General features: G+C 39.4%; 6 protein-coding genes across 10 annotated transcripts; 2 read left to right on the top strand and 4 right to left on the bottom strand.

The window, feature by feature from the left end:
• Positions 1-26,235: 26,235 nt before the first annotated feature.
• On the top strand, positions 26,236-28,569 carry LOC306896249 (uncharacterized protein; the record flags this gene model as incomplete). The annotated part of the gene is made up of 3 exons (XM_079460052.1): positions 26,236-26,342; positions 26,924-27,032; positions 27,233-28,569. 3 exons carry the CDS (start codon positions 26,236-26,238, stop codon positions 27,758-27,760), a joined length of 744 nt encoding a protein of 247 aa, XP_079316178.1. The 3' UTR covers positions 27,761-28,569.
• Positions 28,570-37,229: 8,660 nt separating this feature from the next.
• rbm26 (RNA binding motif protein 26) lies at positions 37,230-45,354 on the bottom strand. 2 transcript variants are annotated; one of them, XM_079459879.1, is made up of 22 exons: positions 44,990-45,354; positions 44,317-44,435; positions 43,847-43,983; positions 43,642-43,730; positions 43,331-43,554; positions 42,706-42,969; positions 42,263-42,502; positions 42,064-42,195; positions 41,678-41,812; positions 41,476-41,593; positions 41,198-41,351; positions 40,950-41,114; positions 40,661-40,774; positions 40,497-40,556; positions 40,189-40,311; positions 39,952-40,026; positions 39,271-39,438; positions 39,073-39,177; positions 38,652-38,855; positions 38,494-38,580; positions 38,304-38,417; positions 37,230-37,915 (listed from the first exon to the last, which is right to left on the bottom strand). In XM_079459879.1, exons 1-22 carry the CDS (start codon positions 45,046-45,048, stop codon positions 37,826-37,828), a joined length of 2,976 nt encoding a protein of 991 aa, XP_079316005.1. In that variant the 5' UTR covers positions 45,049-45,354; the 3' UTR covers positions 37,230-37,825. The 2 variants fall into 2 exon arrangements, with proteins under 2 accessions (XP_079316005.1, XP_079316004.1); XM_079459878.1 differs by having other exon boundaries at positions 40,497-40,580; positions 44,990-45,353.
• Positions 45,355-48,824: 3,470 nt separating this feature from the next.
• nbeal1 (neurobeachin-like 1) lies at positions 48,825-88,036 on the bottom strand. 2 transcript variants are annotated; one of them, XM_079461100.1, is made up of 54 exons: positions 87,756-88,036; positions 86,959-87,289; positions 81,529-81,620; positions 79,672-79,833; positions 76,827-76,908; positions 76,509-76,636; positions 74,991-75,073; positions 74,492-74,577; positions 73,900-74,236; positions 73,382-73,488; positions 71,399-71,482; positions 69,903-69,986; positions 69,294-69,392; positions 68,279-68,850; positions 68,036-68,168; positions 67,816-67,935; positions 67,350-67,736; positions 66,595-66,684; positions 66,295-66,469; positions 66,055-66,188; positions 65,768-65,927; positions 65,580-65,682; positions 65,311-65,467; positions 64,586-64,744; positions 63,993-64,152; positions 63,750-63,838; positions 62,767-63,330; positions 62,514-62,689; positions 62,141-62,429; positions 61,711-62,022; positions 60,146-60,295; positions 59,902-60,059; positions 59,552-59,676; positions 59,335-59,458; positions 59,057-59,205; positions 58,836-58,969; positions 58,585-58,686; positions 58,380-58,475; positions 58,171-58,295; positions 57,112-57,252; positions 56,892-57,022; positions 56,677-56,786; positions 56,228-56,345; positions 55,859-55,956; positions 55,358-55,474; positions 55,146-55,235; positions 54,949-55,058; positions 54,605-54,777; positions 54,426-54,520; positions 54,238-54,354; positions 53,869-54,030; positions 53,636-53,784; positions 53,271-53,406; positions 48,825-50,963 (listed from the first exon to the last, which is right to left on the bottom strand). In XM_079461100.1, the coding sequence occupies exons 2-54, from the start codon at positions 87,007-87,009 to the stop codon at positions 50,862-50,864; spliced, it is 8,187 nt and encodes a 2,728-aa protein (XP_079317226.1). In that variant the 5' UTR covers positions 87,010-87,289; positions 87,756-88,036; the 3' UTR covers positions 48,825-50,861. The 2 variants fall into 2 exon arrangements, with proteins under 2 accessions (XP_079317226.1, XP_079317227.1); XM_079461101.1 differs by lacking the exon at positions 71,399-71,482.
• Positions 88,037-89,016: 980 nt separating this feature from the next.
• Positions 89,017-98,054, bottom strand: stradb (STE20 related adaptor beta). The gene is made up of 13 exons (XM_079460150.1): positions 97,820-98,054; positions 96,832-96,907; positions 96,662-96,737; positions 95,684-95,767; positions 94,116-94,212; positions 93,858-93,979; positions 93,640-93,748; positions 93,434-93,557; positions 92,540-92,711; positions 92,333-92,437; positions 91,995-92,242; positions 91,873-91,915; positions 89,017-91,405 (listed from the first exon to the last, which is right to left on the bottom strand). The coding sequence occupies exons 3-13, from the start codon at positions 96,671-96,673 to the stop codon at positions 91,250-91,252; spliced, it is 1,272 nt and encodes a 423-aa protein (XP_079316276.1). The 5' UTR covers positions 96,674-96,737; positions 96,832-96,907; positions 97,820-98,054; the 3' UTR covers positions 89,017-91,249.
• Positions 98,055-98,886: 832 nt separating this feature from the next.
• trak2 (trafficking protein, kinesin binding 2) lies at positions 98,887-112,763 on the top strand. Of its 2 annotated transcripts, none has more exons than XM_079461155.1 (16): positions 98,887-98,963; positions 100,671-100,856; positions 100,970-101,128; positions 105,252-105,328; positions 105,415-105,531; positions 105,656-105,865; positions 105,945-106,023; positions 106,183-106,313; positions 107,387-107,461; positions 107,685-107,822; positions 107,898-107,977; positions 108,059-108,226; positions 108,312-108,610; positions 108,690-109,169; positions 109,626-109,725; positions 109,942-112,763. In XM_079461155.1, exons 2-16 carry the CDS (start codon positions 100,802-100,804, stop codon positions 110,708-110,710), a joined length of 2,937 nt encoding a protein of 978 aa, XP_079317281.1. In that variant the 5' UTR covers positions 98,887-98,963; positions 100,671-100,801; the 3' UTR covers positions 110,711-112,763. The 2 variants fall into 2 exon arrangements, with proteins under 2 accessions (XP_079317281.1, XP_079317280.1); XM_079461154.1 differs by lacking the exon at positions 98,887-98,963 and adding an exon at positions 104,630-104,689 and having other exon boundaries at positions 100,676-100,856.
• Positions 112,764-112,815: 52 nt separating this feature from the next.
• On the bottom strand, positions 112,816-121,580 carry trim25l (tripartite motif containing 25, like). 2 transcript variants are annotated; one of them, XM_079459774.1, is made up of 21 exons: positions 120,845-121,580; positions 120,324-120,419; positions 119,936-120,169; positions 119,608-119,767; positions 119,447-119,506; positions 119,053-119,091; positions 118,937-118,975; positions 118,813-118,857; positions 118,657-118,719; positions 118,494-118,562; positions 118,231-118,299; positions 117,113-117,181; positions 116,987-117,016; positions 116,550-116,615; positions 116,404-116,472; positions 116,268-116,327; positions 115,404-115,472; positions 114,963-114,980; positions 114,814-114,879; positions 114,653-114,718; positions 112,816-114,570 (listed from the first exon to the last, which is right to left on the bottom strand). In XM_079459774.1, exons 1-21 carry the CDS (start codon positions 121,484-121,486, stop codon positions 113,996-113,998), a joined length of 2,604 nt encoding a protein of 867 aa, XP_079315900.1. In that variant the 5' UTR covers positions 121,487-121,580; the 3' UTR covers positions 112,816-113,995. The 2 variants fall into 2 exon arrangements, with proteins under 2 accessions (XP_079315900.1, XP_079315901.1); XM_079459775.1 differs by having other exon boundaries at positions 112,822-114,570; positions 116,987-117,013.
• Between the last annotated feature and the right edge of the window lie 4,179 nt (positions 121,581-125,759).

A 125,759-nucleotide genomic window follows, 5' to 3' on the forward strand; every position in this document is an offset into this window, starting at 1 on the left:
TGTCAGGTGCTTGGATGCGGTTGTTGTTGGGGGTTGTGGGGATTGTATTTGTCAGGGTGTTGTTGAAGATTTTCAGGGGCTTGGATTTGGTTTTTGTTGGTGGTTTTCAGGGGTTTGTGGATGGTTGTCAGCATGTTGTTGATGTTGTCAGGGGATTCACTGCAGTTGTTGTTGGGGGGTTGTTTTTGGTTGTCAGGGTGTTGTGGATGGTTGACAGGGTGTTGTGGGTGGTTCTCGGGGGGGGGGGGAGTGCTGTGGATGGTTCTCTGGGTGTTGTGAGGGGTTTTCAGGTTGTTGTCAGGGCCTTTTGTGTGATTTTCTTTTAGTTTTGTGGGGGTTGTTGACGACTTATGCACAGAAGTTCAACACTTGGTATTAGTGCTTTGTTCCAGTCTATGTGTACCCGAAGGTGAATTGTGATATACACTGTTTACAATTATATACACAAAACTATTAGTGATACACTAGCTGTTGAAAATGTGTCCGTATCAACCGATCATCGTGCAGTACCCAAACTATTTTATTATTCCTGAATAGAAAGAACTTTCCAGGTCTGTATATCCACCCTCCTTACCGTCATATTAAGTCAGCCCCCCTGAATGCATCCGGTTATGAGAGATATCCACTGATGCTGTAATCTGCAGATAATCACACCAACAGCCTTTTTTCTTCCTGCCCTTTGTTTCTCGCAATCGCTCCTTTCTCTTCTGCTTTTTCCCTGCTCTTGCTGGTTTCTGGCATATCCACAGGAAATCCAGTCTTCTAACGGGTCATTTAAATGCTGTCTCTCTTTCACGTTATTGATCTGGCAGTTGGCTGGGGCGAACGCGGGTCCTTGAGATGTGTATCAGTCTGGTAAGGACAGTGGTGTCTACCATGAGCCGATACACACAGAGTCCTGACCTTGTGCTGATGTGCTAATAGCAGCAGAGGAAAACTCTATGAATGCAAAGTGTGTTTCAGTCGAAGTGTATCTTTTATTAACTGAATGAACAGAATGAACAAACTTGACATTTTTGGCAGCAATCCGTAACTTTTTGGAGTAATTGTAGCAAACTGAGAAAATGCATAAGAATAGACCACTGAAATAAGAAATTCTGTCATCATTTATTCACTGTCATGTGGTTCAACACCTCTATGTGGAACATACAATGGGGAAGTCAATGGGGTCCAAGGTTGTTTGGTTACCAACGTTCTTCAAAATATCATCTTTTTTGTTCTACAGAGGAAAGAAAGTCATACAGGTTTAAAATGATAAATATTGAAAGCTTATAATAATGATTTTTAAAAATTGAGCTGTAAGTGCCATTATGTGGAAATTGTCAGTTTATTGTCATTTGATGTAAAGATTAGTGGTAATGTTACCTGCAATTCTATGTTTCAAACAGAGATGGCGGTAGAGAGGCAACATTTATTGATTGCATTTTTAATAATCGGCTTTGTTCGGAATAAGAATATGGTATGTGTATGCACAGTGTTATCAATTTCTTTGTGAATTACATTATAACCAAGAAAATACCCTGTATCCCACAATGCAACACACTCAATTTGTCGTTTCATTTCATTTGACGAATGAACCAGAATCAATTTCAATCACATCCTTATTATTAATATACTTTATTCAACACATTTTCAAAACTTCACATATTTGCACCAGAAACAGAATGTTCAACCAAGATATTGACTTTCTTCCTTTGTGTCAGTATAGAATCTCTTGCCAAACCCACAAATCTCATCAGCAGCGTCTTTCCTCTCTGTATGATTAATCTAATAACTCACACTTGCTTGTTTTATATCTCAGAGGCATTCATTTCCCAATCCACCACAATTACATGCACAGTTCCTTCTCACGCTTTCTGTTTCAAATGCTCGTGCTATCAGAGGAACATTCATTAATAAGCAGCCTTTGTTCTGAGAGATTTCCATTATCGCTGCAGAAATCTATCACTCTGCATTCTCATCTGTTAACTCGCCGCCTTTAATGAGCCGCTGGGATTCTGTAACCGTTCACATATTAAACAAACAGAATGGACTCGGGACCAGAATTTCACTTGGAGAATTGGAAATATTTGTCATTTTCTTTGTTTTGTTTTAACTTTGATTCATGCGATATACTCTTGAGTGGGTTAATACTGCAGCCTCTCTGGCAATATCCACAAGAGATATGAGTTCGTCCACTCAGAATCTGTGGCCTCCAGGCAGCTCGTGGATGTTAGATGAGACCCCATGCGCGTGGCTTGCACATGGATGTTGAAATTAAAATCAAGGTTTCGGAATGAAAAAGTGGCTTTAGCCTTCTGTGCCACAGTGTTGGAATGCCAGAATAAAAGACAGATTATGGGAAAGTTTACCCCAAAAAATTTTTTTTTATTGTTTACTCACCTTCATGTTATTTCCAAATCTGTTTGACTTTCTTTCATCAGCAGAACACAAAAGATGTTTTGAAGAATGTTGGTAACCAAACTGCACTGGACCCCATTGACTGTCCGTTGACAGAATGATGGCAGAATGTTATTTTTGGATGAACTATCCCTTCGAAGTAATAGGTTACCCCAATTTCTTTTATAGTTAACTCAACGATAGATGTATGAGAAAAAGAACTTATTAAGCATAAATACATAAAAGCATTAAAAGTACTTGTATAGATATATATATACTCTCAATCTCTCTCTCTCTCTCTCTCTCTCTCTCTCTCTCTCTCTCTCCCTCTCTCTCTCTCTCTCTATATATATATATATATATATATATATATATGTATATATATTATATGTTGTGACTAGTCACACGACACGCTATTTTGCTAAATAGTAATTTGTTGTAAATTAGGCATTTAAATATGTGGAATGTAAATTATGAGAAAAATGTTGGATTAATTCATTCTTTTTCCGCATATTATTCAGTGGGAGAGTAGCTCAGCGGTTTCAAACATACAGCTTTTCCAGTGAAAAGCTACTTTATCCAACAAGTTGAAGTAACAGACTTTTCTCATCACTTTGCGCTCTCATAGCTTTAGAGCCAAGTGAAATTGTCTCATTGTTTTGTTCTAGTGAAATTCTTTTTTTTTTTGAGCGGTTGTGTTAATTAAACGCTTCAAAATGAAATGATTCAAGTCCCTGTTTAACGTTTTTTTATCTTTTATAGCAAAATATTTAGTGAAAGTCAAAAAAACATGATATTATACTTACTATTATATATTTCCTCATATAGTTTCTCTGGTGAATTTAGAGTAAATGCATCTGTTCATGTCTGATGCTGTCACACTCAAGAACAAACGATTACTACAACAATAAAATGATACAATTTCATAGTTGTATCATAATAGTGTCCTGGTAGAAGACTGTAGTTTAACTTTTTCAAATTAGAGCTTGTCTGCGGTTTAAAAGTAACTTTGTCAGCACTTTATTCCACGTTACAGTGAGGTCGTTCCAGAGCGTTTCCTCAGTTTGTGTTGGAGTAGATGAAGCGGATATGATGCCAATAGACCAGTGGTTCTCAACGAAAGGGACCTGGCTGACTTCCAAGGGGGCCTCAGAATGACTAATAGTTTTAAATGAAACAAAATGAGCATTAAAATCTAAAAACCAAGATGTTTCTTATTATTATTTGTCCATTTTCTTATTAAATAGACACTTTTTCAGCTAATATCAAGCTCTGAAATATTTTATTGGGTAGAAATTTTGAGTTGGGGGGGGCATTTGAATATTGTTGAATACAGTGGGGGGCCTTAGAGTCAACCAGGTTGAGAACCCCCATTCAATAGATGGTTTCATCGGATACACGCGCCTGGCCCGAAATTAACTTTCGGTCTTTGTTTGTTTATCGGGCTGGCTAGTGGCTGGTAATATAGCCATTTATTTTATTTTATATTTAATTTATATTTATTTTTTCTATATTTATTGTATTAAATTAAAAGAAAACTACTCAACGGGATATTGATTCTTTGCGTTGGTCTAACGGAAGTTACATTTATATATTATATCATATATAATTATGACATTATATAGCCATTGTACAGGCATGCACAGTGTTGCATATTATTTGCTGTGTAATTGTGGTTATCCTATCAAATTTGTATCAGCAGTAGATGTTAATTGTTTATTCCGTAAAGCAGTTCAGTGATAATGGGTTTGCAGTTATGCTTATCGACTTAACAAATAGTATTAAGCAAAGAAAACAGGCTGGGATTTCTCCTTTGGGTAAACAAAATACATATCCAATAAAGAGTCTGTATTCTGCATCTTTGATAAGACTTGCTAATGAAGTCAGCATCATTATACAGATGTATAGAGAGAGAGTAGAAACGTATAAAGCTGTAGGTCAGTGTGGTTCAAGCTCAGTCAATAAAGCATAGGTGACCTAATCTTAAAGAGACAGGTCAAAATGAAAAAATCTGTTATTATTTATTGACTCTCATGTCAGTTAAAACGTGTATATGACTCTTTTTTTCTGTAGAACATGAAAGTAGATATTAAGATAAATGTCTCAGTGGTTTTATGTCAATGCAATGGACGTATTTTCTTTTTGGATTGACATGAGCTGGCTGGCACAGCTGGCTGTTGTGTTTTTAATGTTTGTACTTTCAGTACTCAGTCAACATCTTAACCGTCTGAAACGTTGTCGACACTTTTGCTCTTGAAATTGTCCTTAGTCTATCTAGCCGTCATTCTGTGTTTCGATAAGTGCTCATGATAATGCAGTCCAGATGGAGGAGTGTCGGGGCACATCAGAAGGAAACGTATCTAACCACCCGGACCTTCGGTGTAGAACTGTCACTACACAAAATTCATTTATAGAAAACAACATTTCCTTTTCAAGCTGTCGTAGCCGGATCGCTGCTGACACGCACGCTCTGATCATATAACCCTCTATTAATCTGCAGTATTATGGTCCTTCACTCCCTCCACAAACAGCCAACCGGCCCTGAGAGGCTCATTCAGCATCTCACCGGCCCAAATCTGATTATACTGCTGTGAGGAGTTGTGGCCCGGGGCCAGGACCAGCAGCCCCAGAGCGGGGCCGTTCTTGTCCCTCAGACACTCACCTGACGCTTGTAAGACACACCAGCGCATCGCACCTCAGAGCGTGTCTTAATTATGGCTCGAGCATGTAGGAACAGATGTGTGCTATGAGAATCCCTGTGGCAATGCGATCCAGACCTGTGAAATTTTATAGCGTTTAGATCGGGCAATCGGGTATCGCGTTAAATTAATAGAGCGGATAATATGACATATGGAATTGTAGACAGATTTAGAGCTTGTTTTGGATTTTATTGGGGGGGTGGAGTAGGCTATGATTATGTTAAAGGACATCGTTCATCCATAACATTTTCATGTACCTCCTTATGTTTTTTGTGAGTTAAAGTTAGCCGTCAAGAGATTAAAATAAATATATATTTGTACTAATGCTGGCTGAAATGGACCTCATATATTTCATTTAATCCGCATTTCTAAATGTATTGTGGCCATTCCAGTCCGGTGTCTGTTGAATTTCGACAAAATCAGCAATGTGAAAGACTGACAGCATGACTAGGAACACTAAAACTGTAATCAAAATCAAGTTTTATATATATATATCACATAAAGAAATATTGTTTGAACGTATAATTGCTGTTGTATTTGCTTACAAGTGAATATGAACTTGTTTTCTTTGCCGTATTTGAGTCCTGAAAAAACACAAAGCATCTTTTCTGTTCTGTTATTTTCTGCAAAAATGACACCACTCTCATGATTTTAGACCAAAGTTTTCACAAGTTATAAGCAAAAACAGCCATTTGTAATATCTCCGGGACACTAGGTGGCACTGTGCCGAAGCTGTGTATGTTACCTTGGCTCATGGCTGCGATGAAACGTACCACGTTTTCTGTCGATACACAAAAGTTTGCCGAATATACTGCGTCAAATCCATTTTGTTCGTGTTCATTATAACATTCGTAGACAAGTTATACGAGAACGGATTGTTATTTTTATTCGTATAACTTTTTGTCTGTAGTTTTGTCTCTAGATGGTGCATACAAAATTTCGTGCAAACCGTCTTGGAGAAGTTCGAAAAAGTAGTTTAAAATAGCGGGAAATTTTTCATGACAGAAAATGGCCTAAGGGCTCAATGAAAACATCATTTTGTTTCTAGGATATACGGTTCAGAAGTTATAGGCAAAAATGTATGTGGAAGTTTGGACTGTTGGTGGCGCTATAGAGTTCGGGTTAGAGACTGCATATTTGCCATGGTAACAGTTCAGACTGTCCTCTGTGTGTGTGCCAAATTTCACAACTTTCCCTGGTTCTATGGGAAGAAGAATAAGAAGAACACTAACGGAAGCTCACGTGGCTTGACCCTTAAATATGGCAAAACATTTATAACATCTAATCTCATTGGTTCACAAGTGTCTTGTGACTATAACCAAAGACATCCAAAGTTATCTGCGTATTTCCAGATTTGAATTTGAACTTTGCTAATTTAGCTAAATAACTTATAATATTATTTATAGTTGTAAGAGCCATATGGGGATTAGTTCATTTGGAATAATAATTTTGTAAAAATAAGAAAATATTTCATGAAAATTCGTAAGAAACATTTTTGTGATATAAAATGCATATTTAGTAATGTTTAGATCTGATTATATTTAATTATTTTGAGCTTCCAGTCAGATTGTACTACGTCATGATGCAACCGATTGGACGTATTTAGTTTGCAGTTTGAAGTTAGAGACGTTGGAAGCAACACAGTTTTTTGACCGTGCGTACCATGTATATGTAACAGTTTTTATTTTATGTTTTGAAGTAAACATTTAAAAAGAAGATTGTGGTTTGCTCGTGTTTCAAATACTGGTTACAATTTGACTGACTTCAAAAGGTGGTACAGAAGCAAATAGGTGCCGCTACAATAGTTATTTTCAATTTTGAGCAATATAGGCTAATGCCTTTGTTTTGCTTGATAAATCTCTTAATTGTTAATAAACGTTCATTCCACCAGAGCCTCAAGCCGTGAGCTAAAACTTTAGCCCAAAACGTCTTTTATAAAATCGAACATGACATGGAGCTGTGGAGTGATTCAGGGATTTGCAGATGTCACAGAATGAGGAATAATTCATCACTGTGAGTAACTGCTGTTGGATAAATGATTAAGATCTATGTCTGTTGTCTTCAGTGAGAGTGATCATGTGGCTCTAAGAGGACATGACACGTCCACATCTGTTGGGGTCGAACAGAGAGTTTCAGTGACATTTTTGAAATCATCCCATCTTTGTTTGATAAGTTTTCTCAGATCACAGCTGAGCCTGAGTGACCGTTCACAATGTTTTACTGCAACTACTTGTGAGTTTAAAAGTCATGTTGTAATGTTTGTTCAAGAGTTTTAGAATACAGTATTTCTGTGCTACATTTCAAATCTTCTGAAGAGGAATACTTGTGAAGAATAGACTACAATGTAAAACAAACTTTTCATCTGCTTCAATGATCACATGATGCTTTTAACAGGATCTTACTTGCCTCCACATCTTCAGGCAGAGTGATTTGTGAGATCGAGGCCAGCGTCCTCCGGTGTTGCTGTTGACGGGTGATGCCATGGCTGATGATGTAAGCGCTCTTTATTTAGACCCTCTATCTCACAGCAGCCCGCAGTAACCGAGGGAGTATTTCATTTCTCTCTGCGGATGGGACCGGGGTGGGGGGCATATCTCTTACAGTGAGGCCCGGGCGGCACTGCACAGATCTCTTTACTTAGCAGCTAATTGATCGAGATGAGGAGGATGTGGAGAGGGTGAGCGCCGGGCGGAGGGGTCGAGAGGTTGATGGTATATGTGTTCTGCGCCATAAGGGGCGGGTCGGTATAGTCGCTCCCCGCGTACCCTGTTATTGATCACATAATGGTACGGCCCACAACCCTTAACCCCATAATCTCATCCGACTGTAATGCACGTTGGTGACTGATTTAGTCAATTCTGCAGAGGGAAACTAAACATTTATTATTGTGAACCATGAGCAGTTGACGTATATTTGTGAGGTTTTTAAGATCAAGTGGGCCTTGTGGCTGGTCACTTTTTTTAAGTAAAAACATTTCTTGATATATTTTTCATTCTTTTGTAATGGCAACAGTGATGTCATATAACTCTCATTCCCCACAGTATCTTGTTCTCCCAGCAGTCGAAATCACCTGCCAGTCCAGTATCTGTCAAACCGTCACGTTAAACGTCCAATGGCATTTGCTGTGATGCGAGCAGGTGTGGGTGGGAACTTCACAGGGCGTGAAATAAAACCCGTCCGGAGTGGAGCAGAGCGACTGCGGAGGCCGCGTGTCTACCTGTTTGTGTTGAATAGTGCCCATTAATAATTTAGCTGCATGGCTGCTGGCTATTATTACAGAAAAATAGTGCAGTGCGCTCGGACACATGCCTCCCGCTTGTAAGTCAATAGAGAACAGTTCACCCAGTAAGACCAGAACAGAGCGTTCTCGAACATGTGACAAACGTCTCAGCTTTGGATCTAGTAAAACTGGCGTTTAGTGTGATACTATTAGTGATATTATTATACTGTATGATAATATTTTTTGGCTTACATTAAAATAACAAACATTATTTCCATTAAAAGTGTGTGAGATTTACAGCTGGCAAAGAGTAGTGTTTCCCATGAAGAGGGCTGATGGAATATAAGCAATAAAAACCCTTTCGGTTAAATAATGTGGCTTGTCATATTTTGCCTCAAACATTTATTTCACTGGAGAAATGTCTTTAGCTGGAAGGCTGTTCGTGGTTTTTGTGTTTTTAAGAGAAAGGGAAATCATATATACACTGAAAATTGGTAAAGGTATTGTTTAAATTATAATACCAATTTAAACCAGGTGTCATCCTTAAAGTAAAAAAAGCAGACTTCGATCAGACCAAAAGGATTTGGTCACTTTCTGGCATGTCTACAGTCATGTGATCTTTTGTTTGGGACATTATTTTCATGAAAATTTGCGAAAAGACATATTCCATTACAATAATGTATATATAACACAGATAACCATTTATAAAACATAGAATGCAAATACTCATAAATATTACAAACGTTAAATTAATAACTATTCTAAAAGGTGGTTACTTCGTACAAATTATGATGTGAATTGAAAAAACAATGGATTATTAAAAAAAAGCAACAATAAATCCCCACCCCACTGACACGAAAGCAGATTGTACTTAAACGTAAGAATTTATACAAACTATCTGCTTTGTAAAATACCGTAGTCAAATGAATACGTCATAAGATTGTGGTGGTAGGCCTATAGACTTTTATTTAAAGGTCCAGTGTATGAAATTTAGCAACATCTAGTGGTGAGGTTATGTTTGCAACCAACGGCTCACTCCAACCCTCTCTTTTAAAGCACTACGGTGGCTGACGCGGCACTAAGATGTCGTCACGTTTTCGCTTCTTTGGTAATAACGTGTTTACGAAGCACGCTTTGTAGAGCAGTTGTTCTGTTTAGTATACTGTAGAAACAACATGGTGAATTCAATGTATGGGGACCCGCGGTGTATAAGCACTAGGTAATAAAACATAAGGTTCTAAAAACTATTTATTACATTCTTAGGTAATAAAGACATAATACTTTATTATGTAAGGTCTTTAGACACCATTGAAGTCATAGTTATGCTTTAGATACTCAAAAAAAATACACATTGGAACTTTAATGGAGTGAAATTTGACCCGGGTGTTTTTGTGAGATTAGATGGTTAAAGTAATTGTGAAAATGTGAAGAAAAGGACTTGAATTATGTGATTTATAAATGTCAGTTTGATATTTTCTTACGTAATGCAATAAAATTCTTGGATTTTTATGTGTGGTTTAGATGTTAATACTGTATTGCTCATGTGTTCAGCCGTGTCTGAAGAAGAATCTCATCTGATCTCTTTAGATTAGAAATCGCTTTATCTCCATTTCTCGTATTTTACTCTCTCTCTTCACAATGGAAGACATTTGTTTCTCTACGGAGGCCTGGCTGTGTGTGTGATGGTGTATAAGGTGAAGGGTTTAGATTGAGGGCAGATTTTGACCAGTTCCCTGCGTCTGTGCATGTGTTTGATACAGTCTGTTGTCGATATGGGCTCTGGATGGAGTTGAAATTGTTTGTGTAGTTAATAGCGGATTGATGATGTCACTGTCAGTGACCTGGGGAAAAATTGACCCCATGCGGCGAGAATGGCTAAAATGCCACCTGCGCAATTACAACGACAGGCCCCAGCGCTCCTCGCCGCTTTGTTTTATGTCCTTCAGAGACACACATAGCCTCTTACGCATGGATGAGAACTCAAACCAATCTGCTTTCTCTCTCTCTCTCACACACACGCATACATCTTACTTATTTTGCTATCAGAAATGCAAATTTGAATCAGTCGATGATGTTTATGTAGATGTTTCAGATTTTATCTGTGACCTGCATCAGTGTGTACCATCAAAACAGAAATGGGGCAGTTACTATGACGATGAAATTTCAGTCGCATAATTTATTCATTAAGGCGTAAGCATTACATCACCGCACACTCACTATTTTCACGATTTAGTGGCACTTTTGCCTTTTGTCTTATTGTTTTTGTGGCTTTTAATAGGGCTGTTTGGAAGCAAGCAGTTTTGGGTTTATCTTAAAATAAACGATGACGATCACTGAGAATTTTTATATCGCCACCTTGCCTGTGTGTGTAAATACTAACAAATCTTACACGATCTAAAACCACACAAACGCTCCCGACGCGGTTTCCGTCGCTTGTCGCACTTTAGCAAAACAGTCCAAATAGGCTTGTAGCGTACGTGTTTGTTTTATCTGTGTATTGTTGATTTTTTTCTATCGTTTCTGTCTTTTAAAAGGGAAAGATGGAAGGAGAAACAAAAGGAGAAAATCTCAGGGGGCATTTATAATTCATGGCTTAGCTTAGTGGCTGGGAAAGTGCGCAATACGGGTGTTCCAAGGTTTATTTGCTGATATCCCTCTTTCCTCCACACGCTTCCACTGGTTTTACGCGCCCGGCGGATTGAGTTTACGCACGGCCAAAAGTTAGGTCAGCACTGGAGCAGGAGTTCAGGAGAAATGCACTGGTCTTCTTAAAAAAACTCAGATTTTTTTAAAATGTATTTCATGCAAATGGTTTGAGAAACAGTGCTCAATGCAACTAACCCTTTTACATTTTCAATACATTTATGCATTTGTTTTAAATCCAAAGTTCCATATATTCATGCATACATTTGGTCAGTTTGTGTATTTGGGATTCGAACCCGTATCACGAGTCTTTACCAAATGAGCTATAAGAATATAATAATGTGCAATTCAGAAAACAAAATAAAAGCTGGGAGGAAAAGGGCTTCCAACAATCCTGTAAATATTTCTCGATGACATGAAAGGCTGTACATTCAATCAAACACTAATGTCGCTAATATTCATCAAATATTTAGGTCAGTGTTTGTCCTCTGTGTTACGCAACTAAATTAAAGTGCCAGTAAATATTTAATGATATACGTTATTAATAACGTCATTTATGAATAGTAATTGTCGCACAATTTGTTAAGTATATGCAGTTCTTATCCCCACTTATTTTTTAATAATAAACTGATGTTCCTTGTAAAACTCTGTGTCTTGTATCAGAAGATGTTAGGAAGCACTGGTTCAGGGAATCAGATGGTTCACTGTTTAATTCAAATGAGCGCTGAAGCTGTTCTCTGTGTGTTTGGATTGCCGGCCTGCTGTCATGAATAATAGAGTTGAGGAGTCCTGCACGTGCAGCGTGGCATTGTTCACAGTTTGTGTCACACCAGCTCCGGGTTAACTAGGCAAAACAAAAGCTTTTCAATATTTCAGTGGGTTAGGGACACTTGCACAGACCTCAGACACAACACACTAAGATATGCAAAGACTTGACAAATAAAAGTACATTCAGAAATTTGCATATAACACAATGCTGAGCATTTTATTTTTTATGTTTTATTAAAAATAATGACTTTGTTTTACACTTTTAATGCTGGTTAGGATGTTTAAACAATGCTTCAACTGAGTACTTCACAAACACAAACAGTTTTCTTTTTCAATACTTTTTTTACGTGATTTATTTCTTAATCACCTTTTTTCAGAGATGATCTATTTATCTCTTTAACTTTCAAGTATTCAGAATCTAATATTTAATCTTTTAGGACTGGCTTTAAATTCAATACAACTCCTATATATATATATATATATATATATATATATATATATATATATATGTTATGATGTTTTTCCAAATACCATTGTCATTCCTGTACTGTATTCAGTATATGATCTTTGTTTTAGATAAAAAAATGCTTAGCAAAATCATTTAATATAAAAAGTCAATATCATATAAAAATACACAGTATAACGAAAAATATCATGTATAAAAAACACTATGAATAAATGAAATGTAATATTGTCGTCATTTTTATCAGAAGTTAACTTCTGGAATATGTTTGGCTTAAATATAACAATTTATTTTCTATATCATTTATATTAATGTTTGATTGTATATTAATTGGATTAAATGACGTTAAAACTACTCAATAGTTATCCATTCTTTGCGGAGGTCTACTGGAAGTTAAGTTTGGGCCACACAACGTTTATGTTCTTGCCGCTGAAACCCTCCATAAGCTGGATTCTCTGCCATTTCTAACTACAACACGATGTCACTCATCGTATGTTTCCTAAAAGCCAGCTGAGTTTCCCAGAATCCCTTGCAAAACTCAATGGCACCTGAGTTTCAGACAAAATTCATGTCTCGTAAATTTAACCTCACAGCAGCCTCTTTAGTTTTAATGCATGTATGACAGAAGCTCTAGTGTTGTAAAGCTGTTGTCTGTGATTCTGGATAGACCCATTGGACAAATATGATGCCAATACACCGTCCAGAAGAATGTCTGCTGTGCCTTCATCCATAGCTCGTAATGGCTCATGGTGGTATTATTATTCAATTGGTCCTTTGCATTTCTGAGCTAAAAGACAGTCTGTGAGATACTCGCATGAAAATGTGAAAATCTTAATTAAATTCTTTCAGTCATTAATATCAATTAAAGATATAAATAATGTTATCATAATGAGAAAGCAACCATAACTACTGGTGGGTGATTGTTTTGTTCGTTGTATTTCAAATTAAAAGTTTTTTTAGTTAGTTTGTAATTCTCTAATGAGTCATTCGTTTTTTTATTGCCTCATATATCTTGATACATTAGACATTGAAGTTACAAATTGGAAATCATCCGTTTTATTTATCACAATAGCTTAATGAACTAAACATGGTAAATTGTATTTAATATGCAGATGTGCTAAATATGAATATGATTTATTCGTTTTCTTTGTACTTTCTTAAATGTATTTAAAAAAATGTCTGGTGTTGTAATGTGTTTCTCAAAATAAATAAAAATGTTACCAAAAATATCAGTTTTTATCTGTATGCAATCGATGTCCTCAGTATCACAGTTCTTTAATTCTTTAGTTCCTCAATGACGTCATCTTCCTGGAAGTGACATCACTGTTGTTGGAAAGCAACGGCACAGACATCATTAAATATTAAGAGTGGATTTTAAACATTCTGTGATGTTTTCTGCCATTTGCTGTGCGTGTCGCTTTCCAACATTCCATCATGTTTGACAAAATTACAGAAATCAGTTAAAATGATCAAAACTATTGTTGATGTGTATCAAAACAACCATGTTAACACTTTTATGGAAGCTACCTTTAAGCAATGCATAACTGTAGCTTTAACTTCAGCGTCCCATTTATTGAGTCATTTAATAAAACAATTCCAGTACGGAAACCTGTTTCCAAACTTCAATAACAACACATTATTTCGATTTGTAAAGGTTGCAGGGCTCAAATGCTGATGCGTAATAGGAATGATTAATTCTGTTTTCCGGATGCTCGGTTCAGACTTTAATAGAAAGCGCATTGTGATGTGAGAAACCCAAAGAAATGAGAGAATCTTTCATATGAAGGTTTAGGAGGATCTGTGTGTGTGTGTGTGTGTGTGTGTGTGTGTGTGCTGGTCAGAATGACACCTGCTCTCACATGAGATGACCACGTTTAGTCAATGTATGGATCCTGCCATCTACTGCCAATACTGAAAATGACATGTAAGAGCTATTAGGTGATTATTATTGAGTTCAGCTAAGCAACACAGGCTTGAATTTATGGATAATTGTTTACAGCTCTTATATCATATTCACAGAGATATGGTCATGCAAAATGAAAATATCAACTAGACTTTAAACTACACTTCTTATTTTGAGATGTAATTTCAAAGTAAAAAGTAGCATCATATTTATTAAGATTTTATATTTTAACTGACTAAAATTCGAATATTTATTTTCCGATACACATACCCTGAAAAATGGGTTTACTGAATTAAACCAACAAAAAACTATATATAGATATAAAAACATAATATACAATACATATAAATGTTTGATTATATGACAATATAAATAACGATTACATGTATATAATTTACAATAATACAATTAATTGATGACTTATTAACTATTTCCTATAAATACATAATATCACATTTTGGCAGATTGTCTCCACTTGATTATTTGATGTATGTTCAGACTCTGATTCTTTTATTTTGACATCATTTTATCTTATTCTGTTGTTTTTTACTTGAACATCCTGCAATGTAAATATACGTATCTGTGTACAATACTGCCGATGTTGTGTGCAAATAAATAATAATAACAGATTTAAATATAGTGCCATGTGTAACCCTCATGTTCAGTGAAACAGAGAGGCTGGCCTCTGTTGGACATCGTCTGCTATTGCAGTTACATTAAGACAAATGATTTGATATGATTTATATTCGTTTCATCTACACACATTTATGTACGTTGTCCTCAACACACACACACACACACACACACACAGGATGAGATGAATCCGGTTCCTTAGCAGCTCAAGAGACGAATGGTCATTATTGACACGTTTGTTTAAAAATCGTAGTTTCTCTGTGCGGCCCCAACACTGTTTAACCACCGGGTTAATAAGCTCTTTGATTCTTGATCTCAATATTGCTCATGGAGGCATAAAGCGTATTTCTGATCAATCTATTTGATTCATTCTCTGTGGTCACGTTATCCAATCAGCATTGAGCTGAAGCGTAGTGGAGCAGTGTTGTGTTTCGCCTCTAAATAACAGTTAATAACTGTACTCCGAACGGAGCGCTAACACACACACACACTAACACACAAGTAGAACTTGTACATCACACGCCGGGGAATCTTCACAGACACTTAAGTTACACTAAAGTCTCAAGCGAAAGAAATGACTGGCTGTTACTCAGTGCTAAATGGTCTCATATCATCGTGTTTGTGTGTACGTGTGTGTGTGTGTGTGTGTGTGTGTGTGTGCTTGGCGGGTAAATAAAGTAAACACCAGTGCTGTAGACATCACAGGAGCTGCTCTTTACGGCTCTCAGATCGACTGTTCAAACACAGTTTAAGGATCCACATTTATAACACGTGATGACTGCTGGTAACATTAACAATCTGTGTGTGTGTCCCGTGAGGTTTGGACAGGATTGAGTTTGATGTGGACATTGTTTATAAGGCTTTGTGTTTCTCAACAGTGACCCATTGTAGAACTTATTGCTATCAGCTTTTGTTTTCAAAAGAGATAAGTCATAGTTGTTGAGTTCACATTGACAACTATGGCAAATCGGATTCATTCCTGATGAAACTCAAGACGTGGGAAAATACCATCGGCCATCTTTCCTCAGGAGAGACTAGAAAAAATCTGAATTCTGTCATCATTCATTCACCCTCACAAAACACAAAAGAAGATCTGTTGAGAAATGTCTTCAATGGAAGTCAATGAGGGTTAGTGTTGTTTTGGCAACGTTCTTTAATATATCTTCTTTTCTGCAGACGAAAGAAAGTCATGCAGGTTTGGAATGACATGAGGGTGAGCGAATGATTAACTCATTTTAGTTTTTGGGTAAACCATCATATTAAGTAAACATCACAGTTAATCTTTATGTTGTCTAGAAAAACACACTGAGATATTAAGAAGGTTTCAAATAACCTATGTGTGATTTCCAATAAAAAATGAACATGTGTAAAATCCAATATATGCTTTTCGGTGTGAATGTGACTGTGTTTGTCTGTTCTTGTGTCGTCTAATTGCCAAACAAAAGGCTTTGGTGGGTCTTATTCAGCTCTTTGGAAACTCTTTGCACGCAGGCTTCATTCAGGTCAGCTTGTTAAGTGGTTAATTACACAGCAAACACAATAAGAGCTGTCACAGGACGCCTGTGAGCGAGAGACCCTCAAAGCCCCCTGACAGCCGTAAGCCACACACATGAACATTACTTGACCCACAATAACAGATGAGCTGTAAATCAAACACCAATCCACCTCAGACTTCACAAGTGATTAGATATGAAGTTAAACATAAAATAATATTTGACGGTCCCGTGAAAATTAAGTCGTTTTTTTTACTATGGATTATCTGCACTGATAAATGAATAAAACAAGGATTTTGTATTAAAAAAAGGAAAGCTCTCATACTTACTGTACAGCATTTTCTTTTCCTCAGTTAAACAACTTGTTTTATATTAAATTAAATAGAAATACCTGTAATTTTCATACATACTTGGGTCCCAAAGCGTGGACGCTCCAAAAAGCATAAATCCATTAAATGTATCCAAATGTCACGAATCCAAATAGATTTTGTATTTCAATAAATATAAAAAATACTCAAACTCATTTTGTTACCATGTTTTTGTGTGTTAGTTTTCTGTATTTTTTTTTGTTATTATTACTTAATGAATAAATTAATTCTAAATGCATAATAAAATACAGATGTTTTGGCTGATTAACTCTTCATATGTAGATAAATAAACATTGTGTTCAATGTTCAAAGAAAGGAAGTCAACATCTGCAGTGGCACGAGGGTGGGAGAACTTTTGGGGTTAACCATTGCTTTCGAATGCCAGCCAAGAGGATTGTTTTTATATTGTGAATATCGTGAGATGAGATGCATTTCAACATTACAAAATGTAAACCGAGAATAAAAGATCTGAAATTAAATTGAACCAAATGACTCCCAGGATCATACACACATACACATAAAGATCTGAATTAATCATAACAACGTGAAAAAATGCCGCCAGAGAGAGAGAGAGAGAGCCTGTGGGAATGAAAGAGGTGTGTGAATGGAGGACGGGTGGTCTTACAGCTGGGAGATGCTCTGTTCCGTCCGCTTGTGTTCCTCTGTTGACAAAGTTGTGTAATTAGGGCCGAGAGCCCATTAGAGGAGAATATTCAAAGGGTGATAAATGGCTTTAATAAAGGAGCCGTGTGTCCCTTTAACAGAGACAAATCTTTCCCATCTTTCCTCTGCGCTGATAACACGTACGGCAGACCTCTCTTTCATCTCACCTGCTCCAGACCTAAAATCCTCTCACGCTGAATCCTTCCTCCCGTTATTATGAGTGCGCTTGTTAGACAATATCACCAGCGTGGTGTACTTCTCTTAGATATAAATCACAAACGCTGGGCTTTCAGATGCTCAATAGGTCCACAAAAGGCTTTCTGGGTAGGAATCTGACAAATCAAATACTTAAAAGCTTTTTAACCGTCTCACACCTAATAGGTGGCAAAAAAACAAGATTATTTTTAAAGTAATAGTTCATCCAAAAATAAATTGTCATGGTTGTCTTTGATTGGCCATATGAATCCATGAAACACAAGAAATGAAATTTAACAAAATGCCGCCGTTTCTCATACAATAGAAGTGAATGGGGACTGGAGTCATCAGATCTCTAACATTGAGCCCAATGCTTCTTTCATGTTCAACGGAGGAACACATGAGATTTTGTGGGTTTGCAAAGACACGAGGGTGAGTAAATAATGTCAAAATGTCCTTTTTTGGGTGGACTATACCTTTAATAGCACAGAGCGTCTCTTTTATGAGTCCTGCAGGGCTCGGGCTGGGTGTGGTGTGGTGTGGTGGCCAAAGCACTTCTCCGCTCATAATAGTACATCTCTTTTAGGACCTGTCTGCATATGCCCACGAAAACATGCGCTCGCCCTCGGTGGAGAGACAAAGCAGGAGAGAGGACACCATTAAAAAAAAGAAAACACGCCAAGAATGTCAGACTTGCATTATACTGCTTACAACATACAACATCATTTCCTGCATGCAGATGACTTTTATTTTACATTTGCAATGTCCAGCATTATGTACTGTAAGATGTATTGAAATGGAAGAAAGTTGAGCGGTTGATGCATTGTTCAGTTTGCTCTATTGTACAATGCACCTTGCATTGGGTCACATATTGTTGGGAGTATGCATATTGCAATAATAGTATAGACAGTTTCAAAGCAACAACATAAACAAATGTTACTGTTCATGCGAGCGTTCGTGGACTGCCCTTAACTACCGGTTCACATTTGCAAGTAATAGAGGGCCTGTAGATTATTTGTGATAACAAGCTAAAGAAACCTAGAAGGACTGTTACTTGGCAAAACTTGCCTATCCAATATTTTGAATTTAAGACTGCGATACCAAGCTCTACCACTAGATGTCAATGTCGCATACGGTTTCTTTAAATGCTACAAAACTACAGGACCTAATCAACAAATTAGTTTATTTAATACAATAACAAGACAATATAATAATAATATTAACATAAATAAAATTAAATATGAAAAGCCAGACTGATAAACAAACACAGACTGTACTGCAGTCAAGGCGCGCAAAACTGTCTATTGGAGGTCTTGTCATGGGTCAAGATGTCATGCAAATTGAATGACTCATCAAAATAATAATGTAATATATCATAACACTGCATGTTTTAACATTGTAATTAAAAACAAATTGAAGGCAATAAATGTGTTCTGGTTTATTGGTGTACCACATGTCACAATACAAAAAACGTAATGATATGTAAAGCTATTGCGATTGTTTTACGATATGACATCTGTTTGATTCTATCGGTTGATCGGCTAATACCTTTGTATGTTATAATGTTTCATTTATATTTAATTTTGACCTTTCTTAGAGTTTAGCTCTATTTATTTTCATTTTGTGTAAAATTTTCAATGAGAGACCTATTCAATTTCTATTAATTACACACTGGTTCATCAAAGCCTTGAATGCTGTTGATTCTTAAACCAAACAACAGATAATATTAACAATTATTCATGTTTCAGAAATAAGAGATGAGGTTGCTGTACTCGATGTGTGAGCCGGTCTCTGTGAGGTCTCCATCAAAGCTCGTGTCCTCATATCATCCACTGACAGGTTCCTGCCCCCTCAGACCATCTCCAGGGCACATGAGACCATCAGATCACATTATACAGTCCAACATACAGCCGGAGCCAATTAAAAAACACACCAAACACTAATGAACCTCTCTTTCTCTCTCTCTCTCTCTCTCTCTCTCAGGAGTCTTCTTGGAGGGAGTCGGACCCCTTCTTTCAGTGAATGAGTGACTAAGGTTCATTTTATTAACTGATGGGCAAGATCAATTCTGCAACATAACCTAATGTTCTTCTCCTTTTATAAAGAATCTACATGCTGGTTATAATGAATTTAACAGCACTTGTCTTATTGGTTAGACCTATTGAACGAAAGCTTTGCCTTGAGTCGTTATAATGGGTGAGAATGAAAATATGGGGAAAATGTTGAAAAGACCCAATCGTGAGTTGAAACAACCCAGCATTTTCTAGGGTGTCATTACTCTTTTTACTTCCATTTTGTCTTTCATTTTGAAATGTTTACAGTATTTTAAAATGTCACTTTTGTCATATGTCCTTTATATGTAAGTCTTTTATTTTATAAAATAAATAAAAACACTTACTCACCCAAAAATACAAATCCGTCAGCATTTACTCACCCTCTTGCGAATTCAAACCCGTATGACTTTCTTACTTCCGCAGAACACAAAAGAAGATATTTTGACGAATGTTTGTAACCGGCACCCATTGACTTGCATTGATTTTGTGTGCATGGGGGCAAGTGCTGTTCGGTTACCAGCTCTCTTCAAAATATCTTCCTTTGTTTTCCGCGAAAGAAATAAAGTCTTAAAAGACTACTGACAAGAGGGTGAGGAAATGATGACAGAATTTTCATTTTTGGGTGAACTCGCTTTAAAAAATCTTTGTTTACTCCATTTTAGAAATGCATTTGCTTTACTTGCATTTAACAGTGTTTAAAAATACAACAAATTGAAATATATACATTTATTTTTAAAGAGCCTTCGCAAGATGTTCACACTGGTTCAGAAGCACTTCCATTTTTTGTTTTTATTATTTTATCCTAAATAGATTAAAAAACCATCCCGATATTCGTTAAATATTTTGTTAGAAATATTCTGTTGGTCATGTTTTGTTTAAATGTTTTTTTACCCGCTTCAAAGGTTTTTATGGATCAGCTTTGTTTACGTCATCCGAAGTGGTCCTTATGTAAGATATTAAACAATACATAAAGAAAATCTTAAATGATATTTTTTTATCAACTCTATCTATAGTTAACTGGAGTACTTTACAGCGACAAACACATTTGGATTTGAATCAAAGTTCGCCGATAAGCTTCTTCAGAATGAATAATTCAATTGTTTTAATAGTCTGGTGATACTTCATTGCAGTTTCTTCTGGAGTCTCAAGTTGTCCTGTAAATGAATGAAGTCCAGTGACGTACAGATCAGTCCTTACACAGTGAAATGATGACAGATGTGATGAGCGAGACAGTATTAGCCGGATGTTTAGCGTAATGTTCCATGATGGCTTCCTAACACGAGATGATCTGCTCCGTCGCGACGTGACTAATGAAACGCATCCTGTTTTAAAAGCTTCTGCAGAAAACAGCAACATCTGCGGTGATCTCGCTCTCATCTCCAGATGTAATTAACCTTGCTTACAGAAAGGTTGCTTATTTGAATGACTGCGGTTTAGTTATTTAGGAAGAAAATCATTTTCTCGCCTTCATATTGGATGAAATATTGCCTGGGACATAATTTTTATTCGGAAGCAGCTCGGCGCGAGATATTATTTAAATTATCTTTCCTTGGGCTAAATTCTTCTGAAATATCAGTTTGATTTATCATGCAGTGATAGTGGGAGAATGAAGCATATGAGGGTTTTATTACGAGGAGGGAAACGTCGTCGCTCCTGCATAAAATGAGTCAGACCGACTGTCACATATGAAGAGCGGATGTGAAATATTGCAGACACGAGTCTGTGCCTGACAATTAAACCAGCTTCATAATTCAAGATGATTTAAAAATCTGTTTTCATCGTCATTGTGCATCGGGCTGTCAGGTGTATACGTTTATAAACAAACAAAACATCAGTTTGGTCGTTGTTATGGATTTACAGGAAACCGAACGTTAAACATAATTCAACTAAATCAAACACAGTAATCACATCTGAGACTTACAATCTGATCGTCCATTTACAACGATTTTCATTCACATATTCACTCTTCGACGCCCTAGAAGAACCATTCTTTAAAGGAACATCGCTTTCTTACTTTTTTAAAGGTTCCTTACGGACCCAAAAGGACCTTTCGAAGCACCTTTTTTTAAGAGTGTTGATAAGAAAAGTCTTCTACATTAGCAGTGTTTGATACACTTGACAGAATCTCTCATGTTCCGACGAATATAAAAGCATAAAGGTTTGAAATGTATACAATATGAACTGTGCTTTACAAAATAAAAAAGGATGAGCCGTTTTTCCATGGGAACTCCAATGCTGTATAAAGGCATCCCAGCATGCACCACATGATGTTCTCTTGAGAGAATACCCAGAATGTACAAACCCAACCTGATCTCACAGGAATTTGTAACTATTTTACGAGGTCGCTTATTCATATGAATTGGTTCAGGATTATTAGAAAAAAGCATTACTGAAGCTCTCCTCCAACCCAAAACGTCGCTGGCGCTAAGGCAAATCGTACGGAAAAATGTACTAATAAGATTTCGATTTATGAATTAATGTGTTGACAGATCTGTTATCTAGTCAAGGTGTGAAATTAAAATCAAATCACTTTTATTGTCACATCACCGCAGCGCAAGTGCAGAAACCATTTACATATAGACAGAACTATTTACACACAGGTACATGCAGACTTATACAGATGACAGTGTGCAATACACACACACACACACATACTCAGTACACACATTAAACAACATATGTACACATTCTGCACACACAATAATATGCGATGGTGCAGGAGATCATACATAAGCTGGATACGGGAATGTCATGAATGTGCATTGGATGGTATCCAGTGGTAGCTGCTAGATTGTTGTATTAGTGCAGTGTGTACGTGTAGTCCAGTTTGAACTTTGTAAGAGTTAAAGTGCAGTATGTGGTATACCGTAAAGTGGGAGTATGCTGTAAGGTGTGTTAGTTCTGACTCTTCATTAGCCTGAGGGATAAAGCTATCCCTCAGTGGGATAGTACGGGATCGGATGCTGCGGAAACGTCTTCCTGAGGGCAGCAGAGGCAGCAGTCTGTGGGACGGGTGGCTGGAGTCACTGATGATCCTCCGGGCTTTCCTTGTACACCGCCTGGCGTAGATGTCCTGGAGGGAGGGAAGCTCACCTTTTCAGAGCTTTGCGGTTGCCAGCGGTGCTGTTTCCAAACCAGGTGATGCAGCCGGTCAGGATGCTCTCCATGGTGCAGGTGTAGAATGATCTGAGGATGCTGGGGCTCATTACGAACTTCCTCAGTCGTCTTAGGAGGAAGAGGCGTTGGTGGGTGTTGTGTGTGAGCGGACCATGTGAGATCCTCAGTGATGTGAACGCCGAGGAGGAACTTAAAGCTGTTTAACCGCTCCACAGGTGTCTTGTCGATGCTGATGGGTGTGTGGTCTCTAACATATTTTATAATAACACATGGTACAAAAGACATTTCCAATGTGTCTGACTTTATTTAGAATATTATCATTATATTCATTATATTCATATAAAATTATAATGCTTATTTACTATATTATATTATTATATAAGGTTAAGCATTAGTTTGAGAGTATCAAATATTTCAATGGTATGAGTCTTGTTAGGACTAACTAAAATCAGTCTTATTATAGAAAATAATTTTTCTTTTTTATGAGGTGTTACGCGCTAAGCAAACATTTTGAAGTTCGTGAAAACTCAATTCTCCTTTGTTCAGATTTAACGGGAGGCCATAAAGCCACATATTCATTCGTGATGGGTTGCCCTTTAACGCTGTCATGTTATATTACCTCACCGGTCACATTTCACACGTGTGTCATTAAAAGAATCTCTGCGTGTTTTACACCCACGTAACAGACAGATGTTGAGTCTTGAGAGCATGACTTGACTGTCATATTAAATAACTGACCGAAACTATGGCCGTCCTCTAAATTTCACATCAACATCAGTCTTATATAAATGTTCTTTAACATCAATGTTTACAGCCACTTTTGTTATGTGATGGCACTTTTTGGCCACTTTGTCATCTAAAAGTTTAAAAATCACAACAGTTTTTTCTCCTAATTCCCATAAAACAACAAAGACCCCGGACCCTGGACCCTGGACCTCATGCCTGAATTATTGAGTGTCAGAGAGACCTCCAGCGTGACTTGTGTTCTCACAGTGAATTACAATGTGAATCCTGCTGTAATTATGACTCTTCGGATGCCTGAAGGGGGCAAATTAAACCTGAATATTTCATCATCTGTATGTCCTTCTCAAATTAGAGATCATTTTGGAAACGCAGCTAATTTTCATTACATATCTCCACAGAGGAATAGAGGGATGTGTGTAACAGCAACTGGAAAAGGAGTTTTCTCATCACAGTCCGGCTCATGTAAACTGTTATACATCTCACTTTACCTGCTGCCGTTATATCGGTCTCGCAGCACTCTGACTGGATTGACTCGTGTAATGATGTTAAACAGTTATTTCATGTCTTGCATTCAGATTTATCTTATGCAGAAGTGTTTTCTTCTACATAAGTTGTCAGTTACTATTACATATTATTTACAGAAATGTAAATAAAGGGTTTTAATAAACAAATAAAGTATTTCTTTCATAAAATCATAAGAGCTTATGAATTTTTTAGATACATGTTGTATTTTATGACATGGTAAGCTTGATTTTTATGAGTAACAGGTCATGTCCAAAGAATGTTGAATTTTGAATCCATTGTGTCATGATTCTTCCTTCTCTTGTCTTGATTTTCTGGTCTAGGGGCAGAATCATGACAGACCCACGTGTTTTATGTGGAGAGAGACGTATTATTGTCAATCAGGACATAATATGCGTTCTCTCCAGTCTCGTCATTGGCCCCGCCTCTCTCGTTCCTTGTATTGCTTTCCACCTGTGTCTCATTCCCCACACCTGTCCATTGTTATCTCCTCCGTTAGTCTCTCTATTTAATGCCCTATTGCAGTGGCGGCCGGCCAATAGAGGGCGCTAGGGCGCCGCCCCCCCTTAAGCCACAAAAAAAAAAAATTAAAACAATTAAAACAAAAATAGTAATAATAATGAGAAAAACATCAGTATGTCAATATTTGTGTGTTTTAAATATGGAATGCACCCAGTAATACATGTAAAATATGATACAAAATCATATTTGCAACCTTTCCTCTGCCTGTCTGACCGCTTCATCAGCTCTGGGGCGATAGAGAAAGCGCCCCAAGGAGGCGGGTCTATGTAGCAGTTAAGCCAATTGTTAATTTAAGGTATGAATGTATGACATAAAATTTAGCCAATCAGCGTTCTTAAATAGAATCCAAGAAGGGCGATAATTTTATCGCCCCAAGCCCTGATAAAATAAGGACTGGGCTCGCCTCTAGGGGCGCCATTTTTACTAAACGACAATGGCGAGCGCGGACGTTACTCCTCCAAGACCCAACCCTAACTCGGTGAAATCTCTCCTCCAAGATCCGTTTGAGAGGAGAACTTTGTCGGAGAAAGTTCGGGTGAAAGAGCTGGGCCCAGAACAAGCTGACCTCTCAATTAAACAGCAGGCTAGCGAAAAAGGGAAGCAGTATATGCGCGGCTTCTCCCGTAGCTGGTACACCAGGAAGGCTTGGCTAGCTGGGTGCACCCATGCTAATGCTTTATTTTGCTTTCCGTGCTTGCTTTTTAAAACGACGGGGACAGATCCAGCATGGACAGTTACCGGAGTGAGGGATATGAAGCACCTGTCAGAGAAGGTAAAGAAACACGAGAACACCAGGGCACATATGGATAACTCTGTAAAGCTAGCCATATTAGGAAGGGTGAACATTGCTACGCAGCTGGATGACGGCCACAGAATTGCGGTGAGAAAACATAATTGGATAAAGGTGGATAAAAACAGGCACATTTTATCCAAAATTATCGATTGTGTGAAGTTTTGTGGTGCTTTTGAGTTGGCCTTGCGTGGGCATGAGGAGACTGACTCCTCGGACAACCCCGGCATTTTCCGGGGCTTGGTGGATTTTGTTGCCTCCCTTGACAGTGTGCTGGAGGAGCACCTGAAGACAGCTACTGTTTTTAAGGGCACGTCAAAGACGATACAGAACGAGCTGTTGGACTGCATGCTGTCAGTGCTTAAGGATCCTGGAGGAAGTAAAGAGTGCTGATTTTATCGCAATTCAAGCCGACGAGACGACTGACGTTTCCACCCACTGCCAGCTGGTGCTGGTGCTACGCTACATCGATGCTAACAGTAACATCCAAGAGCGGTTTTTCGAGTTCATTACGATCCAGAACGCAACCGCCGACACCATCGCTACAGCGCTGCTGGAGAGGCTCAGCACCATACTCTCACATGGACAAAAGGCCAAACTTATTGCCCAGGCTTACGACGGAGCAAGTGTGATGAGGGGAGCCACCGGCGGAGTGCAGCGTAAAATAGTGGATGTGTACGAAAATGCGCACTACGTCCACTGCTATGCACATCAGCTGAACCTCATCATGCAGCAGGCTACTTCAGGCATCCCCAGGATCGGCACTTTCTTTTCCGACCTTGCAGGATTTTCTGCTTTCTTCTCCAGGTCTCCCAAGCGAACCACCGTGCTTGACCAAGTGGTTGCGCATAGACTCCCCAGAGCCTCTACAACACGGTGGAACTTCCACAGTCGCGCTGTAAACACTGTGTACGAGCACAAGGAAGACCTCCTATCGTGTTTCCAGACCATCAGAGACTCTGGGAACTTTGACCCCCGACTGTCAGAGAGGCTGGGGGCTTTGTGAGGATGCTCGAAGACGAGGCTTTCTGTTTTTTCCTGGCACTGTTCCACAAGATCATGCCAAATGTGGACATGCTTTTCAGCCAGCTGCAGAAGAGGAACATCGACCCTGTCTTCATTAAAGCACTTGTCCAGAGGTTCACAGACAGCATGCTAACAATCAGGTAAATAACTATATTTACTATTGGCTGTTTCTAATTGTTGTTAGAAAGATGAATAGCTCACTTCCAACAGTGCAAAAGCCTAAATGTGTCTTGTCATCAAAGTGAGTGATTATCATAGAGCACATCACAATTATATTTGTTTTAGGATTTTAAAAGGAAAGATAATACACAATCAGACTTTGATAATAATGCAGGAAAGTATTACACCGTTTGTAATAACAGACTTATTCAGGTGTCCACCAGGTCAGTTTCTAGAAGAGGCCTAGTTGTTATTGAAGATTCAAGATTAACTTTATTGTCATTCAGACTATTACTTACATAGGACAAGTGCACAGCAGAACAAAATTATGTTTGCATCCCTTAAAAATGGCTTAAAAACGTAATAACATAAGTTAATTATGTACATCACAGGTTAAAAGCAGTTACTAGACAGTTTGTGTGTGTCATACACACACACACAAATATATATATATATATATATATATATAGTCGCTGGTTATGTCTGTGTGTTGAGGGGGGGTTACAGTGAGTTAAGAAGTCTGATGGCAAGTTATCAAATTAAACTTTACTTTTTGACCCAGGGCCTCCGTTCCCTCTTTGTGTGGGGACAGCGCATCTGACGAGCAGCAGCATCCCATAAAGCGACGGAGGATGCTGGGACCAGGAGAACAACAGAGGTTGGCTACAGAGGTAAGTTGTGATGTAATTGTCAGTGTTTTCCCTAGAACTTTTTTTCAGGCCTGGTAGTATGTAGCCAAAACCAAAAACCCTGAACAATCAGCACCTTAGTAATCATATACTTGACTTGGACATAGGCATGTGTTCAGTCAGGATCACTTGCATCAAAATAGCTTTATTGCAAATTAAAGCTGAGGATGTATCTTTTACAGGTATGTGATACCATCCTGATTCATGCCAAGGAGAGGTTCTCCTTCACCCAGCACCTCATCAGCGCAACACTGTTGCACGGAGAGTTGTTCACACAACACAGTGTGAAGTTTCCCGATACAGCGCTTGAAACAACTGTGGAGGCATACCCCATGTTGGACAAGGCCAAGCTTAAAACTGAACTGTCCCTCATCTATGAGAACAGTGAGTTCAAGGCTTTTAGTGGTGCAGTGCCCCTGTTCCAGTTCTTCATGGAGAACAACCTTCAGAGCACTTTCACAGAGACTGTCAGCCTCCTGAAGATCCTCATCACCACACCCATGACAACAGCTGAGTCAGAAAGGTGCTTCTCTACACTGAAGAGGATCAAGACCTTCCTGAGAAACAGCATGACACAGGATCGCCTGAATGCTCTGGCTATGCTCTCCATGGAGAAGAAACTTGTCAGGGACATTCCTGACTTTAATAAAAGGGTCATTGAGAGGTTTGCCACTCAGAAGGACAGACGGGCAAAATTCCTGTACAAATAAGATGACACACACACACACACACAGATACACACACACACACACACGTTTCTTTGTATATAGTTGACCTTAGCATAAAAATCATTCAGTTATATATGGTACTCTAAAAAATGTTAATAGTGTGTTTGCTAATATTACTGTATATATGTTTTGTATCAATTAATTGTTGCAGTTCTGGAGCACATTAACAATTAGTTACATTTAGTTTGATCATAAAATACTTTATGCTATTCTTCCAGTCAAAGGTTTGAGTTCAGCCACTTGATATCCATTTCTATATGTAGAAATAGTCAATTGTTTACAAGTTCAGTTTAAATGCAAATAAAAGGCTTGTGTTTGTGCATCATGATGTTTATGTTTTTGTGTACGAATGCCTCAACTTTTTAATATTGGCATTAAATAATTACTGACTATTTCACTGAGCACTGCTGTCCTGCAGTTTGTGTTAAATTTTATTGCGATGGTTACGGAAACAAAAAAGTATGGCACAGCCCCACCGAGAATATTTTTCACCAGCCGCCACTGCCCTATTGTCTAGTGTCTTGTGCACATTCATTTTGGTTGTATACTGTGGTCCATGGCTTGTTCAGAGTGCCATTGTCAAAGATCCGGTCATTTTGTATGTATTGTCAAAGATCCGATCATTTTGTATGTATTGTCAAAGATCCGGTCATTTTGTATGTATGTCTTAAAGTTATTGTTTAACCCCTTCATCCTCACAGCCTGCACTTGGGTTCTTCCACCACATTCACAACACCATTGTACTTAAATGTCTATCATTTTGCAGTAGCAATAAAGTTATGTTTTCTGTTAACTGTAGCCTTCCTCTGACAGTGACTTAAATCAAATTTATTCACACAATACACTCAAAGCTCACAGAGAACCACAAATAAACCAACTGGAGTAAAAAATTACTTGTGCTATTAGAATACTATATTTATTAGTGGTGGTTTACTTTTCATCTACATCTAGCCTACACTAGTATTTACATTTAGTCATTTAGCAGACGCTAACAAAATTCAGGGAGCAATAAGCGATATGTCAGTATTCTTAAGATATACTTGAACAAGCTATGAGGACCCGATATTATGCCATTATAAAAAAGTCTCACTTTACGAGACTAACTTCACAGCCTGATAGGGCCTGCTGTACATCAATTCATTTACAAAATATGACTACTAGACAAGATCCAGATATGGTTGTAGATAAGCAGGTTGGTGCGAGCACGCTCATTCACTATTCTCTCCTCGACCTCTCCTCCACCATGTAAATCAGACAGGAACAAATGTCCCGAATCAGCGGGGACCCTCGACCCGAAGTGTTTAACTCGGCAGCCTCCCATCTCACTCATTCTCCGCTTTTTGATGTTCTTTAAATGAGCTTTCCAACTCCACTTCAATTTTACAAGGCCATTACTGAGAGATATAATGTGAGGGTTAAATATATCGGGGCAGACTTTATGTGAAAATAATTAGTGCCAATGAATAATGCACTAATTCAGCTGATGAGGGATGGTTCGCCGAGTAATGGAGCGCGGGAAGGCTGCGGTTTGACAAATGAAATTAAAATATTTAAACACTGCTTTATGACATTACCAGAGAGATCTCATCACCGCCACCATCATCATCATCGAATCTGTTCTCACACCTCCGGCACGGAGCTCACAGCCATTACGGTTGACGGTTCGAGTGACATGTTCGAGGTAATGTGACGTCCATAAGTCACACGGTCCATCCATCACCGTAAAGACATCAGACAACATCAAAGGAAGGGCAAAAGCTCAATGAAACGTGTGCAGTTATGTGTACGTGCGAGAAACTTTGAACATACGGATTGGGTCAATGTGGGACACGTTCCTGGTTCATTCTGGTCAAACTCGTTCAGCGTCGCACCAACTAAAGCCCTTAACCGTGGTGAAATCTCAGCGATGCGCCACCTCACGTGGCTTTATTTTGAAGAAATATAGCACTGAACTCGAAATCTATCACCCCTCGGGGATAACTAAAGTATATCTATCTACAGTAGATTGTGATAGAACTGAAATAGGTGACGTTAGATAGATTCTCCTCTTCTCGGGCCTCTTTAAATACTCATCCATCCTCACCATAGAGGTACTGGAGAGCCGCTAATGCACCGCCCGCCACACGGGCCTGAGTTATTTACGGCGGGGAGGCGAGGAACAGCGCGGCCCACCTCATTCCCCTCCTTACGATCGCATTTTACACCCATCATCTGACAATGAAGTGCCTGGACAATAAATCCTCTTTCACAGCCATTTCACACTAAATTGCCTCTATAGAATCAATATGGCGGTCGTGTCCGGACAGAGTATCGATAGATGTGAGGAGAACGGCACGGTAACACAGACACACTTTTCAGGGATGAAGGTTAGGATTGTAAAAGCCTAAGTCACCATGAAAGTTGCGACTGGCTTCTTTTCCGTATTGTGACGTATGTCCAAGTGCAAACTGAAAAAAAATGTAGGGTGTGGCTTTATTTTACCTTCCCGTTTTGATTGGTTTGTTGTAAATTGGGCATTGCTAACAAAATGGAGGCAGATTTGAACATCCGTTAACACTCGAGAGCAGCTTGACTGTGTGTGATTATGGTCTTCACAGCCAGTGTTGGGCCATTCTAGCAAACTGCGAGTGACGTCAGTGGACCGTTTCAAGATGGCGGACCCGTCTAACATGTGCCTGAAGCCCTTGAATGAGTCTTCTAGATAAATATATCTATAGATATGAATGCCAGTTTACAGTCTGTATAGTTCTACCCCCTTTTTGTTGCTTATGAGTTGTTGTTGAGAGGAGGAAGGGAGCGTAATGTTTATGATTAAAGATGAATTATCCATGTTTCACAAACAATCTTTTGTCTTTCAACAGGTTTAAAATGATCTGAAGAACGACAACAGGAATATGCAAACAAGGTCTGAATCAACATCAGTAAAAATGTCTGAGATTTTAAACTAAAAAGACTTGTTTTCATCAATGTACCGAGCACTTTGAGATATTCTCTGTGTAGTTTCTGTGTTAGTTTCAGTTATTTCTAAATGTTTTATGTAGATGGTGTATCTATATTGGTGTGAAATAACTTAAAAGAAATGCTTTTTAAAATAAAGGCTATTTAAAAAATAGTTTATGCCAAAAATCATTAGGATATTAAGATCATGACGATATTTTGTACATTAACTATTATTTTTGTGAGTGGATGTCCGGAAACAAGCCTACAAACATCACTCACTGCTGTCAGCTTTTTGAGAATTATCCGCTCAAGTGTGGTATCTATGTACAGCTTGAATTTCAGCTTTCGGGTTTATCTACTCTACGCTACGTCATTACAGCTGTAAGCCCATAGAGAACGTTAAAACAAACCTGTTTCTTCTTATCAACGGCCTGCTACAGTGCCTCTGATGGAAAACTTTAAAGGCCATTATTTCAATATTTAGATTTTTTGCACCCTCAGATTTTCAAATAGTTGAATCTCAGCCAAATTTTGTCCTTTACTCACAAACTATACATCAATTGACCCTTTTGACTGGTTTTGTGGTCCAATGTCACATACAGTATTAGGTTAGGATTTAACATTATGCCCTACAAAACAATGCATTTTTATGAATTTCAATAAAGTTTGAAAGAAAAAATAAATAAATAATTGAAAATGTCTCAATTTCTGGCTGAATTTCGTATATGAAATGTATTTTTAATCACAATAACAAAAAAAAACATGCATACAAATTACCACATCATTTAAGTTCCCTGTACATTATGTAGAATTTGCTTGTCGGGTAAACGCTATAGAATGCATTACTTGTTTAAAAAAGAATGAGCATTGAGCAAATCAGTGAGCTTTTCTTAAAAAGGCTTTTTCGACATCAAGCCATTAGACAACCCTGTGTGCTTTCAAATGGATCTAGCGGTACTGTGATGTCACACACCATCGGTCTGCATGGAATCACATGAACAAGCATAATATGTTTTGCTTAAATGAAAAGTAAAACATATAGGTCAGCTACATGGAGCTTCCATTTTCAGGTCACATGACCTAGCTTTTCTAGCTTTATTTCAGGAATCCCCATTGTTGGACTCTAGCTCATGGAATGCATGTTGTTCCTACAGTAGCCCTAAACAGACAAATTGCTTTACGGAGCGTGTTTGGTAAAAACACGACAACATCTTGGTGCTGTGTCAGCCACCACAGTGCTCCGAAAGGGAGAGGTGGAGTGAGCCATTGGCTGCAATTCGTAACCTCACCACTAAACGCTGCTAAGTTACATCATTGTTTTCAAAAGTTTTAGAATTCCCCTATTCTTCATTTCCCAAATCAACCAATTAATCAAACTGTATCGGCTCAATTTCCATTTTGTTATAATGAATGCACTGTAATCAAGTGCCAATGTCTGGTACCAATACAGCTTCCGGCACATCCAAATATATGAGCTTTGTGGTCTTCTAATGTTAATATCTTGGGAGATGTGGTTGGCCGTATATTAAAATGAACAATTGCGGCATGTGAAGTCAGAAAGAATCATTACTGGCCTTGAGCTGACTTTAGACCGAAGCTGATATTTCTGAGCGAGGTCGGAGGGAGAGAGACGGCGGAAAGCATCGTCTCAGCTGGCACTTTTTATTAAGCTCATATTTTGCGACTGTCAGCGGCGCTGCATTTGACTTGTAAAACAGACCTAATTAGAGGCCTCAAATATGCGATTCTCACATCCGACGTTAAGCTACGGTAACGGCCTTCTCCGTCCCGGCTCTCCTCTCGGTCCCGTGCCTCCCGCCGCACTAAACCTTCTGCTTTTGAGAGAAACATTAAATGGGAATTACTGCAAAACAACTTACGCTTAATGTATATCTCATATCTGCACAGGGACACCAAAAAACGACCGAAGTATAGTCATATTAATAATACATGCTTTAATTAAACTGCTTGAAGGTGCGTATAACAGAGACAGAAAACGCCAAGATTGAACGTGAACAGATGAGTCGAGCTGAGTAAATATGCGGTCCGCTCAAAGAAACAATGATAATATAGAATATCTGGAAGATCTGAAGTTCACCCAAAAAGAGAAGATTGTTTATTGACCCTTGAGTCATTTCAAAACTCTCTTTTGCAGAAAAGAGGATATTTTGAAGAATGCCCCCACAGACACAAAGCCACAGAGACATTTCTCAAAATACCTTCTTTTGTTTTCCACACAAGACTCACATAGAGGTTTTAAATGACACGAGGGTAAATCAGGTTTATTTTTGGCTCTCCTTCTTTAATGTCCACGTTGCATCCCACCACAAGACCCTAAGGTCTGGTCTTGAGAAGCATAAACAGATGTATACCCAGCACAGACATTGGAGCATGTCTTGAAATCTTTTCTAATTATTGTGTAAGGTGTGAGAGCGCACACCAGCGCTGTGCTGTTATTGCTGCGGGTAATAAATTGTGTGCTACATTGATAAACTAATGCAATTACAGGAGGGGTCACAAAGTCAGCTAATTTACAGATAGCAGCGTTTGGAGGTGGGATGGGGGGGATGTTGAATGGCCCCTGGAGGCCTGATACAGTGCCTTTATTTCTGCTCGGAGTTTAGAGGAGTACAGCAGGATTGATCTTTTGAACTGTGTTGTACGGAGTAAAAGGACTTCCCCCAAAAGACAACTGTGTTCTTACAGATTGAGATTGTTATCAAAGCAAGCGGTTACAGATAACTTCAGTTATGAAATAACGGTATGTACGAGTTCTTTTCTGGTCAAAATGTAAAATGTGATGTCACTTGAATGTCATATTCTACACGTTTCCTTTTCTCTCTGTTCAGTTGTTACTGTAAAATGGCGAAATAAGTGGAGATCATTCTAATCTGCCGTTTTCGTCTAAAACGTGTTTGCAATGTGACCTTTGACCTATAATTAAATTGACATCTTTAACCTTCCTTCCAGCCTGTCGCATCACATCTGTACAAATCACAATGTCAATACATCATTGGGTTTCATTAGGTGCTTAACATACAGCATCAATGCTCTGTGTCTTAACATTCAGTAGGCTACACATTCCGTACACTAACATTTAAAGGTTTAAGACCATCTCATTCTCGAATTAATAGCTTTGAGTAAACCCGTCAAAACTATAGAGAAAGATTCAAGGTTTTTTATTCGTCACATACCCAGTGAAAAGTCCATAAAAATAAATACGAAACGAAGTAAAATAACTGAAAATATTTTGCTAAAAATCTTCAAAGTGACTAGAATCATATCATTTGCCCAACGTCTTGAAATCTCAAGATGAGCATTTTTCATTATTCAGTACTCATTTCACTTTTCTTTATAATTATGATGACAAAGTATGTTGGCACAATTAAATTAATGTCTAAAAGATATTTGCAAACATCTGAGATTAAAAGATTGTTAATATTCTTACATTTCAAGTGACGCTAAACTTTGACATTACTGTCTATCAAAACAAACATGATTAAAGTGATCGTTCCCCCAGAGAATGAAAATTCAGTGATAATTTACACACCCTCCTGTCATTTCAAACCTTTATGACTTCCTATTTTCTGCAGAACACAACAGATTTTTGAAGAATGTTGGTACATGAACGATGACGTGCCCGCTCACTTCTATTGACACAAACCAATGCAAGTCAATGTACGGCTGTTGTTCTGTTACCAACCTTTTTCAAAATCTCTTTTGTGTTCTGCAGAGGAAAGAAAAAAAACACAGGTTTGAATTGAAAAAAGTGTGAATGACAAAAATTTACATTTTGTAATTATTGTGCATGAATAAAGGCAACTGAAATACACAACAAACTGTGCACATAACATTGATCCTTAAAATGAATTCAAATGTACTGAAAATATACAATAAAATGTGTCAGTGTGCATTACAAAGTAATGCGTTTATTCTGACACCAAAACATTCTGACTTAAACCCATCATGCAATCTTAATGTTGTATCACATAAGCAATAAAATCTTGATGAAACAAAATGTGATGGATACATGTGCAGCACACTGCCATCCAGTGAACAACCACAGAACTGTAAGAGAATGGCAGGAAAAACAATGAGCAATACAAATATTCATCTCATCAATGGATTTCCCAATAGACTGTACATTTATGACATTACCATGTCAATAGTCAAATTATGGACAACAATCTGCTTCTAAGGGATAAACAAAACCTATAACATATACCAGCCAAAACAAACAATACATACATGTAACCAATAATACATATGCAGGCCCATACATTTATACAAATGGAAATATTCAGCAAACGCATGTCTCCCATCCAGTTCTTTTGAGTATTTTTAACCTAAGTGATGACTGGATGTGCCGGCGGTCCTGAGTCGTATGGCACAGAGATTCATGCACCCATGACACCAGTATCTAGGATGATCCATTGCCCCCGGCAACACGGGCCCTATTCCCAGAAGCCTGACTGATTTATGGAGCTAATTTTGCCGTGTTGCTGGGGAGTCTGGGATTTGTGGTTCGGCTGAGGGCAGTTGTCTACACGACGAGGCCACTGTAAAGTTCAAACAGCAAAAGCTTCGGTCACCACCTTTACCCACGCTACAGAGTGAGACAGATAGACTCGACAACTCGCGCAGAGAGGGGAAAATATTGCGAACGAGCGCAAAACACAACTAGTGTAATCTGTCATAACAAACTGTATTAAAGTCCCTCATACTTTATTCTGTTTTAATGGTCGGCGATACATTTATAGTGCATTAAGAAATATTCTGCATGTGATAAACATTACAATCCTCAATTTTCATTCTTGGCTGAACGATTCCTTTAATGCTGGGATCTGAATAAATGGAAATGCAGGAAAAATGCCACTGCTGATGTCATCAACTGTCTTTGCCTTTCTCGATCCTTCCCTGATTCACAAATAAGAAACTGAAGCCCCAAAGCTTTTTCTTCCGGCCCGTATTATGATCGAGTGTTGGAGATTTAGTCTCAAACTGAGCTCTGCGTGTCTGGCCGAGGGGGTTTCGTTTTTTAAAGGATGGAGGGATAAACACTAAATTAATCATGTTTTGGCTGAACTTGCCGGGGACTGAAATTTGCTTATGGAGGTCCGTGATCGCATAAAATATTAAAGAGTGTTTCTCAGCGCTGGCATGAGGGTACGAGAGACCGGCCCACCAGACCATTAACAGAGATAACCAACAGACGAGAACTCTGCGAGATTGTTTTAATGAAACTTTATTCCTTGCAACTGAATCGAAGTTATTTGTAGATTGAAGTCGGTAAGAATGTGACTGAATGATAAGAGTTCCAAAAAAATTTCCAGGTACAGAGTCACACATTTGACTTCACTTGTTAAGGAATAAACACATTTATCTTGCTGACACAAATTACAGAGATTACGGAGTCTTTACAAATGACATGGGCAGTGTAAAGACGTTAGTCCAAGCCCGCCGACACGATCTAAACTCATTAGCTGATGTTTTCTGTCATAAACGAATTACATGTTTGATTTCGCTGCAAACCCGGCTGACTCATAGACGGTCTGCTCACGGCAAGCCTCGGCTTAACAAATACATCACTTCATTACAAAGTAGTCGGGCCGCGGGGGTCCGTGGGACACCAGCCCCCAGATTAAATGGCCCTATTTAACACTGGCGATTCACATACCGTTTGGATTGTTAGACCATCTCCATAGTAACGACACACACTAACCAAGCCAACGTGGCTTATTAAAATGTTATATTACACTTGGATAGAGGTCAAAGGTCAGGTTTTAACTAGAGGCACACAAACACAAACACTGAAGGCCTGATGGTTCGAGATCAGGTGCAGGAGTGCAGCAGGAGGGGACGAGGGTGGGGATCGTGTCCATTTAAGGGCCCCCACGCTGGGCCGAGCGAGGTTTAGCTGGTGGGGGTAAAGCCGAGCTTCACGACACACTCCAAGAGCAAATCGAATTTCTCACAATTAGCCGAGTTTGCGTGACAAGCGGCAAGGTGGGAGAGCCACATCACCGACTGCTACAGCTCTGATTGGGTCATTTGTTCTCTGCTATGCAAATGGGATGCTCGGGGATTGTGGGGTGCCAGAGGCAGGGAGCTCTGGATGGCGCGCGAGGGCATCGGGGGCGACAAATATTGTAAAAACTGGTTTTAGTGTCCTGTGGGAAAATACGAGAAGGATTTCCCGGTAAGCGGCAATGAAATGAAGTGAAAAACCAAAGAGACCATAAAGAACGTGATTGATGGGAATATTTACCGCCGGATTGGGTGGGTTACCAGCGGTGATCCGATGCAGTTCAAGCTTCATCCGGGATCAGTCTGACAAGAACTAATGGACAAAATGAACAAATTTAGATTAGCCGACAAATAAAAAATGGGGTTAAAATTGCAGAATAAAACACCTGCTTACCTTTGTTTGTGCTGTCTGTGTAACATACATACCTGCTGATACCGTGATGCACAAGGAATGTTTTGGAAATTTGCTCTTTTTGTGAGGATTGGGGGGGTGGGGGGATGAAATGGTCTTTATTCAGCTGTTCTGTTTTTTTTTCTCATAACAGTGCTCATGCAGCAAAGCTGTCATTTTTTCTTTTTTGTTTCAGCTGATTTCTTTTCTAGACCATTTCACTTCTTTATTTTTTTACATCTCATAAAGAAACCCAGAAGCAAAGAAGTCATACAAACCATTAAAATTCATACATAAAATATGTACACAAAAGCGAATTCCTCATCAAGCCGATTATACTAGGGAAAGCACAAAACATGTGTTCAACAAAAATGTTCAGCAGTTTTCTTTTGAAAGTGAAACATTTCGCTTTTTTTAACCGAACAGTAAGAATTACTGAAAATAAATCTCGGTCAACATATTTGACCAATAAAAAAATGCAGCCGGCAAAAGCAAACATTTTAGTTCTAGACACAATACAAAAATCGCTGAACAAAAAGCAAATCTTCTTTTATATCTTCACAGCCTTCTTGAATGAGTTTTACAAGTCAAATAAAAATTAAATGTAAATTAAACTTTTAAAAACAATAATTTCTGAAAGAAAACACGCGATGGGACGCGCTCGAGCGGCAGGACGCGGCTGGGTGTTTTCATCTGCGCCATGAGCGTGACTCATTATCGTCCTCTTCCTCGTCATCGTCCTGCAGCAGCGAATCATCGACGAGCGAGTCCTCAACAAACTGCGGCCAATCAGAATACAAAGAGCAAACACAACGTTGGTAAAACGTGTACAGGTTGTCATCAGAACTACTGATTTTGATACTAGTTTTACAGTATTTTAAATACTTTTTAAAAGGATTTTGTCATAAATTGCTACATAATGTGAAGCTGTTGGACGACAAACTTATGTGTTATGAATAATGTTATCTTTTGGTTTATGTCCATCAAGTAGAAAGAATATCAAAAAGCACCAAAACATTCATTTAACTGAATTATGTAAAACAGACATTAACAAATAATAATTTTTATACAATCTATAATGTGACATATATTACCATAATTTCAAATGACTCTAATACTTTTTGATATATTTTTGGCTCATACTGCCCAGATTTAAAGAATGTGTACCTCCTCGTCATCTTGTTCAGTCTCATCTGGGTCTGTTGTGTTGAGGGAGGCCGCAGGTTTGTGCCAGGCCAAGCGCAGGTCCTGACTGTTCAACCGGACGCTGTGGATCGCCGCCTGTGAAACAATATCTTAGTGTTTATATTTAGACATGTAAAGTGTAGGTCATCGTTGCGTTAGAATTTGTCAGTACCTGTTCTGCCTCTGCACGACTTTTATATGTAATGATGGCACTTAGAGACGAATCCTCCATCTGGAAATCCTCAATCTCTCCAAATTGCTGGTTGATAAAAGGAAAATCAGTGATGACATAATCTAAAAACCGTTCTGCTACTGTTCAGCACTACTTACTGCAAAATGCGGCAGGAGGTCGACTCGATCCGCCTCTTTAAAGCCGCTGATCTCTAATCCTCTGGGTCGATGGTCCACTACAGCGTGATTGGGACCTCCTCTCCCACGCCCGCGAAGGCCTCGGCCCCGGCTCCTCAGGGCCCCCCGACCCCTGGCGTGAGCCCCCCTCCCACGTCCAGGAGTTAGAAGGCCTCTTTTGGCAGCCTGTAGGAAAACACATATGTCTAATACACAGTTCCAACACAAGCAATATAGTTTGACAAGCATTACAGTGCAACACAGTGGAAAGTTTGAGAATGAGCACAATTAAACAAAAACAGCAAGAGTGCTTCACCATCTTTCATTGAAAAAAAAATTATTCTCATTTTCTGAAAACCGTATATATATATATATACATAAGAAGTTGTACTCTGTGAAGTACCTCTAATTGTAGCTGAGTGTATTTAATCTTCAGTTGGGACGTGTCTTCTCCCGCCTGCATTTTCTTATAAAGGTCCAACTCTGTGTCCAGAAGCTCCTTCTGAGCCTGTGAACAAACAGAGAAACACATGTAAGGGAAAGTGTACTTGTTTATGTGTGTATAGATCATTGGCAGGTGCGCAGGTTTGAGCGTGTGTACCTGGGCTCTACTCTTGACTGCCGTCTTGAGCAAGCTGGCACTTGACAGTGATTTGATCTCCTCCTGGAGTTTGGTGATGCTGTTGGTGAGGGCGGTGAGCGTCTGCATGATCTGACTTTTGTCTTCAGCCTTCATGGTTTTGTTCTTCTCCAGCTTGGATATCAACAACTACAGAAGATAAACACACAGGTACATGTTTCAGTCTAGCTTTGAAATATCAAGTCAAGATTTAAAAAATCTTCAAAAGTGGTATTACAGGAAATCATTCTATTAAATTTACAATGTCTTAAGAGTCTCAGCATTTAAAGTATATATATTTATACAATTATCTACACATTAAAAAGTATTTTAAAGGAAAACATTTAAAATAAGCAATTAAAAAAGCTAGAAATTTTCTTTATTTACACACAAGGTTCAATTAAAGTTATTTGTACAATATTGTATTGCCAAATAATTCTTATACATCATTTAATTATTATTTTGTAAATAAATGTTATTTGTTTCTTGATTTATTTGGTTTATAAAATTGTGAAACAATCGTAGAGTGAACCCAACGCATGGAATGGTGAGCTGAGTGTATCATTACACCCAGGGACTAACCAATCGAACTGCTGCTACATTTCCTCTTTATAATAAAGCAAATGTTTAAAAAGGTCACATATAAAACATTTCAAAACACACCTTCTGAGTCTGTATGTGCTGCTCCAAGATCTCCTGTTTCTTCTTTCTGACATCCTGCTGAAGCTTTAGCGCCTCCTGGTGCATGAACCAAAAAACAAAAGTTAAGAAAACACAACAGATGAAAACCATCTCCTTTCAGTAGGTTAAACATGAAATAATGTTTTGTAAAAAAAGAAGCGGCAGTAAATAAGCTGCTTACAGCGTCAAGAACTTATCTTATGTCATATCTACACAAACCTGTTTTCTCTTAAAGGCATCTTCTGAACTGACAGTGGGAACAAACGGCGCCCCCTTCTGGCCAGCTTTGAGCGCTGCTGGATTATAAACCGTCTTAGTCAGGCCTGTAGACGTGGAAAACACCTGTAACGAGTAAAAGATTTTATCAACACACTTTACATTGTCTCAGAATGATCACAATAGTATTTAATATGAAAACGCTGAGCCACAGACTGTATGATGTGTCGCACTGTAATATGATTGGCTGACTTTACACAATGCTTGGGACTGTGGGTCAAACCTTTTGCTGTCAATCAAAGAAAACTAACCTTTCCTCCTGCTGGTTTGGGGAAGCCCAGACGATCTTTCACTGAAGACTTGATTGCATTCTGCAGATAACGGAAACACAAGATCTAAGATTCACATATTTAACTGGTTTCCAGTCTGATGAACAAACACACGGTATCAAAAACAGATCGAGTCACACATTCACCTGTGGAACGACACTTGGGTCCTGTTCGGGATTTACTTGGGCCATGGGCAGGGGTCCGAGCCGGTCTTTGACAGACTGTTTCACTGTGTTTAAGAAAGGCTCCTGTACATTTCTCTACACAAATGAGAAATCAAGGCACTTATCACTTGAGTCAAAGTGCACAAAACAGCTAGAAGTGTGTCGTTACATAGCAATAAACCATTACAGTGCATTACATTGATATTATTATGGCAAAAAATATGTACCCTCTCTGGGTTTCATTTGTTGGATGGCAAGCATGTGTACGTACCACAGGTAGTGTGGCATGTGAGTGGTCCGCTGAGTCCTCTCTGTGCCAGTACATTTTAATGAAGCGGTTATTCAGCACAGCCTCTGTGCTCTGTATGGCTCGTCTGGCCTCCTCAGGGGAAGCAAACTGGATCAGAGCCCCCTCTGGGTCATTATTATACGCCACCTTAAACAGAAGACATGTGCATGTCAGCATTATGTCTCCATAATACAAATTGCTATTAAAAAGAAACATTTAAGTTCAATTACCTGGAGGTTGACGATGGTGCCAAACTTGCTGAAGTGCTCGTTGAGTTTGCTGATGTTGTTGAGTTCAGGAGGAATCTGTTTGATGGCCAGTTTAGTATTCGGTGAGAAGGGAACTTTTCTGTGAAATCCGTGATGGTTGGGCTTGAAGTTTGGCCTGTCGAGCAGATTACATAGTCAAAAATGAATCCAAATTATTTGTAATGAGACCGAACAGACAGAGACTCAAAATGTAGCTTTTGGTTAATAATAATAATAGTAATGACTGAATAATGTCTTGCCTGTCAAACCAGGGTCTCTTCGGCGGGATCGCTCCATCGTGCAATCCTGCACTTCTCTTCCTGGAGTCTGATTCTAGAACGATCCGCCCGCTGTTGTTGTTGTTGTTAGACACTTTCTCTGAAAGCAAAGCATAGACAAATGAAGACAAAGTTCACGATGCAAACTTTTCAAAGAAACAGAGAGGGCAATGCTCTGTGTTACCTCTAGGGGGCATATCAACTTCCCCCATGGTTAGGCCAATCAGATTGGGCCGCTGAGCGTTGACCCGGTGTCTGTACATGGGGCGTGAGGTCATGCTGGGGGCCTCAGGGTTATATACATCCGGCTCAAACGAGTCTGCAGAATATCGCAACAATATGCATAACCTTGTTACAATTATAAAACACCATTTAAAGAATATTTATTAGACAGCTTTACTTTTACAATGAAAGACTTTCAAAATCGATATGTCGAAGTCAATTGTCAATTGTGCAGTCAGCAAAATAAACCCAGACAGATGTGAAGTGTCAATGGCCGAATGAGGTTAAGTGCAGGTTAAATACAAGAGAATTCGAGATGAGTCCTGCTGAGAATCTCTGAACACCTACCTGAGGTATAGAGGGGTGGAGGAGGCATAGGCCGAACACCTGACGTGACTATAGTGGGTACAGAGCTGGTGATGGAGTTAGGAGGAGCATCCATACCAGACGGCTTCAGGGGTGGAAGAGGAGGAGGAGGACCTGAAAGAGTTAAAAGTCAGAAAGATTATATAAAAAAAACAAATGTTAAAAGCCAATAGGATCTTACCAGCAACAGGTGGTAAGCTAGGGGGCATGGTGCTAGGCGGAGGCACGGGTGGCCTGAGGTTCACTGGTGGGTTCAGGAGTGACGGAGGGGGTGGCAGGCCAGGTGGAGGTGGGCCGTCGACCACGGGGAGTGGCGGCGGTTGAAAGGGAAGAATGTTGGGTAGATTAACATCCTCCACCACGACTGGATCACTTCCATGGTCAAAAGGACACATGTCTCCTCGCATACAGAACCCTTTTTCTGTCACAGATCAAAATGAGGATGTTATAGATTAATAAAAGAAGATTAAAAGTTGCTCTTCTCAAACAAAAGAAGCGCTAATCCACAAACAAGAGAGCATTTTCCTACCGTCCAAAGGTTAATAATATATAATAACAGTCACAATTACATATTTAATTTACTGGATGGAGCTGAAATGCTTTAAATGCTAAAACACTGTTTACCATCATAGTCGCGGCAGCGTTTCCTTGGTGGGCCACCTCTGTTGAACAGCGCGTGGTCCGGAGGAAACTCCGACCAGCTCTCGGTTGTGTTGTTACCGTGGTGGGTGGGAGCAATAACCGTGATGGTGCTGCTAAGGGTGGGCACAGGAAAGTGAGTCGAGGGGTTTACGGCCGTAACAGGCGTTGCGTTGTAGCCATCAGGGCCTGCACCGTCCTGACGTTCTGGACGACTGTGGTCATATTTTGACTTTGCAGAATCTCGCTCTAGAAGTGCAAAAAAGTTGTCAACGAGCATCTCCCAAAACATTTCACTCTGTACTTATGTCAAAGATGCTGAATATGGCCACTCGTCATTCAATAAAGAGCTAACTCTCGTGAGGCGCTTACCAGCCTGTGTGCAGGCGCACTAGATGAGCAAACCTCGAAAAAGTGATTTTAGCACAACTTAAGCTTGGCAAACCAAAGTTATTATACAGTTCATGTCATGTTTAATTATTGATCAGAAATATGTTTGCCGCAGAGTGGCACGACTTCAGTAAACTGACTTTTCTTATGCGTAAATGCTACAAATGACATGTATGATAAATGAGATCACTAGAGTGAGGTGATGGGAAATAAAAATTACCTCTGCTTCTGGTGCGACTCCGTGAGCGAGATCGCGATCTGCTGCGCTCTCTGTCCCGGTCTCTCTCGCGAGGGTGTTCTTTGCTCCAGCTGGGACTACGGCTGTAACTGCGGCTGCGATCTCTCCTGCGGTTGTAGCGGTCCCTGTACGAGTCCCTTCTGGGTGGGTTGCGATCGTAGTCTCGCTTCCTAGATCGGTCATCCTTCTTGCGGTCATCTCCTCTCCTTCAAGCAGAAAATATAAATCTGGTCAACAACTGAATATTTTTAGAATAATGTTATGAAAAAAAAACCCATTGCAAATTATCTCACCTGTTGTCTCGGATATATCTGGAGCCAGACTGAGGACTGTGGTTTGTTCTCCTTGTGAATTTCTTGTCTCTGTCTTCATCTCGATTGGCCTGCATGTGTAAAAACCAAGGCCAAAACATTTTAGGTCAAATGTGAGTACACAGCACCATTCACAATGGTTTAAACACACAAACGGTCATTTAATAGCGATGTCGTTTTTCTCTACCTCCTCTCTTTTTGGTTCATCTTTGTCTGTGCGCTGGTGAGTTTCGGTTCTGCTTGTGGAAGTTGACTGCTCGGGTTGAGGTAGGTAACTCTTCGTGTTCACAGCTTCAAAAAGTTTATCCACAAACTCCTGTGTTTCTGTGCGATTAAAATGAAGGCGTGTCAGAAGTGCAAGGGACTCCAATAGAACTACAATAAATTTAGTCAGTGATGCTACCGAAACATAATTTACTACTTTAAACAAGGAATTATGGATGCACATAAAGAATTGTTTTGGAGCATTGCAGAATTTGGGGCCAAATGATCAAAAAAAGCGATGGCTCAACATGTAGTCCGTACTGGAAAATTCAAGTCGCAGTCAACCAATTTTATGGTACCAAAATGGACCATGACAACCCACTTGACATTAAGAGGTCCTCTCCTGGTTTGAACGACAAGTGTTTTTCTTTATTTCTAGAAAAGTGGATTTACCTTTCTGGAGAAATACATCCAACTGGTCAATGCATAGTGCTTTCAGCTCCCTCTCCGATTTGTCTTTCTTCACCAAGGCAACCACATATTTTGCAAGTGCAGAAGGGTCGGCATCACATCTGTAGGGCAAAAAAAGTGATGTTCAAGGGAATTGCTTGTCATGCATAATTTGTTTGGTTTCTGGGTCTTATCTGTAATTTTTGGAGTTACGTTTGTAAGCAATAATGTGTGATCACCGACTGCTGGTTATAGAAGACTAAAAGTGGCTGTACATTTGCTGTAAAGAAACACATTTGACCTCAGGCACATATACAGACACCTTCACCAATCACACCAAAAGAACCACAAAATCAATCAAAATAAATCTTTCGTTTCTATACGTTATACTGTGTTGATAATATACATACATAAAGATCTAGTAAGTCATATGAAAGTATAACTGAATGCACGTGAGGGTTACTGTGAACTTTCTATACTGTGTCTTTATTTCTATAGGTGTTTGAGCCAAAAGCACTTGCTGCAAACCTTAATGCTTTACTGTTTCTCTTATATCTGTACTAAATGCATTTATTTGTGTAAAGCTGCTGTGCAACAAGGCAAAATAGTGAAATGAACCTGCAGTAGGCACATGTATAGCACGACATTCGTGCACAGCGCATATAGCTTCACTTACATTGGTTCAAGAGTCTTTGAGAGCCATGTCTTCAAGCCTTCGAGGTCTTCAATGAACATTTTTCGCTCGAGGGATCTCTTCCTACGGTTCTACCCCTCTTGTGATCCAGTCAGGGTGCAGTGTGTCTGTGGTCCAAGGCCTCGGTTTCTATTATCACACTCACTTATAAATTTCCGCCGAAATGTCGCATCTAACGACACACCCGCTGGGGAAGACGGCCGCTGACAGAAAGCTTTGTTTCGGCCGGTATTTAAGGAAATAGCGGGACGGGTTTCTGTGTAAATGTGCACGAAGTATTCGCCACACTTTCTGCTCTCTTTCGAGAAATGGCGACTGTTTACACTCTCGCGCCAGCTATCGCGATAGCGGTCAGAGCGCTAGAGGAAGCTTTTACTCTCGTGGTAGATCTCGCGATAGCGGTCAAGGAGAACTTCTTAAAGAGCCCGCGTTAGGTTGAATAGACATTTGATGTCTTTCATTGATGTAGTTTCATTATTTGGTTTTGCTTGAGTTTATTTGTATCTGTATTTCATGCATCTTTTATACAGAAATTTGTCAACATACATTATACAAACTACATGTTACATATAATGTGGCCTAATCTATTTATGGTAACGAAAAGACACCCATGCCATGCCTTAAAGTACATTTTCTTCGTGTTTATATGTGTTTGATGTCTTTGGATCCATAAATACTGCATTTTTGCTGTGCTCACATCATATGTAATGTTAATAGGAAAAAACGAAGCATCGTGACAATGATGTGAAATGTCATCGATGGTGCGTAAAGAGTTAAAACGCAGTTTTTTATAAATAATACTTTGTTTACGACAAAAGAAAGAAAGAAAGTTATTAACATATGCAATCTTTTTTATTTTTCTGCAAACTTTGCGGTCATGTGGTCAGTCAGCAATGACGTTCACCTGCAAAACTGAAATTCTTGATGGTAATCTCAGTTAAGGAGAACATTTTTAGTCCTGGTTCTTCAGATATTGTACCTTATTTATGCCCTTTTTACCAAAACTTGATCTCCGGCAAATCGGTTCTTTGAGATAAAACATTGTTAACATTCGTAATGCCACCTTAAAGGAATAGTTCACCCCAAAAATGAAAATTCTTTCATTTACTCACCCTCAGGTTGTTCCAAACCCGTATACATTGAATCGTTGGGATGAACACGAGGAAGACATCTGAAAAAAAGGTCAGTAACCAAACAGATCACATCAACATTTTACCGCCATAGTAGGGAAAATAAACACTCCGGGAGTCAATGGGGGATGAGATCTGTTTGGTTACTGACATTCTTCCAAATATCGTCCTTTGCGTTTATCAGAACAAAGAAATGTTTACAGATGTGAAACAACCCGAGGGTGAGTAAATGATGACAGATTTTTCATTACTATCCCTTTAAGGGCCTCTAGAGAAGTATAGACAACTGTTGTCATCTGGAAAGCATATGGATCAAGAGAAAGCTCAGCGCACATGAAGGCTACAATTTTATTTCTAATTCAACATAAAAATCAAAATTCAATCAACACAATAAAGAAACGATTCAAATTTAAGATGAATCTTGTTTTGTCATACTTTACAATATGCAACAAAGTATGTCATCAGAGTGAAACATTTTAGACAATCTGTATAAAGTAAAGGTCAAAGTGGTTAGATCTTATGAGGAATTTTATGCTCTTGGAAAGAATTTTGTGCATGAATGGTGGCGTTAGGGCACAACGTACACAACACATAGTTAATGAGGTTCACAAATGATCAAAACATGTAAAGCATACATCTGAATCACCAAAAGTGAAGCAAAGGTGCTTTGTTATTAAACTCAAACTTTGCACACTGAATTTGACATGGAAAGTGTGACATTAGTTGAAGTTACTTACTTTAAACAATGTTATGTCCTCAAAATACCTTGGTGTATTTGTGAGAACCCGATGCTTCACACACACAAACCAGATCTACAAACCATTACTAAAGGGAGGCGTGTGTGTTCGACTTGAAGCAGTGCTGCACAGGCCGATATGTCGCTCGGCGTATGACAAAGAACTTTGATGTCATACCAGTCCATTCTGCGCGGCACTGAACACACATCTCTTGTTCATTGTTTGTGGATCAAGCTCAGACATTCAAAACACAATGCTAGAGATCTTTGTTATTATAAGAAGTGAATGTGTTATTTAAATCAACATGTTAAAGTGCTATGAATTATAATTCTACACAAAGGAATACCAGCACTTCTGGAATCTCTTTTCCAGCCGTGACTCTTTACAGACTCCCATTACCTTCCCGTTGACACTGGCTTCATGTGTGGTTATGACTAAGTGGCACGATGCTGAACGTCCAGTAAAACCCGAGCTGGCTCTTTCAGGCTCAGATGTCCCGAGAATGAAACAAGCAAACAAGACAAACTTATTAGTATAGAGGCTGCTAATGTGTTACGTAAAACTGACACACTGTTTTAGTTTATCCGTGATCCGAATAACGGCACATTCGATTCTCTGTATAAAACCGTTTCCAAAAACCTGTCATTCTTATCAACTGTTTGGATGCATGAACAATACATCCAAAAAAAGGGGTCCTCTTTCCTAAAGACCCATGAGTAAGGATTTTTTTTTTGATGGTGTTTGTCAACATATAACGACTCACACTTCACTCCTCCTGTCGCTGGTACTAGACTCGCGAGGGCTCTGGATCTTTGGCCTTCACGGTCAGGATCCACGAGAGCCCAGGGTGGTCCGACCAGGTGGTGAATGGGCGCCGAAGCTTCGGCTTCCTCCACGAAATCGGCCCAAGAGGTTAAAGGCTGATAACCGAGTAAGTCATCGACAACTTCGGCAGACTTGAAGAACACTTGGGAATTCATGTCGATCCAACACAAGTCGCAGACTTTGGCGACTCTGGTGACTGTTTTAATCGATAAAGCAATCCGGAGGAGTCAACGAATAAAGTTAACTTTCGGTAACTCTTCGGTCTCACTACCTTCACGCAAGAACAGCAAACCAGCAGAAAAACACGCCAAAACACGTTGAAAAGAATCGACTCGAAGGTTTTGCTCTCGAAGAAGCTCAAAACTCGCCTGCGCTCATCAAACAACAGACTAACGATGATGACTGAGATCAGCGTCTTATATAGAGCCAGACCAAACGCTCTTTATTACGTCATAAACGTGTCATGACGGCAATGAAACATTACATAATACAGCAACGTTACCAAAGGAGTGTAGGAGCCATAATACTCAAAATGGCTCCCATAACATGTGCTGAATTATTAACATTCAATTCAAGTTTATTTATATAGCTTTGTTAAATGTATTATATAGTTATAAATAGTTTGTTACATTTATATAGCGCTTTGCTGGGCACTCGGAGCGCTTTACATTAAAGGGGGGATCTCCTCAACCACCACCAATGTGCAGCATCCCCCTGGATGATGCGAAGGCAGCCATATTCCCCCAGAACACCCACCACACAACAGGGGTTATCTTTTCTTATTTTGGGACGGAGTGTAAAACTCATGAATAGAAATATCCTAGGCCCAACATTAGGGAGGAGGGGGGGAATAGAAGGCTTTGAGGATAAGCCAAAAAAAGAAATAGTGGAGGTCACTTACATGAGACATTGGTTAAAAACACACATCTCAGCTCTGTTGTGTTGAGCAATAAAGTCTAAGTGGGTTGGAATGGGTACACAAATACGGATTAAATGTAAAGTTTCAAATCCATAAATGCAAATTGACAATACTTTACAATAAACTGCAAAGCCAAATCATCGGGAATGGAGTTAAAGTCTAGTTTAAGAGAAATTAACCTTTACTTAAAAGAATACACACAAATACTGGTCAATCTGACTTTTAAACAGGGCTTTATTGTTAAATCTTCACTTATACAAAGCAGTTTCTCTGTACAGATCAAGGGAACATTTCAAACAATTTCTTACAATTCATCGTACCCGGAAAGTGCAAAAAAAAAATACAATTCATGGACACGGAAAAAAGACTTATGCTGTACATTTCATTCTGGATTCATAAATAAGCACAGATATACACACACACATTAGTGACAGCTAAAATGGATGCAGCTTGGTAAGTCACAGGTCTGATGTGACAAAAGTGTCACTGCTAAAGTCTGTCCGGAAACCGTGGCTGTCCACAAGGGGTCACACGTAAGGTCATGCTGAAATTTGAAACGTGGAGTCTACACCCCATGACGACAGAGAATAAAAAGGCACTCCATTCGTGTAATCGGAGAAATAAAACACACATTCAAATATAAAACAGCCATCTAGAGGGATTTCATGTATAAAAGATGGACTTAATAAAAGAAACCAAAGCACTGATTTTGGTATCATTCCATAGCAACCAGTGGGACCACCAGGATATGAAGCAAATATACCTCATCCCACTTCGGATCTTATCTTTAGGAGGTCAGCGACATTGCAAAGGAAAAGCAGCTATATGGAAGAACACAATCTGAAAAAATATCCTGATTAAGATCTACATTTGGTGTTAGTATCTCATGAATCGATTGCATTTCTGATCTTAGCTGTTTTTCTGTACACGAACGACATTTTGTTACAAAAAGTAACCACAGTAAACATAGTTTTTGTCAACATAGCATAGTCACTACAGAAATACCAAAATGCAAATGGAAAATAGGCATTATGGTTATAGAGTAGTTATTTTTGTGGAAACTAGGGTCCCCGTTGTAATTTTTAAAAGGGTCACAACATGCAGACAAACATACCATGCACACGCACAAACATGTACTCGCCAACAGTGAAAAAAACAGCATATGAAGGAGCAAGAATTCAGTCTTGAACAGAATTCTCTTGAAGGCTTGGACGTTTACCTGCACAGTAAACAAAGACTGCATGGCTTAGAAATATAAAACGGAGAGGAAACGGCGTCCATTTCAGAGTACCGTCCCTCCCTTTGTAGTGCTCTGTTTGGACACTAGGAAGACTGCAGGGTATCAGCTGGCGATTTACAGTGGAATGCCTCAGAAACCTTAGACAAACTATATTGCTTCAGGTCATTTTTCACAAAGCCCTTCAAAAAATTCTGCCATCTCTAGTCGTAGTGTTTATCAAAACAAAAAGAATGCTGAAAAATAATCTGTTCATGGAACCGTTAATAAAACTGCAGCTTCACGTACATCCATAACATTAAAATGCATCTCTCATTCTTCATTGAAATAACTACACCACAATTCAAGTAATTCGTGACGACACATTCAACGGCTACACAAGAGCTTACTAGACGTCAGTTTGTTATAAAATAAAGTCTTGTTAGTGTTCATCCATTGGACTGGGTTTTATGCTTAAAATTATCCTCTTGTAAAATATTGTCCGTCTTATGCCTGTGTGCAAATAAATAATGACTGTATATTACAAAACCACCAAAAGGTTAAATGAGATCAGTCGTGGAGATCGTAAATCATGGCAACTGAAGCCAAATGAATAAACAATACATAAAACATCAAACATGTACGAAGACGTGAGCGTTAGAAATGGAAAAAATCTAAAAGAATTATATTGACAACCGTGATGATTAAGATGACTGTGTGATCGACACGATGAACATCAAATGGGCGGGGCATGGTAGGAGGGGTCTGGGGTCAACATGAGGGACACGTCACAGAATTAGGACACATATAGTTGAGATGGTGCCTGCACCAGTCTAACCACAGGTCTAACACACAACATACAAAAGGACAAACGGCCACACACACAGATATGCATACTATCGGTGTTATTAAAAAGTCCTTCGTATTGTTTCAGCAAGAGTCATCCTTCAAACTGAAACAATGAGACTGTGGTGATTGACAACACAGTGGGCCAATCAGGCAGATGGGCTGTGAATTGGGGGTGGGGTCAGGGCTGCTCTTGGGTGTGATACTCTGTTTCTCCAGACGAGATCTTTGTGAGACGTTTACTGGAGCCCCAGAGTTTCCTCGTGATCTGACCAGAACGCATCTGAGGAATGAAGGAGAAGAGGAGGATATAGGATAGAAGGGGAAGTGAAGAACGGGGAAATAAAAATGATTTATGAGTGCACGTGAAGTCTGGTTGATTCGTTGAGGTTAGTGCAAAAATCAAACGGTAGATTTTTAAAGGGACAGTTCACCCAAAATATTCCATTTATATTCTGTCAACTTCTGCGGTCGTCAATGGTGGTCAAGAACTGTTTGGTTACAGACATTCTTCCAAATATCTTTCTATGTGTTCATCATAAAGACATTTGGAAACACTTCAATAAGGTGCTATTTGTTTAAAAGCTTACATGAGTAACAACGAACAATACTTCTACAGCATTTATTAATATTAATTCAAGTTCATTTCAACATTTAATAATACATTATTAAAATCAAATGTTGTCACTGTTAACATTGGTTAATGCACCATGAACTAACACTGTATTGACATGATCTAACATTATCAAGGATTAATAAATGCTGAAAAACGAAATTGTTCAGGTGTTAGCTAATGCATTTACTAATGTTAACTAAAAGCACCATATTGAAAAGTGTTCCCAGAAATGTATACAGATTTGGAACAAATTGGGGGCTAGTAAACGAGGAGTTTTTGGGGTGAACTGTTCCTAGAGTGTGTTAACTGATTTCATGGAAGTGCATGAACTATGTATACAAACCATTTATACAGTACATATACAGTGTAAAGAGTCCACACGGAACTAAAAAACCTAACAAGAACCATTCGGACAAATACAGTAGGCTTGTTCCATTGATCGGCCAAACATATAGATAAGAAATATTCATTTAGAATCGTTTTGGCAGATGTCACTTTAAATAATCGTATCGGAGGAAAAATTTCGTATCGGTGTATCTCTTAAGTACCACAAAAATCACATAAATCAATTTTGCACGTCCGTGTTCACATACTTCGAGTACGTTTTACTTCTTACATTGCAATCTTAGGGCCAGATTTACGAACAGCTTGCGGCAGTGCAACGCCTCTTTTGGTGTTAAAAACCTACTGTCGGTATTTACTAAAGACACGCACTGAAAATAAGAGCTGAGAATTATTGCACATGCATTTGTAGGAGTTTCCTCTTTTGGACACAAACGTTATGCGAGGAGATTATTTAAATGAATCACGCAACGTGATTTACTAAGGTTAGCACAACCGGTATTTGTGGCTTTATTTAACGCCCCAAAAAAGCATATCTTAAACCCTGCGCTAATTTGCTCTGGTCATTATGGGAATGAGATATTGCGCCTGTGTAAGTTAAGAGACTCTTGTTTTTGAATGCATTCCATCACACAAAAAAAAACTCTTTATAAACCAAAACCCTTAACAATTTCACAGTTTTAAAACGAATGCTACGCTAGTTATTAATACTCACTACTATTAGCTTTATATTAGTATGTGTGCAAATAGTTTACGACTCCGAATGCTATTAGAAAAAAATCCAACCAACAACTTGGCAAACAACACTTTACACAAAACTGTTTATACAACAAATGCTTAAGTTCAAGTTAGCTACAGTTTTAATGTATTGCTACTGTATTCCTATTGTTATGTGTTTGTGTGTCTTATGTTCAAAGTGACTTTGATTGTTTCTTCTGTTACATTTGGGTTAAAGACTTCTTCAAATTAAAAGTGATTCATAAATAATGGTTTTAAAGATTGTTGGTATTAAAAAAATACATCCTTTTTAGAAGCTGTACTGTTACTCTTTATGTACAGTAGGTAAGTAGGTAAACCTATGTGTTTATACAGTATGTGTACTTAACACTTCAGAGCTCGACAATGCGTATATGTGTGCGTCTCTCTTAAACGTGTATATGTGTGCGTCTCTCTTAAACGTGTATATGTGTGCGTCTCTCTTAAATGTGTATATGTGTGCGTCTCTCTTAAACGTGTATATGTGTGCGTCTCTCTTAAACGTGTATATGTGTGCGTCTCTCTTAAACGTGTATATGTGTGCGTCTCTCTTAAATGTGTATATGTGTGCGTCTCTCTTAAATGTGTATATGTGTGCGTCTCTCTTAAACGTGTATATGTGTGCGTCTCTCTTAAACGTGTATATGTGTGCGTCTCTCTTAAACGTGTATATGTGTGCGTCTCTCTTAAACGTGTATATGTGTGCGTCTCTCTTAAACGATGTATATGTGTGCGTCTCTCTTAAACGATGTCAGGGCTGAAAGTGTTCTGGTCTCTGAGATACAGCAGGCGCGCGGGCGATCGAACCCGCAGCGTGTTCATGAGGGGCGAGCCCTCCATCCTCTGAGTGATGTAGTTCCTGAAGGAGTTTTTTACCTCCGCCGGCTTGCCGACACCCACCACGATCAGCTTGCCGTCATCAAGTCCCACCAGCACGTGGGACTGTTCCTTGGTCACAGACACACACCGGATGGGCACTCGCATCGCCATCGGCGACACGCAAAGAGTCAGGCTGTCAAGGCAACCAGGAGAGAGGGAGCAATGATGTTAGGAAAGAATGTAATGATAACACACCATCCGAATATTGAAGTATGGTAGCAAGGACCTCAGATACATGTGGTCTTGAATGACATGTGATGTCACTTCCTAAATCAGAAAGTATGCGTCTTTTTGCAATACTCTGCTATACCCATGGCTTTACATTTGAGTTTAACGGGCAGGTAGAGATCTCTGAGCCGTACCTGTAGAGATCTCTGACAGACAGAAAACCTTGTTCACTTCCGATCACAACATATTCTCCTGAAACACACAGCTCTGTCGCCTGCTCCTTCAGGGAAGCACTGCACAGGTGTTTTCCATTAACAGAGTACAAGTGCAGAGCATTCTTGTCCTGAAAACACAGAGTGGTCTTGTTTACATGCTACAGTACAAAAGTGTGTGTGTTTGTGTGTATAAAAGACTTGTGTGTTCATACCTTTAATGTGGCTTTGCCTTCAATGCAGGTGTGCACCACTAGATGCCCCTCCCAGGAGACAGCCAGGTGCATGATGGACATGGGCAGAGAGCTTTCGCACGGCGGCTGCAGGGAGCGCATGTACTGACCCCTCCTCACAGAGTGAATGATCACTGTTCCGTCCTTTTACACACAATTTGTGATATTTTATTAATAGTACCAGTTCGCAAGATGTTAACACTGGTCCAGAAGTACCTCCGTTTTCATTCATTTTTTTCCCAATTACATAAATAATAAAATAATATTTTAATAATTAAATGGAATTTGTTTAACATTTTAATTTGGTTATAAATGTTCCGTAGCAGAGAAGTGGTCACATAAATGTCTTACCCTTGATCCAGAAACAGCCATATCCAGCTCTGTACTGATAGACACACTGACAACTTCGTCGATGTGTCCGTACAACACCTGCACGGGCTTAGAGGACAGACCCACCGGAGCACCACCCTACACATACAACATCGTTAGATTCCCAAAACAATACAGCAGGAAACAAAACGTTTCATTTGAAAATGTACCTGTTGAAGCACCTGCCACACCATGCAGGTGGTGTCTCTCGAGCCAGAGATCAGGTGAATCCCAAAGTGATCAGTGGCCAAACACGTCACAATGTCTGCCAGGTGAGACCAAACGCATATTTAATTTAGAACAAACTGTGACATGTGATAAAAAAAAACTGACGCCGAGATCCCCTTACCCATGTGACGGATGTGCTGCCCCACTGTTTTGCCCTTCACGAGTGATGTCACTCTCAAGCTGTTGTCCCAGTGGCCTCCGCTAAAGAGCAGCTTTCCATCGTGAGATACAACAAACAGCTGAGCGGAGACCTCAACCCCTGGAGAGAACGGACCCGCTACGAACCTCTGAGTCCTGAGTGAGAGAAAGAACTTTATCATATTTGATCTAGTATGTATTCCTTTACATTTGCATTTATGCATTTGGCAGATGCTTTTATCCAAAGAGACTTACAGTCCATTCCTTCACACAACCCACAACCTTGCACAAACAACATAAGTGTTACATCACGTCAGACAAACTCACTTCGGACTGGCGACTGTGGGGTCTCTGATGAAGGTGAAATAGTTGGATATGGTTTTGTCGTAAGGCAGCCAACCATGCAATCCCATCAAACAATTCTGGCTCAATGTGACCTTGTAACCAAAAACACATTTAGGATATGAAAAATGAAGCAAACTTCACATGATGTTGATACATATGCTAACTGATTTTAGACCTACCAGAGTGTCCGGACTTCCCTGCGAGATAAAGGAATGTGATTGGTTCTTGGGGACCACGGCTTTAACCAGAGGAACATTATCACTGATGCCCTAAAACAAGATGATTAGGAACTCGTCAGACACCTTAAACCTCAGTATTTTACTGTACGTACGTGAGAGACAACCAGTTAGTTAAACCAACATCTGTTGACTGACAGTTAGAGGACACGCACCTCAACAAAGAATGATTTGAGTTCAATGAGATGCTCAAAGATGTTGAGAGGACAGGAGTCCAGACGAGACCTCCTCTTCTCCAGATCCTCCAGAGAAAGACGTGCAGGATGTGGCTCCTAAACACACACACAAACATCACGCTGTCAAGCAGAAAATGTTCCAGCATTTTGAAGTCATGTATTGAATGATATGTTTGTACCCAAACCCCAGAAGCGAGTTAGCATTTTAGGACTTCCATCGCCCCAAAGTCTAAGGGTTTTTTGAATGATTAAATCGCCTGAAGTAAGGTCTGTGATTTACAAAGGCTCTGAATATTTTCACGTTTTAATCTATGACATAAAACACACCAGTTATAACCCACTTGGGATTTTTTAACGGTTTAAAACGGCGGTTGCTAACAAGTAGCTAAAAGTTACATGGACGCCTTTGGCATATAAAACTCACAAATAATGCAACATGGGCATAATAGATTCCATAGACTGGAATAATCCTGTCAGTACCTTCAGTAACTGGCAAGGTGTCTGTCCAAAGTTACTGATCATGCCTTCCACAGCTTTCCTCTCCTTTTCGTCTGTGATAGCGTCTAAATCAACAGCTCCTGAAACATTAAGAAACACTTCATCTCTGGCTACACACAAAAAACATAAATAGCACACTGTCGGTTTTTAAAGTGCAAGAATGATCATTTACTCATCCTCAAATTGCTCCAAATCTTAACAGAGGAATTAATACTGATTTGGAACAACTGTGGTTGAGTAAATGATGACAAAAGTTAACTTTTTTTGGTGAACAATCCTTTTAACAACAGTTGAACATCACTACGGTGCGGTAGATTATAATATGGCAGTACTGTATGTAGGACGTCATACCTTCATATGTACAGTAGTAAAAGACATTAAGGGCCTCGACTGCAGCGGGACCCCTCTGTTTATAACCGAAGATCAGATCAATCCACTCATGCAGGTGAGCAGATACATACTCCGATTCCTGCACAGAGAAAAACATCATTGACATAAATAAGTGATACCCAACTTAAAATGTTTCAGTACGTGGGAATCAAGCCCACAACCGTTGCTCTGCAAATGCCAAATTCTTATCATTGAGCTTCTTTCGCCACATATTTTGTTGCTCTACTTTCATACCCTTTCACGGGACTATTTTTTTACTCCGTCAGTTTTTTAATAGGCCAGAAGTGGCCAGAGAATTGAGATGAAAGTGTATCTGTTCACTTGGTATCTGTTCCTCTCTCTCACCTCAGCAGGTTCTGTATTGAGGTTAGTAGGGAAGGACCGTGATGGGTCATTAGAAACCGACTCACCAGGGCTTTGCGGTGCTTGTAGATGAAATCCTCCGGCGATTTGGCCCATTTAGGCAGGATGACATCATTCACCCGCTCCTTAGAGATCTGCAGACGACCCAAGTCAAAACCTACAACGCAGAGAGTGACAGATAATCTTTACAATATTAAGGTGAAAGTCAAAAAAGGTAAAAATATTCTTTGACTTTTTATAATGCGTTTGTCCATCGGCTTACCATTCTGGTTCTCCAAGAACTCTGGGAAGTAAAAGAATTCTGGGATGAGCTCTTTGACGTCATTGGGGTTGTCCATGAGCGTCTGCCAGGTGGCAGGAATCGAATGAAACTGTCGGTCCGCGCAGTCGAACCTGCACAGTCAGACCAACCTTATCAGACTCCAGGAAAACACAGCACACAAAAGTACACGACAAGGGAAGAGGAGAGAGAGGTAATTTACCTGCCGCTCTGGAGCTGTATGTGCAGGGAGGTGAAGGGTTCGACCCTGATGAGGTAATGCATGACTCCAGCAGCGTTTGAGTAGTGGGTGCCGTAGTGAAAACGGTCGATGGTGCCCGTGGGGTCTTCAAAATTATCGTACCTACAGATCAGAGGGCCAGTCGAACGTTAGTTACAACCAACCACACACACACAAACACATCAACTTCATCCAATGGTGCGACGTTTAGGGATTGCTTGGGATTGAAAATGTTTTAATAGATGCCAATCAAGATCGTTACAGTTAAACTAAAACTATACTGTAAAAAAAGAACAATTTTTCACATATTTTTTAAATACGTTGAATTACAGAAACAGACTGCAAATTTACAACAGAAGTCTAAAATAACATGGAAACATGCAGAATATAACTATAAAAGCACTATAAAAATATACAACATAATTACAAAATAACAAACTTTCTAAAAATTTAATTAAAATGTGTATCCAAAATCCTGGTGTGTAAACTATGACATTTGGATTGTTTAATTGACTCCCTTAATAAAAAGATATACAAATAAAATTGTATTCAAATGAACAATATAACACAAAAAGCTAATTCAAAACATTAAAATACAATCATATTAAAAAAACTATAATAACTCTGATGGAGAAAGACAACAAATTTCGACAAACTTTCAATAGACTATTTCATCGGTGCAAGAGGCTGACCTGAATTAAACTTCCTGTCTGTGTTTGGTTATAATATAACAATTTATTTAATCCATATTGATAATAATTTATATTTGATTGTACATCAATTGTGTTAAATAACATTAAAACTACTCGACAGTTCTTGATTCTTTGTGCAGGTCAACCGTAAATTAAGTTTGGGCCACATAATGTTTGTTTTTATTGTTGTTGTTTAAACAGTCTATAGCGCAACATGTTATATACAAAACGTTTGATGTCTACGATTTGTTAAAGCCTTTTTGTTGAGAGCAGTACAGTAAAAAACGTTAAACAGTGTGACCAAGTAAACCGAGAAAGAGAGAGATATAAACAAAAGAAACAAACACACTTCTCTCGGACCGCTTTGGCGTTCCTCTCATTCAGCACCGCCACAGGTTTGGACAGATCTCTGAACACCCGCGGGTCTGTCAGATCCAGTTCTTCGGATGTATAATCAGACAGGATCCAGGGAAACTACGATGCAAACACCAGATCAAACCACATAAGATCATTTTGAACTCAAACACGAACTCAAACATGTGTGGAAATGCCCCTCACCACAGGATACTGAGCGAGATCATTGTATGTTCTTCCTGCAATGGTGTTCAGTTGCATCAGGTAGTCAAAATTGGAGATCTCCCTGTTCACCCATTTCTGATGAAAGAGAGGGAACAAACCATCAAAACGACAACCTCAGACGTTTCTCTTTACGCTAAATGTATAATTTAAATGTATACATGTTAAATTAGTTAAGTGTAGTGACCTGAGTGAGTCCAGAGGCTTTGAGCAGTTCCTGAGGCGAGCGTGTTGCGTCTAGAGAGAGAGATCGCAGCAGAAGCATTCGACTGTAGACTTTATTACGCACCTGTCGACCAAATCCACAGACAACCATTCACCAGAAAAGAACAAGAGACGAGAAAGCAGGTTAAACCGTGCACTGAACTATTTGCTAAAGGTTTCAAAGATGACAAATACACAAAGAACGTGGTTTTGGATGTTTGACGGATTGCCCACCTCCTTTGTGAAGTTGAGGAAGTAGTTGGTCTGATCGATGAGGAAGATCTCCAGAGCGGATCGCCGGAGGTTGTACCTGCGCAGGTGGATCTCTCTGATCTGAGACAGAGGCCATTTAAAATCCTGACCCACGCCTGAGAAAATAAACCAACAATGTATCCAAAATCGGTTAAAAAACATGTCAAATATCCCAATATGGTATTCTTTTTCGTTCTACTCACCTTCCTCTTTCTCTGGGCTGCTGTCATAGAAGTAAATGTGTTGGGTGGTGAGCTCCAGGCGGCCTGGATACACGTCCACCACCGTGACCAGCTGACAGTCCTCAGAGATCACTAACTTCTCCTTCTGACTGGCTTCCTCTGAATCAGTCCTGAAAACAAATCACAAGAAGAGAATAAACTGTAGGTATAACTAAAATGGTGTCAATTTTGTGATATATCAAGTGTCTGAATTGTGAAGCGATGATTGGCTACTCATGTTCATCTTCCCTGAGACTCACTGATTGGCTGATGCAGGGTCTTCCTCCAGGAGCTCCAGGACGTCATCTTCAAGGTCACTGACCTTCACCTGTTTGACCGCTTCTAACAAAAGCGACTCAGCGTTCAACTGCTGATGCTGCACACCTGAGGCGGCAAACACAGCGTCAGTTATTTTTCATTTTCAGCACAACACAAAAACAGCATTCAGGAAACGTCTTGTCGATTTGCCTGTCTCACCGAGGTTGTCTCTCAAGGCGCTGGCTTCCTTGTGAAGGTCAAAGGTGTAGTTCCTCACCAGTTTCAGCCGCATTCGAGAGTAGTTCTCGGCGCTGGAAAGCTTCCAGTGTACATCTTTCTGCTGCCTGTCGATACACAAAAAGTTGTTTTAAAGATCTTAGATCTGGAAACCATCCCTGTCAAACAATGCTCTGTGTGGTTAAGGTACAAATCTTGGCACACCCAATGACACAATGGACCATAAAATACTACATTTGAAACATAAAATACTACATTTATCATTGCGAGTTGCTGGCCGGCCAGATTCTCCACACAGACGAATTAAAGAATTATAACCCAACAACACTCACTTGTCCACCCACGGCCCTCTTTCACAGAAGAGCCCTCTGCGCGCTGCTCTCCACTGTCTGAGGATGGCGCTGTTTTGTGTGTGGATTTGTTTCAGCATGCTGTTGTACCTCAGGTTCTCCTGTCGGCTGCGGCGGCTGAACGGCTCCACAAACTGCTCCTGAGGTCGAGAGAAAACACAATTATGTGTGACTGATGTAGGTAAGAATACTGAATTCAATTCAATTTTGACACTCAAATGTGTACCTGAAAGCGTATCTTGCTCTCTCCTCTCTCTCGATCTCTGCGGTGCAGATTGAGCATGAAGGCCTCGTAGCAATCCTTCCAGTACAGAGCCATGTTCTCATGACCCTGACTGAACATCTCGATCTCATACTGCTTCATGTAGGGGATGATCTGACAAGCGTAAAATAAACCAACGATTAAAAACACTACAGCTACAGGAGGACTTCAGCTACAAATCAGTTAAACAGCTAATAGGTAAAAAAATGGGGTTTATCCTCTACTATTAATAGAAAAGTTCAACCACTCTCATGCCATCTCACCTTTCTTTGGCCGAACACAAAGTTTTTATTAAAAATATCCAGCACTAAGTACATTCAGCCAGCTAACAAAAATATGTTCTAACAACTTTATTCTAACATTCCCGAATACAGATTTCATACTAATGTTTGTTAAGTGTCTAGCAATGACATAATATTTCTCCAAGAAAGTGTTGAGTTTTGAGAGAACTTAAAGAGAATGGTAAGCAAGGTTCTGAAAATGTCCCATGTTAGCTGCACTGTAAAATCGCCAGTTTTAAAAAGGTCAAATGAACTCTCACGTGGATTATATATACACTGTGAGAGTTCATTTGACCTTTTTTAACACAGGCGATTTTGCTGTGTGGGATTGTTTCCAACATGCTAAAGCTCCAAAAAGAACATACATCCAATCATAAAGGTAATGTTAAATGAATCCAGTGGGTTAATGTCTTTTTAAGCATAACCATACATTTGTAAGAGCGAAGGATTCATATTTCTAGCATATTAAGCGAAACTGAAACGTACTACATTTAATATATGCGATGTTTCGTACCGTTTGTAATTACCCGAAGAAAGGAAGGTATATACACCTGGGATGGCATGAGGGCAAATGATCAGAATTAAAATTTTTGGGTGTACTATTCCTTTAAAGCAGTGGTTTTCAACAGGGGGGCTGTGGCACACAAGGGGGCCTCAAGAGGAGTAATATTTTTAAATTAGACAATATGAGCATTGAAATACATATACTAAAAACTTTTAAATTAATAAAGTCCAGTTAATGACAAGCTCTAAAATATGTGATTGGGTAAAAAATCTTGAGTGGGAGGGGTCTTTTTAAATACAATGAGGGGCCTTGGAGTCAAAAAGGTTGAGAAGCCCTGCTTTAAACACAGCAGGGTAAATATGGGGTAAAACTTGTTGTGGTATGGTGTCAGAATCATGCGGCCATAAGATCTGATTCATTTGAAGATTATTTTCAACTCTGGTGGGCAACACAAACCTACATCAAGCTTCAATTCATTCAACTGACCTGCAGTGTTAATTATTATTGTTATTTTTATCAATTTATTTGACAAATTCTTGTCTAGCTTGATCATTTCACTATACAGCTGAGATAAAATAAAAAAGTGAATAAACAAATCAATAAAAAAATGTTGCGTAGAGTTCAATCAAGCAAAAATATTAAGCCATATGAAGACTTTAAGTAAATATAGTAATTTAAAACCTCTAACTAGGCAGTACACTGAGGCCTACTGTAAGCCTCATTCATGATCTAAAGGTCCTTACGTATTTATCCAGGTAGACCCTCCACTCTGGAGAATTACAGTAGAGCTGAAAGTCCTCGAAGAAAGACGGGCTTCCGTTGGTGTCGGGCAGAGCGGGGAGGTGCAGCTCCATGTACAGCAGCTTGTTGACTTTGCTCAGGAGAGTTCGCAGGAGAGGCACTAAGTAGGAGTACGTCTCCTCCGTCCTTTCCTCACTCACGGCTCGTCTGAGTATCCCCTCCACTCGACCGAGCAGATAACAGGCCTCGTCCTGAGAGTCCACAGCCTTTGTTTGTAAGATCCCGTTCAGCTTAGCCGTCGCCATGGCGCACACCTGACCGAATAAAGAAGCGATATTAACACACTATATCTGATGGAGGGATGTGTATTTTTCAGTACCGAAGCATTTGGAATATGCAAATATAAAAAATCCAACTTTATGTGCTTCTCACCTGTGGATCATCCTGGGCCATAAAACCGAGCAGCAGTCGTAGTCCAACTTGAGACAGCTGGAGCCACTGCGTCCCCGAGGTGTACCACACCATCAGCCCATCCATCAGAGTAACCGTCCCCTCCAGAACCTTCTCCGTCCACAGCGCAGGGTTCACCAGACCTTCAGCCTGCAGGAAGTCCTGTACAATGTGTAGAAGACGCACGGCGTTCTCCGTGTGTTGGGGTAACGTGGCGGCTGTCGCATCATGGTTGTCCGTCACGGCCCATTCTAACATCCTCTCCATGAGGCTGGAGTAACAAATGGGTGAAATGAACATGGTGAGATATAAAACGACATATTTTGACATTTGAGATACAAAAGTCTTCTCTCACCTGAGTTTGATGTGATCGACGGGCAGAAGCATCTCATTGGTGGTGCCCAGTTTGGTGAGGGAAGAGAACACTTGCCCCCTTTCCAGCCATGCAGTGTCGTCCGAGCCCTCCACGCCCCTTAACATGACACACAACACAATCTCCAGCAACAAAGAACCCAGTTCCTCCTCTGTGCGCTGAAAGCAAAGAGATGCGAAATTAGACACGAAAGTACAGTACATCTACTGACTCAAAAACAAATCTCAAGCCTCACCTCCACACTGCTAAAAGACTCTCCAAGCGACACGTTATCACTAAACAGGAAGCTGTCATCATTCAAAGAGGAGGTAACATGGAAAGTTTTGGCGTTCTCTATGGGTGATGGAGTGCTGGGCATGCTTCCAGGTGTCTGACTGCCGCTTTCCCCGCGATCGAACAGATGCATCTGAGAAAGATCCAAACTCAGAATCCCCGCCTTCCCAATCCAAGCTTTAGGTGTTGGCGCATCCCCCGGGGTGTCTGAGAGGGACATCACCTCTCCATTATCCAGACTGTCTATGGATCTACTGTCTCCGACACTGATGTTGTCTCGCTCTGCGTTCAGTCTCCCGATGCCGTCACACAGCGGCCTGCGCTCCATCGGGGGTTCGAGACGGTTTCCTCCGCTGCTGCGGCTCAGATCGAAACTCCCCAGACTGGCGGCATCGCCACGGCCTGAAACCGAACCTCCGTCGCTCCCCGGGCTCCGGACAAACAAACGCATGAGGGTGTCTTGCCAACACATCTGCTTGGAGATCTGCAGCGCGGCATCCTGTTGAGACTGCAACAATGCATACAGCTGCAGGAAGAGACAAAACATTACCATGGAGAGCAGGATGAGAGTCATGTGCGTGTATGAGTCGAGTAGAAAGTTGTCGTTACGAGATTGCATATTGTAAAGCATCACGTGCTTGTAGAACTTGTGAGTACAACTTGTAAACAACATCTTGTGCCACCTGAACACAGCAACAGTATTGGCTTTTCCAATTCCATAATTCTTTTTCACTTTTTGTTTTTCTGCATTCCGTGTTTTCCGTATTTAACTGTACAATGGTAAGTAATTTACCTACATGAAAAAATAGCCAAAGGGTGTTTGACAGTAGCTTGCACGAGCATTACGCGTGCAGTACACTCAACATAACCTTTTTTAATACAGAAAGATTATTTAAATGAAGACAGAATTGTCCCTTTAAAGGTAAATAAGAGGCAAACTCTCACCCTCCTGCACACGATCAGGCGAACGCTGGGCCCAGCTTTGTGGGTCAGCTGAACCAGAGCCAGCAGGTCTTTATAGTTCACCACAGTATCTAAAAGTCAAACAGAAAATGCTTCATTACAAACATTTGCCACATTTATGGGGAATATCGGCTAAGATCACAAGCACTGTTGTCAGTATGGAGCTATTAATAAAGTATGTGCTGAGTTAGGTGACTGGAGGATTAAAGAGTTGATCAGACTCACCGGTCTTGAGCACTTGGTGAAGGAGGCACTTGATCAGGGTGGGTGTGAGTTGCACGTCCGAGAACAGAAGACCGAGCCCAGAATATCCCACATCCCTCAAGCGTAACCTGTGTTTATTCTTCTCATACACACGATCACACTTTAGCATCCGTTCAAACAACTGCAAACAGACAAAAAACTTTTTGAGACATTTTTTAAAAGGTCCATTGTATGAAATTTTTCACAGCTTGCCCCTCCCTTCTGAAGCACTATGGTGGCTGACACAGGACTAAGAATTCGTCACAATTTTTCTTCTTTGACAAAGGAGATAATGTATTTACGAAATGCGCTCTGTAGAGCAGTTTGTCCGTTTAGGGCTACTGAAGAAACAAAATGGCGAATTCCATGTATGTATATAGCTCATTCTTAGGTAATAAAAACATAATGCTTCTGAACACATCCGTCAAAAGATCCACCAAAATGTACACATTAGATAAGTGCCCTGATTATCTTCCACACGCTTTTCAAACAATATTTGTTTCTTAGCAATATACTATGCACTTACATAGGTTTATCAGATTTTTTATTTAGGTATATTTATATATAACAAGGACCTTGAAGATGAGCTCTCGGAGGCGGTCTGAGTGTTTGTTGTTTAGCATCAGGGCGTAGCAGGAGTCGGCCGCTCCCGGTTCAAACAGCAGCAGGAAGAGTTGGACACGTGACGCACTGGTCTGCAGTAAAGTCAACAGCACCTCCAATATCCCACACAGCTACACAGAGAATAACAGCACAGTCATGGGGACGTACAGGACAACAATAAAACACAGAGGATAGAAATGAACAAAAACAAAACATAGATAATGTATCACTTTAAGATATTGGCGCTGTCTGACTAAAAAACTCATATCTCCAAATCCAACAAACGGCATGAAGGTTGACCAATGATTTATAAAACATTTTAGTTTGTGTAATCAGTCAAATGCTTAGAGCTAGAAAACAAGTAGTAAAAGCAGGAGAAACAGGATGAGATGTGGATTCCAAACGCTGCGTATCGAATTAATTGGCGGGGTTGTTAATCCACTTTGAGGTTTAGCCATAAGCAAGATCGAAAAAGACAAAGGAGGGTTTATTCTGACAGGACATTTGATTAGAAAGGGCAGATCAATAGCAATAATGCAAAGTGCTTCTTTCTGGGATGCACACATACGGCAGAAGAGTAAGACTTGTCGCCATCAGGAACAGACAAATCCGACAGCCAATCACAATCCTAAACTCCCCTACAGCCACTGATCAGACTGAGAACATACAAACTGGGATTTTGCAAATATCAGCTCACCTGTTCCTCATCTCCAGTGGCAGCAATGTATCCCAGAATGCTCTGGATCTCCTCCTGCGTGGTGCCCTTGCTGATGTAATACTTGAGAAGGCCACAGAGAGATGCTCTGATTGTCTTTACGTCGTCTTCGCTCAAATCTCCATCTTTACTTCCAAAACTAGAAGAGATTGAGAAAGAAGAAAATAATAGACGGAGGGAAAAAGAATGAGAATAACATAACACATGCGTCATAAAGGAGGAGTGAAGGATTGTGGGAAATGCAGTCCTACCCGTAGTAAAGTCGGATGGTATCTAGCAGGAACTGAACTCCACATTTCTTCCTGAAGTGCTTCCTGTTGTCTTTGATGACGGTGGACATGTATTGGATGTGACCTTCACCGTGAAACAAACAAAACACTCGTCACAAATCTGCCACAAAAAACGAACGCAAAAAACACACAGACACACACACACACACCAATGCGAAGCGGGAAATCTCCCTGATTCCAGATGTTGAAGTTGAAGAGCAGGTGTGTGTGCAACTGATGCAGAAGCTGCGAGTTCTTCTCACACGTCACCTGCTCGATCAGCAGCTGAACAGCCACCAGCACGCTCACGTCCACCAGGAACGCAGGCAACTACACGCACGCACGCACATACACAGACATATGTGTGTTAAATAACAGATGTGGGTTAAACAATCAAACACAGAGCTCATGAGAACATGGAGTGTTCCAAAGGACACCGGATTGGAATTGTGGGTACCTTCTGAAGAAGAGCTCCTAACGTGGCCACAGCATGCGAGTGCAGAAGGTTTTCCTGGTTTATGGGGTGCCTCTGCAAGAAATGTTTGATCACCAGCAAGAATGTTGCCACCAGGTTCTTCTCCAGTCTCGCTTCTGAATAATACATGTCCATACGAAGAATACAACGTTATCAAGACGTTATCACTGAAGACCTGAGAGCTCTATAAAAGTAGAATGAGGAATCATAATGACGTCTTACCCGACGCCCTGTTTGAGGGCAGTATGACCCAGTCTCCATCAGCGGGCGTTGCAGACTCAGGGCTGATGAACTCCGACCCCGGGGGGTCGACGTGATGTAACTCAGGGGTCAAAAGTGTCAACTGTTCTAATACAGGCAGTAACACAGGGAGACCTCCGACACAGTTTATCATGTCCTGAAACAGATCATGTGACGTTTTAATTCAAGTCAAAGTTGTTCAGAGCTATATTAAAACATTACAACTAATATAATTTATACAAGACAAGACGGACACCGATGGCTCTGAGAAAGGAAACATACTTTGATTTCCCAGTTAACCACTTTATTTCCCGTCAGGCGTCCATGCAGCATATTAGGGGACAGGTCCAGGCATATTGGTTTCTTACAAGCCTGTATGAATCAGAGGACGATGAGTGATGTACATGTTAATAAAGCATCAAAAAGATTACATTAGGGCTGGGAAAAATATGTGTATATATTTATATATTGCAATAGCATCAATGGGTACTCATTGTCCTAATTCACTATAGAAATAAGTCTTGAATTGGGTACAATTTTGTCTGACGTAAGATAGGGCTCTAGACTAATATTTGAGAGAGGTGGCACTACCAAGTTATTCAGTTGGTGGCTCCAACCCTTACTTTGGTAGTACCAGAGTCAAGGGATGAGGTAATAAACAATAATCACTACAACTTCATTCAAATGTGTTGAAAGAATGGTTGAAGGAGGGGAGACGAAAATAAGTGACTGAATTCGACGCTTGCGCAATATAACATTTCTGCGTATTAAATGTATTATAAGCAGGCACACCGGTGCGACCATTACGAAAAACTTGTCGCACTGGCATTTGGTCGCAGTCTATTTAGTTTTATTCTATCATATTTTACTCATCCCCATATTACTTCCTTTCTTCTGCTGAACTCAAAGCATATTTGAATGTATTTCTCTGCTTATTTCACACAAAGCAACATTACACACTGCATGAAATGTAATTTTAAGGACATTGCCCATATTTACGCCTCACTACCCAGCCATTATTAATACATCCAACTTACCTTTGGAGAATAATGTAGCAAAAGTTTGCTTGCCATGTCTCCGACCTCTGCCTCTTGGCTCTTAAGGGGAGAGATACAGTTTGGTCCTGCGCTACATAGAGCTTTGACATGACTGGCTTGAAGGGGCTCATGGAACACCATGACATTTCCCAACTGCCCCTGCAGTGATGTGGGGCTGCCCCACTCGCTGTCCTGAGTACCTGCGGAAATGAGTTTGGTGACCGATTCAGGCTTGGTCCCTAAAAATCCGCCCCAACCCGGGAGGATACCGCCCAATGATGAGCGGCCGGAGATGTTTCCTCCTGAGAACGGAGGATCTGGGATTTGAGAGGGGGGAGGGGTTGTGGTGCGGTGACCAGCGGAACCGATGCAGCACGACGTGAAGGCCTGAGATACAGAGGGAGAGAGGTTTTGTGTGAGGTAAACTCAATGAACAAAGATATCTAGAAACAGTTGTGCCTCTTACCTCTGTCATAGTTGGGTATTTTAGAGGTGCTGATAACTTCTGCTGTCCATCCACATAAATATAAACCAAACTTTGGCCAAATGGCCTCTTCCCAGGTACGTGAACTACACCAATACTGTGCTGAGGGTTGAATACAAACATCATTAGATTCATTTTCCCAGAATGACAAACAAATCTCGATTAATTCATGCTGTGGCAATTTCTTGGTCATGTGACTTACCCACAGCGAATCACAGAAGCAGTAGTCAGGCAGCATGACGGTGACATATTCTTTCTTGGTGCACACGGCAACTACAAGCACTCCAGCCGAACTGATAAAGGCCTCGAAACCGGTTCCGCCTGGAGTGAAAAAGCTAAACGCATATACAAATGTTACAAAAATGATTTCCGTTAATGTATTTTGCCAGTTTGAGAAGAATTAAACCCTACCAGTTACTACTCTACTACCCCCATTGTTACATACCTATACAACTGTTTCCTCTTCTCTCCTTTACTGGGCGGGCCCAGCTGATCTTGGTCCAATGAGAGCCAAGCAAAGAAGCTGAAGGCGGAGCCCATCCAACGCAGCACGGGCACGGCAATGCCAGCCATAGGCGGAGACAGGTCAAAATACTGCATGGCGCTCTCTAGGCCCTGTTTGCGCACCATGCCGAGGAGGGCCCTCAGTACGGGACCCACGTATGGGTGAGCGCGGCCCGGTTCGTCCTGACGCAGTAGCCTCAGCAGGTGCTGGAGTTCAGTGAGGCTCAGCGATTGACTGCCTAGCGAGCCCAGCAGACCAACCAGGCTCTCGGCACAGACCCTGTGTACCCGATCGTGCCTCTCCAGAGCCATCAGAACTCTGAGGGTCATGAAGGAATTAACGCAGGTGGCTCGCGTCCGCCGGTTCAGACCGCAGATGCGGCGGACCCAGTCGGCTGCGAATATCTGTAGCTCGGCAGAGTCCAGCTCTGGAAGCCACTGGATGAGCAGCAAAAGAGGGTCCACGTTGCTGATGCCCAGAAGACCTACGGAGGAATGTTCCCCTTCAACTGCCTGCAAGAAGACCACGATGAGAGGACAGAAAGCGAGACGTCTGGCATTCAGACACAGCTGGTAGAAATGTACAGAAAGTCGCAACATTCGACTCCACACATGTGATGTGTCCGCCATCTTGGAACAGTCAACTATGTGACAATGTGACTTTTAAATGTTGTGTTAGCCAATGTCTGCGTCCTGTTATGGTGTTTAAGTGTAGCAATTATAATGTACAGGTTTACACTACAGCAAGTAACATTTGGTATTTAATTATGCCTGCGACTCTGGTTTCAGACGCAGAGTGTACTTTCCCTTGAGTGTTTGCCGACTGGCTTGGACTGTTCCAGAACAGCGGACTACTTACCATCCTCTATAGCAGCCCATAAAAACAGCTGCAAATGAGGCAGTGTACACATTTATGAAACAACCCATGCGACTCAAAAAACAAGTATTTATCTCACCATATTCATGAGTTCCTTCAGCAGGTGTATAGACGGTTGGCCCAGTGACACCAGCACCTCGAACAGGTGCGTGTAGCCAATCCTCTCCTTAAACACTTCCTGCATGAATAAAAAGGTATTTTAATGATTATCTTATAAATGACAACTATTTGGCTATTGTTTCAGTCGTAGGAAATGTTATATTACTAAACTATATCAGCCAATATATATCTGTAATTGCCTTCCTTAAAGGATCATCAGTTATCATTATCAGCCAATATTTACACATCCGTGCAATTTTGGTTCAAAGCAATAATATGATAATTATAGAATGATACAATCATATATTTTATATTATTATACATGATTTATATAAGACTATATAGAAAACAGGAAAAGAAAAATGTTATAGCTTTGGTTTAAAGCAATAATATAAAACTATATCTTAATAAAATAATATATAATGATATCAAATTCACAATTATTCAATAATAAAAAATATTTATTTATGTACTGAGTAATACAAATGAACTACATGTTCTTACTTAATTTTTATTCTTATTCTAAAGAACTTCTTTGGTATATTAACTTGGAGAGAGCAACTATAGGGATTCTTTGATACTAACGCACCTTTGCAGCAGGAGACTTGAGCATCACCGTGGTGAGAGTTTTGATGGTCGCCACAGCGAGAGAGTCTAGCCTCCCTTGAAACACCTGATTGGAGGAAAAACATTCACTGATGCATCCGATGGCAGCGTGTGGCCTGTTCTAGTCCTGCTGTTTGTCTGTTCACTTTGCCATGCAAATTATGAATGAAAGACCATGAAAAGGAGATTTCTTTATCAAACAGACTCATGCTTACATGAACAGACAGGAATAGAATCAGGTAATGTTCTGTTTGTAGACTATCAGTACAAAATAGTTTGTTTTGGCTGGGCTGTGGTTGTGACTAGGAATTTCACATCAACTATTTTAAAAGGCTTATAAAATAATGATCCATGTTAAAGGAATAGTTCACTTCAAAAAGGTAATTCTGTGATCTTTTCCTCACCCTCTGGATGTTTGATTGGGACTGTCAAACGTATTAAAATAAAATGCAGAAACTCTAAATGAATAAATAAAAATGACATTACTGTGCTATATGGAAAGATATGTTTGCTTATGAATGTTCTCTTTCCTTTTGAATTTCTAGAAAAACATGACTCAATTCCATATTTGTGTGAACTGTTCCTTTAAATGTTTAGATCACCAGTTTCAGGAACAGAAAATAATAAAGAAACCACTATAAACCCGCCTCCACCACACCAAACACACATAAATACAGAGAACGTGTCTTCTCCATAGCCCAAAATACCATCTCCGTCATGCCAGACTCCTGATAGGCTGATAGCGAAATCACATGATCATATTTAAGCTATCTTCATTGTTTAAGTTTTTTACACTAAAGAACAAGACAAAGCCCGGCAGGAGAGGGACAAACACGGAGCACCACAAAATGACCAAATACATGAAATCAGAAAAATGCTTCTACAGCGTAAAGCACACAACTATAAACCGATAATCCCCACAACAACACAAAGCGGCTGATGTCACAGCATTCCAAGACCTTTACCATAACACCAGAGGTCGAGTGAAGAGGGAAAGGAAGGGAACAAGCAAAATTAATATAATGAAATGATGGACATCATAAACACAAGACCACTACATTACAAGATCTCACATTCATCTGTTTAATGCAGGACTGAGCTTAATTTTTTCTAGGTTCAGAGCTGCAATTCTTAATGTTTAGTTAAAACATTTTAAAATATTTTCTCAAATGAACAATTTTTCAAATAAATAAATAAATGTTAAAAAGTTTTAACAAATAAATGATTTATATCAATACCAAGTGTTAGGTATTGTCAGGTATTTCACAGTAAATTTTATTTAAAATCAACATTAAAGTAATATCGCTACAACCCCAACAACTTAAAACTGTTATCAATTTTTTTAACATCTATTATTTCTAAAATCTTTGCATTTTTTATTTAAATCACAATAACCTTACTCGTGAACTTGTACTGGAGTGGTCATGTGGGTTACGGGGGCGTGGCTTGTGGAAGCGACAGGCAACAGGTGGGCGGTACCTGAATCTCACTCTCTCCTGTCAGTAACCTGTTGGTTAAATCTTTCTGGTCCTTGTCTGCAGCTGTGCACCTAGCATTAACCAGCTGCCGGACAGACCACAACGAGCACAGACGGTCAGGTGAGAGGAAAGTGCAAAGGGTTAAAGGTTAGAAGGTAAGAGGTCAAAGGTCATGACCTAAGTGTCGTCGCTAAAGGACAGACACATGCATTGACAGAGGCAATGGTAGCAGTTTAGATACGGTGTACATGCTGTAAAGTGATAAATAAACGGACAAAGAGAAAGATACTTGAGCAATAGCACACAATCTGAGGCAAACAGTATGCTGTTCGTAAAGGCAAATAAACCAAACACAGGACTGTAAATATAGACAAAAGAAACATTGGCAAGACAAATGCTCCTGTGTGCATAAAGACACAAAATGTTTTCCCATGTATCATTTTCTCTTTTAGTTAAACAACGAAATAATGGGTTCCTTCATTCAGACAGGATCTACAACACTCCTAAACACACACTCACACACGGATGTTCAGGTTCATCACCACATTGTGGCAGAGGGCTTTAGGTCATGAGCTTCCTGTATAAGACAATGATCATAACAGTTGGATTCTAGAAGTGAAAATGCTTCTCAAAATCTACCTAAAACATATTGTATAAACCTTCAATGAGCTCAGAGGTTGTTAAAGGAGAGTTCACCCAAAAATGAAAATGTTCTCATTATCTACTTCATGTTTATGACTTCCTTTCTTCAGTCAGTAATATTTTGAGCTTGAAAATAAACCCAAACAAAAATGTGCGAGCACTTATTTCAAATATGGCGATGCATCCAGTGATTTCAAAACTCATTGGATCTTGTACATCTTATTACAAAATATTATGTACCAATGAGATTTGAATATTTTGAGTCCCATGTAAGAAGATAACATGACACGGGAAGTGATACATCTGGGATGGCACGAAGATGAGTAAGGGGCGATTCCAATTTCATGTCTAAAACCGCGCGGAAAACACAAGCCGACTAGAAAAGCAGGAGCATTGCACCGCACGCACATCGTGATCACATCGCTCCCTATCTGGCAAGCCTGCAGCGTGTCTGTATTTAAAATAACAAACTTGCGCATTTATTGTCCCTAAAATAACCCTTTTCACACTTCTGTGTTTGCGAAGTGAAAATTGTCATACTACTACTAATACAAATGCGACTATGGCCGCCGCTGAGGTGCATGCGTTTTCATTTAAAATGATCTGGAAAAAAATTATTTCGGATTATATTTGTTAGAACTTGATGAGGCGGTATGTTAAACTGCATGGGCGGAGCATCTGTTAACTCCATTTCAAAATGCAACAGCTGTTTTTTATACATCCATTGAAATTGCAGCGAAAAAAGGAAGCCACGACCACAATTTGTCTCATTCGAAAGTCCATTTTACTCAGAAATGCATCAAAATACGGATTGAAAACATTAAGGTTCATGGGGACTTTAAAAAAAGATGAATCTGTTTTCGTAGTCACTCAAAGATTTGACGATTGTCCTTTATGTTTGGAGATGTTGATTGCCTTGTACAAATGAATTCACCAACTGTTAAAACAGAACGTGTTTTCTGCAAAAGCCCAAAAGTAAGGCCATAAGATGTATTGTTACAATGGTTAGCTGGAAGTTAACTCTTTTAGATTTTCCACTTCGCGAAGTGTGAAAAGGGTCTATTATATGTGTATTTATAAAATTTTGGGGTAAATTTGATTAATGCAAAAAAGTTTACCAATTCTCTTTGCATATTTCTTTCTTCTTTGCCTTTCAAAAACATACATTTGATCGGAATCAAAGTTTATTGATTCCGGTTCATCTCAGAGCTGGTAAATCTGGTTCAAAGATTTTATTTTTTAACATTATGGAAAAAACTGTTAAAAGGCTGTTAACAAAAGAGGCTGTCTTTCAGAGAGCGCAGGAGCATCAGGAATGTTACTGGCTGTAACTAGATCTCACCTTGCTGTTCTGCAGGAGTCGGGTCAGATGCTCAAAGCAGTTACTGTTCAGGAAGATCGCCTGCAAAACCGGGCGGTCCGTGCACTCGAACATGTCCTGGATGGTTTCTATAAAAACAGAGAAAAAAAAATTCAGTGCAAAGCTGCAGTTTTTGAAATGCTTGCAGTAGAAAACACTATCATTTAATAACAATGAAATCTTTTAAGGGCACAGAGATCTCAGATTGAGATTATAAAGAATGTACTGTATATGATCACATTAAAACATTTTCATGTAGGGAATAAATTCTATACGAGACCCCAGGCACAAATGTTTATTCGGTTTAGTTTTTACACACATTTATCCAAATTATACATCCCTACGTGTCACATAAAATACGAATTGTGATTGGTTGCTTTACGATACAAATCTGTCCTTTGACTCCTGTCTAAATAGAAGGTTCAAAACTTCATGTGGATACACTGACACCAGCCATTCCATGGCCAAAAAGTCATTCTGTAGAAACATGAGACACTCACCAAGCATGTTCACCTGTAACGCCACAAAGCGGCTCTCCCAGTTTCGGGAGCGGGGCGTAGATGGTCGACCTTTGACCTGCGCTGTGGCAGCAGGGTCGGAGTTGAGCAGTTTAAAGTAACTCTCCAGAACGGAGCTGATCTCCACTTGTCTCTGATCAGAGCTGCTGGCCAGGAGACTGTGCACCACCTCTCTCAAACAGCCCAGCGTCAGCAGTGCTTTCCTATCCGGAGCCTCGCTGTCCCAGTCCTCTCCATCACCAGTCAGACACTCACCATCACCCAAAACTCCCATCAGCACCTCCATCGTGGCCGGCGAGATTGCCAACAGAGCGTTACGCTAAGAAAACAAGATTATAAATCTCCTGTTGGTAGTGTAACAAAGTTCACCCACAGGCCATGACATCATTGTATTTAATAACATACTCAATTGTGATTGGTTTTCCTGCTTTCATGTGTTTGCTTACTGGATTTATGATTGGTTTATAAAAATTAATCCATTAATTTAACAGTCGTCTTATTTTATTAAACCTAATAAAACTTTAAGCAAACTGTTCATTTGATATATAGATTCCATCGGTGGATCTGAGCTCACCTGTCCACCTGCGACGATGGATCCAAACAGGTGCAAAAGACAACATTTAAGACTGTCCTTCAGGTGCTCGCTCTCCTGGAAACACTCTGAAACACACACACAAGAAATCAAACACTAGAGGAACCTGTTCACAAGCAGTGGAGAAACAGCAACAAGAGGCCGAACACTTTAAATATTATTGTATAAAACCACCAACGTTACTCTTCATCTGATCTCACTTACACACTTTCATCAGAAGAATGGCTACAGGCAACATAAAGTGAAGTATTTAGATCATTCATTTACAGATGCAGGCAGTGTGAGAGAGACAGATCATGCCCCTGGCTCTTACGAAAACATGATCACATAAACAACATGAACATGACGGCTACTGTTATGTGCAATCGCTGAAGGTCAAATAATAGAACCATTATCAGAAGATCTAATCCGTAAACAAACACAGAACACAGCCCACAGAATGAAACCGTGTTCAGAGAGAGATAGAAAGACGGAGACTTACGATAAAAGAAGGGCACAAACTCTACTGTAAGCAGTGCTGCTTTGAATTTCTGTCTGCTTCTTTCTACAGTGCTGAGCTGTTGTCTGTAAGATCAAACAAAGAGATCCATTACTTAACACATCATGTAAACGCCACATCACACAGTCATGAATCAGCTGTAAAAACAGCAGTTATCAGCGTTAAGTACAGTCAAATGACTAATGCAAAAAGCTATTTTAATATCATGGTCTTTATTTAACATTATAGCATGGTCTATTTAAATACTCGATTCTGATTGGCTGGCAAAGTTGTATCGGCTTGATCTTAATTTTCCGGATCAGATTCGGGCTCGAATTGATAAGGAAGGATCGATGCCAATTTATCACCTGTCAGTAGTTTTGGAATCTGATGTGCCGAATATGGGTTTGGTGGCATTTTTTCAGGTTTGGTGGCATTTCTGCCCTTAGCCCTATTTAAAACAGTAACAGAAGTAACATTAACTGCCCTCAAATAACCTCTCAAGCACAAACACGCGCATTAAAACACATGAATTAGATAGAAACTCTCTTTTCAGAACTTGTAGAACCAGTCAACATGTTTACAGGTCAAACACAGCTGTGTGTTTCACTGTATGTTTACAGAATATGAGTTCATACAGGTCAGATTACTGAATAACTGCAAACTATATGCGTGTTTTGATTTTGATTATGTAACATGACATGAAACACAAATCCACCGGCACATCCTTTAAGTAGCCTGTGACTTTTTCATATAGACAGCATGAAACAGCGTTCCTAAAAATACTGTAAGACATGACTTGACTCAACTCCCTGGGATTTGATTGGTTCATAAAAAAAATAATGTTTGGTTTTAATACAGTTGAGTAATATTTTCCCCACCCAGACATAGTATTGGTGATGTCATCAGATAAAATAATTGATTTCATTCTGATGAAAAAATTGTTTAATAAAACTTTTAAAGAAATTCATTTTTTCCTTTTGCATCTCTGACTAAAATAACAAATTTCAGGTTTCTTTTTGTACTAATTTTAATTAAGGATAAAGTTCAATTTCACCAAACTGACATTTTAAGCACAATCGTACCCGACAGCTCAAATTATAAATAATCCATTTAAAATATAAATAATCAATAATTTATTTTAACTAGATAAATAAATTATGAATCGCAGCTTTAAAAAAAATTATCATTAATTTTGTTTTAATAATGAAAAATATTTTCAAACAACAAGCCATGTAAACCAGTTTAATCTGTGGATTATGTGTTTTGCAGGCCATTCTGCAGCACTGTGTGTTTTACCCTCATGGACCCTCAAGAACGACTGGTATTTAATGCGTCACATGCGTGTGATATAAACATGCCATGCACTTTTTGTCACTGACAGAAAAATCTTGCCGAATGCAAATGCAAATAAACAAAAGGTTGAAAGTCCATGTAAGAGCATCACGTGCTATAAAAGAGAAAATGCTGGCAGTGTATCAGAGGCTCAACTGTGAGATTTGCATTGGTGGCATTTCTCACCCGTGAATGCGATGCCTCCAGTTGTGATAGGGATCGTACAGACTCTCGCAGAAGGCCAAAGCGTGGCGGACAAACTCCTCGGCTTGTGTTTGGTCAACCAGCTCTTTCTCTTTAGTCTTACTCTTCAGCTAAAGACAGAAGGAGATGTTCATATAATTGATTTGGCATGGATTTACTACATTCAGTTGAGATACAAATACTGGCAATACAAATCCTGTTATTCAGCATGTCAGTAAGGCACAATATGCTTTCACATGAAACTCAGCGCCATGGAAAGAATGAAAGAAAGGGAAAAAGGAAAGGAAAGAAATAGCAGACCTGTTGGATGTAGAGCGTTGTCATGGTGATGATGTGGTTGATGTAGGAACAGGCACCGATTTCCTCCACGTTTGACAGGTTCCTGCCAGACACATTACACAGCTGTCAGTCTAGTGTGTGTGTGTTTTGGCAAGACCGGACTGACTGCCGTCTGACAGCATTCTAGCTGTCAGAGATCCAGTGCCACCAATACGATGATAACTCACACACTGATGCTACACTGCGTGTGTATGTGTACATAAATCATGTCCGTATTTTACTGCAAATACATGCCGAAGTGAAATATAATATTATTGCTCTTATAAATAAATATTATTAAAGGGATAATTAACTCAAAAATGAAAATTCTGTCATCGTTACTCACCCTCAGGTTGTTTCAAACCTATATACATTAACCTAACCTATATACAAAGAAATATATTCTTACAATATATACAATTCTTCCATCATCCACTATCATAGTAGGAAAACAGATTTGTATATTTCTTGTTCTGTTGAACACAAAGTGAAATATTTTAAAGAATTTACAGTAGGAACGCAAACAGTTCTGGGGCACTTTTGACTACCATTACATTTTTCCTATTATGGCAGTCGAAGATGTCACGGAATGGAAAATTGCTAACATTCCTTCAAATATATTTCTCTGTGTTCATCAGAACAAAGACGTTTATACACGTATGAAATGACATGAATGATTTTCATTTTTGGGTGAACTATCACTTCAATATTATTTATTATTACACAAAAGGACGCAAAAGTTAGCCACGCTTTCTAAATAAATCCAGAACCTCTTTAAAAGGAAAAACATTTATTAATAAAATTGAATAATATCTTTAATACGGCAAGTCCACACAAAGATACCAAAACATTTGAGTGTGTGTTTGGGGGGGCAGCGGCAGCTGTCTGATGAGCGACAGTAACACTCAGAGAACTCCTAAAGGATCTCTTGAAAGGGGAAACCTCTCTAAAACCCTCAACAGCAGCTGCGCACAGAACTCATGAAACATTGAGCAGTGATTCAGTGTCTGGTTTCTCCTGTTCCTGAGAGAAAAATCGACTTCACATTTCCATAACTGGCGACACTAAAGTAAAACACTTGATAGATGACATATTGCCCCAGCCGTGACCTGTACCACAAACCAAACTGTATCCTGTACACTGCTCGCCTGAACTCACTAGTGTACAAGAGAACGAAAGAAATAGTTCACCTAAAATTTCTGTCATTATTTACTCACCCTTTTGACATTTTAAACCTGTGTGACTTTCTTCTGCAAAACACAAAAGAAACTGTTTTTAGGAATGTTGCTAACCAAAAACAGTTGGTGCCCATTGATTCTATTGTGTGGACACAAAACCAATGCTAGTCATTGGGGACCAACGTTTTTTCTGTTTCTGACATTCTTCAAAATGTCGTCTTTGCGTTCTGCAGATGAAATAAAGCCATACAGGTTTAAAATGACAAAGTGGGGGTGAACTATTTTTGGGAGAACTATCCCTTTACTAACAGTGGCACTATTGTTTTCAGTAGCATGACGGTAGGGGTAAGTTCACGATCTAAGCGCATGGTTTAAAGAGAACTCAGGGCACGTCCGAATCCACATTTGCTAATTTAACGGCGGGAAAACGGCCGGCGCGCCTGGGCACATGGTCTAAACTGGTTATCCAGATTTTTGGGCGTTACGTGCAATAAACCAATCAGTGTCATCTTCCTTTCCCTTTAAGAGCCAGTTGCGCTCGCGTCATGGAGGATTTCGCTATTTACACGGCGGAATTCGGAAAATCAGACACTTCTCCAGAAAGGAAACGCGCCTCCTTGTGTGAGAGGTTAAAGCGCGCAAGCAGACCATTAAAGGAATAGACAGATTTGTATCTTTATGTCCACAATAATAATCTTTTACATTGTAATTCATTTCTATAAATATTTGTCATTATTGTGTGCTTCTGCGCGTCCATCTGTGTGTAATAAGCAGAATGTACGAGCGCTGTGCAACCGCCTATAGGCGCATATTCCTAACCCGCTCTTTAAATAACTAAAACAATATTGCGTCTATGGTGCAGTCTATTTTCTTTTTCTCAAAATAGCAATGCGCCAACAATGCACCTGAGCACACCTCTTTTCTAGAGCAACACGCCGATGGGAGCACAAATGAGCGTAAATGCATTTGCTATTTAAACAACGCGGCACAGGACAGGAAAATTTGATCTGCGTCGGGCTGAAACTAGCAAAAACACTTGCTGGGCTCCTTGCGCCCGATGTACGATAAGGCCCTAGAACTGAACCGTTTAGCTTTGCTTTACTTGTGTAACGTGACCAAACATTACATAGGTATTTACGTAACACTGTGTGCATGTGAGAAACTGATGAAACGATCACACACAATCTCATTCTAGACCCAATGGTTGACTGTGAAAGTAATTCTCATTTGCCCTCAGGTCGGATTAAAGTCAATTTATCTAAGCAAATCAACCATCAGTGTTTCCAGAAAAAAAGAACATGAACCTGGTAATGCATTTCTGGTAATGAATTGACCACTTTGAAAGATGTAAACAAAGCTGGTCCAACGCCGGTCCAGAACAACTTCCTGTGTCGGTTTTTTAAAGCTAGACAAGCCGTTATATATTTATATTTAATTTAAGTAAATATTAATTTATATTATTATTTTATTGTATAATAATTTGTATTAAATAAATGATTTGTTGAATTTTGTTGCATGTTAATTTTATTAAATGAACAATTTGTTGAATGGGTCCTGTAGTTTAGACGCATTTAAAGAAACCGTATGGGGCATCTAGCGGTTGAGCTTGGTATCTGAATTCAAAATATTGGGGACAAGTGATATCTGACCTGCAGATGACGATGAGGAACTTGAGCAGCAGTAGAGCCAGTGTCTGCTGCTCGGCCTCCAGACCCTCGGATGCTTTCTGCACACACTGCAGCAGCTGCAGACGCAAGACCTGCAGGATGTTGTCAGGGAGCAGTGACAAGACAGGGGGCGTGTCCTCCAACCTGCAGTGCGCATGACACACACAGTCACATAAAACACACCTATATATATATATATATATATATATAACACATATCTGTTTATAACATTAAAATAATGTATTCCACAAATAAATAAATTGGTTTACACACTAAATACTCCTTTAATTGAAAAAAGTAGTTTCTAGGTACTCTGTGAGGCATCTTCATGCTCAAATAATAAAACTAAATGTTCACAATTGATGCATGCATCCTAGCTTCGAATTAAAACTATAAGGCGGTTGACATTACAGTTCGCCAGACATGACAGAACTCCTGTGACAAAAATAGCAAGAGACAAACACGTTTTGCTCTCACATGTGTCATAATTGAAAGTGGCACATGAGATAAAAAATCCAGAAGTGGAGGAGCAGATGTTCAGTCACAAATCTATCACGTGGTTTCGGTAGGATATAGGTTCTAGTGTTCATCAAATTGTAAATGAAAATCTATCCTTCTTCCACAGATCACAGGGGAAACTATTTCTCGGAGTTAAAAGGCAATTCTAGAATGAACAGTAGTAGGTTGAGCAGTACAGTGTGTTTTTCTCAGCACCAAAAAGCGAGAGACAGAAATGTGTTGGTCTTATGGGATGTGAGGACCCTTCTGGCTTCTGGCACTGGAATGAATGTGTTTTGTGTGTGAACGGCACGCTGTGAAGAGAAAGAGCAAAGACGGATCTCTCTCTCCCTCTCTCCGTTCCTGACCGCCTCTCTGCTCACACTGCATTACGTAATATCATCTGACAGACTAAGCACTTCATGATCACATGACCACAGCTGGGAGACAGAAAGTCATTTTCTCAGGCAGCGCACTACATCACAGCCACATAAATCCTTCAGCGCGCACACGCGTTCAGATTCTCTCTCTGCATTGCCCTCGTCTTGCATCAGAACGTGACGTTTGCAGCAGGACATTAACTATAGCTCATCTCAAAGACACACAAGCACAAAATTTGTTGATATAAAAACCAGATATATCTGGCCTGTGTTTGTCTCAATCTTGATTTAAGTACACAGCAAGTATTTGCCATGTGTTAGATTTAATATGTCGTTTTGAAAAATATGTAGTGTAGACCTCTTTTGATGACGTAAACAATGCTGGTTCAACGCCGGTCAACAAGCACTTCCTGTTTCATTACACACATTATATCCAATTTTTTTGTGAAATAGGAAGTACTTCTGGACCAGTTTTTAGCACCATTTATTTAGTTTCTGGTTATCACATTTGAAGAGGATTAATAATTAACTGCATTAGATGGTTTTTAATTTGTTCAGCACAATTTTGACACAGGGAACGATGCTTGGCATGGCAGACCGTTACTTCTGTCTGAATGGAGGGACCTTGTATAAGACGAAGGGTTGTCATAAGAATAATGCGTTTGCTGTAGCAGTTTCTCAAAAAGGGGCCTCAACAAACTTCCAAGGGGTCCTCAAGAGGACTTAAAATGATTTAATAGAAGACAAAACAAGCATTTAAATAAGATAAAACAACTAAAGTCAAGTTCATTTTAACTAACAAATATACATCTTTCTGGCTCTGCCAAACTTTGGAATATTTCATTGGGTAAAAAATTGTGAGCCTTCAAATATTGTTGTGGACAGTATGGAGGGCCTTGAAGTCATGTGACCATTCGCTTTCAGACATGTACACCTGTACATCGAGAGTTTTTGGCTTTACCTGGTGGCCGGTTTCTCGAAGTCCACATCCAGACATCTCTCATAGGATGCGATGAAGACCTCCAGCCAGAGCTTCAGATAGTCTGGATCCTTCTACAGGTTTTAGACAAAAGAGAAAAAGAAAGCGGAAAACATTAACCATGGAAAAAATGATTCACAGTGATGTCATCTAAATGACTAAATGTAAATGTCATCAATTGAAAGGCATGATTCACTTATCTAATGTGTGTTGAAATGTTTGAGCCGAGTGTTTGACTGTGTCAGATAATAACAGTTTCATGACACCTGACAAACAGGCAGGTCCGCATACCGACAGGAACTGCGAGACATTCCAGCATACCAGAAAGAGGTGATCTTGACCGAGAAAGAAATGCTAACAAGCAAACCCTTTCACCAGGATTATTATGCTCGAGATTCCTGAATTAAACATACAAGTCGGTTGAGTCGGCGTCTGAGTGTGTGTTCTGCATGCGTGTGTTTATGAAGACAGAATGCTTGTTGCATGTGACATGCGACGTGGCTAGAGAGCAACCTGACTGAAAGCGGCCATTTGTGTGGTCAATGTTTAAGCTGTGTTACTGGCACGCCACAAATAAAAGAACTCAAGCAGGAAATAGTGCTTAAAAAATTCCTCTCGATGAGATCATAGGCGCACAGTTAGCGTGTCCACATCCAAAAACAACTCATGATAAACTGACTATCGGAACATGAGAACCACACAACGCCTTCGAACCAACGCTTTCGTTTTCGACCTTCCACCAATCACAAAATAGCACATAAAACATTACTTGTGTCTTTGTGTTTGGGTGCAAATGAAAAGCCCCATTGATACGGCAAGACACAGATGTCTGCTGAGGTCTGGATCTGGCCGGAGAGGGCACACCCTGTTTATTTAGAGCTCAGAACGGGCACAGCCTCGCCCTGATGCCCTCACCAGCTGTGAGGGTGTGAGGTGATTTAAACCAGTCAACCTTTTATCAACTCATGCCTCAAAGCACACAATGAAACCATCAGGGCTGATTTCTAAAGAGACGAACAATGACCTCCAGTAGAATTTGGCATCATGCCGTACTGCACGTTCTTAGCCCAGGGGAATCCATTTTTCTCTCCATCATTATTGGATGAGCATTCCACGATCATACAGTGACCTGCCTTGACTGACTCGTGTCGTGTTAAACCCACCTAGTGAATAGATCACTTTGACACGACCCATCAGGATGAAATACAACTTGAGATTTGCGAGCTATGTATGGGAAGCACCCATAGAAAACATTTAAAATGTGGAGGAAAAAAATCTAGCTTAATGATAGCTCTACATACTTCATTCGTGGTTTACACCGGGCGACAGCCAGCTTTCGCACGTCCTGCCGTGTGTTTAATAGGTTTATAACATGTTTGTGGTTCCGATGTCAAACATTATAATAATCCCTCACACCATGAAGTCAAGCTCCCATGCGGGTCAGATGTTGCCATGGTGATGAGATGGAGTATGTGTACGATATCGCAAGTCTGCCTAGTGACTACACTTTTAAATCTCTCGCGCGAACACATTTTTCGGTCTCTCCGTATTTACACCCCATGAGCCACTATCTTGGGTCTCTAAAGTTCTCACACTGTATTTTAATATCCTTCTGTCCTCATCTTTGCTTGCGCTCATGCTTTTTTCCGTATGATACAATTATCATGAAATCCTAGAGCGTTACTACATCCAACTAAACGCTTTCGTTCATTCAAGGATTACATCTGAATGCAACTGATCATGAAGCATTCCTTACAGTATTTCTATCTGAAAGAAACAAACCAAAGAAAAATGACTTTCCCTGTGCTGTCTATATAATGAGTACTACACGCGTGTATAAATAGTGCAGAGCCCTTAAAAGCTTCCACTTAAGTACGAGCCCGGATAAGTATAGGTCTAAACTGGGTCAAAGGTCACCACACAAGCAGCTTCTTCCCATTCACAAAACAACAGTTGTGGTGTCACAGCAGATGAATGTGTGTACAGCGAGTCAATCATCTTTACAGATGAGGCGTTTGTGTGTTTACGGGGCCACGAATGTAACCAGGAAACACGCAGCCGAGCTTTTGTTTAACAGCTCACGCAAACAGATCATATAAAAGGAAAACATTGTTAACGCCTCGTTCGGTCTGTCCATCCTATAATTGTTTTCGCATTTCCCCAACAGCTCTCCTTTATTCACGCATCTGCCAGCAAAGCATGTGCCCATCTGGCATTCATGTCTTTTGGCAGAAAAGATGGTCGGATTTTCCATATTTAAAAGACATTTTTAGAGAAACTGCCACCATGGATCATTGAGATTCTAGCCACATTTAAATAGTCATTGTTTTTATACAGACATCAGATGATTTTAACATTTACAGGCGATACAGTAAACTGGCAATGAGGTTCTGCCACCACCAGCAAAAGTTTTATGGTAATTTAACTTCAGATATTTGGTTAAAAATTGATTTATTTCCCCTTTCTTTCTCAACGTGAAATTTTAAAGGTTTGAACTGTTCAGCAGTGTTTGCGATGCCTTGGATAATGCAGGTTTTTGAGTTGAGGAACATTTTTTTTAAGTGAACGAAATGAATGAAAATTCTGTCATCATTTATTGATCCTCTTGTTATTTCAAACCTGTATGACTTTCTTCTGCAAAACACAAAAGAAGATATTTTAAAATTAAGTTCCCCATTCACTTCTATTGTATTGACACAAAAACAATGCAAGTCAATGGGTGCCGCCGTTGTTCGGCAAACAACATTCTTCAAATTATCTTCTTTTGTTTTCTGCAGAAGAAAGAAAGCAAAACCGGTTTGAAATGACCAGAGGATGAGTAAATGTTGACAGGATTTTTATTTTTGGGTGAACCATCTCTTAAGGTGACAATACATTGGGGTTTTAGCAGGCAGATAGTAGCATAATCAAGGTTATTAAAGTCAAATTGTGAATTAAAACATCATAGACACAGGGTGAGATAATGGGATTAGATACATGGGATCAGCTTTATGTAGCAAGCCTTGTAAGAAACCACCCAGCATTCACTCAGACCACCCTAGCAACTCCTTAGCAACAGCATGTCAATGCACTGTAACCACAAGAAACACCTAGCAACCCCCAGGGACCGCCTAGGTAATCATCCATGCCTCCCAAATTTTGTGGTGGTGACTTTTGACATGCAAGCTCACACATTTTCTCTCCAGACTTTAATTGAATAACCTGTTAAAAGGGCCTTTATAATGGCAACACAGGCAAGCTATTCATAACACTAAACTCACAGCATACAGGGCTTCTGTTTTCAGGCAAAAATATGCGATACAAGTCTGCAAACAGTCTCAAACCCTTGACTGACATGTTGCCAACACATAACCCGTGATCTTCTGTTGGCAACAAACCTCAAGCCCGATTCTGGACCGGACAAAGCAAAGGTCCCCAGTTCCTACTGAACCAAACAAAAACATACAAAATATACTGATGAGCTAGAAATGGAGGTGAACAGAGGTCAAATATATATAAGCATTTCATTACACAGGAAGTTCAACAGGAATACAGTCAGAATCATACACGAGGGCTCTCAGTGGAGACCAAAGAATAACATCCCAAATATTTATATTCCACAGGATTGGTTTAGATTTTTGACCTCCCTTTGCGGCATTGATCTCTACATTTTATAAACCTGCAGATAGACATTTCATCTGTTTAGTAAGAGAAAAGGAAAGGCAGGCTAAACTTTATTTTTCGTTTTAAAGTCAATAGGTCACCAATTAAAAACAGTACACATTAGCGTGGTAAAAGGAAATATCACCTCAGGCTGAATCACCAAGATCACAGGCTGGTTAATGTATGAAAGCAGACACTATAAACAGAAGCAAAGGTCATTCCTGCAGCTCGGCCTTTAGCTGAAGCTAAACCAAGCCAGATTATGAGTGTCGCCCTATGACGGAAATGATGTCACGGACTAGCTCGTGGTTTCAACAAACCAGTTTAAAAAACAATTTACTCACAATCTTGTCATTTAAAACTGTATGGCTTTCTTTCTTCTACAGAACACAAAAGAAGATATTCTGAAGAATGTTGTTAACCGATGCACACTTGCATTGGTTCTGTGTCCAATCAATAGAAGTGAATGGGTGCCGGCGCTGTTCGGTTACAAACTATCATCAGAATATCTTCTTTTGTGTTCTGTGGATAAAAGAAAGTCACACAGATTTGAAATGTAAGTAAATGATTGCTGAATTTTCATTTTTGGATGAACTTTCTCTTTAAGACGGTGTCCTCCGAGCTGTAACCTTCTGCATTATCCACCAAACAGAAGCACAAATTATTCATTCAAATTTCCAGTTCTTAATCTTGTGCATTTAAGGTTATGCATTTGGATATACATACCGTTCATCGGATGTTTTATTCAAATGACCTGATGAACAAAGCATTTTAAGTGCCGTGTCCCTTTCGTGGCCATGAGGACGGAGTCGAGAATGGTATTTATATTCATAAAACTTCTTACAGTAGAAACCTTTTAGGAGACTTTCGACGAGTCTCTAGAAGGGGCTCTAGAAGTACACTTTACACTTGCTACAGTGTTTAAACACAGGCAACCAATAAAGTTTTATGACATTTCTGAAGGCTAATAATTATCGAGAATATTATTTTGTTTAGTGACCTGAACTAAATACTAAATCATCACTGTTAGCTCAATAACCGCTACTTTACAATATGGCAACAGGCAGGCGACACAAAATAATGTTGACGCTATGATTGATGTCCATTAAAAGAGTGAAAAATGTGGATAGTTATCCAAAGGTTAGGTAGTCACAATAAGAGGGTATTTCAGTAAGTACAGTATAAGGATTGAACACAAAAGTCCAAGTTTAATGGAGGTTCTCATTGTGACAACTTATCCCAGATGTATCGTTCAATGGGGCGTGGAATAAGAGATGTGTCAAGAAAAAGTGGAAGTTTTATGCCACTCTGAATAAAAAGAGAGAATTCTACTGTTCATAGTAAAAAGTAAAATGACAATCCAACCGTTTCCTCTATAGTAAAATGTAGTATTTAATATTCACATTTAGTATACATTAAAGTACCATACTCTTACCATCCATTTTACCTTCAATGTATCCCAGTGCCATGACTATCCTTTTGTAAGTGCTGAATTATGTCAAGCTATCTTGGGTTGATTTTCTTCAGTTAAACTTAACCATGTGACACGACATTCACAACCACTTAAACTCAATGAATCTATAGCATCTAACACAGAACACAGTGTACCAGGAGACCCAACCAGCCACGTGCACTACAATATCAAAATTGTAGAATATACAGAATACACAGAATATATTCTAGATGCTAGTTTATTTTATCATTGATATGCAAGACATAATGCAGGCCGACCACATCCATCCATCACACAAGTCTGCATGCCGTGTTTACCTTATTACAGTACAGCATCCAAACCTCATACAGCCTCTCGGTCGATGCCATTCCGCACTGCAAGCCGTGAGCATGTAGGCAGCAATACTCCAGTAAACGATACAGTTAATATTCCAGATGGCTCATGGTGTCAACATCCGGCCAGGAGTTTGTCCAAATGCCACATTCATCCGTGGATGACAGATCCAGCCCGAGTGTGTTAAATCCCATGTCGAGTCATTCCCAGTGAAATAACATCCATCTTGTGAATGATCCAAATCCCATGTGATCTTCCTGTTTCTTGCAGTTTTCCACCAGCAGCTTTTTGATCTTGAAAATATTCCTCTAAACCCTGTGGACAGACACATCAGAGAGGTGAAAACAGTCCTGATTTTGGATAGTGTGACATGACAGTAAAGGCAACGTGCATGACTTGAAAAGGAAAACCCATATTCCTAAAACAAACATCATCCCAGACCGATTCCACACGTTTACAAAGCCAACTTGATCACACCTGACATCAGAATCTCAAGTTACATGAACTTCATGACAAACTCGAGCACTTGACATTTTCACATTACATTATTTCTGTGAATGTATTCATTTTGAACAGTTTCATCATGTGGTGGGAATGGTGTTGTAAGCTATAACAGCTATGCTGTAGCTTCTGTAAATAAAGTATAGATCCACATTTTCATTTGCGAAAGCCTTACAGATGAACATTTATGCTTTAAAGTCAATACAAAATAACAATACAAGGCAACAGCATATTCAAGAATAAAAATAAATCATTTTAATGCATTCGTTTCTTAACTCACCTGACTGAACAAAAGCAGCTCGTCGAAACTCGGTCCTGACCCGAAGCTTGATCCAGGAATGTTGCATGAGGTGAAAGCGCAAATGTCAACAAGCCAAACTGGCTTTCAATTCATTTTCTAACCAGAAAAGCCTGACAGCCCGGATTCATATGACGATTATCATCGGACTATAATACGACAGCTCAGGACCAGATCGCTTTACTGTGTGTGTGCGTGTGTGTGCGCGTATATACGGGCTGCAGTATGTGTGTTGTTTTTTCGCTTCCTATATGTTTTACGACAACACGCTCTCCTTTCCGTTGCCTATGTGGAGCCCGTGCGAGTGGGCGTGGTCGAAACTGTCGAAATGACCAATGATGTTGTGGTGAAGCCTTGGCACAATGAATATTCATTTATAATTCAGCAGTTGTCAAGAGATCGTATTTTCATCAAAACGTGCACACTAGGAACATACGGAGTCAAAAGATAAAACACAACAACATTTGACCATATATATGTATATATATATATATATATATATACATATATATATATATACTGTTAGAATAAACCATCGCAGTTTGCAACTTGTAAGAATTTTCAATGTTTTCATTGGTCAAAGTCATTTGGTTATTATTAGAATTCTGCACACAAATAAACGTTTTGTTCAAATAAAACATTTCAAGATATTTCTTATTTTTCTCAATAAATATATGTTATTAATGACAGCCCTCTACTGGCCAAAGAACGAAAACACAGGAAAGTACCCTTAAAATAAAAAGATTTGTACAGTTTAAAACGTTTGCTGTTAATATTTGGTCTTTTTTGTAACACCATAAACATTTCACAGATTGAATTTTTCCACAAAATATTACACATTCAACTTTAGCGACACTAAAATGAGAAAGCAACTGATCAAGATTTTTATGTTATTTCATCAATAAACCAAAAATAGCATTCTAAAAGCTTAAATGAATTAAATTTAATAAAAAATACATTCAAATATGAATTAGCTTATGTGAAGTACATAAATATAATCTTTAAAAATCAATTATTGTATATCATAGGAATCAATCATCAATTAATAAGAATAGTAAGTAAAATGAAAATATTTTTAATGTATACATTTATTCATTCATTTTTTATTTTATCTTCGTAAAATTAACATAATTTGCCCTATTCTCAGTTCATCTCTTAGATGTAACTTTTTCATGTAACTTTTTGTGACTTATGAAATGCCACAGTCTGTAGAATATAAAGAAATGACACGTCACCAAAGAGTAAAGAAACAAGGTAAGAATATATTTATCATAAATCTAAATGTATCATACAAGTAACATAAAAAAACATAAAATGTCTTCAGCAAATAGAATATCAGTCACAGTTAAAGCTGCTCAGTTCACCAGTTCAACCGGGATTCATTTAAATCCCATTCAGAGCATACAGTTTATTTTTGAGGCAGTATTAATGGGTGGGTCGAACAGTGCAGCACTGATGGTTTGCTTTTCTTCACAGGATTAAAACGTGTGCAGTGTCTTCACAGAGATACTCACAGTCACACACAGTAATACTGTACATAGGCTCTCTTTAAAAATTCACTGGCACAAGGGAACGTCCTTCACAAACACTACAGGACACACATGCAAACTCATGGCTCAGTTTGATGCCTTCACTCACATCTAGTGATTTGATGTCATGACCCGATAGACTGCTTGTGGACTTGTGAACATCAAACAGAAAGGTCAGATCATACCTCTAATGTAAGGATATACCTGGAATGGAATACAAGTGTGCTGCTTTTAGTAGTATGGAGTATATGACGCATGCTATTTCTTAAAAAATTGAATGTAAAATGTATGTATTGTGCAATTACACAGTGTAAAAACTGTTTTTCCTGCAAACGTTTTATAGTTCTTGTACAATTCTGTGGTGCTAATTATTGCAATAATATTTATTTTCATGTAGCATCAATGTTTTAGTGTATAATAAGCTCAAGTTAATTTTGAGCTTATATCAATATTTCCATCGGTATATTGCAAATAAACAAAACTGTAACAATTTTAAAAAATTATTTTCCAATTGTCACTGTCAGACAATTCTAAAAATGTCTTTAGCAAAGGGAAGTGGGAATGAAGCGATGACGGGTGACTACATCTGGAGCTTGGTTCGTGAGGACAGAATAAAAGACAAAAACGATCCAATGTACACTTCTAAATTTTTGAAAGACTCATTTTTAGTAACCGTTATGTTAAACCGTTGAATGTAACACGTTATGTAAAAATGTGTGAAAATATTTTTGTTGTTTTTGTGAGTACCGTTGATGTTGAAAAAATATGTGAGTTTTGTATTCTGCATGTTAAACGTTATAAACAGAAACAATTTATGCAAAAAACAACTTTTGAAAATATTTGTTACATTGTGTTATGAACAATGGCGTAGTATGCCATGTATGTTTAAATCAGCATTTGTTTGTCATCTTTGTTTGTCACAAACAATGTCTAAACATTGTTTGTCATCTTTATGAAGTAATTCTGTATATAAAAAAATGCAAACAATTATATATTAGATATATGTCAGGTGCACTTGTTATACTGAAAATGGAAGATCAAGTATATTGCATAGTGATTCTCTACACAGATTCCAATGATGGAGGAATCTAAACCATCATTAGCAAAATAAATCCCAGAGTATAACAAACCAAAACTTTCCGAGTGGTTGAGATTGGCACAGCTAAAAGAGAGTAAATACATCACAGTAAATAGGTTTGTGGTGATAATTGATCTACAGCAGTGGTTCTCAAACAGGGGGTCACAAGATGGCTCCAGAATACATTTTGTGCTTTTTTATGAAATATAGAAATTAAGAGTAAATTAATGTTACAGAATTGTAAAGTGAATATGTTTTTGGTTCGATCAAATTTTCAAGCTTCCCTTTATTTGGGGGGTCCCACAAAGGGGGCCTTATATCAAAAAAGTCTGAGAACCACTGATCTACAGTCTTATATTAGACATACCTATCAGATTCTAGAAATACTAAATGTAGAGGCATTTTTAACACATTAAATGATGGATAAACAGTTAAATGAAAGGCATGGTCACATTTACATCTGCACATTGCAATTTTGCAGATAAGAATCGTAGCAAATCATCATTGTAGATATCTAAGCAGCTCCGCCAACAATTAAAGGGATATTTCACCCAAAAAATATTAATTGTTTCATGTTTTACTGACCCTCATGTAATTTCAAACCTGTTTGACTTACTTTATCCTATAGAACAGAATATAAGATATTTTGAAGAATGTCGGCTTCCACTGTATCACATGAGAAAAAGTCATTTAATGGTTATGAACCAGAGGCTAAATGATGAATAAATGATGACTGAATATTACATTTTTAAATGAACTATCCCTTTAAGATGACCTGTGCGATATTTAAAGTGACCATGTCTTAGAAGAGAAAATGTAATTGTATTCGAAGGCTATATTTAGGGATGGAGTGAGAATTAAAGGGGGGGTTAGGAAAAGTCCCACATCTCATCTTCTGGCTCATTGGGTGAGGGGCTGTTACAGGTCTTTGTTGGGGTTTCAGATGGAGGTGTGTCTGGAGGGCAGGACATTGGCACGGCTGGATACATCAAACTGAGGAAGGAGTCTCTTGTGTGTTTCTTTACCTAGACGACACACCGAAATACATAAGACATACTTAAGAAAAATCAGCATGAGTTTTTCCAAAAGTTGACAATGCTCATTCAGTGGGTCTGATCAAAAGAACACAATAAAAAAACTATTTAAAGGATAGGTCATCCAAAACTAACTGATTCACTCCCCCTCATGACATTCTAAACCTGTATGACTTCCTTTCTTCTGCAGAACACAAAAGAAGATATTTTGAAGGGCGTTGTTAACCAAACAATATTGGTCCCCATTGACTTCCTTTGTATGGACACAAAACCAGTGACATTTTTCAAAATATCTTCTTTTGTGTTCCACAGAAGAAAGAGTCAAAAACAGGTTTTGAACAGCATAAGGATGAATAAATGATTACCGAAATTTTATTTTTGGTTGAACTGTCTTTAAACGGAATGTGAGAAAATGTCATTCATTGGTAAATTCGTTGAAAAGTAACATAAGGTTCTACCTGTCTGAAGAAGGGGTGGGTGCGGAGAGCGCTTGCTGAGGGCCTAAAACACACACACACGGAATTCACTAAGGACCATGAACTCATTTTATTCAATGTGGACAGTCTCTCGGTATCACTACCTGCTGTCAGGCTGTTGTTGCAGGCAGAGTTCGACCAGGTTGTGCAGAGTGGTCGAGTGGTTTTTGGGGGCGGGGCTCTGGGGTCTCTCTGCGGTTGCCGTACGAGTCAGACTTCCGGTTGCGACGCTCTCGCCGATACCCGAATCTACGCCAGAACGGGACACTTTGAGCGCCCCGAGGTCTCCGAGTGGGTAAGGCGAGACGTCAAGGAGACAAGAATGAGACCCCCTTAACTTCTGGAGCAGCATCTGTGGAAAAAGTGAGTTGAGTGCCTTCCAGTACATTAAACCCTTACAATAACACAGCAGATGGTGTAGGCTTTGAAAAAATTGTGGTACCAGAGTCTGCGGCATGTCTTGAAAAGGCACGCGGCCAGTGACCAACTCACAAGCCAAGATTCCCAGACTGTAGATGTCCGATTTCACACCATAGCCATGAAGATCCTTTACGAGGAGAGAAAACAACAATCCACCATAATCTTGCATAATTTGTACATAGCCTGGGTCTATTTTGAGAGTTCTTGAGGATCTGTGTTATGTGCTCACCTGTCGCAGTAGCTCAGGACTCAACCATGGCAGAAGAGACGGACTGTGCTGAGGCATATCATACACCATCCTCATCTTCTTGCCATCCTTCATTAGACTGTACACACTCTGAAGTCCTGACAAGCACACACGACCCTCTGCCGACAACAACACGTGACTTGCCTTCACACCCCTGCAGAAGAGACGGCATGAGATGAATCAGACCCCTGCAAGGACCCCCGTCAGCTTCGAATCAATACACCAACCCCCAAATTTGACATCACAAAACTATTCTGGTTATGAGATATGGAAAATATCGGTGCCACAATATACTGGTTTGCCAATAAACGTGATATTAAAAACTATGGTTTTCAATATTGTGTTAATACTACAGATATTGTCATTATTCAGCACTTGCTTAACATTTTACTTTAAGAGGTTACAAACTCTCCCTTGTATTACGAGCGTGATTCACAGGCCAAAAAAAGAAGAAACTAAATTAAATATGAATTCGATATTTATTTATTAAAACGTATGTTGAAAATGAAAATATATTGCGATAATATTGTGATCATGAATTATCGTGTAGTAAAAATCTGATACTGTCTTTCAAAGCTGCTTTACTGTTTCTTTGCAGTACCGTGAAATGCATTATACAAATAAATATGAATGGACTTCCATTCCTGAACTGAAGAGATAAGACGAGGCAGGAAGAGAAATGAAAGGTTAGGAAGGGATGAGAATAAAGGATCAGATGAGAAATCAATACATGATTAAATGAAAACAAATAAAAGCCCAGAAGTTAAAAGATGAGCTAAATAAAGGAAAATGAGAAAAGGAACCAAGCGTCTCATAATGAGATGAGACAAGAAGAGAAGAAAAGATAAAAACAAGAATCTGCGTTCAGATTCTCACCTGTGCACATATCCCATGTGGTGCAGGTACTCCAGGCCTTTCAACACCCCATACATTAAATACGCAATCAGAGACTCACTCATTCCATCTGGAAAATACGCCCTGAGAAGAGAGTCTGCAGAACCTGATTGAAAGCAGGAGGGACGTTGGATCAAGTAGCTGTGATCTACAAAAGGTCAAAGACAGCGATGACACAGGACACGAACCGTAACTCATGAGCGGAGACAGAACCCACAGCTCACAGCATGAGCTGAACACCAGTCTGGACGTTAGAAGATTTGGGTGACGAAACAGCCTGGACAACAAAACCTCGTTCTGCAAATAAAACACGAACACACCGAGTGATTCATGGAAAACAATACTTTACATATTAGTAAAAAAAAACACTATCCGCAATTCGCTATTCGGTTGTGAATGTACACACCATCAACTGCAAGAGCTCATCTTCCGTACACTCATCCAGATTTGTGTTTTTCACCACCACCAGCCGACCGGATGGAGTGTGACGCACCACGCTCACCTGACTGAGGTTATTGAAGCCCCGCCCTGTACACACACACACACACACATATAATGTCACACACAGAATAAACCATACAGGAACATAGTAAACAGGGATGTTTGAGACTCATTGTAGGGAACGGTTAACACAAAACACTGCATAAAGTCTGTTGCTCCCTACCCAGATGTGACAGCAGCTGATAGTGGGCGGGGTCAGTGGAAAGACCTGTGACGTCATCGTCAGCCGTCAACAGAGAACACGCAGAGACATCACTGTTCTGTCACACAAACACATAAACACTCACGTCCACGTCTGAACAAAGACACATCACACACAGAAAGCTGACACACGGGACATTTAAAAGCAGACATCCAAAGACTGAATACAAATACAAGTCTTCAAAGGACATTGACAAAAAATTATCTAAGTGACAGAAAAAGGGTAAACATTTTACATTAAACTACATTATAAAAATGACAGAAACACTAATAAAACATTTTTGGACTACAAGGACAGCTCAGGTATGCAGGACAAACACAGTCTCTCTACGCCGCATGAGAATTTCTACAGTAAGCCCACAAATGTATCTTTTGACCAAAGGACAACAAATGACCTTTCTTCCAGATGGACGAAACAGAAAACTGTTGTGATGACCAACACAATGGATCCACTCAGAGTTTGAAATCACAACAACTCAACAAAGCTACACACAACAGAACTTGTGAAGCATCTAGAGGAACGTTGTGTCCCTCATAAAACAAAGTAAGACAGCCACTGACGTATCTGAGCGAATTTATCCTAAAGGGCCGCACAATGACAATAATTTGCAACGACACAGTGACTGAAAGAGTTGGTGATCTTGGGCGACATGGGAAACCAAGATGAGTTTGATGCAACATGATGTGGCAATGTCCAATGGGAGTGGGGAAAGTGGTCACGTGATTTTTGTCAGCCATTTTTGTTAGATTAAAATGTATCATTTGAACTTTGATTAAATTCCCGAATCGCAAACAGGAAGCAGTACAATTTGAATGTGAGGAAGTGGAATTAAATTGAAATGTTTAATAGTAGTTTTAATCATTCATTTTGCTAATCTTAATGAATTATACAGAAGCATGTTATCATACATACAAACAACTTTATTAGTAGTATTCATTAATATTTTAAATATTATTTTATGTATACTATACTATATGCTAAGAAAATCTACATTTTAAATAGGGCTTTCAAACGATTAATCACAATTAACCACATCTAGTAAAAAATATTTGTTTTATGTACTGTCTGTGTACTGCGCATAATAATTTTGATTTTTTTAACATAAACACACACAAAAACACGTATACATATTTAGGAAATGTTTATTTGTATTTAATTATTTTTACCAACCATTTAAATTTTATATAAATGTTTATTAATCTTTATATTTTTCTTAAAAACATATGCATGTATGTGTTTATAAATACAAAATTATTACAGAACACAGACATACAGTATATTTTGTCAATACAAACCTTTATTCTGGATGCGATTAATCGGTTGACAGTCCTAATTTTTCATTATAATAAATTCTAATATTATAAAAAATTAAATAAAAAATTTCAACATATGGAAATGTGTGCTTGTTTTATATAGATTATAGGCATACATGATTCAAACTAAAATTGGGACCCAATTCTTAATTTCAGAATTTAGCCTTAAACTCTTAGCCTCACTAAATCTGCAATCTGCTATGAGACTATACTGACCGAGACCTGGTGGCTGATGTCTTCATACTGCTCCTCTATGCTGATGGACTGGACTTGTGAGTGACTAGAGATACAGGCACAGTCCTGAGGGGAGGAGAAAAGGGGAGGAGATATGAGACACACCCCACCCACATGTTAATATGCAGATGAGGTATGACTAATATGCATAATATGATTATGCATGACAGTGCATGGGGTGGGATGGAGGAGATGATGAAGATGCTCAGGTACAATGGTTTGTTAATATCTTTAAATAAGGTCTTATTTAAAGGACCGTTCAGGGCTTAATTTGACATGAAAGGGCCTTTTCAGTCCCTTTTAATACTAATACTAATATGTTATAGTAATAATAATAAAAGCAATATTCCAAAACTGGATATTTATTAAAAAAATATAGAGTATGTCTTGATTTTATCCATCAGGAAATTGTGGCTGTGATGTAATATTATTTATTATAATAACATGCAGCAGAAAATTATTTGATTACCACAAAAATGATTTCTTACTATACAGTCTAGCCCCAGAACAACGATAAATTCCAGTTTGACATGAAGTTGATGAAAACATTGAAAAAATATAAAATTGAAAGTATATGCAGTATGTTACAGATACTAAACATAACCAAGATACTAAACCCAAACATTCCTTCAATCAAGACTGTGAGATATTAACACATTCAGTAGGACAGGGGAGGCGAGGAGGGGGATTGTGTGGTGAGTGACTGGAGAATATTAATGAGGGCATTTATTATTAAATGTGAAGATATCTAGAGACTAAAGAACAATCAGGCCATGAATATTGCTAAGAGAACACCTTCATCCCATGAAATGACAAACCCTCAAAAACATATAAATATCATACTAAACATGAAATGCAATCTGGATCTTCAAATACAAGATTTCTAAAATACTAGTAGGATACTAGGCTCCTTGGGTTTGCACAAAGACCAAAAAGCTGTACAAAACAGATACAACTTACCAGAAATGACATGAGGTCCTTTTGGCTTAATTAATGCTTCACTGGAGTGCATTTATCCGACTGTAGAGTCGCACATCTAAATACAGGGAATAACAATGTCAAGCACATGTCCAAGAACACAAATATCGTAATCAATTTTGCTCAAGAAGCAGAATCTGTATTTTGCTTACCTGGTTTTGCTCGGATTCCACTGGGTAAATGATACAGACTTCATCTCATCCCTGTATGCCATTTTCCTTTAGCGTCCTACACACCAAGCATTGAAAAAAACAATCAGACTATCTCAAGCGCACATGTCGCTATCATCTAATAAGCTTACAAAGATTTTTTTCATCGGTTTGTCAATGTCGATTTTAAATGCATTGTGTCTGAAAATCCTCAGTATATTTATTCCGGTCTTTAAACCCCATGCATGTATCACAACCTGTGTCCATGAACAGAGCAGCCAGAGTCAATGTCTGGCACCCCTTATAAGTCTTGAGGTCTGATCTCCTCTCAGACATCATCACAGACTTTATCTTGGTTGATGGACTGTCGCTTCTGCCGAGGCAAATAAGACTGGACATCACGGTTCCATTGGAAGGCATTGCTCATGTTGTGTTTTTATGTAATGAATACATTAGTCAGATTTGAATGAGGTCATGATTGCAAGGAAGCTTATTAATGAGAGAAATATAAACTATTAACAAATAACGTCCTTGTTCAAAAGAAGCCCACAGCCACATTGATTTCAAAATAAATATATAAATGCGCATGTAGGCATAATGCATGAGGCAAATAGACAAACAGGTCTTTACACTAATATTGTAAATTAAGTAACTGTAATCGTTGCGTCGTCTGACCGCACGCGCCCTTCCTAGTCCTTGACCGTGGCGGCATGTACAAACGAGAATATCTGTTAAAAGTAGCAATGCTTTATTTTAATAATATAATATGAGCAGGAGTTGGATATTTAATTTACACTGCTTCATATGCATTTGCCATTAACGATGCATTTTTGCATTTCATGACTGCCAATAGAAAGCATGATCTAACGTCAACTCACAACTGCAGAATTGACATTATTTGCACGTGCTAAATAATTGGACTGTTTTATAGCGTTTTCTATACGTTAAAATCTGTTAGGTGCGATGTAAACAAGATATAGCAATAACTTACCATTGTTATGGATGAGGATGAAGGTTTATCTGGAGAAACGATTTCCCCAAACGGATTTCACAGTGAGCACCAGTTACAGTGACAAAGGATACGTCAGAGTTTTGATGCGTGAAAAAAATCACGCACTGCAACTCTCCTTAAATCACATTTCTAACTTGACTTGCCAAAGCTTTTGTTCACGGTCACAGCTGAGCTCACGTCATGCTAGACGTAGCTGAGCAATTTACACAATAAGAGTCTTTTGGCAACCAACGAGCTTTTATGTGTTAAAAGTCCTTATGTAAACATTAAAACGTTAACATTTTTATTGTTGTCCCGTACAATATTTTAAAGTGATTTAAGGAAACCCTATCCCACTTAATAAAGTCTTTACAATAGATAGAGATGCCCCTCCAGATTACTTTAAACTTCTGTATCATTTGTGCATAATAAAAGTCATCTTCATTTATTATTTCACAGCTCTGTTGTTTTATAACTGATAATTGACACAGTTTCCTAAATAAGTAATTCATTCAAGAAAATGCACTCAAATTTACATCGGTTTGGTTTCTTTATACTCTATTTATTCTCAAAATACAGCTAACTAGCACAATAAAATACAATAAAAACATGATGACATAATAAAAAACATGATTTTTGATTTTCTTTAAAGCGGAGTTATGGATCCAAACTCTTCATATATATATATATATATATATATATATATATATATATATATATATGTGTGTGTGTGTGTGTGTGTGTGTGTGTGTGTGTGTGTGTGTGTGTGTGTGTGTGTATAAATATATTCGTACAAACCTTTACAACATTAACAATTTCCATTCAAAATTAATTATAGTGAATAATAGTACCAACAAATATTTATATTTCATATAATAAAACGCATACATAAATATATGCTATTTATAATTTACTAGACGATTTAATATTTATTATCGTTATTTTACATTTTAGGCAAAACTGTGATATCGCTTTGGTGGGACTTTTATCTCGAAAGAAACGCTTCGTAATGTAACGATCTGCCCAAAACTTAGCCAGCCCCCACCCCTCCCTCCGCGCGCTTCTCTATTGTCTCAACGTACGAGGTGACAGCGGCCACATGCGCCAGTAGCGCTCAGAAAAACGCCTTTAAAGTCACCAGGAGGTAAGAGACGGGGTGAATTTCATCTTTATCCAGGCTGATGTTGATGCGTATAACGTTAGGTGTGAGTGGGTGAATCTGACGGTCGCGGTGGGTGAGAATCACGGGTGTGTTTCTCGATGTTGGGTGGCTGTTGTCCATTAGAAATCCATCCGACTCAATATGCAGATCAAAACACATATGCGTGCATCTCAGTGCATGGTTTTGTGAGTGTTAAAGTTCATTTTGTGATCGTGCAATTGAACGTGATTAATTTTCCGAACTGTATAATCTGCCATAATGATACCTGCTGGCGTTATGAATATGATGGGATGGTTTCATCGCTGTTTTGGTCTCGATCATATGTTACTGTTGCCTATTCGATTACAGGGGTTTTAACTGATCATGTCTTAACATTGAGGATCATTTGTGGTTCGCACATGGGATCATGTGATTTTGTGTCCAGAATGAATCTTCCTATAAGAATCATCAAGACAAGATTCTGTTATTGAAGGGTCTTTTTCCTTTAAATCCCCTTGAAATCACAATTAAATATATTGAAAGAAATTCTATTTAATTCAGCATTGACCGACAAGGACATATCCATTCTGACCTGGAGAACAGATTATATGTCATTCTTGGATGTTTGTGTTCATTAAGAAATTTGAACGTATGCCATTAAAGAGGCAGTAAAGCATTTGAACAGCAGAACCGCACCCTGACAAATATGACTTTACATTTGAATAATGTTGACGTATCCACGTAGACATTCTCATCCGGTGAGGACAAGACACAGAGGAAGTTTGTTATATGAAAATCAGTCTGATCATTAAAGCTTCCATTATTTGTAGTTCATATATTGGTGACATGTTTCCTATCGTGGTCCAGTGCATTGTCGGTAAGAGTACAGAAATTGTCATCACAGTATTTACTTCCTACAAAAAAACTTCCTTAAAGACAGGAAGGGGAAGGGTTTAAAATAGATGATTGTGAATTATGTGACATGAGCCAGTAACATTTAAAAAAAAATTTATAGTAACAATAATATAGCCAGCCACACAATTTTTGCAAATAAATAACGTGAATGTGCTACATTTTATGATAAAGTTTAGTTGAACGTTTATGAAAAGAAATAGGGCAGAAAATAACGTGCCTTGAGGTTATAAAAGGTAACCTCACACAAAACAAGTGCTGATTTCGAACTTTCACTTTTGTTTACGGTGAGGAACAATTGGAGGAGAGTTTGTTTGTTTTGATCTCTCCCCCTCAATACACGTGGAAGGAAGGAAACCTTACGAAAATGATAACTTTGTGTTATCTATTAGTGAGCGTAGTATTTTGGTTTTATTTGTATCAAAACCATATTAACCACACATTTACAACAATATCGATAGATTAACCATTTCTCAACTACGCTTTGATATGTTTTGAAGTCGGCCAATGTTATCGTGCTCTGTAAACGTTATGGTGCATTCATAGTTTCCGATTTCTATTAAAATTAAAATACCAAGTGTGTTTCTATTAATGTTGAGAGCCGTGTGCAATGAACTGTTAATCTGCCCAACAGCTGGAGGGACAAATCCTGCCAAGCTTTTCATATTACAGAGAGAGAGGTTGTCATAAAGAAGACATTTTATACAGATGACTTGTTTTGCAGAATTGTGTGTCCTTCAGTCAACATGCAAAGGGACAATTTGTCAATATCATACTGTTGTTGTGGGTTTCTTTCAGATGAAGTCTGGAGTCTGTACACCTCAGCTGTGTTTTGATGCAAAACATGATGTAAGGCGAAAATCTTCTGTTTGTGCGGTTTGGGCATGAGAGCGAAGCCCCGCCCTCATTCGCCCAGCTGACCAATCAGAATGTTTGAGGTGAAGCCAATGAGCGTGGAGAAGAAGGAAACAGCTGCTGGGACAGGTGTGTTTGAGAGTCTGAGAAAGTAAAACTTAAAACATAGAGTTTACTACAGAAACCTTTTATAACACAAAATGTGCATTGTCTTAATTTCTTTCTTTTTGCGACTCCTGCAGACGAGGGCAGTAAGCTGTGTGACGCAGATGTCAGCGGCTGCGGCAGGGACTCCTTATATCTGTATGAGGGTCAGGACTGGGTCATCTCACCCGCCTGTTCTCCTGAAGAACCCAGCGCAATCTCTCCCATGCTGGCCGAGGAAACTTTCCGCTACATGAGTAAGTCACCCAGTGTGTGTGTATGTAGCCAAACACGTGTGCGTGACTGCTTAGTTGCTATTTCTGTTTAGATAACACGGTGTCAAGAACAAAGATCTGTTCAATGTTGAGATGCAGTATATTAAAAATGATTTATAATAATCTAATCTCTTCAATAGAGTATTGCTATGTCATTCATTTATAGAATTAGAAAAGCATCAATCTGAATCAACTGCAAAGGTCAACTTTGTGAAATTTAGTGGCAAAATTGCAACCAACGGCTCACTCTCACCCTGTTAAGATTGTTAATCAACCTGTTAATTTTAGTAAGTTATTCCCTAACACTTAGGCTTATATGCTTGAGGGTGAGTGAGTGTGTGTGTGTGCCCGGCCCTGGCAAGGGCACAGGAATTCCGTGTGAGTCGGGAAGGCAGGGGGTGGAAGCAGATGTATACATAGAGAGTAAAGTGAAGAAGAGAGCAGACATGCCGGTTTTAAACATACTGAATGAAGATCTCTATGATCAGTTTGCTGCAGAAGGTGAGCTGGGATTGCTACATGCAGCGAGGATAAGTTTGTGTGTGTGTGTTGTTTTGAAGCGTTTGTGGGCGTGCAGGACTTCTGACATTGCAAGGTCATCTATAAGAGAGACAGGACATTCAGGGTGAACTCACGGCAGAGATTTCTCAGTGTGTGTTTTTTGTGCTGTTGAATGTATATTTGGGGCATTCTGCTGGCATTGTTGCTTGGACATTTTCTTCGACTAGTTTGGGGCATATACTTGCATTGTGCACAGGAAGTGTAGGCTCCTGTTTCTCTGCATCTTGCACTACTTGCGCTGATGTCGTCTGTGAGCGCTCATGTGGTGCTGATGTCATCAGGAGCCTGTCGATATGCGAGGTATCTGATCCGACATGAGCTGTTTCCTACTGAATTCTGTATTAACAACACACAGTGTTGGTGCATTTTGTTTTTTAAATTGCTATACAGTTCATTGCAGCAAAACTCAAGACGTGAACAAAAATAAACACGCTGTTAGATGGGAGGAAGTGCTTTGTCCAGTTAAATCGATAACTTGCGAGACTAATTGTCTCGGGTAAAACATTCATTATCCGCTGTCTTGTAGAGCCACAAAAATGCTTTGTCTCAGAACATTACAGTTCATATTTCTGCATCGATCTGTATTATAAATCAGATAATGGGGTGGAAATAAATAGCAGCCTCCTGGTTTGATCCAGGAATGGCAGAGACGAATCGGGGGCTAACAGGAAGTAGTTAGCAGGGGTCCGTGTGAACTGGATGATGATGGTCGGCTAATGTCTAAAGAGAGGTGGGGTGGCTTTGGGTCACTGTAAAGAGAGGGGAGCACAGTCAGGGACGTGCCGAGACTTTCTGCCCTAGTTTCTTACAGCTGGGTGATGATCCAGAGAGTAAAAATAACCAGGGAGGCAGTCGGTAGCTAATTAAAGGGATAGTTCATCCAAAAATGAAAATGATGTCATCATTTACGTACGCTCATGTCATTTCATACCTGTATTAAGAACTTTTGTGTCAAACACAAAGAAAGATATTTGGAAGAACGTTGGTCTTTTTCTGTTCCGGGACATCGTTGACTGCCATAGTAGGAAGAATTAAATGCTAGTCAAAGGTGCCAAAGGACTCTTAATTCTTCAAAATATCTCATTATGTGTTCAACAGAACAAAAAAAACAATATATTTGGTACTATGGTAGTGGTTGATTTCCCAGAACTGAAAATTGCTAAAATTCTTTCAAATATTTTTCTCTGTGTTCATAGGAACGAAGAAATTGTTTTAAATTGTGAGTAAATTATGTCAGATTTTTCATTTTTGGACGAACTATCCCTTTAAGGTTAAGCTTTTGCGTAATATGCATAATTATTTAACTTTTAATCCACTTTAACATAAATAGTTTGTCTTCAGAATGAAAATTCTGTCCTGATTTTCTTAACTTAACTAGTGTGATTGTCTTTCTTTCGAATCTGCTGGAAGATATTTAGAAAAAAAAATTGTGACAGAAAACCCCATTGGTCCCTTCGACTTGCATTGGTTTTGTGTGTCAATCCACACAATAGAAGTCAATGTAGACCAACGGTTTTTGGTTAATAGCAAACATTTTTTTAAATATCTTATTTTGTGTTTTGCAGAAGAAAGAAAATCACAGAGGTTTAAAATGACAACAGAGTGAGTAAATGATGACAGATTTTTCATTTTAAACTATTAAACTATTCCTTTTAAAAACAATACAATTTTATTTAAACTTAAATCTTTCATTAGAACTACATTTTTAAAATATGATTTATTAAAGATTTAAAATGAGTAAAAATACTTTGTTCACCTCTAGTTTCTATAAAATATATAAAATACAGTATGCTATATAGCTCAATCTACATCTCTGCAAGAATATTTGAGCTCTTTCAAATAGTGTTATTATAGGAAAATGTATTTACTATAGTGTTTTTATAAAGAGGAATCGGCCAAACCTCACATTTTGAATGCAGTAAATAATACATTTGCAAATATTCAATAATACATTTTTCAATAAAATCAATATCAAATGTAATTGTCGATGGTTAGTCTTCCTGTTTCTCTCAGGAAAAGTAACCACGGTTTATTATAGTAAAAGTGTATTAACCATATCATTGATTTCCATTTCTATTACCATAGTTTTACTACACCATGTAATTGGTTAAACTGTGGTTAGTGTGTTGAGATCATTGTACATTTGTGGATTTACTGTTACTAAAACCAAAAGACTGAGCGCTATAACCAAGGGTTGTTTTCAGAAGAGTTATCGTAATCCATTTGGCTGTTCCGTTAAACATCGCCTTTATTACAATGTCAAAAATGTTTTGTACGTTTGATGGTCATAAATGACATCAAATTATTTGCTAGGTGAACTGACCATACTGACTGATGTGATGTTTTACTAGCGATCAAAGGTCTTCACGTGTCTGTGTTAAGTAATGTCTCTTAGTGCTGATGTCTGCTGGACTTCATGTTTGCTTAGATAATTCTTGAATGCAGACAAAGCAGATCAAAGTCTTTGCGACTGCTGTGTCATGATGATTCGAGGTCGACTTTGTGTTCCTGTGGTTTGTGCCTTAAGGGAGATTCTGATGAAATGTGAGCAGAAGAGCATGTCTGTCGGTACACTACAGGTTTTTGATGATGTTCCTTCCCAAATATAAAAACATGTCAATAACATTTAAGGTGGTCCAGACTTATAAAAGGCTAAAGGATGATGCACTTTAAATCTGTCATGTTAACAGGTTTGTGTGATGGGAGATAAAAATACTGGCTTGTTATGCAAAAATTCAATATTATTAAATAAATAAATAAATAAGGATGTAGTTTATTATAGTGGTGGTTGTGTTTTTATACTAATGAGAAGAATTTGTCTTAATTCAGGAGTGCTAATGGGAAGGGAACAATGACTACTGTCATGTGCTTTATATCCTATATCTATCTCTCTCTCTATCGCTCTCTCTCTATATTCTGCAGCATTTCTAGCTGTGGGTTCCTCCTCATATGCTCATAATGCTTCTGACAGTCTCTCTAAAGGTAACCTGCTGTCTTTCTCTCTGAAGCTGCCTTTATCCGTCTCACCTTCACACTTTTATTTTCTGTGTATATGCTGGCGTCAGCATCTATTAGTACCAGACCTCACCTCACCTCAGCATACATAGATGCCTTTTGTAGAGAACAAAGGTTAAAGGGGTCATATCATAGTAAACATGTCATGCTCTTTTTAGGTGATGTCACAACCCAAAGCTTTAAATTATGTATAGAAATATATGGATGAATTCAAATGTATGATAGAGTAGAATATGACTCCTTTAAAGACTGAACCCTGTAGACAGCCTCAAGGAGTCTTAGAATAAGTCATGTCTGTAGTAAATGCATGTGATTCTAAATAGACATGTTTTTATGAATGCACCTTTTGTGTCAGGTGGTATGTGTAGTATCGTGCATGCATACGCATGTAATTGGGTGTTTTATCACTTTCTGTTTCGGTCTAGCCTAAGAAAACACGTGTTACCTGAATGCCTGTAGGATAAATGTCTGTACAGTATATGTGTGAATGTTTCAATTTCACTTCAGTTTCATCTTGTTCACCCTGTAGTTCTCAGCTCTGACCGGGTGGAGCAGATGACCAAGACGTACAATGACATTGACGTGGTCACACATCTACTGGCTGAAGTGGGTGAAACGAACTGTTAGATGTGAAGAAGTGCTTTGTTTAGGTTGTTTCTGATTGGTTGTGTAATGGCGTGATGTCATTTTAGAGGGACCGGGATCTGGAATTGGCCGCTCGGATTGGTCAGTCTCTCCTCCAGAGGAATCATGTGCTGCAGGAACGAAACGAGTCTCTGGAGGAACAGCTCGCACAGGCTGTTGATCAGGTACAACACGATTTATCTTTATACGGTGACCGATTTCCAAGACCTTATGATGATGTCAGCCGAAAAGAAAGTCGTTGCAGAGGCAGAGCAAGTGACTTTTTGTTTTGACATCTTACTCTGTCAGGTTCATCAGCTTCAGCACGAGTTGGGCAAGAAGGATGAACTCTTGCGTATGGTGGCGAGCGCCAGCGAGGAGAGCGAGACCGACTCCAGCTGCTCCACGCCGCTCCGTCACTCTACCCCGGCAGGTGCAGCTCTCGCCCTCAACCAGCTGGAGGCGCTGCAGGCCAAACTACAGGAGTTGGAGGAGGAGAACCTCTCTTTGAGATCAGAGGCGTGTAATGTTTTTAACCTGTTAGATCAAGAGTGTTTCTTTAAAGATGTGTCTGATGGTGAGCTCCGATGTCCTGCAGGCCTGTTATTTGAAGAAAGAAACCATGACGTATGAGGACAAGGAACAGCAGCTGGTGAACGACTGCGTGAAAGAACTACGTGAGTATCTAGACGTGAGACACAGCTTGATGCAGTGCATTCTGGGATTGCCTTGACTGATGCACCCAATGCTGTTTTGTAAAGCATCATTGTTGTGTGCTGCTTACTGTTTAAATCATCGGTTCATTTTAGGAGCACTTATTTGATGCTTGACTTCAGGTGAATCGAACAGTCAGATGGTGACGCTGACAGAGGACCTCTCTATGAAGAACGAGGCGTTAATGAGACATCAGGAGGAGATTGCACAGTTACTCTCACAGATCGTTGAGCTCCAGCACCGAATCAAAGAGGTCAGAGAGAGTAAAAGACATGCACCACTTTCACATGATCTCAGCACTTTTAAGACGGTGATAAGCTGGGTATTAGATTACAGGGGATGGGGAGATAAAGCACAGCACGATTTGAGAAGATCTTGTGTGCTTCAGTTAGTATGTGACCTTCTACACAAAAAGCGCAATGCTGCAAATGCTGCTTTAGTGCAGAATCTTCTGTTGTGATTCTTTCAAAACGTTTTAAAATCATTAAACAATTGAAGATTTTTCAAGATTGTTACCACACATTATATATATATGTGTGTGTTTTTTGTTTATTTTGTGTCTGTGTATCGATTTATAATGTCGGCTGGTATGTGTGTGTGCTGATGTGCAGGTCGATGTGTACTATTGTGTGTGTTCGTGTTTGCGTTGATATATCATGTTGTGTTTGTGTCGATTTATTATATTAATGTCCGTGTGTGTGTGTGTTGTTTATGTGTATCGATTTATTGTGTGTCTGTGTGTATCAATTATTATGTCATACTTTAAGTGCGTGCGCACACATGTTGATGTGTACTATCGTGTGGATATTTGTGTGCTGATTTGTCATCATGTGTGCGTGCATGATAATGTATACTATTGTGTGTGTGTGTGTGTGCGTGCGTGCATGATTATGTATACTATTGTGTGTGTGTGTGTGTGTGTGTGTGTGTGTGTGTGTGTGTGTGTGTGTGTGTGCCCGTGTGTTGATATGTACTATCATGTCCATTGGTGTGCGCTGATTTGTAATATCATGTGTGTGTGTGTTCGTGCATGTGTGTTGATTTGCAATATTGTTTGTTGTTTTGTAGCGTGCATGTGCGCATGTGTGCATGGGTTTGTTATAGCATACAGTAAGTGTGTGTATTTATGTTGTGTTTGTGTATCGATGTATACATTTATTATATCACTGCGTGCGTCTGAGTGCGTGTGTGCATGTTGAGGTGTATTATTGTGTGTGTGCGCACGCGTATTTGTTGATGTGTACTATTGTGTGTGTTGAAGTGTACTTGTGTGTTTGTGTCTGTTTGCTGAATTGTATAATCATGTGATAACACTATGTTCTTCAGTTGGCCTTAGAGAAAGAAGAGTTGAGAGTTCATCTTCAGGCCTCAAAGGAAGCACAACGCCAGCTCACTGCTGAGGTGAACCTCACACACACACAAGTGTGCACTAACTCACAAACTCAGATTTACAAATCATAATTCTGTGGGATTAAAGCCTCTGGTTTTCTGAAATCTGGTGTTAACATGTTTAAAACAGTCAGCTTAGTCACTGTGACTCTGAAAAGCCGTACATACTCTATACAGCGGTTTAATGACCCTTCCGACAGCCTGCACAATATAAACCTTTGTGTGTGTGTGTCAGCTGAAGGAGATGGTGGACAGGAACGCAGAATGCATTGGAATGTTACACGAGTCTCAGGAGGAGATTAAGGAACTGCGCAGTAAGAACGCGCCATCTGCAGGCCTGCGCAGACACCTGCCGTATGGACTGTACCCTATGGTGAGACACTTCACACACCGTCGTGACAATAACTGTACACTAGAATCCGGTTATAACCGTCGTTTTGTCGTTCAGGATTCTTTGGCGGCTGAGATTGAAGGATCAATGAGGAGAGAAGTGAGTGTAGAGGAAGCGATCGCCTTTGAGGATAAGAGGTGAGGCACATTCTTACATCTTTACACACCTGATTCAGTCCTTCACCTCAAATGACCTTTGACCTTGCTTTCTGATTGAAGGTCGGCCCACAAGCGTGTGTTCCAGACTGTGAGGGCGGTGAATCAGTCCACGATGAAAGCCGCCATGCCTCCCATCCCTGGCTCCGCCCATGGCGGTGTTGTCATGACAGCGCTGCCCCATCAGTCACACACAGAGGAAGAGATCCAGAGGGATCTGGATGCCACCAAGTGAGTGTTTGTAGAAGGGATGTGACTATGTTTATTTCTGTATAAATGTTTTTATTGTCGTTTATAATAATCATCTGTTTTGCAGAGAGCGTTCTCGCCTGGGTCAGCCCGGCTCTCCCGGAGGAAACAACTTAACGTCGGCTATACATCGGTTGTCTCTGCGCAGGCAGAACTTCCTGTGCGAGCGGCAGTTTTTCCAGGCCGAGAGAGACCGGAAGCTGCAGGAGCTGGCGGCTGCCGAGTTGGAAGGAGGCGGGAGCGGCTGTAGTTCACCAATGGGAAGCGGGTTTTCCTCTTTCACCAACCTATCAGACTTCTCCATCTCCTCCAGCTGTTTCAAAACCTTTCTGCCTGAGAAACTGCAGATTGTGAAACCGATGGAAGGTGAGATGTGAAGGATGCACACGGAAAAATTAGTTTTTAGGAAATATTGCTCACCTGCTACTATTTTCTTCTCCTTTAGGTTCTCTGACCCTTCATCACTGGCAGCAGCTGGCTAAACCCCACCTGGCCACTATTCTAGACCCCCATCCGGGCGTCGTCACCAAAGGTTTCCGTTCTCTTCCTCAAGACAAAGTCTATCAACTCACTGATCTCGAAGAAGATGAAAACCAAGAAAAGCCATCATGGGAGCGTACAAGTAAGGAAGAAACCGCACGAAGCACAAAGACCAACGAGGAAGATGAGGATGACGGGGGGATTACGTTTCACGTGCAGTCGTCGTCCACTCCCGAAGAAAAGAGAGAGAGAAGTCGTGCCCAAACGCCAACGAATGTCCCGCCCCTTCCTGCATCCCTAAGGAATTCCCCTGTGCCTATAGCAGCTGTGGTTTCCATAGCAACAGCAATCAACCAGACAGCCAGTTCTGCACCTGCGGGTGCCTCTGGAATCTCTGAAACAGCGTTGCCCCCCCTAAATCTTGGGTGTAAAGCGCCCTCTACAGGTAAATTACTTTACTTTACAAGTTGTCGAATGGCATGTGTTGCAGGGAGTCCTACAAATATTATTTGATATAGACAGATATGTGATAGTTCACCTAAAAATGAAAATTCCATCATCATTGTCACCGTCTCATTACTTCAAACCTGTATGACGTTCTTTCTTCTGCAGAACACAAAAGAAGATATTTGTTGATAAGTGGCAGCCATTTACTCTCATTGGTTTAGTCTTCAAAATATCATCTTTTTTGTTCGAGGGAAGAAAGAAAGTCATAAAGGTTTGAAATGACAAGAGGGTGAGTAAATGATGAGATTTTTGGGTGAACTATTCCTTTAAAATGCTAAATGTACCAATGGGTCTGTAATCCTCCTTTGAATGCATCAAGGGATCTGTGACATAAAAAAGATTTGATTTTAAAGATCTGTTTTATCACATGTTGTATCATGTTTTTTTTTCTTAGGTGTAAATCCTGGAAAATATCAAAGCTCAACGTTTTCCACATACACTTTTACTACCTGTCGGATCATGCATCCTAGTGACAGCACACAGGTGACACCCAGGTAAGATAGTGTCATTGTGGTGTTTTGAACTTGTTTAAGAGGAACTATTGCTTACAAAACATCTTAAGAAATGTGGTTTACTACATTGTTTGACTACTACATAACATTTTTTATGGAACGTTCTCCTGATAAGACCTAATTTTCAGTTCTACAATTATTCTATAATGTTTTCTATTGCAGACATGAATTCAAATGTGTTTCTCTTTTGTTCGTTAGCTCTGTCTGTAGTGCTTCAATCGGCGCTTACACTCCCAGTTCTCTTCGGACCGGTCCTAGTACTCCAGTCACACCCTGCAGGTTGAGTCTGGGTGACTCTTTCCCCATTCGCCGTCCCGCAGCGGCCCCCGGTGGCCTCGCCAAACTAGTTCTGGAAAAAGGCATCTCTGCTCAAGGGCCGACTGTAACGGAGCCAAAAAAGCCCCTTTCCCTGCGTCGTCTTCCCAGTACCCCACCCAACTCCCCCTCCCACTCTCCGTGCCCCTCTCCCGTGCCCTTCGACTCACGCGCCACCTCTTCGGACAACTTCCTGGCCTCCCGCCCCGCCGAGCTCTTCCTACAAGACGTTTACGGACTAAAACTCGGTCGCTCCCCCAGACCGGACCTCCTGAGCCCGGATCATAGGTTCCCTCAGGAGCAGCCAAACAAGCCCGAGCGGAATAGCGTCAAGCTCGTGGAGCAGCTGCGTAAACTGGGATTGGATAAGAAAGTGCTCAAGGGGTCCGACGCCGACCAGCCGCAAGAATCTGCCACTTTCATAGCAACAGGGGGGAGTTTATTGGATGGTCTTCGGCGGAATCAAAGCCTGCCTGCCATGGTCAGTCGGCGTAGCGCGTCGCTCTCCAGTCCCACCTTTCCCGTACCACCCCCACACCCTACTTCCCTGGCCCTTCCCACTCCACCCTGGGGAAACCCGAATGAGTCTCGACGAACCGCACGTAGACACGCCTCCCTTTCTCAGGCCCCGCCCAACCTTCCTAATTCATAAGGATGAGGGAGGGGATGACCTTGACTTTATATCTTTGTTGATTTTAATAACCCGTCTATTCCCCCTCCAATAAGACTTGAAGATGAAAACGGTGATATTTTAAAAGCACAATAATAAAGTAATAAAGCATCGTTTTGCTTAAATATGAAGATTTAAGGCCTTATAGCACTCAAGTAGGAATACTTTTAATTTCTTTTCCCCTCCAACATTTCCCGCCATTCTTTTCTCTACCATCATTACCACTCTTTATATTTCTCTTTAACACACCATTGCACTTATTTTCTGTGTTAGCTGGGGCAGTGGAGATTTTAAGATGTGAGTAGTATTCAAGACAAATGCATGTGAAGAAGGTTGTTGAATGTAGTCTGGATGGCCAGCAGAAAGGAAGGACGAAAGTCTAAAGGTAAATGCTGTAACGGACAGGGAATATGAAGGTTTCTGTAAGTTTGTTTTAAAAGCGTGGTCACTTTGGGTCACTCTTGAGATGGCGAGGTATGTTAACAGGATCGAGGTGATGAAAAAAGTCACAGATGAAGAGAAAAGCAAGATTAAGAAACAGGAGGTCACATCTCCACTGCCTCACCTGAGGGGTTCGTTTTCATTCTGAGGTTGTAGTTTAGGAGCGTGTCCCGAACATCTGAACATCTGTCTGCTTGTGTCATAGGATGCTCTGCAACAGTACTATACATTAAGTGTAGGTCGTAGGGTCAAAAACATCTGGACTCCCAGCATTAGCTCTTCCTCACCTGTCTAAATCATGTGGCATTATTCCACGCAGTTTTTGAAAAATGGGTCACAGAAGAACGGGATCACTCAGGATTTAGAAGTTGTATGTGTTTTGTTCGGTCCTCCTATTAGAACATCGTTGTTTCTAAATGTAATAAAATATTCAGGGATGTATTGTGTTTAAGGGATTGACACTTGATTTCGTTTTGGATTAGACCGTTCAAAGCGACGGCGACAGATTTGACACGTTTGTTTTGGTTTAAGACTATTTCACGGCACAATTCTAAAGGGAAATTTTATTACTTGTGTGAGTTTATATTTCTTGCGAGCTCAACTCACAGGAAATACACTTTTGTCGGGTATATATTTGTTTGTATAGCTCTTAATTTTTGTAAGATTAAAAATCACATTTTCATTGATTACAGAAACTAGATTTACCAACAAGTCAATATTGCTGTTTTGGCACATCGGACCCCTCGATGACACAATTTCCGCTCATTTTCCCTCTATATATTTTTCATTTTAAGCACTTTTGATTTTTAACTCTTTGTATTTATTAGTAAATAGGCTTTACGTAACAAACCTACAACCTAGAGTAAGGTCATAACTTAAGAGGTATTAATAGCTAAACTATTTGATGTAGGATGTAGAGTTTTAATAAATGTGCTATGAGTTTTTGGTGCCGTTTAAGAAGGGATTCAAAGACCTCGTGTATGGGTATAAACCAAATAATTTGTCTTTCTTTGAACCTGAATTGTAATTTTATAAGCTATAATGTTGTGTTTGTTCGTTCGTGTGGTAAACTGACCTTTTTTCGTTTTGTATTAAAGTTTAGAAGTTCTGTCATGGAAGAGATGTTTGTGAGCTGAGATGCTTGTGAACGGCATACCAAACTAAACATTATTCAAACTAAACCATCATCACAGTTTTACATTAAACAGTGTGTCTTTTACATAAGAACACTATCTGCTTCAACAGCTTTGTCTTCTGTACAGTACATTATACGTTATGTCCATGATGAAATTTCATTTGCGAGCTGAATTGTATGGTACTACTTCATGCATGATTACATTTTAAAGTATTGAAGTGTCCTTATCTACTTCCTGGTATCGAGTCCATCAAGCTCTCTGCTGCCAATCGGGTCAAAGGTTAATGCCTGATGAGGTCACAAAGAGTGACGTCAAACACAAAGTGATCTCTTTTGTGCTTATGACAGTTAGATAGATATAGTCTGAAGTCATCTAACCTTATTTTCCTGCTGTCAGTACCCTGTATTAGCATAATTATGTTGTTGATGTTTTTTTTATAATAAAACAAACCAAAATATCATGTGTCCCTAGCATTTGTTTCTTGATGTTGATCAATTTACAGAGAATTTTAAAATCAACCTTTTATTTTAGTCAGGTTTTGTAGTATTTAGTATTATATTGACAGATAACAACATTTTTTCTCATCAAATTAAATCATAGTGTTTATTCCTAGTTATAAGTTATTCACCACAACATTAAAATGCATTTTAACCTTGAATTCAATTTGTAATTCATCTCGGTCAAAAGAAACTAAAATACTTTCCAGACAGGGATCAAGACTGAATAAATGTTAGAGGTGTCTAAAATAAAAAGAACTTGCACTGATATATCTTAAAATATATCAGTGACATTGTTTTGTCTCTAAATGCACACAAGTGATGTTTTTTATGAGGCTTGAATGACTTAAATGTCCTGGTTTATATTAATCCCGCCCTTATATTGCACGAACAAAATTAAAACGTTCAATTTGTTTGTGCAATATGTTCGTGACTATTTACTTTTCAACAATCCAAAACATCTCGGTGGATCTAAATATATTTTATTTAAAAATAATTGGTAACACTTAAAGCAATTAGCTTCCATCCCAACCTTGGCTAACAATGAACAACATACATTTGATATATTTTTACAGCATTTTATAAGTTTCTTGAGGTTATTTAACTGACAAAAAAAGTTATTTGAAATATCACTGCTGTTCTTCTGAAACCTTGTATCTCCATATTTCATGATTTAAATGTTTTGCCATAAATCATTATAATTTGTCATCCTCTCTGTTTGTCACTGGTTTTGCAAATATCTAACTAATAACCAAGTATTAAAAAGGGCTTGTCAACTTTGTTAATGTAATCGTTTAAAAACTGCAGTGTTTTTCCATTTCCTGAAAAACAGATCATTTGGACATACGAGGTTTTAGAAGGACAGTATCGACCTACATATATTACACATTTTAGTTAATGTTGAAAGATGATGTAATGCTGTAGAAGTATTGTTAATTCATGTTGACTAAAGTAGTTACAAATGTAAAAACGTAAAAAGAAATTGTTGTTTTATTATGTTATCATGTTATTTATTGTTATTATGGCTAAAATCAAAACAAACCAACTGCCGTTTGATTTATATGAATTGTAATGCACAATAAAAAAGATTTTAGATCCTCACTTTGAACCCAAACTTTTCAAATGGAACCTTATTGTAAAGTGTACCATTGTTTCCCAAATAAAGTAGCTTTTCTATATTTTTGTGCTATTGTTCACAATGGGCAGATTTTAATGCTGTCTGATGTTGCGCTAAACTGTCCCATTGCGAAATCCAACCCCACCCCCACTCCGCAGCCCACCCCGAACGCAGCAAACAGCTGGGGTGGAAACGTGCCATGAAACGTGTGTATTGGAACCAGACTGTCATCCACGCCGTAGAAACCCAGAGTTCCTGCTGTTCGGTCCAGAAACACCCCCACGCGGGGGGAATAGATCACAGGCACCTCTATTTTCTCATTGGCATGCATGGCTGCACAACACATGTCTGACAGTTCCAAGCTCCATGAATGGTTGTTATAACCCAAGCCCGCCCCAGCATCCGCCCCTTTACAAGCCATGCCGCTGCTGGCCACGCCCAGAGCAGAGCCACGCCCCCTCCACTCCACCTCCCAGTAGCAGCGTTCAAAAGAGAGAGGCTGGAGAGAGAGCACCTGAGTCCAGCCGTCAAAGCGCTGAGGGAGGTCAGGGTAGCCCAGAGATGTCGGCTTTAGGGTAGCTACGGTGTCTCCTTCGGAGAGGGCTAGACGCCGATGGGCCGTGGTTGGATCCAGGGTCAAATCCCACGCGTCTGATGGAGAAAAGGAAAGATAGCGTGAAATGGTAGAATAAGCTAACAACGGCACTTTTGAGTGTATGGGGAAAAAACTCACATTGTAGGAACTCATCTCTGGTTCTGGGCACCGCAGCCTGAATTCTGTCAATGTTAATTTCTCTCACTGCAAAAAAGTTCAACAATAATTTTAAGATTGATTTGCTACGTACATGATGGAATTAAGTGTGTGATGTGAAAGATAATGTAGGAGATGCTGACATGCTGGAAAAGCCGGATTCATCATCGGTTCCTCAGTAGCCGAGTCCAAGAAGAGACCGGGATTCACTTAGAAAGGGGAAAGACCGAGAGTGAGACAGGTAAGATTATAGTCATACATTACATACTGTATTTTCTGCTAAAGACTTTACCTTCTGTTGGCACTCCCCCTACACGAACAACAGAGAGAGAGGTAGGTTTATATACTGTAGATAATATATCCGCAGACAGGGAATATGTGAAGGACACAATGTAACAAAAGTTGTTTTTCCTTTAAATTTTTATTGTTTTTATGAAGTTCAACATGCTGAACTCGAAAATCAAACTCATTTTTTCACCATCGATTTCACTTCAATTTTTAAAATATGTGAAAATGTGTACATTTTTAGTTTAATTGCAATATACTGATATATCGTAACTAATGACAAAACTCAAAATGAACTTGAGCTGAATTTACACTAAAACATTGACGCTACATGAAAATAAATATTAATGCAATAATTAGCACCACAGAACTGAACGAGAACTATAAAAACGATCGGGCGAAGCAACTATTTGTTACTCTGTGTTATCTGTGCTGGTGAACAACTTACAGGCGCTCGCAGAGGAGAGTCTCCGAGGAATTGATGTCTCCTCCTGTATACTGGGTGTGGCCTCTTTTACTATTGGAAAATATTACATATGAAGTAAAAATGCTATTTTATCATAACGCCAAAATTCTGTGCTACTTTTTGCAATTTATTTAAAGTTTAAAGCTACCCACTATAAAAATGTTCGTAATTTTAACTTTAATACATCGTAAAAAGAGTTTTTCACTTTATATAAGCTTAACATATACAGTTGAAAAACTGTAATAGATTTAAGAAGAGGACATTATTTTACTGTACAATAATATACAATATGAATATTTAAATAAAATATGAAATAAATATAGTTTTTGGAAATATAAATACCATATAGGTTTTTATTTTATAAGGTCAAATTAAAATCCTATAACTCCCTGTCTAATTCTTTACATTTTAAAAATTTCATTTGATTTCAAATAATTATGTTTCTTCTCATATTTGTTGCAAATGATGTAAAAAAGGATGTTTCAGGCGACGTGCTATGTTGTTTAGTTCGTGTTTATACCATTATTTTACACACACACTGGGAAAAAATGTGTGTTTCAACTTTGTAATGTCTTATCAAGTCATATCAACAGAAAGTAAATGTCAATACACTGCTCGCTTTCTATATTTTGGTTAATAAAACATACGATTCAGAATAGTAAATAGAATTTTGCCGTAGCGCATAATACTTAGTCGCTGTTTCGTTGTACAGGTTAAAACTTTAAAGTTGTAAACACGCTGTACAGACATTTTCTGACAACACCTTACAGTGCATGACATGAGATAGAATGATAAGAAAATAAAACAAACAAACCAGAATAACCAGTATATCAAGTGTTTTTATACCCGTGTCCTGTCGCTTCTTCCTGTTTTTAGGTAGCAGAGAGCTCAGACTCCATCTGTCAGCTGATAAGAACAGGATAAAGACATTTATAGATGAAATCATCTCTCGTTCGTTGTCAAAATATGATGTGTCACTTACATTGTCTAGCGGGTTGTTGTCTGTCTGTTGTGTTTGTTTTGTGTTGTGAGTTCTGCATCTCTCCGTTGGCTGTCAGAAGAAAAACATACACAGACATCACTTGACTGTTTCAAGATATAAATGATCAGATATGGAACAGTCGTCACCTTGTTCTCTATCGTCTCTTCTTTGTCTCGGTCTGAGTGAACTTAAACTCCAGCGGTCCGCTGGGACTGGAAAAAATAAACAACAGCTTTGCTCATTGTACGTGTTATTTCGTGTATCTGATTGTAAGCCAGTGTTTGTGTGTTTGCTGTGGGGTTTCAAATTGTGGATTTTGTTTATTTTGAAATATTAAGCCTACATTATTTCTTCCATTTCTTTGTACAAAAGGTGAGATTTTTTGTGTTCATTGATGCACACAAGATGTTCTTTCTCATGAATCAGCAGGTTTTGGTCATGATGAGGTAACATATTAAATATCATTACATTTAGGTGTATTTACACTCAAGTTGCTATGCCCATAATACAGTTTGTTACGCATATATCTCATCAAATTAGAGGAGAAAGCAAAGTAGAAGCATTTCCTCAAGAGGTTTCTCACCTTGTTCCTTCTCTTCTCCCGACTGTCCTGCTGAGGACACACGGGAAGAGAAAATCATTGTCACATTGAAAATGTGAAACAAAACATTATTAAACATATGCAGGTAAACATGAGTATGTGTTTCACCTTGTTCTTCATCGCGGTTGACTTTACTTTGTGTACTTTGACGTCTTTGAGATACCCGATTTTCTCTTTCTGTATAGAATAGAATCATGTGGTGATGTTATTGTAAAAAAGGAATCAATGTGAATGCAGTCACACAATCGGGTAACACGGCTTTAAAAGTTTTAAGGGAAGAAATCCATCGAGAACCTGCGTGGTGAAATCAAATGTTTTATGTTGTTTATGGGGTGTTTTAATATGCTTTAAGACAAACCATGTGGAAATGTATAATTTTAAACCATTGCAGAGTATTTTCTCCATAAAACTGCAGATTACCAAAGAAAGTTTAAAACATGCGATTTGAAACTGCTCTGGTCAATGATGTCAAAAACCTGTAACCAATCACATCAACTTATTTGACCCCGTGGATCACCAGTTGAGGCATAAATGTGCAAAGATGGCAGATAGATTCGGTCTAAAAATGATCACTGCACTGCTGTGTCAGCTCTCAGTTTCACTTTCAGTTTTAGCTGTGTCTGGAACTGCCGACGTGATTGAGTGGAGGCGTGGCTAATTTGCATGTTCATGTATGAAAGTGTGGTGAGGAAGGCGGGACGAGAGCCGTGACGCGGGGCCGGTGGCGTGAGTGATAAGTGGAAGCAGCTGTGCGCGCACCGGTCCCGCATCTTATCACGGAGGAGATTGGGAGCTTAAAAGGATGTTCGGCAGGACTGTTGACGAGAGAGGACCGGGCCCGGACATATGTTTAGTGTGTGTGTGTGTATGTTTTATGGCCGGCAGTCTACCGTGAGGTGGCTGTCGGTCAGTTACGTTATTGTTTATTTAATTAAAGTTTTATTATTGAATGTTCGCCGGTTCCCGCCTCCTTCCTTCCCTTCTTACGAACATTGCTACAGAAAGCATTTACTTAATGAAGCATTTAAGCTAATTTAAAGCAGAAAAAATATTTTTACAGGATAAAAACATTTAAAAGTGTAATTTCGATGGTCAACGACTAGTTTTTATTGGATACAGTTATCGACCACAGGGGGACTTTAAAATCTTTTTGATTTTTTTTCCTTCAGATTTTAGAGTGAAGTGACCTGGATGTGTTTTGATGATATTCAGCCGGTAAATCTTACCCTGATCTTTTTGTTCTGGTCTCTGTCGACCTCTTGATCTCACTGAACTTAAACTCCATGTGTCTGCTGCTGCAAAAAAGTGAGAAAACCCCATTAGAAAAAAATATGTGGAATACTAAATAAATGTAAAATATCTTTTGACAAAAATAATTTTAAGCATAAGGCTTTACATCTAAAAATTCAAGAAGTAAGTTTAATCAAAAATATGAATCTAATCAGAATATAACAAAATAATTTAATAATTCTCTCTCTCTCATTCTCACCATCATTATGTACTTGTTCATTTCTTCTTTGTGTCTCTCTTGGTCTCGTAGAAGTTCGACTTCTGTCAGCTGGAGAACAAAACAAACAAACAAACTACATCACTACACATCATTTTAGGATTATAAAGAATAAATGTGTGTGTGTGAGGAGTGTGTGTCCTACGATCATCTCCATCCTCTCCCACGGACCGTTCTGGTCTTGGAGAGCTTGCGACTGCTCGGTTAACTTTTATGTTCAACATGTAAAAGAAAGAACTCATACATAAATCATAAAAATGACATAATATATTTGGATCATATTGTGAGTGAAAAATCTCACCTCGTGGTTCATTGTTTCTTACGGCTTGTGTGCGTGTGGTTACACCTGAAGAATATAAATCATTATCACACTGTTTGACATTGAGAGGCAATGAGGATGGTGAGGATCTGCGATGTACCCGTACCTGATCCTCGTGTGCTTATTGACGGCAACGGCGAGGGTCCTGAAACACATTCACATGACAATCGTGGAAACTTTTACAATCCTACAATCCCCTACTTTTAATAATTGTTTGCATACCTTGAGCACGAGTAGCTTTTGACCCCTTTCCAGAGAACACTATGATAAAAAAGTGCAGACGGAAAAGATTTAATGTGACATTTGCACGAAATTGATTCTGATCACATGTCGTCAATCCTTTTCATGGCCTTTTGAAATTGACAAACTTCACAATGACTAAATAATTCTAATACATTTTACATTTACATTTAGTCATTTAGCAGACGCTTTTATCCAACAGCGATTTACAAAGAGTTCAGAGAGCAATAAGCGATATGTCATAAATGAGCAATTGTAGGTGCTAATACAAAGTTACTAGTTTCAACAAAAGCTAGACCACTACTGTTGAGAGAAGAGGGTTAGTGTACGTTTTATTTACATTCTGAAAATACTTTTTGTCTGTAAATTCACTCACGTTTCATAATTCCTCCCGTCTTTTGTTTGTCAGCCACTGTGAAAGCTGTGGTGTTGTAAACTGAGGAGAGATACAGATGGACATTCAACTTGCCGATACCTGACAGCTATGTGTGTATGTGTGTGTGTGTGTGTGTGCGCGTGGGTGCATGTGTGTGTTACCTGTCCTGTTGATCTTGTCTAGGTCTTGGTCACACATCTCCACCACTTTCTCTCTGAGTTGCACAACGACGTTTCTCACAGGATCAAACGTGACTTCTGGATTCGCAGTTACGGCCCCCAGCTCCCCCACTTCCAGAGGGGCACACAGAGACTGGTACGTCTGTATAGAGAGAATTCATGAGAACTGAGAAAATACTTATTCGACTGTTAACAAAACATATAATTACAAAGAACCTGAAATGTAACAAGAGTCATGTGACTGACTGTAATTTTTGTCTTCTAAAAGGTTACATTTTGTCACTGTTCCGGAGCACACTGGTTTTCTGACCTTCAGGAAGAAAATATTGTCCTGACAGTTGATAATATCTTTCAACTCTGCATCTTTCTTCTTCAGCTGTTTGACTTCAGCCTCCAGTTTGCCGACCACGTCCCGGGCCTCATCGAGCTTCTCCTGTCCAGAAGAGAGCATCACGTCCAGGAGCAGCTCCAGCATCCTCTGCACTGACTCCCGGAGCTCACACAAGACCGCATCCGCCTCCTCTTTCACCACGTCTGAGGAGCGCTACACGCAGATAAAGACCAGCCATTGAGTATTCAGGTCTATACTTATCTTAAAACCAGTTTGACGTGCATGCTTCATATGTGAATGCACTGCAGGGACTGGATGTTCCTAAAATACATCTCCGGTTGGTCGAAAGACCGTGAAGGATATTTACCGTGAGCGTGTCTAAAACGTTCTTCATATCTTTGAGCTCTCGTTCTCTGTCCTGGAGTCTCTGTTGGTTCTCAGACAGGACTGCGCCCATCTCTTTCTAATTCGTCAGAAAACACACACAAAACACAAGGCGAAGGGTTTGGATCGGACAGGAATGTGACCGGACTTCATCAACGCCGAACCGGGGTGACACATAAGCACAACACGTCATGCGTGCTGGAGTTGAATTTGACCTTTTCAGACAGCGACAGTGAATGAACATCGACTCTGGATGACGTCACTGCCTCGCAGGCTACGACGCGATGGTTTTCCGTGGTGCCGTGACGGAGAAGCGCTCGCATCATAGCCTGCGGGGCAGTGACGTCATAAATGAAGGTGTCGGAGTTCTCACACCTACTTTTAAGTTTTCATTGTAAATAAAATATTATAAATAGTTGAAATATTGTTGTTCTTCACACCGATCACAATTGATAACTACATCAAAACCAAAGCATCTCCAAGTGCGCGCACGCGGTCTCTCACCTGCCGCTCGTTGCGCTCCGCCTGCGTGGACGCGCTCTCGTGACCCTTGTGCTGGTTGCTGGTGCACAGCCAGCACACGAACATCTGACAGGAGCGACAGAAGAACTCCTGCAGGTACTTGTGCTCGGGACAGATCTTCTGGCTGAGGTCTCCGGTGGGCGCGATCAGTTCGTGGCTCTTCAGCTTAGGATGCGTGTCGTGGGGCTTCAGGTGCGCCTCGCAGAACGACGCCATGCACACCAGACAGGTCTTGACGGCGGCTCGGGGCTCCGCGCAGCGGTCGCACGGGGCGGCGTACGCAGGCAGTTTCGCGTTTTGCGAGCGCGCCCGTTCGGACGCAGAGGACGCCGCCCGTCGGGCGCTTTTGATGGACTCGCGCCCGGAGGTGCTGAGGGCACCCCGGCGGAGCTGCCCCACGGCTTCTGCCAGCATCGTGTTCCGGCAGACAGTGGGTCGGGGGTTGAAGGTCTGCCGACATTCCGGGCAGCTGTAGGGCCCGTTTTTCCTCCCCTCGTTGTCCCAGTAATCCGCGATGCAGGGCAGGCAGTAACTGTGACCGCACGGGATGGTCGTGGGGTCGGTGGGTACATCTAGACAGACGGGGCAGTTAAACTGCTCCTCGGTCCACAGACGACCGCTCATGCTTCTCTGAGTAAAGTTGGATTTTGATGCCCTTGGGTCAGTTATATAAAGTTGACTGTAATCCACTCTTGTCTGTTCCTCACACACCCGGGTGTTAAGTGCTGAAGTGGTGTCTGTCTCTCCGGTTTAACCGGGACTGGGCGAGACACTCACTGAGCAGGTTTGGGGAGAAAATCAGCTCCGCGTTTGAATTCCTTTTCCATTTACATTACAAGAGGAGTCAAAACAAAACAAACTAATACATGCATTAACACATTTTTAATATTTTATTATTTATAACTTTTTAACACATTCATTTCACATTCAATTCTTTACAGATTCTGTTTCTATGGCCCTCGTTCATTTTATATGATTTTCCATCGCAAATAGCATAATAGGCCAAAACGTCTGATTCTGTGGATGATTTCTAAAAGCTGATTAAAAAACATCTTATATCATCTAGATGAACAGCTTCTTCTCGCCGGCCATCCCTGCGTACAGCTATCCACCATAACCTCCTATAGTGCAATATATATCAGTGCAATATCTTAACTCTTACACTTCATCTTAATACATATGATTATATTTTTTATGGTTATAAAAATGTACGGAACACAATAGTAATATAATGTAGGCTACTTACTAGGCACACTTGCACATCACTAAACTGCACTTATTTGTATCCTCTTGGCCTCATATTAATTTTATATTCTTTCTCGTGTAAACTGTGCCTTTGAGAGCTCCTGTAACCAGATCAAATTATTTGTGTGTGTGTGTGCACCCCAAAAAGCTTATTCCCATTCTGAAGTAGGCCTATGGTTAATGTATTTACATGGACAGCAGGGGGCAGTGTTGTACGCGTACTCGGATGGGATGCCCTGTCATGACTGCGTCCTACGTAAAAATACTGCAGTAGCCTATACTTGAGTATATACAAGAATTAGTATTTGGTCTAGTGTAGTAACGTTTCTAGAAACTATAGTTTACCGTAGTAAATATGAATAAGTAACATTTTAGGTCAAGCCTACTAAAGTATTTTTCAAGATTAAGTATAAATTCACTGTAGTTTATGTTACAGGATACTGTAGTCTACACTGACAAAGTAATGCAGAATACTACAATTTAATACAGCTTACTGTGATTAGTTTTATTCTCAGTTGAATGCAAAAGTGTTTCTATTGCGCTTTTCACAGTTTGCAGTGTTGCGCTTAACAATATTAATACGTACTATAGGCCTACGTATTTACATTTTTGCAGAATATAAAGTGTAATTTTCATTTAGAGGATGTTCTTAGTGCTTATTTCTTTCTTCTTGTCCACCTAAACCATAATTTATCCATCTATTGACTACTACACATGTAACCCATTAATCGCAGTTTTCATGACTGTTTGGCAAATTCAAATCTCTCAAACTTGAACATCCAATTTTTTGGAGGATCTGCAGAAATGAAATATCATATACATAATAACTGTCTTCAGACGTGTATTAAGAGCTTATACTGAAGCGTTATGCTTTTATTGTGTTAGAATGAGCAATTCCTATCTACATATTTCCCCTTGGCATGGAATTCACCATGTTGTTTCTACAGTAGCCCTAAACGGACAAACTGATCTACAGAGGGCATTTCGTAAATGCGTTATATCTCCTTTGGCGAAGAAGCCAAAATGTGGCAACATCTTAGTCCTGTGTGTCAGCTGCCATAGTGCTTTAAAAGGGAGGGGTGGAGTGAGCCATTGGTTGCAGTTCGTAACCTCACCACTAGATGCAGCTAAAGTTCACAAACTGGACCTTTTAAGCTTTATACATTACAATAAAGTGTGAATTGTGTTTATTTCCAATTAGCTTTCTATCAAATTATCTGAATTCTCCAGCATGGCACCGCTTTTGGACTTATTTTCACGCTGATTGTTGGTTTTGATATAAACCGCACTGATGCTGCACTTTTCAAGATTAAAAGCTAAAACCGCGCAGTATAAAATGTAATGACCTTCCTGTCTTTGTGTGCATCATGGTGATGAATTGCAAGGAGCAGCTTTGATTGAGATTGTAATAAAATCCAAACCATGTTCATCTTTTCATTTAGGAGATTAATAAAGTGCTCTAAATGGAAATGAATGCCAAACTGTTTTATAGAATAAACTAAGCATCGTGTATAAATCTCACAAACGACATCACCAAAATGTCCATCAGTAAATGAATAAACGATCAGACAGAAATTACATTTAGTCATGTTAATGGATTCTTTATATCTAGTCTGTGCTAATGACGGGAGGCCGAAGTTCTTGTTTCTTCAGAAATATAATTCATTCTCAAAGCAGAACGGTTATGTTTAACTTATTGCATATGTTTGGAAAGTTGTGATCACATCTAACCAATGTCGACATCATTCCTTTCCTTGGCCTCCGTTCAACTTCTTTTACTCATGCCAGCGTTTATTCGATGTAATTGTTGTTTCTATGTTTATTTAAACCTCACAGTTCAATATTTTGGCACACATTTTGCCGTTTCTTGGAATCCACCTGATGTTCTTGAGAGCTCTGTTTAGTGCTGTCCACTTCACATGTTTTAGACCAACGGCTTTGATCTCCAAATCTCATCTGTGTTCTATCATCAACACATCTGTGACCCGTGACAGTTTATTTCAGCATAATGTAAAATGCACATCAAGGCTTCAAAAACCCAACACAGTTTTACAGGAATTACAGGCTGGTATGCCATTTATGTCGAGACTCTGGAATGTACAAGATGATTTGAGTCATGTTCATGAATACATCAAGTAATTCAAGACATGTCATTAAAAAAGTTCACCCAAAAATCATTATTCATATGATGTTTTTCAGTTGTATTTCTTACATGGATGAAGCAAAAGGCAGAATGCTATGGCCATGATATAGATTTGTAATGTTTTGTGATCTATCTTTTTAAATAACTAAGACTGCGTAGTTAAAACACAATGAAAGTGTTTGGTAACGGCTGTTTATACCCCAGGGGTAACAGGATTAGATATGCATGCTTCTCCGTGATCTTTTAATAAGCAATTTAAGGATCTACTGTATATTTCCTCCAGATCTTTGTGATTGTGAAGTCATTACATTCTAATGCTTTATGATAAATTCCTTGCAACTAAATCACACTCCTTTTCAAATAAAATATAATAATGTATTCATTTATTTTAAGTCTGAAAGCCTCATCCAATGTCATTTTAAATGCGGTTATTAAACATTACAAATGATAGTGTAACTCAAGGTTGTCTGGATTTTCTGCACCACATTTTTATTGACAATTTTACTCCGTAACTATAATGCACGAAAGCGAATTACTGTAGTAAAATCCTAAACCTAAATACGCAGACATTATAGAAAAATACCGCATTGCGTTTATTTTATTCCTTAATATATAATACTATACAAAACAAGTAATGAGAATTACACACAAAAATACATATTTGGATTCATCAAGCATTTGAAGAAAATTTGGGAGGGGCAGGTGTTCAAGAGTTGTCATTTGTTTCAGAACAGGTTTCATTAGGGAAGTGTGTTTGGAGGCCATAACAGGTCTCCGTTTAAAAGCCCTTTTGCTCTTATAACTCTCACCAGCTGCTGGGAAATGACTTGTTTCCTCCCAATTGTGGGAAAAACCTCTAAACAGCAAACAGGTCATTAAAAAGCCATATAACTGGTGGACTGTTAGAAGCACAAACATCATTCATCACACTGATGCTGGCCGCACTCGACTCATTCTCATCTGCATGTTTTGCCAAAGGAGAGAAAGAGCTGATGCCACACTTGAGACAATCAGCCTTTATTTTTCACTGTCTGGAGGATCCTTCATAGTAAATACACTATAAGAATTTGATAGTGTATTGAGATGTCGCTGGCTGTATGCAGCTGTGGCCAGCACACAGACTATAGGTAGATACATAGACAGACAGACAGACATATAGAAGACATACAAATAGATATTTAAGAGATAGACAGATAGAAGACAGCAGACTCAACCCTCGGAACGACATAGACAGAGAAAGACATATATGTAGACAAATTGAAAGAAAATTAGAGAGACCTAGAAGACAGACAGACATACAGATGGAAATAAAGCAGACAGCCATATAAATGACAGAAGACAAACAGACAGGCATATATTAGACAGACACACAGACCAACCAACAGAGCAGACAGACAAAGACATAGACTGACCAACACAGAGATGAAAGACAGACAGGAACATAGACAGACTCAACAACAGAGATCAGACAGACAGAGAAAGATATACAAGACAGACAGACAAAGACAT

Source organism: Barbatula barbatula, assembly GCF_947034865.1.
Source record: "Barbatula barbatula genome assembly, chromosome: 7".
NCBI classification, from domain to species: Eukaryota; Metazoa; Chordata; class Actinopteri; order Cypriniformes; family Nemacheilidae; genus Barbatula; species Barbatula barbatula.

Excerpts from the sequence above, each read along its gene's own strand:
- stradb (XM_079460150.1), bottom strand. Across the intron at positions 92,712-93,433 it reads CACATGGGATATGTGCACAG|GGGTGTGAAGGCAAGTCACG; the intron begins GTGAGAATCTGA and ends TCTCTTCTGCAG. Across the intron at positions 91,406-91,872 it reads CCCACCCCTTCTTCAGACAG|GTAAAGAAACACACAAGAGA; the intron begins GTAGAACCTTAT and ends TGTGTCGTCTAG.
- rbm26 (XM_079459878.1), bottom strand. The coding sequence starts at position 45,048 with ATGTTCATTGAAGACCTCGAAGGCTTGAAGACATGGCTCTCAAAGACT. Across the intron at positions 39,178-39,270 it reads CAGTCAAGAGTAGAGCCCAG|GCTCAGAAGGAGCTTCTGGA; the intron begins GTACACACGCTC and ends GTTTGTTCACAG. Across the intron at positions 38,418-38,493 it reads GTCGTGCAGAGGCAGAACAG|GCGGCGATCCACAGCGTCCG; the intron begins GTACTGACAAAT and ends ATTGTTTCACAG.
- trim25l (XM_079459774.1), bottom strand. The coding sequence starts at position 121,486 with ATGAGCGGTCGTCTGTGGACCGAGGAGCAGTTTAACTGCCCCGTCTGT. Across the intron at positions 118,300-118,493 it reads TGAACAAGTACATAATGATG|CAGCAGACACATGGAGTTTA; the intron begins GTGAGAATGAGA and ends ACTTTTTTGCAG. Across the intron at positions 114,571-114,652 it reads CAGAGATGAGTTCCTACAAT|ACGCGTGGGATTTGACCCTG; the intron begins GTGAGTTTTTTC and ends TTTCTCCATCAG.
- nbeal1 (XM_079461100.1), bottom strand. The coding sequence starts at position 87,009 with ATGGCATCGACCGAGAGGCTGTATGAGGTTTGGATGCTGTACTGTAAT. Across the intron at positions 65,928-66,054 it reads TAGGAGCTCTTCTTCAGAAG|TTGCCTGCGTTCCTGGTGGA; the intron begins GTACCCACAATT and ends GCGTGCGTGTAG. Across the intron at positions 55,475-55,858 it reads CACCTTGCCAGTTACTGAAG|GAGCCACATCCTGCACGTCT; the intron begins GTACTGACAGGA and ends GTGTGTGTTTAG.
- trak2 (XM_079461154.1), top strand. The coding sequence starts at position 100,802 with ATGTTTGAGGTGAAGCCAATGAGCGTGGAGAAGAAGGAAACAGCTGCT. Across the intron at positions 108,611-108,689 it reads GATTGTGAAACCGATGGAAG|GTTCTCTGACCCTTCATCAC; the intron begins GTGAGATGTGAA and ends CTTCTCCTTTAG. Across the intron at positions 109,170-109,625 it reads GTGTAAAGCGCCCTCTACAG|GTGTAAATCCTGGAAAATAT; the intron begins GTAAATTACTTT and ends TTTTTTTCTTAG.